At 33.8% G+C, this 144,179-nt stretch overlaps 12 protein-coding genes across 24 annotated transcripts in view; 8 read left to right on the forward strand and 4 right to left on the reverse strand.

Moving 5' to 3' along the window:
- The first annotated feature begins 19,869 nt into the window (after positions 1-19,869).
- HCF101 (ATP binding protein) lies at positions 19,870-30,001 on the forward strand. The gene is made up of 15 exons (XM_011080056.3): positions 19,870-20,052; positions 20,137-20,280; positions 22,349-22,485; positions 22,572-22,622; positions 22,803-22,958; positions 24,071-24,214; positions 24,291-24,433; positions 25,395-25,464; positions 25,593-25,688; positions 25,850-25,939; positions 26,132-26,185; positions 27,564-27,687; positions 27,787-27,911; positions 28,978-29,100; positions 29,662-30,001. Exons 1-15 carry the CDS (start codon positions 19,983-19,985, stop codon positions 29,728-29,730), a joined length of 1,596 nt encoding a protein of 531 aa, XP_011078358.2. The 5' UTR covers positions 19,870-19,982; the 3' UTR covers positions 29,731-30,001.
- A 1,130-nt stretch (positions 30,002-31,131) lies between these two features.
- Positions 31,132-39,813, forward strand: LOC105162109 (azadirone synthase LFS). 9 transcript variants are annotated; one of them, XM_088880599.1, is made up of 13 exons: positions 32,030-32,194; positions 33,261-33,397; positions 33,894-34,059; positions 35,023-35,218; positions 35,333-35,431; positions 36,030-36,081; positions 37,141-37,262; positions 37,339-37,439; positions 37,520-37,578; positions 38,054-38,110; positions 38,714-38,759; positions 39,182-39,261; positions 39,510-39,813. In XM_088880599.1, the coding sequence occupies exons 2-13, from the start codon at positions 33,384-33,386 to the stop codon at positions 39,586-39,588; spliced, it is 1,071 nt and encodes a 356-aa protein (XP_088736725.1). In that variant the 5' UTR covers positions 32,030-32,194; positions 33,261-33,383; the 3' UTR covers positions 39,589-39,813. The 9 variants fall into 9 exon arrangements, with proteins under 9 accessions (XP_088736729.1, XP_088736725.1, XP_088736727.1 ...); XM_088880601.1 differs by having other exon boundaries at positions 33,261-33,373; XM_088880602.1 differs by having other exon boundaries at positions 33,265-33,373.
- A 1,125-nt stretch (positions 39,814-40,938) lies between these two features.
- On the forward strand, positions 40,939-45,720 carry LOC105162108 (Alcohol dehydrogenase transcription factor Myb/SANT-like family protein). Of its 2 annotated transcripts, none has more exons than XM_011080048.3 (2): positions 40,939-42,003; positions 45,081-45,720. In XM_011080048.3, the coding sequence occupies exon 1, from the start codon at positions 41,062-41,064 to the stop codon at positions 41,962-41,964; it is 903 nt and encodes a 300-aa protein (XP_011078350.1). In that variant the 5' UTR covers positions 40,939-41,061; the 3' UTR covers positions 41,965-42,003; positions 45,081-45,720. The 2 variants fall into 2 exon arrangements, with proteins under 2 accessions (XP_011078350.1, XP_011078351.1); XM_011080049.3 differs by having other exon boundaries at positions 40,939-41,995.
- A 134-nt stretch (positions 45,721-45,854) lies between these two features.
- Positions 45,855-62,696, forward strand: MSH7 (MUTS homolog 7). 2 transcript variants are annotated; one of them, XM_020694087.2, is made up of 17 exons: positions 45,855-47,690; positions 48,091-48,643; positions 49,223-49,327; positions 49,460-49,515; positions 51,088-51,154; positions 52,073-52,168; positions 52,348-52,476; positions 52,567-52,600; positions 52,690-52,737; positions 53,241-53,431; positions 53,520-53,646; positions 53,726-54,003; positions 54,863-55,057; positions 56,381-56,776; positions 56,871-56,967; positions 61,115-61,242; positions 62,086-62,696. In XM_020694087.2, the coding sequence occupies exons 1-17, from the start codon at positions 47,470-47,472 to the stop codon at positions 62,560-62,562; spliced, it is 3,198 nt and encodes a 1,065-aa protein (XP_020549746.1). In that variant the 5' UTR covers positions 45,855-47,469; the 3' UTR covers positions 62,563-62,696. The 2 variants fall into 2 exon arrangements, with proteins under 2 accessions (XP_020549746.1, XP_011078349.1); XM_011080047.3 differs by having other exon boundaries at positions 49,232-49,327.
- Positions 62,697-65,975: 3,279 nt separating this feature from the next.
- Positions 65,976-71,895, reverse strand: ALDH2C4 (aldehyde dehydrogenase 2C4). Its single transcript, XM_011080046.3, has 9 exons — positions 71,720-71,895; positions 69,466-69,608; positions 68,995-69,378; positions 68,548-68,637; positions 68,249-68,422; positions 67,807-67,944; positions 66,863-67,000; positions 66,717-66,778; positions 65,976-66,632 (listed from the first exon to the last, which is right to left on the reverse strand). Exons 1-9 carry the CDS (start codon positions 71,820-71,822, stop codon positions 66,359-66,361), a joined length of 1,506 nt encoding a protein of 501 aa, XP_011078348.1. The 5' UTR covers positions 71,823-71,895; the 3' UTR covers positions 65,976-66,358.
- Positions 71,896-102,189: 30,294 nt separating this feature from the next.
- Positions 102,190-104,557, forward strand: LOC105162105 (O-Glycosyl hydrolases family 17 protein). 2 transcript variants are annotated; one of them, XM_088880415.1, is made up of 3 exons: positions 102,661-102,797; positions 102,871-102,976; positions 103,168-104,557. In XM_088880415.1, exons 2-3 carry the CDS (start codon positions 102,882-102,884, stop codon positions 104,291-104,293), a joined length of 1,221 nt encoding a protein of 406 aa, XP_088736541.1. In that variant the 5' UTR covers positions 102,661-102,797; positions 102,871-102,881; the 3' UTR covers positions 104,294-104,557. The 2 variants fall into 2 exon arrangements, with proteins under 2 accessions (XP_011078347.1, XP_088736541.1); XM_011080045.3 differs by having other exon boundaries at positions 102,190-102,976.
- A 1,407-nt stretch (positions 104,558-105,964) lies between these two features.
- LOC105162104 (RNA-binding protein csdA) lies at positions 105,965-107,250 on the forward strand. Its single transcript, XM_011080043.3, has 4 exons — positions 105,965-106,047; positions 106,181-106,513; positions 106,876-106,946; positions 107,047-107,250. The coding sequence occupies exons 2-4, from the start codon at positions 106,188-106,190 to the stop codon at positions 107,058-107,060; spliced, it is 411 nt and encodes a 136-aa protein (XP_011078345.1). The 5' UTR covers positions 105,965-106,047; positions 106,181-106,187; the 3' UTR covers positions 107,061-107,250.
- A 1,812-nt stretch (positions 107,251-109,062) lies between these two features.
- On the reverse strand, positions 109,063-113,788 carry PRMT10 (protein arginine methyltransferase 10). 2 transcript variants are annotated; one of them, XM_011080041.3, is made up of 7 exons: positions 113,538-113,788; positions 112,872-113,064; positions 112,659-112,764; positions 111,015-111,204; positions 109,903-110,088; positions 109,732-109,815; positions 109,063-109,445 (listed from the first exon to the last, which is right to left on the reverse strand). In XM_011080041.3, the coding sequence occupies exons 1-7, from the start codon at positions 113,703-113,705 to the stop codon at positions 109,272-109,274; spliced, it is 1,101 nt and encodes a 366-aa protein (XP_011078343.1). In that variant the 5' UTR covers positions 113,706-113,788; the 3' UTR covers positions 109,063-109,271. The 2 variants fall into 2 exon arrangements, with proteins under 2 accessions (XP_011078343.1, XP_088736330.1); XM_088880204.1 differs by having other exon boundaries at positions 112,872-113,054; positions 113,538-113,678.
- Positions 113,789-115,457: 1,669 nt separating this feature from the next.
- Positions 115,458-121,098, reverse strand: LOC105162102 (nudix hydrolase 20, chloroplastic). The gene is made up of 9 exons (XM_011080040.3): positions 120,731-121,098; positions 120,548-120,612; positions 118,698-118,884; positions 118,446-118,526; positions 117,133-117,258; positions 116,743-116,822; positions 116,507-116,622; positions 116,312-116,432; positions 115,458-115,822 (listed from the first exon to the last, which is right to left on the reverse strand). Exons 1-9 carry the CDS (start codon positions 120,977-120,979, stop codon positions 115,753-115,755), a joined length of 1,095 nt encoding a protein of 364 aa, XP_011078342.1. The 5' UTR covers positions 120,980-121,098; the 3' UTR covers positions 115,458-115,752.
- Positions 121,099-123,397: 2,299 nt separating this feature from the next.
- LOC105162173 (uncharacterized) lies at positions 123,398-127,788 on the reverse strand. The gene is made up of 2 exons (XM_011080141.3): positions 127,328-127,788; positions 123,398-123,862 (listed from the first exon to the last, which is right to left on the reverse strand). Exons 1-2 carry the CDS (start codon positions 127,784-127,786, stop codon positions 123,698-123,700), a joined length of 624 nt encoding a protein of 207 aa, XP_011078443.2. The 5' UTR covers positions 127,787-127,788; the 3' UTR covers positions 123,398-123,697.
- A 7,081-nt stretch (positions 127,789-134,869) lies between these two features.
- Positions 134,870-136,183, forward strand: LOC110012009 (HMG-Y-related protein A-like). Its single transcript, XM_088880250.1, has 2 exons — positions 134,870-135,137; positions 135,422-136,183. Exons 1-2 carry the CDS (start codon positions 135,042-135,044, stop codon positions 135,932-135,934), a joined length of 609 nt encoding a protein of 202 aa, XP_088736376.1. The 5' UTR covers positions 134,870-135,041; the 3' UTR covers positions 135,935-136,183.
- A 5,365-nt stretch (positions 136,184-141,548) lies between these two features.
- Positions 141,549-144,179, forward strand: part of LOC105162100 (cysteine-rich receptor-like protein kinase 43) — a 4,013-nt gene continuing 1,382 nt past the window's right edge. Inside the window, exons 1-4 of the mRNA XM_011080039.3 lie at positions 141,549-141,746; positions 141,870-142,012; positions 142,215-142,425; positions 143,676-143,910. Of these exons, the coding sequence (XP_011078341.1) occupies positions 141,683-141,746; positions 141,870-142,012; positions 142,215-142,425; positions 143,676-143,910 (653 nt within the window). The 5' untranslated portion in view covers positions 141,549-141,682. The remainder of the gene's footprint in view (positions 141,747-141,869; positions 142,013-142,214; positions 142,426-143,675; positions 143,911-144,179) is intronic.

A 144,179-nucleotide genomic window follows, 5' to 3' on the forward strand; every position in this document is an offset into this window, starting at 1 on the left:
GATCCTTATGAACTTTGGAAAGGTCATAAACCTTCTTACAAATGTCTTAAAGTGCCGGGGTGTTTGGCTAAAGTAGAAGTACCGAAACCCAAACAAGTAAAAATAGGGCCAGAGACCACTAATTGCATATTTATTGTATATGCAAATAACAATAGTGTATATCGTTTCTTGGTGCACAAATCAACAATCCTTGATATATATGAAAATATGATCATCGAATCAATGAATGTTGTTTTCTTCAAAAATATCTTTCCTTGCAAGGAAAGAAAAGAAGAAGAAAGTTCTAGAAAAAAAACTCATGAAGTTGCAAATGGTGATCATCAAAAAGATTAAGAACCCAAACGCAACAAAAGGGAAAAAATAGCTAAAACTTTTTGCCCAGATTTTTTAACTTATTTGTTAGAAAATGAACCAAGGACAATCCATGAAGCATTGTCAAGTCCAAAAGCTCCATTTGGGAAAGAGGCTATCAACAGAGAAATTGAACCTATTATGCAAAACCAAACTTGTGAGTTGGTGGATCTCCCTCCTGGTAGCAAATCATTAGGTTGTAAATGGGTTCTGAAAAGAAAGTACAAGGCTGATGATTTATAGATAAATATAAAGCAAGGTTGGCAGCTAAAGGGTTCAAACAAAAAAAAGGCCTTTTACTTCTTTGATACATATTCACCAGTTAATAGAATAACGCAAATTCGAGTCCTTATAGTTATTGTTGCATTATATGATTTGAAAACACACCAAATAGACGTTAAGATTGCATTCTTAAATGGCGAGTTAGATGAAGAGATCTATATGGAACAACCTGAAGGATTTGTCGTTCCTGGCCAAAAAAATAAGGTCTGTAGACTTGTCAAATCTTTGTATGGACTTAAACAAGCTCCTAAACAATGGCATGAAAAGTTTGACTGAATAATATTGTCAAATGGCTTCAAAATCAACAAGTGTGATAAATGTGTATATTTTAAGAGCACCCACAACTCTTTTATCATAGTTTGCCTATATATAGATGACATGTTGATAATGGGAAACAATCGTGATATTATTTTAACTACTAAGAGAATGTTGACAAAATATTTTGATATGAAAGACATGGGTTTAGCTAACGTAATATTAGGGATCAAAATCTCTAAAATGTCTGATTGACTTGTCTTATCACAATCTCATTACGTTGAGACTATACTTAAAAAGTTAATGACTTATGACTGTCACCTGCTAAGACTCCTCTAAATCTAAATCTACATTTAGCAAAGAACAAAGGTGAACTCGAAGGTCAAATTGAATACTCAAGAATAATTGGTAGTTTAATGTATATCATGAATTGCACTCGTCCTGATATTGCATACGTAGTCAACAAACTGAGTAGATTTACAAGTAATCCTAGGAAAGATTTGGAAGGAGTTGACTAGGGTCCTTAGATACCTAAAATACACTTCAATTATCTATATGAGATATCCACCTGTATTAGAAGGATACAGTGATGCCAATTGGACATTAAATCTACAAGTAGAAACGTATTCACTATTGGAGGCGGTGCAATATCGTGGAAGTTCTCAAAACAAACTTATATAGCTCGTTCTATAATGGAATCAGAGTTTATAAATAAAGCTGGAGAAGAAGTTGAATGACTTCGTAATTTCTTGGAGGACATTCCTTGTTGGACAAAACCAGTGTCCGCAATTATGGTACATTGTGATAGTCAGTCGGCTATAGAAAGAGCACAAAGTAGTTTGTATAATGGTAAATCTAGACATATACGTCGAATACATAATACAATAAGACAGTTGATCTCAACTGGAATCATATCCATTGACTATATAAAGTCAAAGGATAATTTAGCTGATCCATTAGCAGAAGGCCTTTCTAGAGACCAAGTATACTGTTTGTCAAGGGGATTGGGAATTAAACTTAATAATTAAATCTTTATAGCGATAACCCACCTTGTTGATTGGAGATCCCAAAATCTTGGTTCAATGGGACAACTAAGTTGTAGAGATTGTGAAAAAGCACTTGGAGTTTTACTCCTTGTTCCTATGACGTTTAGTGTTGTTAACTAAAGGGTAGAAGCGCTATGTGCGTTTAATGATTCCTATACTAAGTCAAGTATAGCATAGGAGATCACCTATATAAGTGTGAAGACGGGCCACTTCAAATGAAAAACACTTATGAATCCAAGATGATGTCCAGGGCCAAAATTGACTCAATCGTGAAAACCAAAGATATTAGAGAAGGTATTTTGGGGGTATTATTGTCTTGGTTTACACCAATGACTGAACAGTTCAAGACATCATGTTCACTTATTAGTCAAGAAATTCGATGGTATTTCTCTAAGGGAGGTTCAAAGCCACAAGCTACATTTCCTGATGCAATGACTTCTCTCTTGAAACTCTCTTAAGTGTCTACATGTTCATATGCATTAATATTCATTTATGTGGGGACTGTTGAAAAATGGTGAATAAAAAATTAAATTATATATTTATTTAATAAATTTATTTTGATCAGATTAAATCGTAACAAATGATTGGTTATGACATGCAATGCATAACAAGCTTATGACACATGGATGATGATTGATAATGCGCAATCATCATCCAGTCGTATTTAATCCAACGGAATAGTTATGTCATTTGGTTGAAATGATGTGTCTATTAGGTGAAACCTTTTGAACGAAACGATGCTTCCATTTGAGTGAAGTGATATATCTTTTGGGTGAAATGATGTGTCTATTCAGACAAAAGGTTATAATCTTTCGAAGGCAACTTTTCTAATCGGACATGTCTATTCAATGATGCCTTTTCAACTTCTATAAATACATCCCCCCATTTCATTTCATTCATTCAAATTCATTCTATAGCATTCTTAAGCAATAAAAATATTTTGCAAGCATAGTTTCAGTAAGAGAATTCCAAAATATTTTTTAATTCGTTGTTCTCAAAGTTTGTAGTGCTACTACTTTGAGATTTTAATTCGTTGTATCTTGGGAGACAAAATACCATTTCCATAAGCACCAGGAGCAATAATTGTCTTAAAAAAAAAGAGTCAAACTCTTACCTCGACTTCATAATACACAAATCCCACATATATCCCTTAATTCTCCTAACATATAATTCTATGTAAATCATGGACCCCAAAATAAATAAATAGTCACAATAAATCCATATATATTTAAAATTTTCATGGTACCCGAGCTATGTCATAAATGAGTTGATTCCAAAACTTGCCTGTAAATAGAGTTGAGCTGAGGTAAGGTCTGGGAACGCGGTATGCAATGAGAAGACAGCTTTCAAGTGATAGAGCGAATCTTGCATGAGCAATTCACGGATTATTAGGAATATAGTGCCACTAGGATCTAGCTGTTGTAAGGTGGTGCTTCAAAATTATGAAATTTTGATTTTAAATCCTAAGATAACCATGTGCTTTGATCTTTTGTTGGAATAACTATAATTTAAATACATATTTGATGGTTTTGCACTGCAACAAAATATAATATTAATGATAAAATATTAAATAATAATTTTAAAATTATCATTAAAGATATATATTAAGTTACAAAAATTCTTATCTTGTCAATATGCAATTATTAGCGATCAGAATTGTGCATAAAGATGTCACCATAGTTAATTAGTGGCATATTTATAATGATAACAGAACATAATGACGAACAAATAAATAGGCAATTATTAGCAATCAGAATTGTGCATAAAGGTGTCACTGTAGTTAATTAGTGGCATATTTATAATGACAAAAATAACGAACAATTATTTATTGTCAATACGTCGTTACTGATTATCTATAGTGTCAGTTTTATTCACAACTTCTGTCACTACTTCTATTAAAAGATAAAATAATAATATTAAAATTGTTACTAAAAATATATATTAAATGATAACAAGAATTATTAATAAAAATGGCACCATAAGTAATGGGTGACATATTTATAATATTAAAAAATATAAAAAAATAATTTACCCATTTACAATATCACATAATTCGTTATCTGAGTTATGAATTCTTGAATCTTAAGCGGCGGGTTGATAGGATCGCATTTTGTGCTTATTTTATATAATATTTTATCCTATTTTGTGACCAAATGCTCCTAATTAAATATTATTTTGTAGCATTAGGACAAAAGGAATGGAAAATGAAGAAAAGCACCAAAATGGAAATTTAAACAAGACTCAAACTCAATTTTTGGCAAGAGTTTGAAACTGCTTGGACTACCTCTGATGAAGGAAGAGTTTAACTAGGATTATAATTTTATCTCTATAAGTCTTTTAGTTCCACTAGGAATCTACTTCTAATCCTAGTAGAACTAGGTATCTAGCTATTATAAATAGGTGATGTAATTCACTTTAAGAGACAACTTTTGAACTCTTTTATTTCTCTACGTTTTTATATTATTTTGTTTTTCATGCGTTCTTCCATGAGCATGTCTAGCTAAACCTCTCATTCCGGTTGAAGACTTGGTGAACGCTTAAATCCAACGGGTTGTGAGATCTAATTTATGCTTTCTACTTTTATTCATATTGGTATTTGTGTTGTTCTCTGTGCTTTTATTACAAATAATCTGATTTATTGTCAAGAATATTTGCCTAGCCAATTGAACTTTCAAATCCGTAATTGTTTGTTTAGTTCGATAACTAGTGGTAACACAACATAATTGATTATGTAGAAGTTTTCGATTATGTTGTGGGGAATGCACAATCTAACTTAAATAAATCCTCGTAGGAATTTATTGGTTAGAATTGGGCCTTTCTAGTTCTTAATGCTGTCGGTAAATTAAATCTTGAGGACGTTCCCAAGGTTGTTTACTGATTAGGGATTTAGTCAACGGACGTTCCTTGACTATCCACAAGGTAAGGAAAGGTGAGGTCGTTAGGTCGTACCAATTGCCATAACCAATTTATCTATCATGAATAATTGTTATCTTTGCATCGATGATCAACCGTGGAATTAAGCGTGATCCTGTCTTTAACTGGAATACTCTCCTCTTATATTTATCTCTTCTAATTTTATTAGCTTTTTAGTTTTATTCTTCTTCACAATCAAAACTCCCCCTAATTATTTTCGTTTTTGAAGGAATTAATTCAAAACCAATCTCTGTGGATTCGACCCTACTCACACATCTACAAAAGTGTTCGTAGGAATTATTTTTGGTGAATTCGACACCCATCAAATTTTGGCGCCGTTGCCGGGGATTGGTGTCTTTAAATTAATTTCTTTTTCTAGTTACTTGGTTTTATGCCACGTTCTTCTCGTACAGGTGAACTTAAATTTGACCCGGAGATCGAGAAAACTACTCGTAGACTCCGAAAAGAAACCAAGCAACACAAGGAAGAGGCTTCTACTTCTTCCAAACCAGCAGCAGACTCTGAGTTAGACGTGTCCACGTCTAACAACTCTAAAGACGAAGTCATGGCCCAAAATCCCGAACGAACGATCAAAGAGATGACTTCGCTTGACTTAAATCAACAACCACTCTGCATTGAATATCCTAATTTAGATGTTGATTTTGAACTTAAATCCGGTCTCATCCACTTACTTCCCATTTTTCGTGGCCTTGCAGGTGAAGACCCACACAAACACCTCAAGGAATTTCATGTGGTGTGTTCCGGCATGAGACCTCAAGGAGTCACCGAAGAACAAGTCAAGCTAAGAGCTTTTCCATTCTCATTGGGCGATAAAGCAAAAGATTGGCTCTACTCCTTACCTTCGGGATTTATTGTTAGTTGGAACGAACTCAAGAAACTATTTCTTGAGAACTACTTCCCCGCTTCAAGGACTACAAACATCCGGAAGGAAATAAGTGGAATACGCCAATTCTCCGGTGAAAGTTTCTATGAGTATTGGGGAAGATTCAAACAATTGGTGGAGAGTTGCCCTCATCACCAAATTCCCGACCATCTTCTAATTCAATATTTTTATGAAGGATTGTCTGAGGCAAATAGAAGCTTGGTGGATGCAGCTAGTGGAGGTGCTTTGTATGACAAAACTCCTACTGAAGCACGCAAACTAATCACAACCATGGCGGCTAATAATCAACAATTCGGTAATAGAAACGACAACCCCCCACAAAGGGTAAACGAGGTAAGTACTTCTCTTGATGAACGTTTGGATAAACTTACTTCTCTTGTTGAAAAATTTATAGGGGGAAGCATTCAACAAGCCAAAACTTGTGGGATATGTACATCTTCGGGACATTACACCGACGCTTGTCCTACACTTCACGAAGAATCAACCGAACATGCTGACGCCGTTGGTAGATTTTCTGGGCAACAACAAAGGAGATATGACCCATTTTCCAATACCTATAACCCCGGATGGAGAGATCACCCAAATTTGAGGTATGGCAATCAACCTCAAAACTTTCAAAGGGTTCCACACCAACAACCACCACCACCACCTCAAGCCAATCCCAATAATAGTATGCCTCTGGAAGATATCGTGAAGACACTCGCCTTGAGCACCCAACAATTCCAACAAGAAACCCGCTCGAGCATACAAAATTTGGAATCCCAAATGAGCCAACTAGCCTCCTCCGTTAGCCGTTTGGAGTCTCAAGGTAAGTTTCCTTCCCAAACTATTATTAATCCTAAGCAAAATGCTAGTGCTATTGTTTTACGCAGTGGAAAAGAGCTACAGTCCGAAATTAGCATTAAGCATGGAGACGCACAACAAGGCACAACAGAGGAAGAGCTTGAAAAATCCAAACAAACCAGCAATGACATTCCTAAGGCATTGGTGACAAAACCACCCTTCCCGGAAAGATTTGCTAAGGGTAAAAAAGAAGGAGAAGAGAGGGAAATCTTCGAAACTTTCCGTAAAGTGGAGGTAAACATTCCATTACTTGACGCAATTAAACAAATACCCCGCTATGCCAAATTTCTCAAAGAACTGTGCACCAACAAAGGAAAGTTGAAAGGCAATGAAAGGGTAAGTATGGGGGAGAATGTGTCTGCAATTCTCCAACAAAAACTACCCCCCAAATGCAAAGACCCTGGTATGTTTTCTATCCCTTGTAAAATTGGTTTAATAGGTATTAAGAGAGCCATGTGTGATTTGGGTGCTTCTATAAATGTCATGCCTCTTACTATCTTTAAATCTTTGAATGTTGGTCCATTAAAAGAAACGGGTGTTGTGATTCAACTTGCTGATCGTTCTATTGTTTATCCTGAAGGAGTCCTTGAAGATGTTTTAGTAGAAGTTAATGAATTGGTTTTTCCTGCTGATTTCTTTGTGATAGATATGAGGGAAGATAACTCCCCCAATTCTACATCTATTTTGTTAGGAAGGCCATTTCTTAAAACCGCTAGAACAAAAATTGATGTCCACAATGGTACTCTCACTATGGAATTTGATGGTGAAATTATAAGATTTAATATATATGAATCCATGCGATATCCTAGTGATGTACCTACTGCTTTCTTTTTGGATGCACTTGACCCTGTTGTGCAGGAATTGACAAATTATGATAATGAAGACCACGCCAAGTTAGTGCTAGAAAGGAGCCTCACACCCACACAAGTGCAACTTTTGGAGGACTTTATAGCACTCGATCCAAACATAGGAGAAAGCGTCTTCGAATTTGAAGCCCTTCCACCTTTACCCTCGAATCTTGCTTTCATTGAATTGCCACAATCTCATACTAAACTTGTCCCTTCTATCTTGCAGGCACCTACTTTGGAGTTGAAGGAATTACCCAAGCATCTAAAGTATGCCTTCTTAGGAGAAAACGACACTCTACCGGTGATCATCTCTAGCAAGCTTTCCTCCTTAGAAGAGGAAAAATTGATCCATGTGCTTCGAGAGTTCCGAGAGGCCATTGGTTGGACCATAGCCGACATCAAGGGGCTAAGCCCTTCTACGTGCATGCATAGGATTCTACTTGAAGAAGGAGCCAAACCATCACGAGAGGCACAACGTCGATTGAACCCGCCTATGATGGAAGTGGTAAAGAAAGAAATTTTAAAACTTCTTGATGCAGGTATAATCTTTCCTATTTCTGACAGTGAATGGATAAGTCCTACTCAAGTTGTGCCTAAGAAAACGGGTATCACTGTGGTTGAAAATTCTTTTGGAAATTTGATACCCACTCGTGTTCAAAATGGTTGGCGTGTATGTATTGATTATAGAAAACTCAATGCATCCACTAGAAAGGATCATTTTCCACTTCCTTTTATTGATCAAATGTTAGAAAGGTTAGCTGGGCGTTCTCATTATTGTTGTCTTGACGGCTACTCAGGTTTTCATCAAATACCCGTGGCACCAGCCGACCAAGACAAAACAACCTTCACGTGCCCCTTCGGCACATTTGCCTATCGACGAATGCCCTTCGGTTTATGCAATGCACCCGCCACATTCCAAAGATGTATGGTAAGCATTTTTTCTGACTATGTGGAACAATTCATAGAGGTATTCATGGATGATTTTACTGTTTATGGAAATTCTTTCAATGATTGTTTGGGAAAATTGGCTAAAGTTCTTGAAAGGTGCATAGAGAAGAACCTTGTGCTTAATTATGAAAAGTGTCATTTTATGGTTGATCAAGGTTTGATTTTGGGGCATATCGTATCTTCTAAAGGAATAGAAGTCGATCCAGCTAAAATTGATGTCATAAAATCCCTACCTTACCCCGCTAGTGTGCGGGAGATTCGCTCTTTTCTTGGTCATGCAGGATTTTATAGACGGTTCATTAAGGATTTCTCCAAGATAACTCAACCCCTGTGCAAGTTGTTGCAAAAGGATGAGACATTCGTGTTTGATGAAGCATGCAAACTGGCATTCGACAAGTTGAAAGATTCTTTGACCTCCGCACCAATAATTCAACCTCCAAATTGGAAACTACCATTTGAGGTCATGTGTGATGCAAGCAACCATGCTATTGGCGCCGTTCTAGGCCAACGAGTTGGAAAGGACCCTCATGTCATCTACTACGCTTCAAGGATGTTAGACAACACTCAAAGCAATTACACCACCACGGAAAAAGAACTATTAGCTGTTGTCTTTGCTTTAGAAAAGTTTCGTTCTTATTTGCTTGGTACTAAAGTGATTGTTTATTCTGATCATGCAGCACTTAGGTACCTCTTGTCAAAAAAAGACGCAAAGCCAAGGCTCATACGGTGGATACTCTTACTACAAGAGTTTGACTTAACCATTAAGGACAAAAAGGGGGCGGAAAATCTCGTTGCCGACCATCTCAGTCGATTAATAATCGACGGACATTCACCCCCTTTAAAAGATGAATTCCCCGATGAACAACTCCTCGCCACACAAGGAATAATCCCATGGTACGCTGATCTAGTAAATTTCCTTGCTACTAATGCTTTGCCTAATGATTTGTCTAGAGCAAAAAGAGAAAAAATTAGAAGTGATGCAAAGTACTATGTGTGGGACGATCCATATTTGTGGAAGTATTGCTCAGATCAAATCATAAGGAGGTGCGTACCCGAATCCGAAGTTACATCTATTCTTGAATTTTGTCACTCTCATGCTTGTGGGGGGCATTTTGGGCCTAAACGAACAGCATTGAAAGTGTTAGAATGTGGTTTATTTTGGCCAAATTTGTTTAAGGATTCCTATCTATTCTGCAAATCTTGTAAGAATTGCCAAATGACGGGAAATCTCGGTCCCCGTGATCAAATGCCCCTAACCTCCATACTTGTGTGTGAAATCTTTGATGTATGGGGAATTGATTTTATGGGACCATTTCCCTCATCCTTTGGTAAATCTTACATCATTCTTGGGGTAGATTATGTATCTAAGTGGATTGAAGCAAAAGCCACACGTACGGATGATGCTAAAACTGTCATAGATTTTGTGAAGACTAACATCTTTTCTCGGTATGGGATGCCTAGAGCCATCATTAGTGATCGAGGGACTCACTTTTGCAATAAGATGGTAAGTGCTTTGTTCAAAAAGTACAATGTAACTCATCGAGTCTCCACTGCCTACCACCCGCAAACAAATGGTCAAGCCGAAGTCTCCAATCGTGAGATCAAGTCCATACTTGAAAAGACGGTCAATCCCAATCGCAAGGATTGGAGCGTTCGCTTGGATGATGCGTTATGGGCTTACCGCACTGCATACAAGACTCCAATAGGTATGTCCCCGTACCGTTTAGTTTTTGGTAAACCTTGTCATCTTCCTGTTGAACTTGAGCATAGGGCTTTTTGGGCAATCAAACAACTCAACATGACGATGGATGAGACGGGGTGTCAAAGAAAACTGCAACTCCAAGAGCTTGAGGAAATTCGAAATGACGCTTACGAAAACTCAAGGATCTATAAAGACAAGACTAAAATTTTCCATGATCAAGCCATCTCAAGAAAAGTCTTTGTTGTTGGGCAAAAAGTGCTGCTTTTTCATTCCAAACTTAAACTTTTTCCGGGTAAGCTGCGTTCTCGTTGGATTGGACCTTTTGTTGTGACTCATATTTTTCCTCATGGTGCAGTTGAAATCAAAAGTCCAACCACTCAAAAAGTGTTCACGGTGAATGGGCATAGGCTTAAACCATTCTACGAAGGTTTCCAATCAACTTTAGTAGACAAAATACAACTCATGGAACCCACCATCACCTAGAAACACCATCCCGTCTAGCCAAAGACGTTAAAGAAAGGCGCTTCTTGGGAGGCAACCCATGTCCTTTTTTCTTTTTCTTAGTTATTTATTTCTCTCTCATCTAACCTCTTGTGAATGTTGTGATACCACTAAAATCGATTTTTGCAGGTCAAAAGGTATGAGCATCCACAAGGGACTCTCCTTCTCATTCAAAGCCTCACAATTCTCGAGCTCCCGCAGTTCCACCACCTACTCCCGAATCACTAAGGGACGCTCTCTTTCTCCCTTTCTCTTATTTTATCGTCCTAGATATGCATGCTTACCACATTGGGGACAATGTGGAATTATGTGGGGGGAAGGTGTTTTGATTGTTTTGATAGAAAATGAGTCTTGGTGGATTAATTATTTTGATTGATGCTTGCTACCCCTTCCATATTTGTTGAAGCAAATATTATTTTATCTTGTTCTCACACTAGCTTTATGATCAAAGACTTAGGTTAATCAAGTAATAATTTGGTAATGTGTGATAAGGATGTGCATCTAATGACTCCTGACAACTTACAGTTAAGAACTTATTTTTGCAAATGGTGATTTAATTTGAAAATTGAATGTGGAAAATTGGTGGACATAACCTACCTAGAGAGGAATTTTTGAGCCTATACACTCATAAAAATCTACAATTTTTCTTTTCTCGAGAGATAATGCTTCATGATTTTGTCTTCCTAGAACTTGCTTTGAACCATATCGAGGCCACATCTTTATGCATACACTTGAAAATGATTAGGCGCTAGGATAAAAACCCCTTTAGCTTAAAAAGACCACCTACATACAAATCCCCTTAGTAAGCCCATTTGAGCCTTATAAGCCTTAATTCCTTGTTATGCAACCCCAAGTATAAACAAACTCTACCGTCTTTTTATTATCCTTGTTTGGCCCTTCCAAGGACTAGTAGAGCGTCAAGGAAACAAAGATGTATTCTAAGTATATGTTTTGACATTAAGTGGGGGGATATCTCAATTATTGTAAAGGACATTTATGAGCTAACATGTCACATGAAAATCTTGTTCTATGCCTTAAATAAAAAAAAAAATGAAAGAGAAAATGCCTTACAAAAAAAAAGAGAAAAAGAAAAAAAAAAGAGAAAAGGAAGGCAAAAAAAAAAAAAGAGAAGAAAAAAATATATTTTCTCTCTTTGAAAGAAAGGCATAGCTCAAGTCGAGGAAAGTGGGACATGAAAGAGTATGAGATAAATTAATTTTGAAAAGCTTGGATTCCTACATCTATTACTTGGTGCTCTAATTTAGTTCCTTGGATTTTCACCTCATTTTTTCTTATTTTTCCTACCCCCAAACCAAAGCCCCATTACAACCAAAATATAAGACCTCTTGATTCAAGTGTGTGCATATTTATAAGTGGTGGAGATTTTGGTGTATAATCAAGCCTATGGTGAAGCATTTTCATAGCAAGCATTTGAGTGAAACACTCAACCAAAAACACTTGAGAGATTGGGAGATGTGAGAGCATAGTCCACTTGTTTTCCATGCTTAGTTTTCATGAAGATCATCTTGTGAAAACTTGTTTGAAACTTATTCAGTTGTCTTTTATCATATGATGTGTCATTCTTTGAACACTCAACTAGATTCTTACTTGTTACTTTCGTCTGCGATCCATAAAGTTTGAACTTGTTCAACTATTTTATCTCTATTTCTTTGCATCGAGGACGAGCAAAGGGTTAAGTGGGGAGATATTTGATAGGATCGCATTTTGTGCTTATTTTATATAATATTTTATCCTATTTTGTGACCAAATGCTCCTAATTAAATATTATTTTGTAGCATTAGGACAAAAGGAATGGAAAATGAAGAAAAGCACCAAAATGGAAATTTAAACAAGACTCAAACTCAATTTTTGGCAAGAGTTTGGAACTGCTTGGACTACCTCTGATGAAGGAAGAGTTTAACTAGGATTATAATTTTATCTCTATAAGTCTTTTAGTTCCACTAGGAATCTACTTCTAATCCTAGTAGAACTAGGTATCTAGCTATTATAAATAGGTGATGTAATTCACTTTAAGAGACAACTTTTGAACTCTTTTATTTCTCTACGTTTTTATATTATTTTGCTTTTCATGCGTTCTTCCATGAGCATGTCTAGCTAAACCTCTCATTCCGGTTGAAGACTTGGTGAACGCTTAAATCCAACGGGTTGTGAGATCTAATTTATGCTTTCTACTTTTATTCATATTGGTATTTGTGTTGTTCTCTGTGCTTTTATTACAAATAATCTGATTTATTGTCAAGAATATTTGCCTAGCCAATTGAACTTTCAAATCCGTAATTGTTTGTTTAGTTCGATAACTAGTGGTAACACAACATAATTGATTATGTAGAAGTTTTCGATTATGTTGTGGGGAATGCACAATCTAACTTAAATAAATCCTCGTAGGAATTTATTGGTTAGAATTGGGCCTTTCTAGTTCTTAATGCTGTCGGTAAATTAAATCTTGAGGACGTTCCCAAGGTTGTTTACTGATTAGGGATTTAGTCAACGGACGTTCCTTGACTATCCACAAGGTAAGGAAAGGTGAGGTCGTTAGGTCGTACCAATTGCCATAACCAATTTATCTATCATGAATAATTGTTATCTTTGCATCGATGATCAACCGTGGAATTAAGCGTGATCCTGTCTTTAACTGGAATACTCTCCTCTTATATTTATCTCTTCTAATTTTATTAGCTTTTTAGTTTTATTCTTCTTCACAATCAAAACTCCCCCTAATTATTTTCGTTTTTGAAGGAATTAATTCAAAACCAATCTCTGTGGATTCGACCCTACTCACACATCTACAAAAGTGTTCGTAGGAATTATTTTTGGTGAATTCGACACCCATCACGGGTGTTGGTGGCCTCGTCAAGTGAGCATAAAGATTTGACTTTAGTGTAATAACTAAGTATGATAGACTTCACCTTTATTATGAAAAAGGGTAATTATGGAATTGGGAGCAGCCGAAATTTGAAATCCAATCCTGGAATGAGGCATTGAATTCCGCCTCAATTGCTGCTATAATCCCTTTTATTAATATTGAATATTGATTGCAGTGAGTGAAGTACAGTATGTATCATTCCTGTGTTTGTGATGGGATTCTCACCATGTGCTGTGCACCCTTTCTTTCCTCTTTTTTTCTAATCACTTTGCCACACAATACTCGAGGGTTAATTATTTAAATATTATTTTAAAAAAAATTATAAATTATATAATAAAAATATATCGAGTCGCGGATCACACTTAAAAAATAATTTTTTAAAAAAAATTACCTTGTCGTGGATCTCAATTGTGGAATGGGTGGATATTTTTTATATTTGCCTTTCTATTGTAATATTTTTTAACAAATTGAAAGTAATTATAATAATACAATTTTAACATTATATTTTTTGGACTTTAATATGTTGTTAAAAATTAATTGTATATAATTAATTTATAAAGAATAAAAAATAAAAAAGCGTGTTGTGGACATCATCCACGACACCAAATTGTGGATGCGATCCACGATAAGGCAATTTTTTTTAAAAAAAAATGATTTTTAAGTCGAGTCGCGGATCACATCCGCAACTCGATATATTTTTGTTATATAATTTATATTTATATAAATTTTTTAAAAATTAATATTTAAATAATTAACCCCAATATTCGAGCATACATAGAAAGTTAAAAAACCAATATATAATTAAAACAGAGCAAGCGATCGATGGGCGTGGATGAAAATGTGGTAAAATATGACAGTATTCTAGCGGTTAAAAAATAAGTAGACTGGCAAAGAATGTCAGCTCAGTGGTGAAGTTGAGATTTCATAATTTTAGATGTCATAGGTTCAGAAACCGCACATATGCATGGGATGTTGTTCTGTCTTTGTTAAATATTGATATTCGACAGTAATAATTACAATCAATTTATTTCAATTAGTATAAAACATTGCTCGTACTTTAAGGAAAAAGAAGATAAGTGGACTATTTGAAATAAATAAATAATTGTATTAGTACCTAACGGCTATAATTGTAGCTTAAAATTCGGTGCACTGGTGTTACACTTACCGATTTTGAGTGAGGACTGATTTTTATATTAGTATTAATTTTACAAATTAGAACTCTTTCCCTTTGGCCCAATAGAGTTCGGTTAATCATAAAAATTGAAGGAAAAAAAAAGAGCATAAATATCAATTTTGCTCCCTCAATAATGTCACTATTTTGAATTTGGTTCCTTACTTTTTTTTTCCGGGAGAATAGCAATTTATCCCCTGTAATATTGAAAATGAGCACATTGCCCTCTTATAAAAAAAAATAGCAATTTACTCCCCTGTACTTTTTAAAATGAAGCAATTTACCTCCTTATACAAGGAGGTAAATTGCTTCATTTTAAAAATCATAGGGGGGTAAATTATTGTATTTTAAAAAATACGGGGATGTAAATTGCTATTTATTTTTTCATAAGGAGTTAATGTGCTCATTTGCAATATTATAAAGGGGTTGTTTGCATTATTTTATATTTGTGTTATTTTAGTTGGTTATATTTTAATTCTTTATTATCAAGATATATAGAGAAACTTGAAATGGTTATTAGTATGATTTTTTTTATTTCACTTTTAGGTTTTAACAATGTTTTATTCCAACAAAAGATCAGAATGTGTTTTGTGAAGTCCTGAGGTTAGCATCTCTCCAATGGAAGAGCCCGGGTTTGAATTCTCCTAAGCCCTTACATGATTTTTTTTTCTTTTTTTTGCAAATTTGGTAGTTTTAACGAAATTTTAATGTCAAGGGCCAAATTTAATAGAATTTTTAAATGTAAGGGACTAAGTCTGATGAGAAAGAAATGTGAGGGATCAAATCCGTATAAATGGCATAATTGAGGAATCAAAAGTGATATTTACTCCAAAAAAATAATAATGTTATCATAAATTGATACGGGAGGGGGAATTTCTTCTTGAGTTAAAATAGTCCAAAATACATTTGAAAGAACACTGATGCATATATTAGTAACATTTATTTATTACAAGAGTGAAAAAGTAATCTTTACATACAAGCCACGTGATAAACACATACACATTACCACATTATAAAACTCGATATCATTATAAATATCCCATATATTATTTTTTTAAACCGACTTTGATATTTACGATTTGACAACTCAATACTTTCTCACTCTAAAAAACTCTCGCTACGGATATTTGACTTAGAGCAGTGTGTGTCGAGGATAACTCTGGTTAAACTACTCATTTAATCCACAACTGCATCATTTTTGCCATCTGTAGAAAATAGTTACCCCAGCATTAAGAGCACAGACCATGTGTCGGGCACGAGATGTTCAGGGGGTGGACAATACTCATGAGGCGCAAGAAAATGGAGTAGGGTAAGCAACACCCCGTGAACAATCACCTTGTGAACCAACGCTACTTAATGGAGAAGTCCCACCACCACGTAGCAAGACCCGTTTTCATGTGCAAGGCCGACCTTCATGAGCAACCCCATTTCTGCTGGTAGAGAATCAGCCCCAGCCCCCCCCCCCCCCCCAACTCCCAGGTGTTCCACCTCAAGAAATGATGACCCAGTTAACAGTAGAAGTTTTATCGGCCCTGATTTGTGATGCGCCCACTAAAGTGACTACACAAGTGACCTCTTAGGTTCACTCTAGTGATAGTAATGGGTTCACAACTATTGTCACTCACCAAATTTAATTAATCATATTAACAACATTATTTTAAAATCAACACCATAATTCAAAATAATAAACTCAATAATCATGGTTGGTGCCTAGCAAAACATCATGAAGACCTATATCTAGATAAAGGTGGTGAACCTTTAGACAACGAGTCTCGTGCAAGTAAAGTCCTTTCATTAATTATCTCCTAATAGAGTTCAAAGCTTTGATAGTGAATCAGAACCCTTGTTGAATCAATAACTATGCATCACTTCCTTCCATTTCTTGCTTAAGACGTTCAGTGGACTTTTCCCTACAAACGCCCTCACACACATATTAGTGTCTCCACACCAGCGTTCATGAAATGAGATGTTCTGTAACGTTCATAGATTCTTGTATATAATTTGGAGATTTATTGATAATTATTAAAAAATTCTATATTTATTAATAAATGAAATTTGAATAGAAAAATTGCATAAAACCCCCCGCGTGTTATCAAAATTCAACTAAAAACTCCCCGTGTTAAAAATATAAGCAAAAAACTCCTTGTATTTTTAAAACTTGCACACGCTCCCCTTACTGTTCGTTTGACTTAACGAGATCAATTTTTTTTCCTATTTTTTCATTATACTCCTATATATTATAAATTATTATTATTATAATAATCTTTGGATTCTCTATAATCGCATTAGAACTTTAAGATCTAATCAATTTTTAATAATCATTGATCTTAAATTGTTAAAAATGAACAGTCTAAATTTCATGTATTTTAAAATATATTTTATTTATATATAAGTGTTTAAATATATCATAAAAATATAATATTGTATAATACATATATTTACTATCTGTATTGTATATATATATATATATCATGTATATATGCTGGTGGAGGGCCATTGCTCCACCTCCACCAGCCATCGTTGTCTGGGTAGCGATATCGTGCCCAGATTTGGGTAGGCGACGATGCTCATCGCTGGCAGAGGTTGTGGTGAGGCGGGGAAGTGACAACAGGCAGAGGCGGTGGTGAGGCGGAGGTCGCGATGTGGAAGCAGAGGCACACCGCCATAGTGGGGCAGGGGGGGCCGCGGCTTGGGGAAGACGATGTTGTACCTTTTTTTTTTTCTCTTTTTAATTTTATAAATTTTAATTTATGAATTATGTTAATTATGTATTTTTATATTTAAATATAATTATATTAAAATATTAAAATTTATTTACTGTAATTTATATAAATAATATAATTTCAAAATATATTCAACACAAAATCAAATAAACTAATCATATTTAGGAAAAAAGGATACTATATTTGGTCCGTTAAGTTTTTATTTAAAATCACTTTAGTCCCATAAGTTCATTTTTTGACTTTAGCATCCCTTAACTTTACTTTTTGTCTCAGTTTGATCTCTTTAACCATTTTTGGCAAAAATTTGGCCGGATTTTGATTTTTTGAAGGATAAAATGGTCAATAAATTTGATTTTATCACTTAAATTTATAAAAAATATCAAATTAATCCTTTCTTACATGAAAAAATAACTTTTTATATTATTTAATGCAGATATATTGTAATTATCTTATGTGAATAATGAAAATTTTGAACTTTTGTAAATATAATAATGATATATTGCAACTTAAAATAAACAGTTTTATTTTAGTAGTTAAAAGAAACCAAAATTATGAATAAGTTTAATAAAACTTATCTAATATGAAAATATAATGCAAAAACCTAAGTCAGTAATTTTTTTATTTCAAGAGTTAAAGATAAGTTTAAAAAAGTTAAACCTTAACAATATTTATTAAATATTTGAGTTTTCGAATAAAAAGTTGGTATAATATGCTTTTTAACTAGATTATTTGGTGGATTTTAAATATATAAAATTTATTTAAGATGTTTTTTAAATATGTAGTCACATTTTTATAGAAAAAGATCTATAAAAACCTGTGAAAAAGAATTTTATATATATTTGAAATCCATCAAATAATCTAATTAAAAGGTACATTCCACCAACTTTTTCTTCAAAATTATAGCTGTTAATATTTAATAACATTGTTAAGATTTAATTTTATTTGACATAGATCGATTAAAAAATCAACTTACATTTTTTTATATTTTTAGATAAGATAAGTTTTATAAAATTTATTTATAATTTTGATTTTTTTGGTCACTTTTGAAAGTGAAAAAAAAAAGAGACTATTTTATTTTGAGTTAACCAATATGTTAATATTATATTCACAAGAGTTCAAAATTTTTATTTTTCATATAAGATAATCACATCATATTCACCATATAAACATATAAAAAATAATAATTTTCTTCCTTAAAAAGGACTAATTTGATAATTTTATAAAGTTAAGGGACTAAAGTGGTAAAATCAAACTTAAATTGACCATTTTACCCTCCAAAAAGTGAAACTCTAGCCACATTTTCATCGAAAAATAATCTGAGCTGCCAAATTGAGATAAAAACTAAAGTTTAGGGGTGCTAAAGTCAAAAAATAAACTTAAGGGACTAAAATGAATTTAAACAAAAACTTAAGAAACCAAATATAACATTTACCCAGAAAAGAATTATTTATTTTGATTGTAAAAACTTATAAATATTAAAACAATCCTACAAAATTTTTCATATGTAAAATATGTATAATATTTAGTTTGATGTAATAATATGTTTTACATATAAATATTTCATGATACTAATTGTTTAGTATTTATAATATTTCTTAGTAAAATATGAAAAATATAAAGAATTAATTAAAAATAAAAAAAGAAAATAATTAAGGATAATTTTGTTCATTCAAAGAAGTCAAAGGCTGAAATTAGGTCAAAATATTATCTCGCTCTCATTTATAGCGCGTGTAGGCCATTCTCTATTTTTTTAACGGAGAGGGTTTGTCTTTTTGCAGGGTTTATAATTATAAAGGCTTTTTTTAGGCTATTTATTGAACACGAATAAGGTTTTAGCAATTTTTGTATAACACCAGGGGTTATTTTGCAATTTTTCCATTTGAATATATTAAAACTTTAAAGGACTAAATAAAAGAAAGTGTATAGGTGGGGAAAATTAAAATAAGCAACGAAAGGTGTAACTTTATTTAATCCAATATTCAAATAAACTAAAACCCAACTCCAATAATTAATTAATTAAATCAAGCACAATATTTATTTAATTTGTAATAAATTAGTAATAAGTCAATCGAATGTAAACATATATTTTTTTTCAATTTTTTTTGTTAATATTAGTGAATTCAGTCAAAATTTAACGGAGTGACTTATTTGTTAGATGAAAGTAAATATCAAGGGTGTTAATTGTAATTTTCTAAATTACGGGAGGTCTACGTATAATTATACCAAATTTTAGGAGAGGAGAGTCTACTTATCTATAAATAAAATAACTCATTATGGAGTGCAATTAGGTTAATTTTGTCTAGAAATATAATGAAAGTCAGTAAATTAGGGTTTTTAGAATGAAAAATTGATGAAGGGATGGTTTTGATTAATTTCAGAATTCGAGAGGCAAATTCACTAATAATGAAACGTTAGGGACAAAAATATATAAATTCTACAAAAAACAAAAGCCAGAGAAAAGAGAGAGTGGAGTTTGCAAATGGAGAGTCTGACAAGAAGATTACATGCCACCCGTACACACAAGAGCGAAAACGTGAGGCCCCAATTCTCTGCTCAAAAAGGCTTGATTTCTCTTCCACAAACACACATACACACGCACAACGGAAGAAAAATGCAGCTTCTTCACGCTCCGTTTTCTTCTACTCGGGCGCTTCACTGCTCCATATCGCAGTCAAAAGAGAGTGAGTTTCTTTATATTCAGTATCTGTATATTGAGAACTCCATTCTCCACTCAGAAGCTAAGATCAGTTCTTGTACTCACGTAGGACCTGTGCATGTCGCTGGTAAATCTCTGCTTGAACCCGTTACTGCTACGTTATTTACATCTAAAAGACATTTGAGGCGAGCATGGTATTCGTATAAGGATTCAGGATGTAGTTCAGTCACACCTAAAGCTGCTCCATCCCAAGGTGAACTTCTTCTCTGATTATTATGACTGCCCTTTTCTGAATTTTATACATTCCCTTTGTCCAAGAGCTATGTTACTTCTTTGTGGTCTAATGAGAGAGGAAATTATTATAAGGACGTGTTCTGGCACTATGGCCACATTCTAATAGTGGCACTTGAAAAATATGAAACCTTGGTTCAATTGCATGAGTGTTTCTTTGTTGATGAATTTTATTGAAGCTGCTGCTTTATGAAATCGTGTTGAGTTGTTAATCTGTTCTGTAAAGTAACAGCTGCTATTGACTATGAGAAGGCCTAGTGAAGTTGGAATTTGCCCATTCCAAATGTTTTTCAATGAGAAGTGCAATACCTGCTGGACAACTTGAGAAGGATTGCTAGTGTGTCCATAGCAAGGGCGGAAACTTGATTAGATCATATGGGTCCTAAACATAAAAAGTCTAGATGTGCTACCTACTTCAAGCTTGAGAAATGCATTCTAGTTTGCTTTTGAATTTTCCAATTGCTTTTGGCCTATTGAGCTGCCGCATGGTTTGTGGACAGTACAGGTGGTCTTTAATAAATTGGACAAGGTTTACAAAAAGGAGATTGAAGGAAAGTTTAGATATGCCCAAGAAGTGGAAAGGACAGGGGAGAAAGAATGAGACTGGAAAATAGATAATCTGGGGAAAGGAAAGGCAGTATGGAAAGTGAGCTGATTATTAATATGGAAATGAAAGATTTTAATAGCTGTTTGAAAGGGTCAGGGTGTATTACGGACTAAACTATCCGAACAAATCAAGGGAGGTTTTTGCTGTTTGTTCATTTGATTTCCTTAGAAATATTTTCCTTCTCCTGCACTTGTATTCAAACAAGGACTTAAAGATTTGAATTGAAGTCTTTCATATGTCCAAAACAACTACTGGTTTACTCTGTTACATGAGTATGTTAGTGTTTGTTTTCGCAATATACCAGCTAGTATTATTCTTTGATATACCTCCTACCCAGTCAATTGCATGGGAAAAAATCGTGCATACTGGAAGAGTCTGCATTACATTTTACCGCTTAGATCTAGCTTCCATTACTCATGATTGAGATGAATGCTAATGTTCATCATCTTCTCATCAGTTGATTGTATATGTTAATAAAACTATTTGTTATTTAACAAGGAAAGTTTAGATATGCCCAAGAAGTGGAAAGGAAAGGGGAGAAAGAATGAGACTGGAAAATAGATAATCCGGGGAAAGGAAAGGCAATATGGAAAGTGAGCTGATTATTAATATGGAAATGAAAGATTTTAATAGCTGTTTGAAAGGGTCAGTGTATTACGGACTAATCTGTCCAAACAAATCAAGGGAGGTTTTTGCTGTTTGTTCATTTGGTTTCCTTAGAAATATTTTCCTTCTCCTGCACTTGTATTCAAACAAAGACTTAAAAATTTGAATTGAAGTCTTTCATATGTCCAAAACAACTACTGGGTTACTCTGATACATGAGCATGTTAGTGTTTGTTTTCGCAATTACCAGTTAGTATTATTCTTTGATATACCTCCTACCTAGTCAATTACATGGGAAAAAATCGTGCATACTGGAAGAGTCTGCATTGCATTTGACCACTTAGATCTAGATTCCATTACTCATCATTGAGATGAATGCTAATGTTCATCATCTTATCATCAGTTGATCATATATGTTAATGAAACTATTTGTTATTTAACACTAACTTGTACAGGTTTACTTGGGAATATAGCTTCTGCTTATTTGCTCCTCGGTAGTTTTAAGTAATACTTTGTCAAAGATTTGTAGGAAAGTTCCTGGACTGCCTTAGCAAGGAAGATGGAAATCTTCTTGCATATCGCATTAGAGTCTTGGACGAGTTACTGATCATGTATATGTAACAATAATTTGCAACCCTTATGAGCATCACTGTTTGGAGATACTTTGTTTAGCAAATCAACTGTTTTTATGTTTGTATATCAGATTACCTGGCTTAAGAAGCACGTCTTGAAGCTGATTGCTTTTACCTCAGAAACCACTGCTTATCTTGATATATTTCTGAAAGTTCATCTAATCAAAATAATAATTGCTGCTGCAGTTTCAGAAGTAGCAAGTGGAACAGCTGAGACTGATGTCCTAAAAGCCTTGTCCCAGATAATTGATCCAGATTTTGGCACTGACATCGTCTCATGTGGGTTTGTGAAGGATCTTAAAGTCAGCGAGGAGTCAGGAGAGGTCTCTCAAGAAATTGGATTTGAATGAGTTCTTCAATTACATATGGAGATAAATGCCTCATCCGTCATTCTCACTTTGAATCTCAGGTTTCATTTCGGTTAGAGCTCACAACACCAGCATGTCCAGTGAAGGATATGGTATATAAAACACAATCACTAGTGACATTCTTTCTTCTCACATTCTCCTTGAGTAGCATCTTCACTCAGCTAGATCTTTCTAATACAAAATGATAGAGGATAAATTTTTTGTCTTCTTGGTGAATACTGTAAATCCTATTTAAGAAATGATCTGCTAAACTCGGATATATAACCTTGCAGTTTGAGAAGAAGGCTCATGAGGTAGTGGCAGCACTTCCCTGGGTCGAAACGGTCAAGGTGACCATGTCTGCGCAACCAGCGAGACCTGTTTTTGCTGGTGAACTCCCAGCAGGTCTACAAACAATATCAAATGTGGTGGCTGTTTCTAGTTGCAAGGTAGCATGTCTCTGTACTTAGTTCCAGTATATGCCTGAAATATGTTATCAGCTTTACTTTTATTTTCTCTTGTTCTTTCCCTTTGGCCTTCTCCTTTTTTCGCTCTATCTTTATCTACAAATAGGTGTGATAATGTTGTGAACATAAAGTTCATGGAGGATGCGGAGTTGTTTGTGATTTGTTTTCCATTGCTCATCAGTCATTTAGTTTATCTAGCAGAAAATGATAAGATGGTGGGCTCGTTCACATAAAACCTATTAGATCTACTCATGATGGATCTTAAATCTGGATAGGATTCAGAATACCAAAATTGCACATAGTAAAGAGTGATAAAGAAAATAGGAAAGACATGATTATTTGGATTTAGTGACTTCTTAAAACTACATGAACCTCACTCTAGGAAACCCTAACATCCCCATAAGAAAATAGAGACTCGATTTATCTCCTTTAGTGTGGGATGAAGATGTAACATAGGCTACATAAGCCTATGGATGCCGTAGAATGCGTCTGGAGAGTGCTCAACGTAAAGGAGGGCATTGACAAAGAACTGCCTTTCAATTACCAATTTTGGATAAATTTATTGGATGGATATTGGGTGATTTGGCTGACAAAGAAGATATTGTCTTGTGATAGATGTAGGGGCAAGATATCTCAAAGAGCCCACAACAACCTTCTGCCAATTGTAAAGGGATCACTTCACTGCATACATTTATTTTATTCAAGATTCTTGGTGGTCATTTAGCCATATTGGGGTAGTCATAAGGATGTTGGATACCAGAGTAACTTGGAAAGAATCACAATGTCTTGATGTTGTCTCTAGCTGAAACTTCCGATGAGACAACTATATGGAGGGGACAGGTCCGAACTTCTGAAAGTGTAGCTTTCATATCACCATGTGTGTTAGCACTTGTATGCCTGTATCTAGTCCTTATCAATACTAGCTCTCTAATAGATCTGGCACTTCTATAAAGACACATGTACAATGTATTTATTATTACCTTGAATGTAAGTGATTCAACCAGCATTCTTATGTTGTTTGACTTCAATGTTCATAATTTCTTGGAGGCTGCCCTACAATTTGCGTTACAAAATGATCACTCCAAAAACTGCAGGGAGGGGTGGGAAAATCAACCGTAGCCGTAAACCTTGCATATACTTTGGCAGGTATGGGTGCAAGAGTTGGTATCTTTGATGCTGATGTATATGGTCCTAGCTTGCCAACAATGGTGTCCCCAGAAAACCGGTTGCTTGAAATGGTAATTCACCAATTCTTGCTATAGATTGCCTGTAGCAGTCTGTGTCACCATATCACAGTTGAATGATATCTTGTAGAATCCGGAGAAGAGAACTATCATCCCAACTGAATACATGGGTGTTAAACTTGTATCTTTTGGATTTGCTGGACAAGGCCGTGCAATAATGCGTGGACCAATGGTTTCAGGGGTCATCAATCAACTACTGACTACTACTGAATGGTATGGTGTGTTTCTTGCTGCATCATTAACTAAGTGTATCTTATAAGCTGCTGAGATGTAGTTGTGTTTCCATTAATTTTTGTTTTCTGATTTATGGAACATACTTTGTATCTTTCATGACCTTTCCCCGCTGCAGCTAGTTGTGCTGCATCCCTCCTGCAAAAGATGTCATGGTGGGCTTTTTGTACCAAAAAATAAGTCAATGTTGTGACTGTTTCTTCCAAAATTACCCCATCATTTACCTAGGAAAAGTTTCAAAAGTATTTACAATATCTCTAGTTCGTTTTTAAGGACTTTCCAACTGAAAACATAAAAAATATATCACCTACATAATAACTCAAAAAGGGAAGGGAATGCCTACGTGATTATGGTTAAACTGGGAAGAGTGAAGAACAAATTGCCTTGCAGAATGCTGGCATGATTTCTGTTAGGTCTCTAGACTCTCTGCTTCTTGTCTCCTGTCCATATGTAAGACCTTCCATATTTAAGAAATTACATTACAGCAAGAAATTATTTAATTTCCGTCTCTTTAAATTAATATCGAGTATTTATGAGACATGCTTTCTATCGGAGTAAAATAATTTGGAACAGACATGCTTTCTTTAGGAGTAAAATAATCTGGATATATTTTTATGAATACATGATAACTTCTCAAGTATTTTCAGGAAGTAGGTGAAGTCCAGAAAATGATGATCCTGTTTAATTGTGTATCAAGGGTTAACTTAATACCGATATTCTCACAGTTAAAATGTTTTTACATTGTGTGGCTACTCTTTCATTTATTGTGTTAAAATATAGTCCAATCCTACTGTATGCATCCTGACCTGGAGAACCTAATTAGTTATCTTCACGTACCTGGAAGAATTCTGTACTTGATTTCAAGTATCACTGTAAATTGTATTTCGTCCATTTGATCATCTATTGCATATTCTGACTCAAGTTGTATGTTCCTATTATATAGGGGTGAACTTGACTACCTCGTCATAGACATGCCCCCTGGAACGGGTGATATTCAACTTACATTGTGCCAGGTGTTCTTTTGACGCATCTCCTAGTTTATGATTAATGAAGTTGATGTGTTTCCTTTCGGTATACTTTATGCAGTTATTACTAGTTCCTAATGACACTCATAATTAACTGAGGTAGATTAAACTTTCAGGTCGTCCCATTAAGTGCGGCTGTTATTGTTACCACACCTCAGAAGCTAGCATTCATAGATGTTGCCAAAGGAGTCCGCATGTTTTCTAAGCTAAAGGCCTGTTTCTTGTATCCTATCACTTCTTTTCCATCCATTTGAACTATAAAATTGACTTTTCTATTGAAATCAATATGGGAGTGACACATAAATTAGATACCATTATACCAAAACTGTTTTAGTCTATCTCGCGCTACATTTGAACTGTATTCTTTGTACAGGTTCCTTGTGTTGCAGTGGTTGAAAACATGTGCCATTTTGATGCTGATGGAAAACGATATTATCCATTTGGCAGAGGTTCAGGTTCTCAGGTTTTTCTAATGCTTCAATATCTTGCACATGTTTAACCTACCTTTTGGTGTACTTAAGAAACTAACATGTCATGAGTAAAACCCTCTCATGAAACATTGAGAATAGTAGTTAAATACATGTAAACAATATGAGAAGTTTCCATACATATCTTTTGCAAATATAGCTTGCTCATTCAAAATACATATCTGCAGGTTGTCCAGGAGTTTGGGATCCCCCATCTATTTGAGCTTCCTATCAGACCAACTGTGAGTTGCTCTCATGATTGTGTAAATAGTGTAGATATACTCAGATAAATTGGATTTCATTTCTTAAAATTAGAGTATGAGTGCATTTCCCTGAAGAAAATTTCTCTACTTTAAGGCTTATTAGCAAGCTGTTCACCATCAGATGTTGTACGTCCTCCTCCATGAACTAGAACTTGTATATGATGACATATAATGCAACTGCCCTGAATGTCAGTATTCTCATAAAGTATTGATGTGCTAAGGGGACAAAAGATTGAGTATTCAATTGTAACTCGTAATTGGAGTTTCTTATAAAAGAAAAAAGATGAGGATTCTTTCAGTTATTCTTTTCTGACTTCTTTCCTTTCTGTTTTTAACTGGAGTATTTCTTCACAATGTAAATAAATCGCTCGTAGAACATAAGCACAATGACAAATGTCCCATTATGATATCTGACTCTGTAACTCTAATAAGGTGTCATAACATGTCTTAAGATTTTACATTCACTCTTGTGTTTGTCTTTGCGTGGTATCATTTTTAGTTGGATTTGAAATCTTTTTAATACAAGTGTTTACTTCACTTGACATGGTCAAAGGAATACTGGAAAGGATGAGTCCATTGTTTTATATCTTCCCTTTCATTTGATGTCAATAGTTTAGACTCCGTAAAGAATGCTGCAAATGATTTCATTTTTGAGATGCCAATTTAGTTGTATACTGTAAAATTTATTAATATTTTAAATATTTTCAAATGCTTATAGTCCCCACGTAGCTTATCTCAGAATCCTTCTCATTTTTGTTTCCATTTTGCTTGATCTCTGCTTGTTTTAGATGAAGATGCTTGAGCTTAATGAAAATCATCCATACTAGCTAAGTAATTGGATATTTTATGTGCTTTATGCGTTAAATTTCACAAAATTAACCTCTAAAACATTGAATTATCACTGTGCTAGGTTCGATGTGCTAATGTCATATTCCATCATCTTGAAATAAACATCAGCATGTTGTGCATTCCTTGTAGTGATAGGCTTGTTACTAGTAATGAGAAACTTTTTGGGATACTTCACAACTTGAAACATTTTAACGAATACAGGAGTTGCTATTAGTTGTTCCATCTGCATGACAATAAAGTCTGTTCTACATCTAGTATCAAGCACATTAACCCATAAATAACCATATTAATAGGTTATGCAACATGATTTGGATCAGAGTGCAGGGTAAACAATATGTTCCTTGTACTATTAGACTAAATCAAGGGACCACAAATAACCATTCTGCTCTATTGATCTTCCAACTTAAAGTGACAATTACCTGTCATTTTCTATTTGAAAATATCAAACATATTGAAATTAATACATCAAAACTATCCGCATTTCTGACATAAGGTGATTGCTTGACAGCTATCAGCTTCTGGAGATAGCGGAGTACCTGAAGTCGTGGCTGATCCTCAAGGTGAAGTTGCGAGAGCATTTCAAGATTTGGGTGTCTGTGTCGTGCAACAGTGTGCCAAAATCCGCCAACAAGGTAGCTTAATATTTTGGTTCATTAGTCAATGAATGATATTCTCTCTATTCATGAGTCCATGGCTACCGATCTAAGGCTTGTTATGCTTGTATGGTGCAGTCTCAACAGCAGTCACTTATGACAAGTCTATGAAGGCAATCAGAGTCAAAGTACCTGAATCAGATGAAGAGTTCTTTTTGCACCCTGCAACTGTGAGGCGAAATGATAGATCAGCTGAAAGTGTGGTATGGCAAAAATCTTGACATTTGAATCTTTGAAGTGATGAATAATGAAACACCTAGTGGCATATCAGCAAATTTGACAACTAAGATTGATTGTTGCGAACATGAATTTTAAGGTACTTGTGTGCATGTTAAGTTAAGAATGGTCACATCTGTCAATTATGCATTTATAGTCCTTGAAACGACAACCGTTACCAGCCAAAAGTTCTGAAAGCCAGTGGATATTACTACTAAAATTACTTCTCAGAAGAAAGCTTTTATGGATACAGCATGCTTTTACAGTATACTCTGGTAATTGACTGATACATCAAGTATATTGTTTTGGTGATTGAAAGGCCAAGTGTGCTTTCCCCAGACACACGAATGTAACTGGAATATGATGTAAACATTAATAATAAAACTGATAAGCTGACTCCCTTAGCAGACTTTAACCATTTTCTTTCCTAAAATAGTCCATTAGTTTTTCCCTAGTGGCTTTTACCCAAAATTGAGCTCCATTCTGGTTTCCGCTTTAATGATGCTTTATAAGAACAATTCTATTGGATCCTTCTGTACCTATATATTTGTTCATCAAGAGTGTACCAGGAGGTGGTGGGGAAGTTGATATTATTTCGTTGCATTAAACAATTTTAGGCTGATATGTGTAATTTTTATGCAGTGTGCACATACCCTATGTCATAATCGTAGTTTGGGTTTACTGAATGAGCATCAACCAATTGGTCAAACTTTGTCCTGAATTGCTGTCGATGTAACCGAACATATATAGCTCTATAAAGATATACTTTCAGTAAGGAATTTTCAGTCTCCTGAGGAAAAAGAAAACCACAAGTTTAATTAAAGAAAAATAATAAAGCCCTTGACAATACCGTCAGATTTAGCTCCAGAAAGGGATCAGATTGAGATGTTGATAGACTGATTTCCTATAATAATAAATAGAGTCAATGATGACTCTGCCGTGGGAAGAGCCGCTTCCTGTAGCCATTGCTGTGGATCCAACTGTCAAAAACTCTGGATCCATCATAGAGCTACCTGTACCTTTCGTTGAAGCTTTTGTTGCTGGTCCAAACAGGATGAATGGACTGGTGAGCAGAAACTACAGTATGCCGACATCCCTGAGGACATTGAACCTGAAGAAATTCGGCCAATGGGGAATTATGCTGTATCAATAACATGGCCAGATGGTTTTAACCAGGTATTTTATTTATCATTCCAGTTGTCACTTACCAACTATCAGCATTTAAAAACTATTTCTGTTAAATGAACATTCATGCTAGAGCTTTCCTAAGTAGGCTGGTTGTGATTTCTTAAAAGATGTATGTATGTAAGGATTAGGGACTTGTTTAGCTGCCAACCTTACCATTAGGTAAAGTAAAACTCTCATTGTTAGCGATCAAACATATTAGCAATATCAATTGTTGTTCAACATTTCAGTGGTGGCGCTAGAGAGTTGGTGAACCATTGCTTAAGATACATGTAACTAGTCACGAGTTTTAGTTATAACCACTGGAAAGCCAGTTAGCTGATAACCTATTGCAAAAGCTTGGGAACCTAAAAATGGGGTAATGAGAGATGCTTGCGACCTTAATTGTCAGCTACAGGGGATTAGGCTAATATCTATTGTTAATTACATGATAAATGGTAGGTTGTAGCCGCTTATCATTGCTTTTGATTGCATCTAATGGTAGTTTGCAGGGCTATATTCATTTTCATGGTAATGCTTCAGGCTCAACACATTTGGTTCTTTCTACTGCAGATCGCTCCTTATGATCAACTGCAAATGATGGAGCGTTTGGTTGATGTTCCTCAGCTTCTGCATCAATAAAACATCTTTGATGACACTCAGAAGTCGCGCTCATTGGTTTTTCTGGAATTTATCTAAAGTTTACGGTTGTGGAGAATCTCTCTGGGTTCCTTTGTTGATTCACTAAATTCTTTTTTACACTTTGAGCGGCATCAATAACTCAAGTATACTGCAGAAGCTCATATTTCATTCCTTCATTCAGGCATAGGCTGAACTTCAAGTTGTATATAGATATAGTTTAAAGATGCTCTTAACAGTGGTTACTGCAATCAAAGAAAATTAATGTTACAAATTTTCATATTCTTTAGGTTGCATTTGGTTTTATTCTTGGGCTCTCCTCAGACAGTACAAGACCTATCCGATGTTTGGAAGAAGTTTTGCTAGGCATGAACACCAGCGAAACATTTTTAAAATCCCAATCTGCAGAAAAAAAATTGTGCTATTTTGCAAAATGGCTAAAATGCATAAACGTTGTCTATGTTTTAAAAAGTCCGTTAAAGATCCTCATGTATTTTAAAAATAGGTGAAAAATCCCTTTCTGTTTTTTTAATGTAGCTCAATTGCTCTTCTCCGTTAAATCGTGTTAAAATTTTCATAAAATAACCGTTATACCCTTACTTAGTATATATTATTTTTTATTTTACTGATCGTTTGCTCTTTTTTGATTAAATAATGATCGTTCGATCTAATCGATTAATTCAACCGTGAGATTTTAAAAATGAAAGGACTGGATTCAACAAATTATCTAACTTATATTATATATAAATAATTTTAAATTATAAAAAAAATATTATTATTATATATTAAAAAAACTATAAAAAAAAAAAAAAAAACCTAACTACCCACCCCCATCCCCAGGCTGCCTACCCCCTCCCTAACAATTTAAAATATATAATTTATTAAGGATAATTTTACATATAATTAAAATAATGGAGGGGAGAAGCATACATTTGACAATTAGCCCAAAACTGAAAAATAACTCTCCGCAGCGCAGGCAAATGCGTCTCCTATCATCTATTGGAGCGCTTCCTGCGGCAACTACACTATTCGAGGTTAGGGTGCTGGAGGTCTGAAGCCATCCTCACTTGGCCCAATTCCTATTATCTCTATCTTGATTCCTGAAGTGGGTCTCTGTTCATATTCTCCGAAGCTTCCCATTATGTTGTCCCTCTACCATAATTTCCTCGTTTGCCCCAGAGTTTCCCACTCGGGATCGCATTTGCATCCTTAGAATTGAGGTTGTAAGTTTTCCACGTACGACGCCAAGTTGATATTGAACAGAAATAAATTTACACAATAATCTAATTAAATAAGATAAAATGATTTATTTAATATACAAGACAATTACAATCACTGAAACATAGCAGACTTCCCTTTACAACTGAAGGACTTTCCAATACACTTAAATAAATGCCCATTGCAGAGGTTCTACTTTCCAATCTTTCATCAACCTATTCCCATCATAGAAAAGAGAGGTGATATTTATACTATCGATCTATAAAAAATACAACGTGATCCATTACAATCCTGCTTTTTCCCTCCAAATTCTGCTAAAAATGAAAAGTTCGTGAGGATTTAAAGGTATAATTTCCCTTGATCCCCTTTAATATCTTTAATCCCAACTATCATGCTTCAATTCTATGACTCTTGCCCAAATACCCCAATTTTAGCATAATTCTCATGATTTTAGCCCTATTCTTGATACTTAATATTCTTGTAGTACATAGAGTTGACTTTGTATTCTTTCAACATGACTTTTTTCTCCATTTTTCAGTAACTTCTTATAATATATTTTTTTTTATTCAATTAAGATAAAATAATGATATTTTTAAACTTTAATCAATTGCGTCACACACATTAATTTATTTTAAAGGAAAATCAAGAAATATGTTGACCATTCGGGCTTTTTAAGTAAGCTGAACAACTCCCGCTAATTCATATAAAAGTTTATTCTTTAAAAAAATTATAAGTTCAGAATTTTTTAAAAATCCTATAATAAATAATTATCAGAGCCCGATCGATATAAGAAAAATTAATTATAATATTTTTAAATTTCTTTCACACGTGTCATTTATTCTAGTAACAAAATAAAAGTACATTATATGATGATTATATGTGTGTTTTATTCATTTGGGATTTATTGGATAACACAAAATCTTGGAAGGGTGCTTGAATTTTGAGAAGAATATATTAAAGTTGAAATTAGAATTGACTAAACTAATTGGGGGGATCAAAATTTTCCCAAAAGAAATATACTTTCCTTCTTGTCCTTTTTTTTCTTTTTTTTTGGAGGAAATATACTTTTAATATTGCCCAAATAGGTATAAGCAGCAAATGAAGGGGAAAAAAAACAAAGAGAGAAAAAAGAAAGAAGGGGAAGAGAAAGGAGACAAGAAAAGTGAAAGAACAAGGGAAATCTTATCCTTTTTCACTAAATTCACTAAGAGATGTGAAATTCATACTTGCCACAGCTGTGATTAGTAAGGTATCTTATTTGTAATTTGTTTGTTAGATTTTTGAGTTTGGGTTTATATAGAATTTGGGGAAAAAGATGGATTAAGTGGACAAGTAGTAGCAGGACATTTTCCTGTATCAGTTAGCTTCTGTATTTTGTGTTATCTTCACTTTCACAACTTTATTTTAATGATTCTTGTGGCGTTGGAAATTTCTGTGTGTCGGCTAAAACTTTGTGCTTTTGGTTACAAGCTAGTTCCTTTGTTCAGATGATCAACTTGAATAAAAGTTTTTGTTGCAGTTCAGACCATGCTGTATTGAAATCTTAGTAACTTACAATCTATAGGTCCAATTTGTGTAATTCTTGTGGGACTTGAAACTAGAGCGATATTAGAGGGTGTGGGTGAAATGGTACTTATATTGGATGTATCAAATTTTGGGGAGAATTGTGAAGTCAGTACATAGATGCTTTCTTGTTATATGAACTTAACAGTGATGTAAGTATTTGAATTTTATTCTTATGAATTGAATAGAATTTCAAAATGAATCAACATTTGAAATATCATTAGGAGCCGGAAGTGTTGGAAAACACACTAGTGACAAGCTAAGACCTCATATTATCTAGGATTTCTATAAGTAAACAATTAGCATTATGTCCTAATTCCCTGTATATGTATTAATTCCTCTGCATTTTACTTTTATATATGAAGCCCAATTTGTGCTAGAAGTAATCTACTGGGACTTGTATAGTTGATTTGGGATTCGATTTGAATGAATATGATGTGAAAGTGGAAGCAAGAGAAGGAAGTGTATAGCTATGTTCATGTTTTGAATAAAAATGTTTCCTCGTGCTTGTAAATGATGTTGTGATGAAGTGGAATTAATTTCTTAAAAGAATGGTGATTAATGAATTGTTAGGATGATGAAAAATGAAAAATGTGCATGAAGACCCCTTTATGTGGCCTCGAATGGTTTTTGTGGATGATAAATGGCCTCTATGACTTTGTGTGGAATATAAATGGCCCAAGAAGGCTCTGCGTGATTATAAATGGTTCTCTCAATGGGTAATAAATGGCATTGCTTTCTGTCGATCATAGCCAGCTCTGGAGGCTTTGTATGGATTATAACTGGCCCGAGAGGCTCCTGTGGAGAATAAATGACCTCAGTGGCTGTGTGTGGATTATAATGGGGTGGTGGTGATGAACTCATGGTAGAATATCATGTCTACTCTCTTGTAAGCAAATCATTAAATGATGATGCATTTGATTGTGTCAGCATGATTATGAAACAACTTATGAATTTGTGTAATTTTGTTGGCATTCGATGGAAAGGAACTAATGAGTAAACCCAACATGTGGTGTTTATAAGTTTTTTTATAAATTGTATTAATGGATTTGTATAGATAATATTGATTATTTGAGGTGCAATTCATTCATTTTCTAATAGTATTAGGTGTAGAATTTGTGGTATCCACACATTTTAGCTTGGTCCAAGGTGGTATTCGAGTCAAGTTTGGCCAGTATGCATTTTACTCCTTGCGTATCATTATGAATAATGCTCATTTACATGAGAAACATTAGTTGTAAAATAAAAGTTATGGTGGTATATAAACTATTAGTAGAATTATACTTTGTTATGTTTGATAAATAGGGCTCATGTGGATGAACTGAGGAGTGAACATTTTGTGGTGATGGTTATATATATACATATTTATATATATTTTAGTGCAGACAGGTTTATACTCACTATAACAAGAATAACACGCAACCAAAGAAGATGGAGAATTCTAGCAACGGAAATGATCAACAGGTTCCAGGAACCACCAATATCTCAGTTCTGAATTGCATTGATCTCTCGAGCCCTGATATTCAGTCCTCTGTTTCCCTCCTTAAACAGGCAACCCACTTCTCCTTCTCTTACTTTTTCCTGCTCGAATTATTGCTATGTAAACATTTTTTATTTGTGTGTATTTGTATTTTGAGTACTGATGGATCAGTTGGATTGTAGGTGTTAGGTCTTGGGTTAAGTTTCTTTATTTGCAGATAAGATTTGCTAGAATTGGTTATTAATGCACTGATTCTTGTGAAGAACATACATTATCTTTCAGTCAACTGCCGCCCCCACGTGTGTTTATGTTGATATGAAAGAATTTTGAGCCTGTGAATAGTTTGAATTAAAAAACAGGAAGGCAGTGGTCAACCTCTGCAAATTAATTATGCATATGTAATTTCCACCAGTTGTTCATCAGTCAACTTAACTTTTTCCTCTCTGAGTGAAGTTTTGCTATCTCAATTTCAGTTTTTCGCGACCTGGGGCTGTAGCATGCTTCAGGGGTTATAATATTAAATAACTTAGTGTTTTTATCTAAAAGATATTTTATGGTAAATACTATGTTTTGAAGTTCTGTTATAATTTAAAATAAATTTATTTCTTTAGTTAAAAGGGAACATTCACTTTTTGCTTTAGCAAATTGGACAATAAGAAGTGAATGAAGATGTATACAACAAGAGAATGTGATACCAAACCACATCAACCTATAGGGTGTATTGAGTATGATATGTGTATTTTGTTAAATGGCAAGAGGCCTTGATTTCATTTAAGATCTTTCTGTCTTATTTTTGGTTTTATGCCTAGGTGGAAGATCTACAAACTGAGAAGACATAAGTTCTGTAGTATTTATCTGTACTAGATTTAACGTTAGATTTGGCCAACTGGTTTTATTATTCTTTTATACTAACTAGTCTCTTAATATGCCTTTCTGGACGTGTTGAATGGCTACTTTACTTTAACCTGCCCCCATTTTCTCATCTTGCAAGTAATGTTTGATTCTAGTTCCTGAACTTGTACCATGAATTTTAGGCTTGCTTGGATTCTGGGTTCTTCTACGTAACGAATCATGGAATTGAAAAGAAATTCATGGATGAGGTTTTCTCCCAAAGCAAAAAATTTTTTAGTCTGCCCATGGAAGAAAAGATGAAGCTTTTAAGGAATGAGAAAAATCGAGGTTATACTCCTGTTTTTGATGAACATTTGGACCCTGTCACTCAGATACATGGTTTGTGCTGTCACTGGTTCATTTTTTTTAATGTTTTTTATCTTATTTACAAAGTGCAGGAAAAGTTCATTTACAATTCATATTTCCTACTGAGATTCTACATTGACATTTCAGGGGACTATAAGGAGGGATATTACATTGGCGTTGAAGTATCTGAAGATGATTCGGATTCACAGAAACCATTCTATGGGCTGAACAAGTGGCCGCGTGCAGGTAGATTTAGAAAGAAAGTGATCTTATGAAGAAAAACTGGTTTGAACCATAGTTGTTACATGCCCAAGGTAAATGAAGGTGCCAATATCTTCAGGCAGTTAAATGCATGCACAAGGAGAGGAGTCAAATGAAGCACAAAAATAATTTTTTTACAACATTTTTTAACAACAAACATTTATTAGCCAATTTAGGACATAAATAAAAAGACTGAGAATGTAGAGAACTTAGTAGAGTGATTCTATCAGCTACACTGCATAATGGAACCAATTTAGTCAGCTAAAATAATATGATTTAGCCAAACCCACCATATGACACATATTCATGCATATAACTTGCAAGCTATTACAAGCAAGCATTCCAGATCCCTACCAAAGTTAGTAATGTGTTCTTTGCACCTTAACGAAACAGCGCAGGGCTTTAAGAAAAGCACAAACCTCAAAGAAAAAGTTGTCCACTAGCATTTCACGCTGCTTCTTGCACCTAGGAATGCACAGCTTCACCTTTGACAACTATGGTTTAAATTGGACTGTTCTAGATTATCCAAGTTGATTATTACAAAAATGTTTCGTACTTATCGAGTTCTTTGGATGGCTAAAAGATATCTTGCCCACATGGAGGGAAACTATGGAGAAATATCATCAGGAGGCACTGTAAGTTTTATATTGCCTATCATTTATGATAGTAGCAGAGACATTTCCATGCAATTTCTCGATGTGAATCCTTCATCAATGCAGCTAATCAAGTTATTTATTTATTTTTCCTTATATCTATAGTGCTTTATTGTCCTTGGACATTTTTGGGATTGCTAAAATTGAAAGTGAGAGAAAATGTTTACTAGTTTATTACAGCTTGCCTGCCACTTTTGGAAATTCAAACACAGATGATGCATATGGTTTTTCATGTTTTATTGTTTTGAAAGGCAGATTGGGATATCGCACTTTGATACTCATTTTGGTTGTCTTCTTTCCCAATCCTATGCTTTTATATTGGCAGGCACCCTAACTGTTCACTTATTCCTTTTGGGAGTTTTTAAGATTTATCCTCTTGTTCTAGCTACAAGGACAAACTAGCTGGCAAAACAGAATGAAGAACTGATATTTTCTTATGAGATATGAATTAGTTGAACTCATCTCAACAAAATCTCATCACCTAAATGCCTTAGCATATGTTTCCATTTCCTTTAGTGCAAGAACCTTTTGTGACAGCCTCATGGTTCATGAAATTTTTGATAGTGAGGCTTTAAGTTAACATTATCCTGTTAGAGTACATAAATGCTTTTAGAGACTGTCCTCACACTGATACTTTCATTATAAGGTGGCCTCATTTGGTTTATAGTAAGTTAGTAGTTAAACAAATTTTGCTTTTTGCACCAGATAATATTGTATATAAAGTCTAATGGATTTGACATATGCAAAAAACCAATATTCTTTCCATTATCACATGGTATAACAATAGCATGATGTCACTAGTATTTCTGAAGAGGTTTTCCAAGATAGAAGGAAGTGATTGATACATATTGTCATTTTCTTAAGAATGAAGATTGGTGATACAGTATTGTTCAAATATTTCTATAATTATCCTACAAAGAGTTTAAAACTTGGTACCTGTTTTCTTTATGATCACCAGCCTCTAGTTTCCTGTAGATGAAATTCAGTGCAATTAATTTTTCGGTTCATGTCATTCGTCCTTCAATTTGTTGATCCCCACAGAGAGGTAGCCAGAAAAGTTTCACGGTTGATAGCCCGTGCACTTGAACTAAATTTTGACTATTTTGATCATCCTGAAATGCTTGGAAAACCTATTGCTACTTTACGGCTGCTACACTATGAAGGTATTGAGATTTAACCAAGACAGATAGCATTTCATAATTGATATGTTCTTGTTTTAAAAGTGCTTAACTACCACAGATCGAGCTTCTGAGCCTGATAAGGGAATATTTGGAGCTGGTGCACATTCTGATTTTGGTTTAATTACCCTTTTGGCAACAGATGATATCGTTGGTCTTCAGGTCTGCACAAGAGAAAATCTTTGATGTGCCTTCTTTCCCATTTTACTCAAGTTACATAAGAAAATTTCCAATATTTGCAGATATGTAAAAACAGAGATGCCAAGCCTCAGGTCTGGGAGTATGTACAACCACTGAAAGGGTGTGGCTTTTGTGATCTGTATATTTTTGACTTCCCGGGCAGAATTTTGTATTAGTTTGAAGGTGTTTCCGACACCAATTATTCATGCATAATATGATTTATTGTTGACTACATTCAATCTTTAGCTTTGCATGAAAATACTCATATAATCATCCAATTACTTGTGCAAAGATGTTTTTCTCTAAATGCGGCAGTCCTTTGTTCTTGACTTAAGGAATCGATTCAAATATAGAAACGGTTGTGTGCCCCAATTGAAACTTGGAAGAAGTAGGTGATCCGATTATGTCTCGGTTTGATCTTCAGGTGTGATTAAGAATGATGCTTGTATAGGTCACCTCTGGCGTCATGTATAGAGGCGTCATGTATAGAATGTGGATATCTGGATTTCAAATGCACCTTCTTATGGTGTCAATTCAGACATTATAAATGCATCAGGCTATGAACTCATTCATTTAATTGTCAATATATTTTTCAGGGCGTTTATAGTTAATCTTGGTGATATGCTGGAGCGATGGAGCAACGGCATTTTCAGGTAGTATACAAGTATATAGAAGTTGATTTGGAGTTTAGTATTACGTACTTGTGCATCACATTAGTCCTATTTCTGTTATATAGAAAGTTGCGTCGTTTGGTTCAGTTGTACTTTTCGTCTTACATTTTCTGGTTTACTAGTTCTTTCCCTCCCTTTTTCAGGTTCCCTAATTTAAAGCTGAAATAATAGCTTGACAGTTGAAACTTTTACCTACTTGGCACCAAAATATTGCAAATATTCTATGATGGTTCCGTGAAAGAATCTTTTAGAAGTAGTGATAGGGGAACATTTGGACTTAGCCCTATTGTCCAGGATAACGATGAATACTCATCTTTCTTATTGCTTGAGCCACTTAATTCTTTTATTTGTTCGCTTACTATACGTATTTTACCAAAAAATATCCAGTCATGGTCTTACTAGCACCTAGGTATAGAACTGCATATTGCTAGTACTTTTTACATACATTGCAAGAAATTCAGTGTTGAATTTCTCTGTAAAAAATCCAGCTATTTCACCTATTTAAGAAAATTACAAATAGTTTACCATCTACTCGTTCAGCTCATACACCGAAGGAATGTGACTTTTTTCTATATCTGAATGCAGGTCTACGTTGCACCGAGTCTTGGGTAACGGCCAAGAAAGATATTCGGTAAGGCTTATAGCTTTTGAAATCTGTTCATGAGACAACTCTTCACGCAAAATCTCTATCTTTAATTTGGGTAATGCTTTCTCTTTTTTTTTTAATTAATCATCAACCATCCATTTAACCAAGCAGATGTAAATGTACAATGATAAAAAATGGGATAATTATATAAACACTGCTTGAGGCCTAGACATGTTACCAATAGAAACCTTCAATTTTGCAAAATTAGACTACATGACTATAGTCATGTTTTATATTACGAATTCCCTGAAAACCAAGGTTGTGGTGAATTCAGTTCCAAGTTTTCATCTAACATTTTCATAGGATGGAAAAGCGGGTAATAGTTATTTCTGACATCCTATGCGCTCTGTATCATCATTAGAAGAGACAGCACGGATGACTCTTGATTTATTTTTCTTCTTGGGCAGATAGCTTACTTTGTTGAGCCTAATCATGATTGCATTGTCGAATGTCTTCCTACATGCCAATCAGAGAAGAATCCTCCAAAGTGAGTACATCAATTATCAACTGCTCTTGTATTCCTTAAACTCCTACCCCTTTTTTCTCACAGCTGATACTGGACCTAAGTTGCAGCTTTTTGCCAAAACATTGTATTTTATGCAAAATGCCGTTGCTATTTCTAATGAAACATTTAGCATGAGACGGATTGTCTGGAAGATATAGCTACTTCAAAAAGCATCTCTTTTGACTCTGTAATTTCAGACTCTTACTGGTGTCAATGTGATGCTTTTCTAGGTTCCCTCCAATCAAATGCCAAGATTACATGCTTCAGAGGTATAAAGATACGCATGCAGATCTGAACTCCTACAAATGATTGAAGTGTAATTCATGAACAGGATGCTCTTCTAACGATGGTGGCGATACCATCTGAAGGAGAAGCGGATGAACACAATGACTTTATCAGAATACACATCACACACCACACTTGTATATAGCAACCAAACCTATGAACTTGTATATTGGATTGACATTCTACTACAGTTTCTGCATCTTGGGAGATTGATGATTGGTAAAAGAGTGCTTGTAGCTTCTGATTCAATGTAGTATTTTCCACTGGTAAATATCTAATAACTAGCAATGGTAGCTTTAAACAAAGGGCATCATGATACTCTCTAGAGGTTTCTTCCTGAATATGCTGCACTGTGAAGTTGGAATATGAAGCTAACATGTTAACATTTAGGCTGACCTTTGGGATCCAACTCTTTTGGTAGTATTTAATTCTCAAAGACAATTTACAGGTGACTTTGTATAATAGCTTATTGGTAATCGTACGTTGTACATGCCTGAAATTGTATCCTAATTGGATTGCTTGAACGGCCTTAGATATAAATTGATATCAACCATTGATCTAAATACGAAAAGATCTTGATCATTGACTTATTTATTAAATTTCAACTGTTGATTTATATATAAAATAAGATCTAAAGGTTCATGTTTAAGGACGTAAAAGTCATTTTGAAGGTAAAATTTAAGCAAAATCGCCCATATGAACACTCCATGGTATAAGGGAATATTTTACTTCTTTTTTAGAAATACAAAGGGATAAATTGAGACTTTTTTTTGTAGGGTTAAATTGCTATATTTGAATAACACAGGGGTGGGATACATTTTGCCCTTTAAAAATAGGCATGCACAACTAAAATAATTTTAAATACAAATTTAAAAACGGCTTATAATTATTAACAGTAGATTTATAATCAGTTGATTTTTATTTTTCTAAATTAATGGGAATTTTATCCATTTGTTTTGAATTTGAAGAATCAGTACTATTAAAAGAAAATTCACACCAACTTTTAAATATTGGAATTTATCCCTTATTTTATTTTTATTCTTTTAAAAAAATTTGATCGGGTTAGTAATTTCAATATTTTATAATTATATTTTTTCTTTTTGTTATTAACTACCCATTGCTTTATATTTCTCTATCATCTTACCACATTTATTATGATTTATAATTATAATTTGTTCTTTTTATAAATTTTTTTATTTTTTTATCATCTCACATTAAAATTTTTTTGATGCGTCTAAGAATTGCGTGAAACGATAACTAGTTATTTAGAGACGGAAGAGTAATTGAAGAATTTTTTTGTACAGAAAAATATTAATGAGAGTAGTATATTTCAAAAGTGTTTGCATTTAGCCCTTAAAATAGCAAAGACCTATACTATCAGCTAATATATTAAACGCGGACGTTTCTGGCAACAAGTTCTCTTCCCCAGGTTCAGTTCTTCAATTTCTTGGATAGAAACAAAACACAGAAGAACTTTTCAAACAAAACCCTACTTCGATGAGAAACCCCAATTCCTACACTTACAGAACCCACAATGGAATCCAATTTGAAGACAGTGATTCTGATGAAAACGAAGAGAAGAACCCAGATCAGAGCTACACCCAAAACGGGAATTTTTACAATTATGAGGATTCCAAGAGGCACCCTAAGAAGAGAAAGCTTGAGTCTTGCGTTTCCAATTATGAATTCGCTCCTCGGAGGGATATTTGGAATGAAGAGGAGAGCTTTGCGCTATTGGAAGCGTGGGGAGAGAGATACATGGAGTTGGGTTGGAGGAGTTTGAGGGCAGAGGACTGGGCTGAAGTGACTGAGAAAGTGTTGGAGATGAGTGGAGTTGAGCGGACGGAGGTTGAGTGCAGAAACCAATTGGACGTGCTGAAGAACAAGTACAAGAAAGAAAGGGCCAAAGTGGAAAGTGGGCATGGGAGCAAGTGGGTGTATTTCAAGAAAATGGATGCCTTGTTGAACACAAGCACAAGAGGCCATTGTGGGTTGGGCTGTGGGGTTGATTCGGGGGAGTATGTGTTTATGAACCCACGAGTGTACTTGGACAAATCTAATGTGTTAGATGAAATGAGGGATAGTCCGGGGCAATCTGATGAGGATAATGAGGATGATCAGGATGAGGATTTGGGAGCCCACAAGGAGGATGATGGGGAGTCTGCTAGATTGTTGGCAGATTCCATTCAGAGGTTTGGAGATATATATGAGAAGATTGAGGAGAGTAAGAGGAAGCAAATGCTGGAGTTGGAGGCAATGAGACAGGATTTTCAGAGAGAGTTGGAGTTGCAGAAGAAGCAGATATTCGAGCGTGCACAGGCTGAGATTGCTAGAATAAGGGAAATGGATGATGAGGAGGATGATAACACTGATACTTCTGTGGAGAATCTTGGAGATTGATGCAAGAATTTGGCTCAATGATTCATATGAGGTATTCTGGTATGAAGGAAAGCTGACTCCCTTATTGAATGGGAATGTAACTAATGCTCTTTTGTTTATTTCTGATGTCCTTTCAGTTTCCTGTTCAGTTGGTTGCTTTCTTGGTTTCGTTTACTTGTATTCTTTATGGTCGGGTTGTCTATCATGCTTAATGAAGTTCATAAATTATGATTATTGACTTTGTTTGACATTTCTAGGCAAAAGGTGTTATAGTAATACAACTCATAATGGTTCTCATCTTGAGGTAGTAGATACATGATGTCAATATTCTTAATACATTTTTTTTCTATATACAGAAGATTGGTGTGTAATTCTTAGCCAACTACAGGTGGATCTCTGACTATTTTGTATAAAAGCATTGGTTGACCACTTGTTGATATCATCAAGACAGTGCTCTTTGACAAGTTGCATAGTTTTTTAAAATTTTGAGTATATTAGATGGTGCTCTCTTTGTTGTCTGCGATATAGAGAAATCTTTAAATTAGTCACTAGGTGAGGATTAATTTAATGAACAGACATTATTTGTCTTGTTCTTACTTTTTCCTTTCATAGAGAACTTTGCAAGTTATAAATATCATCAATCAATTGCCTTAATATATATCTGGTTAAATTACTGAAATAATGTCTATCAGAACCCTTGGCAATAAACATAGTATACCTTGGATATTGAAATTATAGATAAGTTGTCCAGTGACAAGTAATTGTCATCCGTGAAGAAAATTAATACACATCGTATAATTATGATGTAAGTAGTGGAAATACCAACCTCAAGAATCTTTTACATGGCTCGAATTAGAAACAAATTTGACTTGATATACCTCGTCCAGTAAGGATTAATATCTTTCTTCATGTCCTTCAAAAGAAGGCAACCAACCAGTGTCGTCTCTATGTTCCCATATTAAATCCCCATGAGTTCTTTCCTGGTTCCCTCAGGATAGCTTGTTGTCTTTGATATGGTGAAATTTTTCTGTGTTCTGTCTGGACTGAAGGAAAATATCACTAAGGGGAGATATATATATATATATATATATAAATGTATTTATGATGGAATAGCATGAATTTATACGTCATTTCAGATGCTTTTGGCTCTAATTCATTTTTTCAACTAATGAAAAGATGGCAATCTTTGTCTTATATATTAATTTGGATTTTGGATAAATAATTATAATCTATTAACTATTCGTCATGTTTGTGAAAGGAAGGCAACCATTGTCTTCTTCTAGGTCCACAATTTAACGTACAAATGAAAGCATGAGTTCTTTTATTGGTTCTCCTTAAGATTGCTTGCTTAACTTTTTATCGTGAAAGATTCCTCTATATGGAGCACACAGAATTACACCCCACTTCAAACTCTTTTTTGCTCCATCCATCTTATCAATTGATGACAAGATGGACTCAGTCATAGTCTTATTTATAAATGTGATGAATAACTAATTTTTAAACTTATCATGTATGTAATTATCCTGAGTGTTGAAATGACTAGATTGCAACAAGAAAGAACGTCCCGTATATAATCAGGGTAAAGTACGTCCGTACCCCTGAGGTTTGCATAATTACAGAAGTCCCTTCTTAGCTCGAAATCACACTTACATCCCTTGAAGTTTGTAAAGCCTTATAAACAGAAACAGAAAATAACGAAAAGAAAAATGGCCTTCTAGAGCTCCAATGAAAGATAAAAAGTTTTAAATAATATTAAATCCAAATGATAAATACCTTTTGAACCCAAACCTAAGCATAGTTATAGGGTTTTTTGTAAATAATAAAAAGATAATGTCATTTCGTAATATTTTTAACCGTTCACGTCTTGATTACAGAAATCAACTATTTATTTCTTATTTGATTTATAGAATGGTCCAGATTTAAAAAGTAAATATAACAGAATGTATGTAATAGAATTTGCACCATATTTACATCTCTAGGATATAAAATTTATTTCATTGATATTAATATATATAAGTCTTCTATTTTTATTTGTAATAGTAAGGTATGTAATATGTGTAATGATCTATATATATATCCATCCCCCACAATCCACCTATTCCTGACCAAGCTCCTGTTATACTTTGCATATTCTTGTATTATTATAAATTTTTAAAGTTATATATATGAATGAGCATATATTTTATATTACTAATTTTTTTAACTAAGATTTCTTTATGTTTTTATATATAATAAACTTATACTTTGTATTTTTCTATATTGTATTTACTTTTTTTATATATTATTGAACATTCTTATATAATTTATATTCATACATTAAAATATATGCATAAATGTGTACTTGATATTTGATAGTGTGGACATATTTGTATCTATTTGTGTGTATAAATTCTCAGATTTGAGTAAGTGCTGGATTTTCCATCAACCATTAAGCAAGCATGTTTTTAGCTGTAGAGTGTATATTAGGAATTGACACTGTTCTTTTTCCATTCTCCTCTTTTATTGAATCCCTTGGCTCTCGATGTTTGCTGTAACCTCAAATGAATATGTGAGATCATGCCATTTCACAAAATAGCACATGCTTTTGCCGATCTCAAGGGAATATTTGGAACAGAGCCAACCCCAACATCAGGTAGGCAAAGTTGGAAAAAAGCAGAGTACCCAAAATGCTGTTCTTTCTCATAGTTTTGACCGAGTTATTTTCAAATGAATCAGTTAGGTATGGATGTAGATATCGTGTGTGGCTTGCCAGTTATATTTGTTCAGATACACAAAATGTTAAATTGCCCTCTTCTTTAACTTCTATAACTTTGTGACCAATATATGGAATATCTTAGTTGACTCAGTCCATTTGATCTGTGAATTGAATCAGTTGTACCCTCATTCAGTGTGTTGGGTAACTTGGCCATGTATACATTTTATGCATAATTTTTTCTTATGTAACTAAAAATGATTCTGCAGTTCTAGATATGATCAATAATTTTCTACTTTACCCTGTTCATACTAATAGGTTATGATGAAATGGTCTACCTGTTTGACTATATCTTCATATAGTAGCTTGTTAATTTGTGGGCATAATTGGTGGCATAATTCATGTCCTTTCTTCCATGACGTGGCTGATTTTTCCTATTTCACAGTCTACAGAGAACTGTGACTTTTCTCACTTGTTGCTCGAGATTTTGGAGGAGAAGATGACAAGTAAATATTGCTTGCAATTGTATGAAAGTACTTTCCTTGCACTGACCATGATCAGGGCCAGACTCTAATGCAGGCGACATCAATATAAATGGTAGTAGATGGTGGGTGATGTTGGCATTTGCCTGCCAACTTATCAGGTGCATCGTTCCTTTGTGCCAATATGTGCGTTTATGTTTCGTTACTGAAACTTTTTGTTGCCCTTCTGCATAATCCCCTGGCGGACCTTTTTGTTGCAAATTTGTATCAATAATTCCAGGGGTTTTTTACTTTGAATCTAGCAAACCACTGAAAGTGCATGGTCAGAGTTGGAAAAGTGGCACAAACACGTTGGTTTGGTTCTATGCTCTCAGTCTAATTATTTTTTTGACCATAAGCTTTTGTGTGACGTGGAATGTCTGAGAACTGATTCATTGTGCTTCTGCTAGTTAGTAAGTTATGTTCCATACTTGGCTTCCGCACAGGTAATTTACATTATATTTGTAATGTAATTATTTTCAAACCTTCAAACTTTGGAAGATTTGGGAACACTTTGGAGGTGAAACTATGAGGAATGCAACTCTATCTGATTTCATTTCGATCTTTTGTGTGTATTTTGGTTAGTGTTTTTCCCCAACAAAAGAAAATGTGATTACACCAATTACATAGTAATGTTGACTTGTAGTATTAACCTCTTCACTGTGAAGAGGTTAATATAATGTGCTCTTTATGAGTTAAATAATATTGGGTTGAGAAATATTTAATTTATTTGGCTTCCTCCAAAATGGATTGGATTTTTATTGTAAATTATCACACATTGTATGTGTAAAGATTACATTATCTATTCTATTAAGGAAAGATTTGTACACATAAGTGTACATATTGAATGCAGAAGGAGATGTAATACGATTTGAAATAAAAACTTCAATCCAACTTCAAAAAAGGGTGCAGCAAATACATTTTTTGTCCTCGAATATGGTCATTAATGCAATTTTGGTTTTTAAATAATTTAAGATGCAATTTTGGTGTTCAAATTTGAACTTTTTTGGCAATTGGTGTGAAGTAGAGTTGTCTTCTCTTTGTTCTTGAATAATCTAGATTCATGTCATGTGCCAAATATTTCAATGACTTTTGATATGTTGATTTAGAGCCTATAATTTCTTTAGAACGATATGTTTGATAGTTTATATAACACTATGAAGTATTTTATAATTGTTTTCGGAAAAGGTTTTAGAAGATCAAAAAAATAAGATTATAGGAGTTTATAAGCTCCTAAGGAAAAAAAGAAAAGGAGTTTTTTTAAATTATTTTTAAAATCTTGACAAGCTTGTTTACATTAATCACAAAGTTATCATTAATTAATCTTATAATTCTGTCTTTTAAATTTATTAACACTACGGCCATGGTTGGATCGAATAATTTGGATTGGGTGAATAGCAATTTATTCTCATGTGATATTGAAAATGAGCACACTACCTTCTTATGAAAAAATTATAGCAATTTACCCCTTATACTTTTTAAAATGAAGCAACTTACCTCCTTATACATGGAGGTAAATTGCTTCATTTTAAAAATCATAGGGGGGTAAATTATTGTATTTTTAAAAATATAAGGAGGTAAATCACTATTTATTTTTTCATAAGGGGGTAATTTGCTCATTTGCGATATTATAAGGGGGGCTGCTTGCATTTTTCCCTATTTGGATTAGAAATAGATTTAGAGGAAGGATTAAATGAATTCATATTAGATGGATTTTTAAAAAATCCGTCACTATGTTACAAAATATATCCAAAATGGGAATTCAAGAATTTGTAATTCTTTGCAACACTGAATCATCCAAGCAAGTTCAATGGTTGTGCTGTTATGAATTTGAAATTCTTAAGTTCAAATTCATCGATACAACTATAATATCAAAGATTTGTTTTTAAAATAAAATTTGACGTCTTATAATATAACCCTCTCAATCGGATTGGCAATAATTATGGTTCATTAGGCTTCATTCTCCTTATTTTTTTTTATTTTTTTTGAGGACTCTTAAGCCTGAGCTGATGACTCGATGGTAAATGCGGTGGCAGATCACAGTTAGGCCAGAGATTGGGCCCATTGACACCCCCATGACCTATTTTTAAATATGTAATGCCTTTATAACAATTATATGCATAAGATTTAAGCTCTTCATTCTTCGAAAAATCGGAAATATTTTGAAGTTAAAATACAAAATGAATTTTAAAAAAGAATAAAAGTTGAATCACCCCCCACCCCACCCCACCCCTACGCTGCCAAATACTTCCATTTGGCGCCAATTCTCTCCTTCCGCACATCGCCGGCCACTTCCGCCCTACGGCTATCAAAATGCAGCGACAGACATCAATACTTTCCTTCCTCAGGAAACCCGAATCCTCTTCCAGTGGCAAACCCATCGTTCTCGATGCTTCCGATGAAGAAATTAAAGGAACCGACACTCCACCCGAGAAGGAGCCGCGTCGGGTATTCACCGATAGCCGCCCTTCGTTATTCTCCAGCATTAGGCACAAGTTCGAGAAAGTCGACAACAGTAAAAACACGGAGTCTAGGTGCTTCCTCTTTCCAAACATCAGAAGCATGAGCAATGTTCAGGCAGTTTGTGATATTTTAATTTTATTTATTTGTGAAATTTTGATAGAAGATAATAATTCCTTGCACATTCTATAGCACCATCGCTTCGTTCTGTATGCTTCCATTGAGTGCTCTTGCATATCTAATTTCCTACAAAATTCGTATTGTGGATACTGAAAATTCAAGTCTGCAGACGAGGGTTCTATTCCGTGCAAAAAAAAATTGAGTGTACCCGTGGGAAAAACTGTAGTTACGGCGTTGGTAGTCTAAAATTTTAAGATGAAAGTAGTGATTATTTCCCAATTTAATGAAGTAATTTCCAGCATGCACAGGTTCATACTGAAGAAGAATTTGTTCCTCTTTTGGTGTAACATGCAGGTGCAAAGAGGATAATACTTCTACTGTTCGGTCTCTTCTGCTGCAATCTGACGGACCAGAAGATCTGAGCAACCTATATTTAGTGCCCAAGCAACACAACAATCAAAGCCTACTTAATAATAGCAGAACAATGAGTTCTGAAAGGGATAGCCGGAATTCATTTCTAACCACTTCTGAGGATGATGTTCTTGGGCCAGACACACCAGGCACGAGACCTCTTGTACCTAGGTTAAAGAGAGTCCAGGAAGATATTTCTAATTTCGAGGACAAGGCTGATTTTTCTTTACCAGATAACAAGAAGAGAACAAAATTTCTGCAGGGTTCCGATGTTTTAAAGAAAAATGGTGAGAAGGACTCTGAAACAATTAGCAAGTTTGAATGGCTCCATCCGTCTCGAATCAAGGATGCCAATGGAAGAAGGCTAATGGACCCTCTTTATGATAAGAGGACACTTTACATCCCTCCTGATGCTTTGAGAAAAATGTCAGCATCTCAAAGGCAATATTGGAATGTCAAATGCAAGTATATGGATGTGGTCCTGTTCTTTAAAGTGGTCGGTCTTTGTTTTATTGAGTTCTTTTCTCTTCTTTCTGAAACCTTTCCTTACTGACCAATAGTCTAAATCTCTGGTATGGGTCAGTGAATCATTTTACAGTCTCATGCAGATTTATCTTACTTCCGAAATTAACATCATCTAATGATTTTAGATGACTAGAGAGCATAGACTAGTAGAGAGTTGTTTTGCGTGGGAGTATTTGTAAGAATTCATGCCTAACCATGTAAAAATGGATACAAAATACTTATTCTTATAGCATAACATGGTTATATTCCATTGAACTGATAATAATTTATGTGATAGATAAAGGATATTTCATAAGGTGCATGTTCTCGATCTTACAACATGCGTATCAGTCATGAAGTTACAGATGAGGAAATAACTTTACACTGACATGGAGTGTAGTAATGCCATGGGTTTCTTTGTACTACATACATGAAATTTGTTTTCCTTTTTATTCTATGATATTTTCCTTTTCCTGTAATTTAGGACTAGTATGTCAATATACTACTGATTGAAAAGTTATGTTTGATGCTGTTATCTTTGTATTGCTAATATTTACATTAACATTATTAGATAATACAGGGAAAATTCTATGAGCTCTATGAATTAGATGCTGAAATTGGTCACAAGGAACTTGATTGGAAAATAACACTAAGTGGTGTGGGGAAGTGTCGACAGGTGAGCTTGGATTATGTTTTATGCTTATTTATACATGAATATGCATACGTGCACACGTTCGCTTGTGTTCCATATACATTGACCCTTGTCCTTATCGGTGATCCTTTTACAAGTTGTTAATCCTTTCTGTAGGTTGGTGTATCTGAGAGTGGAATTGATGATGCTGTTCAGAAGTTGATAGCACGTGGGTATGAGAACTCTCCTTGCAATTTGATTACTTTAGAGAAACTTCAGCTTAGTTGAAGAGAATCGGAATTTGATATTTACTAGCTATGCTTCAGAACTCGGGTTTTTTTTTTTCCTTCTTTCCTTCATTTTTCTAAAACTAATGAATAATCATATTTTAATTTTTTGGGTAAAACACTATGGGTATGGTGGATGGTTACACTCCTACATGTGTGCTGCTAAATGTAAGACGAAAATTATAATACGTTGCCATTGCGTGCGTTTCATCTCATCTCAATAAACTAATCCCTTTGTTTGGTTTTGTTTTAGGCCAATTTTCACAATGGGCCAAAAATGACTCCGAACATAGTGTATTAGAGGTCTTCAGTGGTTCAAAAGCAACTGAGACTTTCACTATAAAAATTTCAAAATCAACCAAGAACCTATCCCACTCCGCTTCCCATATTATTACATGTAAAATTACGTGACATCCACTGGAGAGGCATGATTTGACTTCTATAGTATTTTTTTCTCCTCAAAAAACAATATCAAGTATATTTTCATCCATTTTAAACACTTTTCAACCACTGTCAAGGTATGATTCATCATTTTCAGTAAATTTTATCCCTTAAAAATAATACAAAAATATCATAATCAATTTTCTACAAATTTTAAACCTCTTTAGAAACAATACCAACCACTCATTACATTCCCCAAAACAAACTACAAGCTTTTCAAACCCAAACTCATTTTCTCAAACCTTTCAAAACTTACTTGAAAACCACTCAAACAAAGTGAATGAGATGAGACGGGTTTAGATGAGATGAAAACAAGTTTTGAATGCATTTGGATGTGAGAGAGAAGTATCATAGTTATAGCTTATTTGATGTGTAAAAGGTGTTAGGTAAAATACCAAGATTTTTTTTTCTTTTACAATAGTGAAATGTATTCCAGATATATTGTAGAAAAAAACAAACATATATTTGGATGAATTTCATGAGATGAGGCGAGATGGGATTTTTCTCAGAAGCAATCAGATCCATAAACTTACAATTTTTGGGAGGTTCACAAGCTTCTCCAAAATTTGAATGCTTAATATGCCATCTCCAATATACTGCTTTTGCTAAATGAGCACAGGCCTAACGAAAGTTCGCAGTGGCATTAGAAACAATAGTTGACAGTCACGTTTTAGAACTTCTGTCTTGCACTTTAAGTACAGCACTTATTGCTTCTTGTAAACCAATATGAAATCATACCTGTAGATGCACTTGCATTTGCGCTCCTCATGTTTGTTGTAGTAGAACACGACTAGCACAACTGTAGCAATAGCTTGCAACTTCCCTGCAATCATTGGAACTGTTCCCCTTTTATTACTGTCTTTGTCAACTGCACTCGATAATGCTTATAGCAGAACATCAATAACTGACATCACAAAACAGCACCATAAGTGGTGCCGCATCACTTTATTGATTTCTTGATGGTCCTTTACTTCTATAAGTTTTCCATAGGTTGTGTGATTTTAACTCAATTCAAGTACTTAGTATGAGTATACTTTTCTGATTTAAATGGTGATAAGCTAAGTACATTTCTGAAAGGTACAAGATTGGTCGGATGGAACAATTGGAGACATCTGAGCAAGCAAAATCTAGGGGCTCTACTTCCGTAAGTTCAGCATGAGTTTCTGACTGTACTTGTTATATCCACCTCTTGGAGATTGGTGATTTTCATTGTTCAATTATTGTGTAATGAGGTGAACATGTTTTAATTTCTACACTGTGTTAGAAAGGAGTGGGGGATAATTTAATGTCTACTTTGTATTGTAGCTTTTGACTCTAAAAGTGTTCGGAATGCAATAACGCCCAAATTTTAATATGAAAATAACACTGTGTTTAATACTTATGATGTCATGGATTCATCCAGGAAGCAGGTGCCTTTTCTTAATTTCAACTTTTCCACAAATAGGGCAGAATTGGGGTATGTTCGGCAGGGCGTGGGCAGCCTGGGGGGTTCGGGGATAGGTTGCTGGGTTCCTACCTATAACGCGATGGAGATGCTTCAAAAAGTTGACACATATCTGACGTGCCACTTGACTTGCTCTCCAGATGTTTTAGATGCAAAGAGTTCTTTTAATTTTTTTTAGGAAGATATGTTATATAGTATCACATAAACTACCAGTAAGATAGTTCTCTGTCATTTAAAGTCTTTCGTTTGTTCGAGAATAGTTTATTAATCATAATTGTAAATTTTCAGCATCATCACCAATATTAACTTTTTTCCTCTGTACTCGCACCGATTTTTCCAGACAAATCTTTTGCCAATTATATATTTGCATGTCTGTATGTACATAATAGCATATTTATATATATGAACAGTGGCGTCAAAGCCAAATTGCGTCCTAAATTTTTTTATAGGTGTTCGTCGTGTCCATGTCTGTAAATCATAGAGTCCTACTTGTCTTATGCTATCTCTATTTGCATATGGTGTGTTTCTCAAAAGGAGCAGATCATTATACCATCCACTATCTATGAAGCACTTTGTAATTACCTGAGGCATACAATGATCAGCAAGATGGTTTTCCAGGTTATTCAGAGAAAGTTGATTCATGTAATTACTCCTGCAACCTCATGTGAGGAAAATATCGGGCCTGATGCTGTCCATCTTCTTGCCATAAAGGAGGTTGATTCAATGTTTTTGCCTTTCTTCTATTTGCTGATACATCATGCATATCTGCCATGAATAACAATGCAAGGTCATGGATATTGAATTTGATATATTGTAAATACATGAAACACCAACCTGAAGATTGGCATAAAATTATGATTAGTGATTCTGTAATGTTGCCTTTTTGCATTTAGGATTCCCTGCTAAAGAATGGATCAATTTCATTTGGGTTTGCATTTGTGGATTGTGCTGCATTAAAATTTTGGATTGGTTCTATCAGTGATGATGCTTCATGTACAGCATTGGGGGCCTTGTTGATGCAAGTATGCTCTTATATCTTTTCTTTTGTTCCAATACCTGTGAATATGTATTTATCATAACATAATGCATATTGCTTTGATCATTATCCTTAGGTGTCACCAAAGGAGATTATTTATGAAAGCCGAGGTAAAACTGTTTTTACAGATTGAACGTTGTGGTTTTCCTTGTAATGTTATGAATGATTCTCATGGCCGCTATCTTGATGTCCATTATAGGGCTGAGTAGAGAAGCTCATAGAGCACTTAAAAAGTACACTTTGACAGGTGAGGGTACTATAAATCCATTTAATTGCACACTTATAATGCATATTTTCTGCTTTAGCTAATTCAGTTTTCCTGCACAAACTTAATCTTTTCCTTTGAGAGGGTTTAATGTGTATATTTGGTTAATATAAAACTATTGATCTCTCTGTCTCTTCTTGTCTTGTGTGGTGCTGAATCTGTATGGTGCCCGTTTTCAGATACTATCTTTTCGTTTGAATTGTCTTGCGTCTTGAGCAGAAAAAGTTTCTCAACCTTCCTCTTAAAGAAAATTGACTATCTATAGTATTTACTCATGTAACTTTCTCTCTCTTGTTGGAACATGGAACTGAATATTATGTGAGTAGAATTTCCAGACATGTTCAGTTCATCTTTTGTGGTCAGTATTGACAATGTTGCATGACAATTTTGGCTTCCTAGTAGAACAGGCCTTCAAACTTCCTGTTGAACAGGAATAGGTATCAGTGCCAGTAGGAATTTTGTATAACCTAATAATATTTTTGTAGGATCAACTCCATCCCAGCTAAATCCATGGGATACTTTTGGTGAAGCCTCGGAAGTTAGAAATATCATTGAGTCCAGTAGATACTTCAATGGGTTTTCTGATTCCTGGCATCACATCTCTGATGGAGCTATGCTTGGTGATCTTGAGTTATGTGCTCTGGGGGGACTTATTAGTCATTTATCGAGATTGATGGTAAATACATGTACTTTGAATTTGAACTGTGTGTTAAAATTGAAAATTTTGGTGGTTTTCCATTGATTAGCAATCTGTATTTGTTCAGTTAAATGATGTGATTCGCAACGGGGATATTTTGTCTTATGAAGTCTATAAAGGTTTTCTCAGAATGGATGGGCAGACGCTGGTAAATTTGGAGATCTTCAGTAATAATGCTGATGGTGGTCCATCAGGCTAGTAACTTCATTTGTTATTATCTCGCTCCCTGCTTTCTCTTTACGCATGTGAAATAATAGTGTAATACTGTTTTAGGCACTCTGTACAAATATCTTAATAATTGCATAACATCATCTGGTAAGCGGCTCTTAAGGAACTGGATATGTCATCCTCTTCAAGATGTTGAGAAAATTAACAACAGGCTTGCTGTGGTTGAGGAGCTGATGGCAAATCCAGAAATCATGCTACTCATTGCCCAATCGCTTCGCAAGCTTCCGGATTTGGAAAGGTTGCTTGGACGCGTGAAGTCTAGCTTTCAGTCCTCTTCTGTGATATTGTTGCCCTTAATTGGCCAAAAAATACTGAAACAGCGAGTAAGATCTTTTTTCTTTAGATTGAAGCTTCTTGGACTGCATCTTTGTGTTCATCGCATAGCTGAATTGGCAAAAAGTGATTTAATTTTGCTTCCTTTATCCAATTCTTCCTGTCAATTTCTCTTTTACATGAAAAGTTGCCATGAGGAAGTTCTTATATGTTTTAACCTTATACTGTCTTTTGATGGGAGTCAACGCTATGCTATCCTGTTCATTTGCCTCTAATCCTGGGTTGACAGCTGCAGGGACTTTTGTTGCAATATAGTTACTTTAATAGCATTTTACCTAAATCCCTCTAACTGTTCAGTAAAATCTTGGAGAGAGAGAGACCTATACCTGTGATTGTTGTTAAGTGTAGTAATGTTATACCATATCCACAATTCAACACATTCAACTTAGTTATCAAGAAGCTGCTTTCCTTATTCATAGAAACAATGCAATTATCTTGAAATTTTGAACATGACTGATGACTGTGCGGAAATGTCAATCTAACTCAGTTTACTCTGTCCATGTATTGTTTGATCATTCTGCAATTTAATTAAAGCTACTAACACTATCTTGCTTATGTATGACACATCATGCCTTGAAATAAAGAAAGGCATATACCTTTTATTGACAGAAAATTACTGTGAGAAACATTCGTCATGCCAGTGAGATGTGTTGTTAGGTGTAGCATATGCACAATTAGTCGCATTTCGACTGTCATCCAAAGCTGCTTTCCGAGATGAATCTAATGCAATCTGTTCTGTCCATCTATTGTATGATGCATGCTGCATTTTAATTAAAGCTATTTTATCTAGCATGCATATGACACATCCTGCCTTGGGATAAAGAGAGGAAAATTGTCTATGATCAACAGGTAAAAGTGTTTGGGTCCCTCGTAAGAGGTCTGCGAATTGGAATAGAAATGTTAATGCTTATGCAAAAGCATGGATTGTTGAGTACTTCGTTATCCAGAGTTGTATCCCTTCCTATGCTAAGTGGCAACGAGGGGCTTGATCAATCTCTTGCTCAATTTGAAGCAGCGATAGATAGTGACTTCTCCAATTACCAGGTGCGATTCTTTTGTTTCTGGACCAAGATGGACATTTGACATTTCTTATTTTGCACACGTGCTTGCATATGTTAATTGGGATCTATCTTTGTATCTTTTGTCTTCAGTGTTATACATAAACTATGTTTCTTACACAAAAGACTAGTTGTGTTTTGTGATACCTATAATCGAACCTTGGTCCATCTTGTAAACCTTCTACTGAAAATTGCTCTAATTTGATTAATAGAATTTGTTGGTTACGTCGCATGACAGAAGAATGAAAGTATTATATGTTCTATCCTCCAGAAATCAATGTAAGCTTGATGCTATATGGTCCTTGGATTTTAAAGGTTGTACTGCAAAATAAAATGCACACACTAATAGCTGGAATTTTATAATATACAAGAGGATGAACTAGAAGATAGGAGAGAAATAACCTTGGTTATTCCCTATGCTAAAGTAAAATGATTGCTTTAAGGCTTTCCAAGAATGTCTCTTGGATGTATATTGTCATGATTGCAATAGTAGAATTGATCACTCAAATATATATAGGGATTATAACTACACTGCGAATAGAGGGATTATAACTACACTAGGAAATGTGAGGAATCCCCATGGGCAAGGATTCCTAAGCTAATGAATTCCCAATCAAATTCCAATGAAAAAGATTTGGAAATATGAAAATAGTCACATGGTGGTAAAATATTGGACGTGATTAGTTTCCTTGGGAACCACCAACTAACCCTAATTGATGAATTAACAACATGCTACTGAAAGAGCTAGCAACAGTGCTCTCTTTAATTAGTGTTTCCAAACTTTTTCTTGTTTTCATCATCTACAATAAACTTTCTGAGGGGGAGTTCCTCAGAACTGATGCTCAGATCTCCTTTATCTTGAAGCACTCCAAGATTCTCCACTCCATCTCTTAAAAAGATCTGACATTTATAGGTTCACTTCTCACACGGAACTATGACCTTTTACATTGTTGCACTGGTATCTTAGGTTTTCACTAGCAATGGTGAATGGTCAATGCCCCTTCTTTCTACTGGCTTTTGTGAACCAATTTTCCCATTAGCCAACATAACTAACTTTGGTCCATGTAGGTTTACATTAGCCATTGAAGCTGTAAACTTTTATGGATTAGTACTGCCTCAAACTGAAGCCTCATAAGTAATGCTTGAGAGTTGCCTAACTGAATCATCTCTCTATCTTTGACGATACTTCTTCATGTAATTGTTTTTGTAAGTGTAATTTGTTATTATCCTTCAGTGACTCTGTGTTTCTTGGGAAAGAAAAAAAAACTCAATTACATATGATTTACATCCTTTTCTTTTGTGGTTACAGGACCATAATGTTACAGACTTGGAGGCTGAAACACTATCTATTCTGATTGAGTTGTTCACTGAGAAGGCGACCCAATGGTCTCAAATGATACATGCCATAAACTGCATCGATGTACTGAGATCTTTTGCTATTTCTGCAGTCTCTTCTTGTGGAGCAATGTGTAGACCTAAATTCACAAATTCTTTTGTGGAGACTATGTCCCCTACACTGCATTTAAAAGGGCTATGGCATCCTTATGCCCTTGGTGAGAATGGGGGGCTGCCTGTTCCAAATGATATCCACCTTGGAGGAGATGGAAGAACTCACAGCCCCTGCTCATTGTTATTGACTGGGCCTAACATGGGTGGGAAGTCAACCCTTTTACGGGCCACTTGTCTGGCTGTGATAATGGCTCAGGTTGGTTTGTTTTTTAAAACTGTTATGTTGTGCTGTTTTACGCTTTCTTGGTTTCTGAATTTTTGTCAGCATAACATCGATTTGTGTACCGCAGCTAGGCTGTTATGTGCCTTGTGAAAGTTGCACTCTATCAGTTGTAGACATCATATTTACTAGGCTTGGCGCAGCTGATCGAATCATGACAGGCGAGAGTAAGTTTTTAAATTAAATTCTATACCTTTTCATTACATCTATAAAATACAGATAGGTATAAATGCCTGAAATGCGTGCTGTGTTTGTTTTCATTGTGAAACTATGTATATGTTTGTTACTTAAATTTAGTTGCATATCTCAATTAAAATTATTATTAAATAACTACACTCAAATACTACAGTTGTTAGGTTTCTATAATAATAATTAATAAATAGCTATGGAACAAAGGATGGAGTCCAGTGTAGATATTCCATATCTATCCTTGAGAATGAGTTCTAGAAAATTTGGAATACCGGCAACAATTTATGGAGGAGTAATAGTTGAAATATAATCATTACAGAAGTAGGTTATTGTAATTTAAGCTTCTAGATTTAGCATTCACCGGCCTTTGATTTTTGATCCGTCGTGCCTTTCCTTTTATTGCTTTTTGTTTATCTAACCTACAAGTAGAAGTTTGTTTTTAGACAAATTCTCAAACATTGTCATTTTTTCTAGAACATTTATATTATTCTTAAACTTGTTTAATATAGTATATTTGAACTGTAAATGTTCAGTCACACATTTGTTGTTGCTTTATAAACCTTTTATGCTATTTTACTTCACCATATTTACCAAATTGCACTAAAAAACTAATGTGGTATTATTAGTATTATTCAAATGACAGATCTGTTGTGTTGGTTGATTTAAAAATTGTAAATGGCCACTTCTGTCCAGTCCACTAGCATGAACGAAATCGATCATTCAACTTTCTTTGGATCGATATCCAATCCATTTTCTGACTTGGCCAATTATTCAACCTCTGAAGAACAAATTAATGGCCTTCTGCAATTCCTTATACGTGAAAATTCTTACTCTTTTAAGAAGTAAGTTAGAATTGGAACAAAAAAATAATAGAAAATGCAATAGTTTTGATAATTTGATACATTTAAGCTTAAGAAAGAAAAACACTAAAGCAGTACATTCAAAATGTGTGCATATTAACTTATTTTCGAAATTAAAGCAGTTGGTATTTAGTATGGTTAATTGAGGTCAAACCGATACAGAACCCAGATGAAAGTAACCTAATAGGGTACAAAAATTATTTTGTATTGATACATATTAAATATTGGTTTATTCAATTAATCTAAAAATTCTATATTACACAAAATATGTGTTAAGTCATTTTTTTAAGCTCGAACTAACATGTACTTTTTAAGTTTATGAATTTTTCCATAAAAATTGTATCAAACACATTGTATATGTGATGCTTAAAATATTAAGTTGTGTATAATTTGCACTTCTCTTCCTATTTAATGTTGCTTTGGAGCTATTTTCCGTTTTAAATTTTAAGTTCAATTAGAAAAAATCACTCCAAAAAGATAATACAACAACGACGTAAGATAGTATTTATTTGTTCTTAACTTGCTCCAGTCCAAATTATAAGAAATGCAAGGGTGGGTTTATCCTTATATTATGATACGAACTTTCTTCGTCCAAATTGAATGAGACCTTTAAGTTTATATATTGTGCATTTAGATGAATATGTTATAACAACTAAAACCTATTAAATAATACTAGAAATTATAGATAATCTTTATTGTTATTTCCAAAAAAATAGCCAATTTATTATTTTTATTATCAAGATATGCTAATAAACAGGACCAAATTTCAAAATAGACCTACTTAAGCTATTTTCAAGTTTGCAAGGTGTGAATCAATTACATTCTGAGTTAATTTATATTTCGGTGTCAAGCATATTTTTCCACATAATTCATCATCCGGTGAAGAGCATGTGCCATAATCAAATGAAAGGAGAATAGTGCTGAGATTAGGTAAAACAACTGCTATGATTACAAGAAGTGATGTAATATAGCTGCTCTCTTTTCTCTATTGTATTTATAATTAACTATATATTTTGTAATATTTGTAAAAGTATTTGTTACTTTATTTTTGATTTGTTATTCATTTACATCTTATAACATGATTAAAGGTGATCTATATCATTTGTAAATATACAGTTAATTGATGTCCACCTGTATATTCTATGAGATTAAGTAACTATTATTCATAAATTCTTTGCCAGTTAAGTGCACTTACACTGAAAGAATATCTGATCCTTTTTCTTACATCGAACATAAGTATTTTAAATTGGTCAAGAAGAATCGATTTTACATGAACGTCTCAACAACCATATAATGATTGTTTCAGTATTCAACTTGGCAAATCGAAAACAATGATGGGGACCAAGAAAAAAAACCCAGTTATTTCTAAACAATACACTCAATGACTATGTTTCTGTGCTATAGTATACTATTTACTTTTTCATTTGTAAATTCGAGAGCATGAACAGTTAAATGTGGTGTTCGTTTGTCAGATTAACATCTCATAAAACAAGCTATGTGAGTCTAAATATAATATTTTGATAAATTATGAAATCATGTTATGGGTGCTTTGCTTTGATTAAGGTGATTGTGCCATGTTATATAGTCTATTCATCAATAATTTTAGATGATTTCTTAACAAAAAAATTCTATACCAATAATATCAACTAAGATTTTGCACCACGTAATCCTTTGGACCTTGACATTTATTTCAACCACGTATGTTATTGATACGTGATGTAATTTTTTTGTTTGGTACAAAAAGGAAATATATGATATATGTTGTGTGGTGTATGGGAGGAAATTAAGGAAAACCGATGGAGGATTTGAGTGATATGGGATGGACGCGGTGGCCTTAAGAAAAATTATGTCACAAAAAGTCAAATATAGGATATTCATTTTATAGTTCTATGTTGAATTTTTAAATACTTCCTTTCAGACTTGGTGATCCTTAAAATTTTAATTATAACTACTAGTTTTACCATGTGAAGTCTTGAAGTTTTCTAGTAAACATAAAAGCCAAAACTTTTCAATAAAGAGCAAACATAAACATCATATACTTGCAGAACTCACAGAAAAGGTAAATGGTATCTGAGTTATGTTATACAGTGATTGTGACAACTTGGGTCTGAATAATATAACATCATCCTGAAGCAATTAGCATTGCGGGCATTATTAAAGTAATAATGTCAGGCATGTGTATGCATGCCAAAATACTCAATCAACCTTTGGCACCTGAATACAAACACTGCAGCAGTCAAGGTGCAAGCAGTTGAAGATTTATTTACTGTTGTTTCCCTTAAATTGGTGGAGTAAATTGGATTTGTGGTGCTGTTTCTTCTGCTTTTCTACCTATTCTGCTGTACTAGCTATTCTCTCTCCTTCCTCTCTACCTTTCTTCTTTCCTTTAGTTTTAGATACTTTCCACTTGCCAATATCTTACACAAACCATTAACTAGGGTGAGAATGTAAAGATGTATTATGTAAAGCTAAACAAATTTTGCAGAGAATTAAATTTGTCGTTTAGTAATGGTACTGCAACAAAAAGAAACTTGAAGAATATATTATTGAAGCACCCATTCTCAAATATATGGTGAGGGTATTAAGAACCGTATAGAAATCAGTAAAAATGTACCGGTCTACCCACCAAATATAACTATTCAAAAATAGGAAGATATGTATACCCTAGCAATCTCCTAATAATCTTCTAATAGGTACCATGAGGTAATTATGTTTTAGCATGTGATCAATTCTGAAGTTTAAGATTCCTATGCTTAAAAAAAAATTGAAATATTAGTATTAGCATGCCCGAGTAACAAAGACTCTAGACCTTATGGGGTTCAACCCGTTATTATCTCGCTCCATTCATCAGTCATCAATATCTTCCTCGCAGCAATCAACTTTACTAATTCTCTTTTCATACTCCCGACTCAACTCTACGAACAATTTCCCCATCAATGTTTTTTATGTATTGGGGCTGAATGTTGCTTCTCTGTTCTTTCTTTAATAAAAATATTGACATACATTGGTCTCAAGGAGTATGCCTGCTCCTCTTTACTGGAGATTAGGTGTTATTAGTCATGTCAAAAGTCAGACTGGATGGTTATGTCAGGCAAGGACTTTCAACGCCTATTTCTCTAACTTCTAATTCTGCATTTATCAGGGTTAATGTTCTTCTATGGTCAGTTGCATTCAAGAACTCCATGACATCTAAAATCCAGAACAGACATTATGAACAATGAAGTTTTCTTCTCATTTTTGGGATATGCATGCCTTCTTGTTGTAGGTACCTTTCTTATCGAGTGCATGGAGACAGCATCAGTTTTACGAAATGCTACACAGAAGTCACTTGTTCTTCTTGATGAACTGGGCCGAGGGACAAGCACTTTTGATGGATATGCTATAGCATATGCTGTGAGATGCCTTCTTCCCAATGTTTTAAGTTAACATATCTGCTAAGATATGTGCTTTAGGAATTGCTTTTCCATTCCTAAAATAGAGAGAAAAAAAATGGAGTTCCTGATATTTATTGCAATTTACTTCTTGTGGTACATATTGAATTGCTTCAGTCTAATATTTAATTTTTTTTTGCTTCATATGCTAATCATGATAATGCTTATGTGTGCATTATGTCTATCTATGTGTACTTATAGGTGTTCTGGTTGTATATGTATAGAGTAATCAGGATAATAAGGAAGTAATTATTCTTTTAAATTTAAAACTGTTTTGCTAAATGTTAGCTGCATGAATTTCCATTGCATGCAAAATTATAAGAAAACTTCCAATTTTGCTCCCTTATATTTTGCTAATCATAGTACCTTGGTAAGATTTTGGTGGGGGGTGGGGGATAGAGAGACGTAACTTGAATCCTATCTTTATGGGTGAGACATATTGGTTGCTGGTACTACACACAGAAAATCAAAATTAGTTAGAAGTTAAAAAGCTCATAAAGTTGTAAGTTTGCATTCAATTTTCTTTTACAAGGGCAAGAAATGTACTTTAATGTTTCAGCTTCTTGTTTCCACAGGGTAGGGCTTTGAGCAGCTTTGAATTAGGTCACAAAATATAACACATACATATATTCATTTAGTTATGTGGACCTAAACTTGTTGTCTTGAAATGTTTTAGTATTTTTGAACCATTATAAAAAATGATTTTCAGCTTAAGGAAGTCTATGGGCTTCTAAACAAATGTTGGTACTAACAAATTAAAATGAATGCATTATAATATAACTCAATGTTTGATTATTGTGTTTAGGTATTTCGTCATCTTGTTGAGTCAGTCAACTGCCGTTTGTTGTTTGCTACACATTATCATCCTCTCACAAAGGAGTTCGCTGCCCATCCTCTTGTACTACTGCAGCACATGGCCTGCTCTTTTGATTCTGCATCTAAATTGTCATCTCAAGTCGATCAGAAGCTAGTTTTTCTCTACCGACTCGCATCTGGAGCATGCCCAGAGAGCTACGGGATGAAAATAGCACTTATGGCTGGTATCCCAAGCTCAGTGGTTGAAGCAGCCTCAAAAGCTGGACAAGTTATGAAGGAAATGGTTGGAGAAAGTTTCAAGTCAAGCGAGCAAAGGGAGAACTTCTCCACGTTGCATGAAGAGTGGTTGAAATCTGTTCTATCTCTTTCAGAGACAGCGGAGGTTGACTTCGACAATGATGATGCATTTGATTCCTTAATTTGCCTGTGGCATGAGCTGAAAAGATCATGCAAAGAGATCACCTAAGGAAAAGGAAACATGCTCGTCGCGTTCTTATTTACTTTATTTTTCTGTGTTCTGCACTCTTATAGCTTGCTCTGCCAATCCAACTGTAAACATATTTTGGAATTCTAAATGTAAAGGGCATTTTGTTGTTCGAACTGGGTGAACATGTTTTCTCTGCTACACATAAAAGTAGTTGTAAGCGATCATGTGTATACATATACATGCGCTGGTGCACAAGAGCGCATACTTGTGTGAGACTGCGTGCTGAATCTTCATAAACAGGTAGCTTAGGATCATTCTGTATTATGCGTGGTTCTCTATCTGAGTGGTAACGAGCATGCAAGAAACTGAAAACCAAGTTAACAGAGTTGCAAGAAACTTGCTTTGGAATGACTATATCAGATTTACATGAAATTGTCCGGTTCATAAGGGCTTAGTATACGGTGCAACAACTTCTAAAATTTGCAAACTCATCAAATATGATAGTAATTTATCACTAAATTAAGACATGATAACAGACATAACGCGAATTCCCGTCCTGGTGCAACTTAATATCATGTAGTGTTTAGTACTTAGAGTGCGTTTACTTCAAGTTATTGGGCCACATGTCTAGGGGTGTCTGGCCTAATCACTTGTTACTTGTGAAAGTTAGTGGATTGGCTTGAAAATATAGCGGAAGCAAAAAATGCGAGAATTAAATGACAATTAAAATTAGAGCCTAATGATTCGATATGAATTGCAAATCGTTTGAGACTTCATGTAACTGAAATATTGATTTGTCAAGATCATATCGAGTATGACTCGATAAGATGAGCTCAGAGGTTAGTGGGAGTTGGTTGTGTTCCAAGGTGTTCAGTGTATAATGTCTTACTAATTTAGAATGAGATGAAGATGTTAAGAAATACTAAGACACAGACATAGTTGTCAGAAAAGTTACCCATAATTAGGAATTAGATTCCCAAGTAAAAAAGGATAAGCTGTTCAAGAGTTAATCACTTTGGACTAATGAGAAAGTTTAAGATGTTCAAAGCTCAATCACGTCCAGTTGATGAGAATGCTTAGATGTCTCTTACATCCCCTACGTAATTGCCTTAGGCAACATGAAAATGTTGTTGGGTGCGTAGATGTGTGCTTTAGGCATGACACAACGGATATCGGGAATATACCAATGAGGCAGTAGATAGTTGTCGAGAGCAGTTTTTAATACCTAAATAAGGATTAAGAAGTGGTTTTGACGCACACGATTTGCGGAGAGTTTATTCTGGAAGGCTAAACAATAGCTTTCAGATTCATGTGAATAATGAATAAGTCCTCAAAGTATAGGTATCTTTGGACTTGATGGTATGCGAGGTCGCTTCAAAGAATTTAAGCAGAAGTCCCATCTTAAAGTCGAATGTATGACGACTTTTGTAAGTCGGTCTCGAGAAGTGGTTTGGATTGAAAAACTGCATCCACTATATAGATATGGTGCCTAGCATGACTGAGCTGGTTGTAGCCTTGGAGGCAAACGACAAGGCTAGGACAAAAGCTTTTGGGACCGGATCTTTTCATAAGATCCACAGATAATTATTAGATAACCACCATCTGCAGGTAGCCATGGTGAAGGAGGCGGGTAAGTTTCTATTCTGGGCCACTATCTCCTCTCGCCTTTTCAGTTCATATATTTGTAACACCAATCGTTCTATCTTTCTCTTACATCCTCTACCTCAGCCTTCAAAATGGTTCTCGCCTTCCTCCTTTTCCCTGGACCCTGCGCTGATAACTCTATCTCCTAGCCTTTCTCAGGCCCACCTTTACTTGTCACCTCTCTTGGCTCTTCTTCAACTTCTCTTCCTTTAAATAATTGCCTCTTCACACTGTCACGTGCTACTGACATGACAGTTCTTCTTTCATATTCGATACCGGCCTTTCTACTAGCTTCATCTATCATACATCCTAATCACTTCATGATAATTGTAGTATTTGGTCATCCTGTCTTAGAGGGGTCTCTTCCACCTCTAGATGAGTTTCCTTTTTTGGAGTTTCTTCCATCTTGAAACATGAGTCCTTTTCTTAGGATTCCCACAGATGGCGTCAAATGATCCAGGTCTAACTTAGAATCTCTTTGAAGCCATGATTCTCGATATCCTTGTCCTTACCTAAATTGAAGTATGGTTCTTGAGAAAAGAGAAACACATTAGGTTGGTGGGGATGTCCCCAATTAAAACCCTCTGATACTTAAGTCAGCTCAAAATCGAGATGATATTATTTAAATTTAGACAACAAATGGGTAGAAAGTAATAAATGTATCCCACCATAAATATAGTAGAATGAGGGTATTTATTGGGTCAAATTTACTCACTTGTTTGGTCCACGTAGCGTCATCTCAAATCATTGAACTGTCAGAAGATTGTAGTTCGGGTCTTGGGTCCTAGCGCGGGTTGCTGGCTCGACCTGACCTGAAATAAAAGACACGGATCCTAGTACTCTATTGATATTTTGGTATTATAGGAGAGTCATTTATATCTTTTCCCAAATAGGCATGAAAAGTCCTTATCATTACGTAATTGCTCACCTCCCTCTATCCCCGCTTTCTCGATTTTTATTATGATATTTTCTCTCTTATTCCACATCATTATCCTCTTCAATAGATCTAATACTCCTCAAGCTAGTGGCATTTCAGTGTTCCCTAGGATTCATCGCAAGTTGGCCAAATAGCTTACCAAGTTTCAAATTGAGACTACTAGCATTTTGGGCTATTTGTGTTTTAGCATCTTATTGTTACTATGAATCTATATTTTATGGCCTAATACATAGCTTCATATATAGATGGCCTTTCTTGTATAAATTCATCATTTTGTTTCTTCTGAGCAACTCAACTTGTTGGCTACATACATTCCAGAGGAGGTGTGGATGTGGAGGAAAGTTTTCTTGGGGGGGTTGAGTGTTATTGTAGAAGTTGGGATGGTTCCTCTAATCAGGCTATAAGTGTCTAAGAAAGGATCATTTACCCCTTTCCAGAACTACTAGTGATATAATTCAGTAGCTTCATGCGTCGGTAAATTGTAGTCTACCTATCTGTCATATGAAAAATACACATATAATCTTTTTATGAAATACAAAACTAACAATTTATCCTACTCAATGTTTAAAAAAGGTGCAAAATAGTTCAACGCGAGTGGTGTTGTGCAAGCGTGATTTGTCTTCTTTTTTCTTTATTCACAGTTGTTGAATTTTATGTAATATAAATCAATGGTTCATATTTTATGTTTACCAATCTACTGCCCAGATCTATTTTACTTAATCTATATGTGTATATGTATACTTTACATTTTATTTATTGTACAAATTTATTTTTGTAATTTAAATAAATTTGATTCATTGATCTAATTCACATGGACGTGAGCCATTACTTTGTATATCAAATACAGAACGTTTTGATTTAAATCAGAAAAGATATAAATTATTGATTTGTTTACAAAATCTGAACCATATATATATATAACAAGATCTAATAGTTTACAACTAAGAGTATAACAGTCTTTTTATAGCTAAAAATAAAGCAAAATCACATCCAAGGCGCGTGATCCATACCACCCGCTTGAAATGAGCGCTTCGAGGGAGGTAAGTTGGTGTTTCTTTTTCCACCGGAGAATTGGTTACCTAATTTCTATACGACAGGTAGATAAATTGCAATTTACCCTCAAACATGCAACAGTAGTATAAGACTGAACGGCATGCAAATTCAGATTGGTTCTCATATTCTATGCCTTTAATTTTGTTCTACTACACTCCATATTTTATTTTTATAATTACCAAGTAATTAAATCAAAAGATTCTAGAGCCAAGGGGAGTCATATATTGGCATAGCCACAGACTTAACTTGGAGGTACTTATCAAGAGATTCCATCCCCATATCCCTTCCGAAACCACTCATTTTATAACCTCCATACGGAAGGTCTCTGTCGAAAGCAAAATAACAGTTGATCCAAATCACGCCTGCTCGGATCGATCTTGAGACTGTGTTGGCGATGTTCAAGTCGTTCGTCATAATGCCGGCTGCTAGTCCGTACTTGGTCCCATTGGCTCTCTTTATCACTTCCTCAACCGTCCTGCCAAATGAAATCACAAGTGGGAAGGTCCTAAATAAACGCTGTTTTTCAGTACTCGTAAATTTTAAAATCTGAAGTACTCACTTGAATTTCATGACCGACATTACCGGCCCGAATATTTCTTCCTTTGCAATCGTCATGTCGTCCTGTAAGAACAGATTTGTTCATGTTATAACAAGATTGTAATGAGGTCAAAATTCTTGGAACAAAGTCGAGTTTCAAATGCTTACTGCAACATCGATGAAAATTGTGGGCTCAATGTAATACCCCTTCCTGTCGGAAGGCTTACCACCAGTTAACAAAGTGGCACCTTCCCTCTTTCCATGTTCTATGAATGAAAGTATCCTTTCATATTGATTCTTGTCCACCTGTTCAAAACTGTTGTGGTCACACGAGCTTACAACTCATATATCACTGCACAACAATAGCTTACTTCCTATCATAAATGGTCATATGTTAAAAAGATAATGATAAATGAATATTTTTTATTACGACAAAATACGATTAAGAAAAAACTTTATTTGATCATGATTAACCAATATTTATTCTGATTTTTAGCTTATATACGACAGATATTTTTGCTTCACATGCAAAAATAATAGTCGTTGCATAGTCGTAGTTAATTAATATTCATTACGATTTTTTACATTTACCCATATAGTAATTAACCATATACGAACGGTCATATTTCTTCTAGTGTGTATATATACTTATAGTTAATTTGTACATTTAAAGATGAAGTAATATTTTTCAACTATACTGATCAATTAATAAGTTTAGAATTCTAGTATTAAATTTAGTTCAAGTAATATTAACCTCGCCCCATTTATAGGAAGTGACAAATTAATATCAAACACTTACTTTCTGTCCAATACCTATAAATCAGAAACAATATTTTATTACAATTACATCATTTTTACCTTATATATTTACATTTACCCCTAACTAACAAGTATAAAAGTATTATTAAGAGAATGTTGAATGAGAACTAAAATTGAAAATTTCTATAATTTTTTGCTGACGTCATTGTTTTCGTCCAAATCCTATAAAGAGTGAACTTTTGGAAATGTAAATATAATTTTAAAAATTATTTGAGAAAAAGTATAATTTCACATCGTTCGAAGAGGGTATCATTATGCAAAAAATTAGAAGGTTGAGTGGGCGAGAGTTGTACTTGGGGTCCTTGATGAACATTTGGATCAAAAGGGTCGCCCACCACCCACGTTTTCACCTTCTCAACCAACTTAACAAGAAACTTATCATATATCCCTTCTTGAACAAAGACCCGAGAACCAGCAACGCACACTTCCCCCTGCAAAGATGGTGAGAGGGAGACAAAAAGCACCAAATGTTAACGGCTGAAGTTGTAAGAGAGTACTACTCTTTATTACAGATTTAAAGCTACATATTCCTTATAAGAAAAGTAAGTACTCTCAATGACTGAATTGATCGTTTTCTATCGAACATCAATTACTAATATCGGGTAATAGGCCCGTGCCAAAAACTCGGCCTAGACACAAGCGACTTTAACCAAAAAAGAGAAAACGTTACGGCCTTTGGTGGGTGAGAAGTGAATTGATGATCTTCAAGAAGGGTGCAAGAATGTGTGGACTTGCCTTGTTATATAGAGTTCCCAGGAGCGCAAGATCTGTGACTTTATCAACATCCACATCGTCAAAAATAATGAAGGGGGATTTGCCTCCAAGTTCTAAGGAAACAGGTTTTAAGTTGCTGGCTGCTGCTGCCTGCATAACTAGACGGCCTACTTCTGTCGACCCTGTAAAGCAGACCTGGTAAACCAACAAAAGGGCCAGTCGGAGATCAGAAAGAAGAGAGACGGTATGAAGATACGGAAGCAATGTTTTGTTCTTTCTTCATCCGATTGTGGTGAATAGAAATCTTAGTCATGCATCACCTTGTCAATGTCCATGTGTGAGCTAATAGCAGCACCAGCAGTATGTCCATATCCTGTTACGACGTTAAGCACTCCGTCTGGGATCCCCGCCTGCAGTTTTACGAGACAAGTGTGAAGTTGAACAAATACGATAGAAGAGCTGTTATATCATATTTAGCTAGCTCGAATCCCGTCGATCTATGTGCTCGTAGGTGCAACATTAACGTATGCAGAAACGAAAAATTTGAAGTTATTAGCCACGGTTAATCAACGTTTGCATGGTTGTAGCTATGCCCAACGCATTTACCAAGATTCTCCGGTAAAACGTATTCGAGTTTTTATCAATAATTAATATCTTGGCCCCACAGGCATGCTGACATAACGGCCGTGGTCAATTAATATCCAACATGTGATCCTGTGCAACAAGTTTGTGACAAAGACAGGCAAGTTGCAAAGAATCATGCTTACCAACTTGGACAAATGGGCATAGTAAAGAGCAGAAAGAGGTGTCTGCTCAGCAGGCTTGACAACCATGGTACAACCAGCAGCCAAGGCCGGGCCAACTTTCATGGTAAACATTAGAGAGGGGAAGTTCCAAGGGATGATATGCCCCACAACCCCTATTGGCTCACGCAGTGTGTAGCCATGCAGCTCCCTCGACATCTTCAGCGTCGACCCGTGAATTTTATCGGCAGCGCCAGCGAAGTAGCGTATGCTTTCAGCTGCAGAAGGAATCTCCATTGTCTTCCCAATCTTGTACAGTTTTCCACCATCAATTGCGTCCAATGCTGCTAATTCCTCTACGTTTTCATCAATCAAGTCTGCGAATTTTAGCATTATCCGTCTTCTTTCCTGGTGTGATAACAGACAGGTTGTTGGAAAGAGATATTGTGAGCATTGAAGTGGGGAATGGGAGAGATGGAAGATTGATGAACTTACACATCCAGTCAAACGAGGCCATGGCCCATTATCGAAAGCTTCACGGGCTGCCTTCACTGCCAAATCAACATCTTCCTTCTCCCCTTCTGCTATATCTGCTATCACTTCTCCTGATCTCGGATCTACACTCTCAAACCTCTTCCCTGTGTTTTTACATTTTTACCCCAACGTTTAACATATAGATATATACACACACTTATATATAAAAATATAATATAAAAGAGATATAATTTGAAAATAAACAGTGATTTTTGTCTCTTAAATTTCAATATCAAACCTATATCACTTATTTTAAAATATTTTGAATTATCTTTAAAAATAAATTCAGACATTCACAACCTATTTCTAACACACAGTTCTTTATCTCTATTTTTCTATCTGTATCTCCAAAACACAAAATAAAACATTCAAAAAAAAATAAAAAATCAAACATAATATTGAAGCTTCTTGGATAGGAATTATTTTGAAATGGCAAAGTATTCAAACACGAGAGTGTTGGAAAATAAAAAGATTTGGCGTTATTTTGATAGCGACTTTATTTTCGTCTTCTTTTTGGAATATAATAAATAAATGGGCCTAACTGTAACCAAAGACTTCGACAGAAAAATAAAATAAATAAAAATCTCCAGCTACTGATTCTGAACAATCGCTCTAAAAAATGACTTATAGCTATTGAAAAGAAAAATTAAAAAATTAAGTTAATTAGCAAACAAAATTTTCATTATTAATTTATATTATTTTAATATAAGAAATTTATTTATCAATGAGTTTAGCAGTCAAAATTTACTTCCTAACGAATTTAGCAATGAATGTTTGAAATATAGGAAAAAATACAAATAATTTCTTGTGATACCCTCTATGAAAAAAAAAGTTAACAATTTATCCACTTTGTATTTTTTAAAATGCAGCAATTTGTCTCCTGTATTTTATAAAATAAAGCAATTTACCTCCCTAAATAAAAAAATAAAATGCATCATTTTAGAAATCACATGGGGTGAATTGCCATTTTTTTTTATAGAAAGTTAATTTGCTCATTTACAATATCATAAGGGGATAAATTGCATTGAACACTTGAAATATATATTAAATAATATAAATTAACAATAAAAATTTTACTTACTAATTTGCTCTACACTTATTTTAACACTAACCATTTTCATAATTATTTTCTTATAGTAAATGATTCTGAAATATTGTCGTGATAATTACCGCTTAAGACAAACCAAAACAGTTCCTTGTCAAATGGTTTTCCCATCTCGTTTTATCCGACTCTGTCAAAGATGCGTTCGGTTGGTGTTGGCACCAAAAAAATACGGGTAAAATGTAATTTACCCTCATGATATTAAAAAAAAAAAAAAACAACTTTCTGAAAAATAATAAAAAAATTATAGTAAAATATTCTCGTATTTTAAAAAATAAAAAAATAAAAAACTCTCTGTCTAAATCACTTTGAGGGATAATTTATTTTATTTCTCAATGCACGAGGATAATTTGGTAAAAAAGTATAAAATATTTATTTGCTCAATTACTATATTGCAGGAAAATAAATGGTGTATAATTCAAAAAAATATATTTTCAAAAATATTTAGTTATTGTCGAGAAAATCACACTACGTTTATGTTAATTATTACATTATCTGATTTTTTTTACCCATCATCTCAGCTATCATCGGATGTCTTTATCTCAAGTACAAACATTAAAAATATATATATATTTCAACAATAAACATTTGATATCTTTTTTGTTTTTTTTTTTTTTCAAATGAGATGAAATTACAAGCAGTCGACCTACACGAATCTTCTTCAGTTCTTGGTTAATAAGCTAAGGAGCCATTAGAAAAAAAAATCAATTAAATTAAGTAGAACAAATTAATTCTCTCGAAAAATTCCCTTAAAAGAAAAATAAAACCAAATCGACCCGAAATCAATGGGTGTGAGCGTTGAACAGAGGTCACATTTCTTGTTTTTTGGGCTTAATGCATAGAGATTTGGTGCAGTTTTAAAAAAGGTAAAAATGCAAATAACCCCTTAGATTTGTAAATAATCACATCCGCACACCTTTCAACAGAATCGAAATAGTGGGCGTAAGGCGTAATGTAAACAAGTGGAACAAAAAGTGGACAAGAATATCAGTAGATTCATCCAATCAGGACTTCAGACAGTCAAGAAACAGTGTAAGAAAAGAGACACAGAGAGAGAGAGAGAGAGAGAGACTATATATATATATATACATATACATATATGAATATATGAACCTGATATGGAGTCAACGAAGTGTCCATTGATGAAGAGCTTTGTAAACTTGATTTTTGGTATGTTGATGTGAGAGTACTCCGCACTTCCATTTTGCACTGTCATCTTCTCTAATTAAGATGTGCCTGTGCTCTGTCTTTCTGTGTGTGTGTGTGTGTGTCTATGCCAAAGGTAGGCAGACTCCATGAGTCTTAAATAAAAGAGGGAGAGTTGGGTGGTGGGGGTGGGGGTGGGGGGGGGGGGGGGAGGGGAGATGTCATAATTATGCTATTATTTGGGGGAAATTTTGTTTTGAGCATTTTAACATAAGATTCTCTTATTTTTTACACCGGCCACTGTGTTTTGGTTTTATATATTACACCAAACACATGCATTCACATATATATTTAATGGGATTTGACTTCCGACGGTACATTAGGTATTAAATAGTTGAAGCTCTGAGTTTCTTTTTATTTTATTTTATTTTTTTGACATCCTCTGGATCCGGAGGCAATTACAATGCAACTCCTCGTGCGTGTGGGTTAAGGTTTCTATAGATGATTTACAACTACAAAGATTCAAAGTTTAACTGTATTAGAAGAAATATGACTTTTTATTATAATTACTTATTATGATTGAACGTAAATGTAATGGCGAATACTGATTTAATATGATTACAATGGTTATTAGTCGTTGTTTTTGTGAGCGATATAGCTAAAAAATTGTGGGAAATGTTTTGGGCATAGGTAAAACTATAGTGATTTAATTAATAGGGATCGAAATTTAAATTTTCCACATTGATTTTTTTACCATGGTAGATAGTATTGATTAGCCATAATTTTTAAGTTGTGGTGATTTATAATATAGGAAATAACCGATTCTTTTTCTAGTGGGCCACGTGAAATTCAACATGTAGGTCAAGACGTACATTTAATCAGACCAAATATCTTGGCAAGGTATACGAACCCATGCTTTAATATGTCAACTTTTGACCTTAACTACTGAACTACAACAACTTATGGGAAGCTCGAATCATTTGGATGTTTTCTAAACGGATTCGTATTAGAAAATTATAATATTTTCTTTCAGTATTGTAATTTTGTATTTGACGAGGGTTTTAACTTTAACTAAAGAAGAAATTAAGTGTAATTTCTTTTTTGAACAAAATTTCACAAAGAGTAATTGAATATGTAGTGAGTACCACCATATTAATTGAAATGTACAATTAGTCTTGTCTTGAGAAAATTAGTCAAAACTATGTTATATATTTCAATTATCAATATAAAAATCAAAGCAACTAATAAAACTATTAATTAATTACAACAAACCAACAAATTAAAATTTTAAAATTTTTAATAAATTAATACTTACTCATTGATAGAATATTAATCCATGACCTTTTCGTCAACGTAGCTGGGTCTCGTCGCGGGACAAATGTAAAATTAATTTGAATTTTTTAACAAGATTGTAAAAAGAGCCTCCCCATAATTAAAAAAAAATATATTATTTTGATCCATGATAAAATAACTAACATACCGTCACTAAAGAATAATAATAATATATAATAATAATATATAATAATAACATACAATCACTGTCTTTGCGTGATCATGCACAGTCTCATTTCTTTAATTTATTATTATTATTATTATTTATTTCATTATTTTCTTGCTTCATCTTACTTTCTTCCACGCTTCCCACTGTTTGTCCATAAATATTAATAATTTGTGGTACGTTCAATATATATACATAAGTAATCATTTAAAATAAAAATATTTATGTAAGTTTTATTATTTATTAACATACACATATTAGATTTAATAAAAAAAATTGAATAGAAGAAGATATGAATATAATATTAGAGGGAGTAAAAGTGCATGAAAAAATTTAAAAGAAAGAATAAAAAACTACAAAAAAATAAATTATTTTCTATATTATAAATGACTACGTTTGAAAAATCACAATAAATCAATATTATTACTCACAGTGAAATAAAATTAATACAAAAAATTAATTGAACCCAAAACTACGCCATTTGAATCAAATGCGTAATGTTTTTCTAATATAGAAAGACTCGAGAGCTGTTTGTTTTGTTTTCATTTTCAATTTTCAGCTTTTGAAAAAGTAATTAACATGAAAATATGTTTATTTATATGTATTCTTGTTAGAACATATTGATCTGATAACACTGTCCGATACAAAATATAATCTCGTTAATTAACTAATCCAAACACATTCTCATTTTACACAATAACCTAAACAAAAATTGAAAACACAAACAGATTATAATTAACCTAACCAAACAACATGTAATTTAAATCATCAAAATGTTAAATCTGATTAGAAAGATAATATATATATTTTTTTCTTGGAAAAAAATACATTTATTTACTTTTTTCTAATCCAACATAAAGAAATGAAGAATTACATCTTTTGGCACCTTGGAGGATTTTTTTTTTAAACAGTAATTAGATAATTACATTAATATATTAATAGATCGAACAATCCATAGATTTAATTTATACACCGTCAATAATTTAGAACAATACATCAATTATAATGAAATTCACATAAAATTAAGAATTATTAGCCGTAACAAAAAATCATTAATCACGGCTACGTAATAATCGTCGGTCATAATTTTTACGAATGTGACTAATATATTTATAATAATTAAAAATAATTTTTATAGCGTGTAACTTTTCGTGTTTGTTTTAAGTGTAATTAATAACAGTTGGACCTTTTTTTCTTACAGAGAAAGCGTTTTCTATTCTGACTTTTAGAGGAGATCTATGATTAAGATTGATGTATATATATATATCCATTTATTTGCACATAGCATTTGCTTTCTGAATCTCACAGCCTAAATCTATTTCTCCCTTTTGAGTGCGCCTATGACCTTGATCGAAGCAAGCAAGATCTCGTGTGTACTATATTTTAGGGGTAAATTGCAATCTACCCCCTACGTTATAGAAAAATGGCAAAACATCTTCATTTGTATTTTTTTTAGTAATTTATTCTCTCTATTTCTAAAGAAGTAAAATACCCCCTTACGCGAGTGATGTAATACAAGTGTTATTTTTTTTTTTTTTCGCAATTTTTTTATTTATATTTTTATTATTACTGTTGAATCTTATCTTTACAGGTAAATAGTCCAAATTTAATTATACATATATAATTATATACAAAAAGTATATAATTTTTTACGGGTGAAATATAATTTATCCCTTATATTAATGAAAAAGTATAAAAAAATTCTGATAAAAAAACGATGTGTAATTTACACCATTATGTTTTAAAAAATAATGCAATTTATCTCTCTCCTAAGGACGGTAAATTGTATTATTTTTTCAGTGTCACAAGGAAGTAAATTGCACTTTATTTTTTCACATGGATTTTTTTACACTTTTTCATTAATATAGGGGGTAAATCTTTAACCCATTTTTTTCCTAATTTTATATGCATGTATTGTATGCATATGTATGTGTATATATATTTTATAATTTATTCATTATAAAATGTTATTTTTATAGTCTATAGATTTTATTTTATTTTTTTTGGATAAGAGCGATGAATTTTGATTACAAGTATAATTATTTCTGTCGACATCAATATCTAACAAAAACTATTACAATAACACTGCTTTGATTGCATAATGCATAATATGTATCTTGATATAAATATAAAATCAGAAATAGAAAAAATATCATAAGTGAATTACTTGTCAATTTAAAAAAATATAACAAAATATAAATATATATTAAAATATAACATAAAGTTTCTATGTGTCATATTAAATAATAATTTTTATTATAAAAAATATTATAATTTACTGAGTTGTTGAATTAAATTTATTTTTGTATAAAGATTAAATGTATAAATAAAAGTACCACAATTTATTATTATCCAAAATAAAATATATGATATTGATTAATAATTATAATATATGATCAATTTTGAGTATAAAATTAATAAAGTATTGAATATGAAATTAAATATATAAAAATTATATAAATAAAAATATATATAAAAAATAAAAAAAATAGAAAACGCTCGCGAGCCAGAGATCAAGCTTGAATTGTTCGAGCTCAAGTCGAGCTGAAAATCAAGCCAACTCGCTAGTCAACTCGAGTCGTCTAGCACCCCCAGTCACAAACTCGTTGTAATATATATTTTTTTTTACAAAATAATAGTAATAATTAAAATCATGAAATAATTATTATGACAAAGTAAATATTTTAATTACTCTCTATATATAATTATTGACGATAATATTAAAATTGTTACTGTATTTTTTTTATCACTAATTTTTATCTTTTTGTAGGGTTCATGTGTAGCATGTACTTTACTTGAAAATTTGGATGCTTATTTCGAGCTCAGTCACTTGACAAATTTGGTTCCCTACAGAAATCTGTGTGTTAATTACTTTACAGAAATGATGTTTCCTATGGGGTTCTCCAACTTCTTGTTTATATTTATAATTTCGTTGGATTCCTATGTAAAAAATTAAATGTGAGATCTGGATGTAGAAATTCAAAGTAATTGAAAAAAAATTATTATTGCACTAGAGACGGATTCATTGACAAAAGCATTCGTAAATACAGACGGGATTGGGATGGTAATATTCTGAAGTATTTCACACGGATATAAAGATAGAAAATAGCACACCTTAGCGACGGTTCTAGAAACAACAAGTCGACGAAAATCAAAGATGAATTATTTTAAAAGGGTAAATTATATTGACACCCCCTAAGGATAGATTAAAATACAAAACACTCCATATTTTTTGTAAAATTACTGCTACACTTCCTGTAGTTATAGTTGTAATTACAACAACAATATTCAAATTTTGAACTTACACAAACACCTCCCGAAAAACATTACACTAACACCCTCAGGAGGTATAGTTAGAATTTTGTAAAATACAAAGGGTATTTGTGCAATTTAACCCGACCTCAGAGAGTGTCAATATAATCTACCATTTTTTAAATTATTTTACTACTCGCGTAAGTATTATTTCCATGGCAAAATTAGGACGGATTGTTTCCTACGCTATCAGCAATACGACCTTTAGGTACAACTACGATCGACAGTCTTCTGTCTATATTTATATTAATGAGAAAGTAAGAGGAACCTAACTACACAATGTCAAAATAGATTTGCAAGATTTCTTTATGTTTTTTTGGGAATGAATTGGAGATTATCTTCCTAGCTAGAGTTGCATACCAAATTATTGGGTAGGCGATGGCTTCAAGCCAGAAAGCGACACACAACTAACAATAAGAGGGTTTCTTCCCTTACGGAAAAAACAATAAATGTCGAGATCGGCCAAAATAATGTAAATGTTTGGCTTTGTATTTTGATATTTTTGATGGGATGTACAAACACAATACTGTGTTTTTAACCTATTTTTCTTTTTATTTGTTATAGGGTCATAGCTCGTCGTTAGTCTTATTCCCTAATTTCACTTTGCCGTATCTCTTCTCCTCTCAATCATGTAATTATTTATTAAATTTATAATTATTATTTAAAATATCAAAAAAAATCCTCAAGAAAGAAATTACTTAACATAAATATATATACTATATTTTTACTAACAAACAAAATACTATATCTACACACTTATATTAATAAATATATATAAGAAAAGACATAATTTGATAATCAACAGTAACTTTTGTCTCCCATATCCCAACATCAAACATACATCACTTATTTTAAACTATTTTATATTATATTAAAACACAAATCCAAACATATCATCTATCTCAAACACATACTTATTTATCTTTGTCTTTCTCCAAAACACCAAAATAAAACACTCAAAAACAAATCCGAAAGTATTTGAATTTATTTTTTGAGTGTTTTGTTTTGTTTTGTGGAGATAGAGAGAGAAAAATAAAAATAAATAAGTATAAGTTGGAGATAGTGTGTATGTTTTGAATTTGATTTTAGAGATGATTTAAAACATTTTAAAATAAGTGGTGTATATTTAATATTGTTTTTGGGAGATAAAAGTTACTGTTCATTGTCAAATCATATCTCTTTTATGTATTTTTTATATATATGTATGTATATATATAGATATTGTGTGTTTAATGTTGGGGTAAATTGCATAACACCCCCTTGTGTTCTAGGAAAATAGTGCGAAAACCCATCACTATGTTGGTGTCATTTTTAACTTATTTTGATGTGTTTTATGAAGATAGAGAGAGAAAAATAAAGATAAATAAGTATGTGTTAGAAATAGTGTAAAATCTACTCTAACACTATCTCTAACACAGAAGCAGCCAGATGTTGACATGTGGATGCGTCTCCAGTCTGATCAAACGGTCACGACCGCTTTACTTCTTCATAGAGCAATGACTTGCACTTTGAATAAGTAAGGGAGTAATGATAGGTATGTACTAAAAATACCTAAAATACCCTTAATGAGGGGCATTTTAGTTCTTTTTGTTCAGGATCTGCGTTTTTCCATAGACAGGGTCGGGTTCGACCTGACCCGGATCCGGTTAACCCATTTGAAGACCCAGGCAACGCCAGCCGTCAGATCGCAGACATGAGCTAGCCGGATGAAGCCACGTGGCATATTCTACAGTATCCGGCTAAACCCTATAAATACCCCGAGAAGCCAAATTATGAGGTAATTAATGCTAATTCAATTCGATCCACGCCTTTAATCGCACACATTTGCCTCGATCAACCTAACTTGAGCGTCGGAGGATCGTTGTCGGGGACGTACTCGACGAGCTCACCTTGCTTGTCTTATTCTCAGGGACCCAACACTTGATCTTGGAGGAGTTGGCCAACTGTCGTGAGGTCGCTCACTCAGATCGCCGATTTCGAGTAGGATCAGTTGGCGCCGTCTGTGGGAACGCCTGAGAATCGCCAGTGACATGGAAGGTTCTTCGAGGAGGAATGCCGAAGAGGAGGAAACACTATGGAAGGGAGGAGGATCCATGGTACATTTGACCAAGGATGAATTGCAGCGAATGATCGAAGAAGCAAGCAGGAATACCATAGTGGAGTATGAGAGGAGGACTGCAACCCCAGTGGAAAAGGAGATGGTGAGGATGCAGCTGTTTGAGAACAAGGAGCACCAGAGAGAGTCCAGGGAACCGAGCGAACAAGAGAATAGAGACAAAAAATTATCAAAACTGGGCTCTAAACGCAAAAATTTCATTATTATTATGAAAAGAATGATATGGCTTATTGAATTAGGAGATAGCTGCATAGGCAAAAGCCCAAGCTTATGGAAAATAGCGGCTAAAGAAGAAGAAAAGGGGAACCTCAGACCGGCATCAAAATGCTTGATAGAAAATGCACAAAAGCCTAATGGAGCACGATGCATGCGATCAAAAGATTTGGGAATCAGGATTTCATAGTTATGGGGAATATTCTACAGTATCCGGCTAAACCCTATAAATACCCCGAGAAGCCAAATTATGAGGTAATTAATGCTAATTCAATTCGATCCACGCCTTTAATCGCACACATTTGCCTCGATCAACCTAACTTGAGCGTCGGAGGATCGTTGTCGGGGACGTACTCGACGAGCTCACCTTGCTTGTCTTATTCTCAGGGACCCAACACTTGATCTTGGAGGAGTTGGCCAACTGTCGTGAGGTCGCTCACTCAGATCGCCGATTTCGAGTAGGATCAGTTGGCGCCGTCTGTGGGAACGCCTGAGAATCGCCAGTGACATGGAAGGTTCTTCGAGGAGGAATGCCGAAGAGGAGGAAACACTATGGAAGGGAGGAGGATCCATGGTACATTTGACCAAGGATGAATTGCAGCGAATGATCGAAGAAGCAAGCAGGAATACCATAGTGGAGTATGAGAGGAGGACTGCGACCCCAGTGGAAAAGGAGATGGTGAGGATGCAGCTGTTTGAGAACAAGGAGCACCAGAGAGAGTCCAGGGAACCGAGCGAACAAGAGAATAGAGACAAAAAATTATCAAAACTGGGCTCTAAACGCAAAAATTTCATTATTATTATGAAAAGAATGATATGGCTTATTGAATTAGGAGATAGCTGCATAGGCAAAAGCCCAAGCTTATGGAAAATAGCGGCTAAAGAAGAAGAAAAGGGGAACCTCAGACCGGCATCAAAATGCTTGATAGAAAATGCACAAAAGCCTAATGGAGCACGATGCATGCGATCAAAAGATTTGGGAATCAGGATTTCATAGTTATGGGGAATGAAGTAACGATCCCTAATCTTATGAATGGGAGTCTTGACTACACTAACAACAGCTTTTCGAGGGTTTCTAATCATCCTATCTTAGAACTTCTCTACAGTGGAAGGGCCAGCCTGCTCGTCTAGGGTTTTTGTGGTTTTTTGGGATTTCTGGGGGATTACAAACTTTTTATTCCTCTTAGGACAGGCAACAAAAGAAGGTACAGGGGCCTCAGCCGAGTTCGGCGAGGTCGTAGACGACCTCGAACCAGACCCGGAGTCTGAGTTAGAATTAGAACTAAAGTTCGAAGACATCGTACCTTAAAGCAGGATGGCGCGAGAAGCTGCAGGACGAAAGCGAAATCGTATTCCGGGTATTGGTTGCTGAAGCTTGAGAGTGGGGTAAGTCAAGTTGTTTGAATGAAGGCCTATTTATAGGTGAGGGGCTCAGGGAACGCGCCTCAAATAGAAGCAGCCAGATGTTGACACGTGGATGCGTCTCCAGTCTGATCAAACGGTCACGACCGTTTTACTTCTTTATAGAGCAATGACTTGCACTTTGAATAAGTAAGGGAGTAATGATAGGGATGTACTAAAAATACCTAAAATACCCATAATGAGGGGCATTTTAGTTCTTTTTGTTCAGGATCCGCGTCTTTCCATCGATATGGTCGGGTTTAACCTGACTCGAACCCGGTTAACCCGTTTGAAGACCCAGGCAACGCCAGCCGTCCGATTGCGGATATGAGCTAGTCGGATGAAGCCACGTGGCATATTCTATAGTATCCGGTTAAACCCTATAAATACCCTAAGAAGCCAAATTACGAGGTAATTAATGCTAATTCAATTCGATCCACGCCTTTAATCGCACACATTTGCCTCGATCAACCTAACTTGAGCTTCGGAGGGTCGTTGTCGGGGACGTACCCGACAAGCTCACCTTGCTTGTCTTATTCTCAGGGACCCAACACTTGATCTTAGAGGAGTTGGTCGACTGTCGTGAGGTCGCTCACTCAGATCGTCGATTTCGAGCAGGATCAAGTTTATATAATTGAAATTAGGCTAACTATGTGCTGCTTCCATGAAGATTAATATAATTACACGTTGATCAACTGTAATTTGAGAAATTATATATAGTATCTCCTAACATTTAGGTTTGTCCAACAAATAGATTCATCTGTTAGTAAGATTGACGGAATTTGCTAACATTAGTAAAAAAATTGAATGAAAATCCAGGTTAAAGTACAAACAACCTCATGTGAAATTGCAAATGAGTAAATTACACCCTTTTATAGAAAAATAGCAATTTACTCCTTGTGTTTTTTTAAAATGCAGCAATTTACCCCCCAAAAAGTAAATTGCTTTATTTTAGAGAATACATAGGGGTAAATTGCTATTTTTTTTCCATAGGGAGGTAATTTGCACATTTGCAACATTACAAAGGGGTAAAATGCATTAAACCCTGAAAATCCATATCTACTTTCGATTAATTTACAGATTTATTATATATCAAATAATTTTTTTTTCTGACCAAAGTGAAGATGTACCTCCTCGAATGGATTACCGTGCATGTGAAGATGCATAAGGGTAGTTTGGTGAGAAAGATTTGTTCGATCTGAATAAGTCAATTATAATAGTCAATCGGGGACAAAAATAGATTTTCATTCAAACGTTTTAATAGTTTCCTCAAATTTTATGAATTCTAACTAATAGAAGAATTTATGTGTTTGACGAAAATAAAAATTAATAATATTAGATATAATTTCTTAAATTATAAAATTTATATATAATTACACGAAAGTACGGATAATTGTGACTTAAAAATTAATAACAACAGCCGACGTAACTCCAAATATGAAAGTTGACATTACTCCAAGCTTGACTTTCCTTTGACATGTACTGTACTACTCAACGTAGACATGGGCGAAGCCCTACACCTTCAATTCTTAAATTACATTAGTGACATCAACAGTCCTTTCTTTCATAACATTTTACCTTAGCAATTTAGGTGGGTCCATCTGTACTCTATAGATATAGACTATTTTTCATAAAATTAATTTGGGTAAAATACACTTTGCTCCCTTAATTATACATTATATAACAATTACCCTCGTAAACTAATAAATGTAACACTTACTCCTATTATTAAAATTTTAGACAATATTGCCCTTATATATATATTTAGTTGTTGCCTATATTATATTTATTGTGTAATCACTATATATATATTAATTTATACTCCACTTTTAATATAAATTCTTCACTTATTAAAAAAATTAATTAAAAAATAATTGAAATATTTTAAAATAGAATATTAATAGGAAAAACATATTTATATAATTGAAATATTTAAAATTCTAGCTAAATATATTTTTTAAAATTTCGACGGTTACATGATAAATTCTGGAGAAAATCTCCGGCATATTGTCTAAAAATCTTAAATAAGATCATACTTACATATTTTTTAAAATTAATAGTAAAAATGTGATAATGATAATATTTAGAAGACCAAAATGAATAGAAGACAAAATTTAAAAACTAATTTATATATTTTTAATAATTGATTTAATTATTTAATTTTTATTAACTTCCCACCCTCCCACACTTCTTCGCTACAACCCCTTTCCTAAACCCCCAAAATTTCGAACTCTTCTCAACTTTCACTAGCTTTAATTTTTTATAATTCTTTTATTATTTTAATATATGTTTTTTATTTCTTCTATTAAAATATATCTTTAAAAATATAAATCATTTTTATAATTTTATTTAACTATGCTCAATTATCTGAGTGCGCCACACACACTGGTACATTAAACATATCCATTTTTTTTTAGAAAAAAATTGTCCATTTTGCACCCTATATTGAAAAACCACCCATAAAATATAAAGTAGGTGGATTACTAAGGCATAGTCGATTGTTTGAGGTGTTTTGCACTTTGTCCTCTAACCGTCTTTTTTTTACACTCGAGCGTCCAATATTTGATTTTTGTAATACTTTATTTTTTCTTTTTGTCACTTTTTGAGGAATCAAATGGGAATATTCCCACTGTGTGTATGCACGCGCCCAAAGCTGATTTAGTGTTGGGTAAAATTGAAAGCTTGAGATCGAATAGCAAGAAAGTGAAGATAAAAACCCTTTTACCGCAATCATCTTCTTCAAACACTTCCATTGATTACATTTTCTCCAAAAATCTCAAAGCATTTCACGACCCCAATGTGAGATTTATGTTTCCTTTCGATTTCTTGAATTCTTTGTGTTTTCAGTTGTGAATTTTAAACAAAAATCACATTTTTTTTCATTGGGTTTCTTGTATTTAATCGGATGTTAGAATTTATTGTTCGGACTTGTTGGAAGATTAGAGTCAAAAGATTGTATTAAACAAATGCAACCCACTGCACTATATAACTTTCAACACTATTATAAATACCAAAAATATTGATTTTTTAAGGCAAGTACTATTCGTTGATAGTGACTATTTTTCTTGAAAAAAGACCTTTCCTCAAAAATCATGTTTCACCTGATGTATAATTGTGCCGTAGGTAAAATTTTTAATTTTATCCCTGTGTAAAAACTTCGACCACATCATTTTTGGGGTAAGATGGAGATGGTTAATAGAGGTGGTGGGCGGCAATGGCAAGGAAGAAGTTGGGCTTCTTTTTAATTTTTTGTTTTATTTTATTTTTGTTTTCGAAATTGTGGTGTGAAATTATAATTTTGCCCAATAGTAAATTGGTTCTGGGCGTGTGCGTACACACAGTCCGACTATTTTTGTTTTATTCTCCGAAAAGTGTAAAAAAAGAATAAAGTGCTACAAAAATCAAAGGTTGAATGGTCGAATGTAAAAAAAAAAATAGTTGGGGGACAAAGTACAAAACACCTCAAATATGGGGGGTATATGCTATTAACCCAATATTTTATTACCTCCATAAAGTACGTATATTACAAAATTTCCCAATGAACTTTTTCTAGTGATTTTGAGCTTCCATTAAAACTTTTATTTCAAAATTAATATTTAAAATATATTATTTTAAATTATATAACGTAAAAATATTTAGAAGCTCAATATTTGCAATTGTGTTTTATAGTGAAAATTATTTATTCAAAACACACACGAATATTGTGAATCATGATGTGACCATATATATATATATATATATGTATCAACATATAATCGGAAAAAAAATAAAATTTTATGTTATTTAAATTTGTATATTTTAAATTATATGAAGAAATATTTAAATTACCATACAAAATTATTGAATATTAATATAAATTAATTACATACAGAATTTTGTATATTTTACAATACATATATAAGCTCAATCTAATTTTTAAAATAATATTTACAATATTTTACAAAAAAGTTAACACATATAAGTATTTAGATATAAAACTACATAGAATATAAAATATGCAATAAACATATAACAAGGGGCTGAATGAAACGACGTCAAATCCGACGCTTAGGATCAAATAACGGTCCACGACGTCGCCTATATCTGTCGGGATCGTGGATGGGAGCGGGTGTTCCACCACCCCTTTTTTATGCTTTGTGAGCTTCGCAAGCATCATATTCATGCCCCTTTCCACCACTTCCCCTGAAAATACGATAGGGTCATCTATTCAAAGAAAAAGAATACTGTCATTAACCATGGTTAAACAGAATTTGTGTAAAAATCTTACTTTATCAATCATGATAAAAATATTTATCGTGGATCTTAGTCAAGAAAATGCTTTAGCTACATTTGCAGAAATCACGGCCAACAAACGTTGTTTAATTATACTCAATGATAATTTATTCGTTATTTATTTTGCAGTAACAATTAGTTATAATTAAATATTATGTTTCTTGCAGTAACCCCTTGTCGTCATCATCGGTAGGGCCCATCCACTGCGGTCCATCGAAAGCTTTTTCAACTTATACATCAAATTACGTTTAATTACCAACTATCCTTCGTATCTCCTTCGATTCGGATTACGCTTAATTACCTATGCAATGGGTATCTATCTGGGAATTTGGATGCTTATTCAAGCCCACAAAATTACTTGATATGGCTATTTGTTTAGGTAGAGAAATTTGTGACAATTCATTAACTTATAGAAAATGATGTTTCCACTGGGGTTCTCTACCTTCTTCTATGTATTTATCGTTTGGGATTCTAGTTTGGAAAGTGAGATGTGGATGCACAAATTCAAAATTGATTTTTTGTTTTAAACTTCAAAACAGTCGACAAAGTTAATGAATTTATCGAAGACGAAATTTGTGTTAGATACAGACGGACTTAAAGATGAAAGTATTGTGAGGTAGAAAGACGGAAATGATTATCATGCAAACTATGATATTTGAGATTGATTTAAAGACGAAAATACTTGCACATTAGCGATGGTACCAAAGACAGAGGGATGACGAATTCAGAGACGGACTGTTGTTTGAATTGATTTGTTATTTGTGGTAGAATTGGGGTGGACTATTTCCATTACAAAATTTGAGACAGAATATTGCCGTTATCAGTTATATAACCTTTAGCTACAACTGTGGCGACGAATTTACCTTCCCTATTTATTCTTAGATTTGGGAGTTTTGCTTTCAGAGACGGAATATCCGTCTCTGAAACCTATTTTCTTGCCGTGAATTTTGAAACGCTTATATATTCATTCAAACACTCTCAACCTCATAACTAAAGTTCACTCGAATGTACTTGCAGTAGGTATTATATTTATGAACTATGAAGAGAGGAAAAATTGCACTTTTCTTCCTATGTTTTAGAGTCAATATATTTTTTATTTTATTAATCATGTAACCAATTGGATAAAAAGTATATTGACCCAAAAATATTAAACAAAAAATGTTATTTCCCTGGAAGAAAAGCTAATTGGAACATAAAATTGCACCATTTTTTTAAGCGTAAATTACAACGACCTCCTCTGAGATTTGACATAATTATCAATACTTCCTTGTTGTTTGAAAAATTATCAATACTCCCTGATTTTAACGGTCGTTTAACAATTAGTACAATCTGTTAGGCTTTCACCTATTTTTTGTATTGAATCGATCAAAATGCCTTTGTGGATTAAAAATTATATTTTATATATTTTTTAAAATCTTTTGATTCTTTTATGGACTAAGTGAATAATTTTTTTATAATTTTTAAAAAATTTTCATCCACCCCATTTTTTTTTTCTTTAAGTGTTAATTTTTTTTTAAAAAAAAATTCTATAAGGGCAAAGTCGATAATTTTTCATACCTCTATCCAATAGTTACATAATTATATCAAATATCAAGAGAGTATATTTATAATTTTCAAATAATAAAAATTTTTCGTAATTATACCAAAATTTTGAGGTGTTCATTGTAATTTACGTCTTTTTGTTCTTTGTTTTTTCATATCAATTTGACATTGTGTTTCCTAGTCTATGCTTTAGATGCTATTACTTGTCGTGTTACCAAATGAGTTATCACATAAATTCATTGTCTAGGCGATAGGTTCAAGCAAGAAAGCTAGAGACCTCCCACCTACCAAAAATTGATAAGATGATGATCGCGTTGGACTAATTTTATTTGAAACATCTTATAAGTGATTATATTTATAAGATGTTTTAAAAGATTAATAATGTTGAATTTTATTAATAAATAAAAATTTGAAAGTGTTTAAATAAATAAGATGCTAAAATGTTTGGTATAATAAGCTCCTCGTACTGCCATAGTGATTGAAAAATCCATCAAACTAATAGAATTTTTGAATTGTATAAATAGGTAATTTTGCTTCGAGGTGACATCGCGAATTATATAACGGGTAAAAGTATAAAAAATGGGTTAAATTTATTTTGAAACCCTGTGATATGTAAAATATCAAAAAATCCCTATGAAATTTTTAATATAAAAAATTGCTACTATATTATGAATAAATAATCATACTACCTCTGGTCAACTTGAGCCTATTTTTTTAGAAACAATAATTAAAATGCCCCTCCTAATCAATCGATCAAACTAAGCCTATTAATATATAATTATTTTGATTTATAATATATATATAATTATAAATATTTTATTTAATTATATTTTATAAAAAATATTTACTTTAAAATAATAATCATAACCCATACCCACCCCCCACCCCCTATTGGCCCTCTGCTTCACCTCCTCCCCCCTCCCCTTCCAGCCCCCACCTGCCCACTTTAGGTCTGGACAACGTGGTCGAGCTCGCTCCCCTCAATGGATGGACGACAGCGAGTGCCCTTCCTGCGTCGAGCAACGGCAGGGGTCAGGAGGGTGTGGTCGCGCCCTCCTCTATATTATTATAGTATTCTTATATTATTTATATTATTAACGAGCTTATAAGATGTTTTAGAAAAAACGTGAAGTAAAGTTAATTTTTCTTTAGAGAACTTATAAGATTGAAAGTATTTTAATTTGAGATCTTATAAGCTTTTTTTAAAAAAAAAAATTGCTAAACAAGTTTCAAGAATTTATAAATTCTCAAACATCTTATAAGATATTTTTAGAAGCTTATAATCTCAACCAAATACGTTCCAAGTCCCAAAATTAAAAGAGTATCTTATATGTTTATTAATTTATTGTTGAAATTAGTAAAAAAGAATAGTTTTTATTTGTGTAAGGGTAAACTGTATAACACCCTATGTCTTTTGATGAAATAGTGCGAAACCTCTTCGTATTAATATATAAGTAAAAATCCCCTATATTATTTAAAATACAACAAAAAAGTCCGTCTTCGTCCTAAACTACTGGAGAATGTGTGACTATGCGACTATCTTGAGAATGGACATCATTTTTTACTTTTTCTGGAGTTACTCTAAACGTGCAGATGTCAATTTGGCCCCCTTTGTTTGGCGTTTAAGTATATCTATAAATCATATATTATTGATTAATTTAAATTAGTATTTAATTTATATATATATATATTAATGAAATATATATTTGATCAGGTTAGAATGTTTACTAAATTATATTTATTTATGAAATACAAATCTAATATTAATATATATAAAATTTTAAAAGTTAAAATTTTAAATTGAAATCACATAAATATATTACAATCATAAGATTTACCTTTCAAATTTAAATATTTATAAAATAAAAATAGAAATAAATTATAGAAATTACATACTATTAACTAAATCAATTTTTTATTTAATTTAAGTATGTTTCAATAAATTCATAATAAAAAAATACCAAAAAAGTATATGATCAAGTACTTAATAAGTTTTTATATTTTTTTAATTTTTTGAAAAAAGATTTATTTTACTTAATTTTTTAAAAAATTCAATTATTTTTTTTTCTTTACCAAATTTTTTCGGCCGCCTCACCTCCCTTCGCCTACCACCACCGATGCCCATAACCGCCCGTTGCCCAGATCCAGGGTGAAGTGACGCGAAGCCATCAACATGAGTGGGTGTCAAACCCATCTGGGCGAGCAATATCTAGCCCTTTTATAGGAGTAATAGCGTAATTAAAAAGCGATGTAGCATTGCCCCCTTTTGTGGGGGACACATTGCATCGCCCCTTCGTCCCTTTTATGCTTTGTTGTCGGTGCCCATAGAGACCGGGATCGTCTTGTTTCTATTTATAATATATATAATTGTATATATATTTACATAATACACATCTACAAATTTGAATTAAATAAAATTTGGACTTTTTATTTTGTAATTCATGAAGATCATTAACTAATATAACAAGAATATAACAGATAATTCAGTAAAAAAGTATCATCATTAATGATATTCAACGGAAGATAAGAGTGTGCATTATTTTAAAAAAATAGAAGTTTTCTTGCCTACTTTTTTAATATAGAGAAACTTTTAGTTAAAATTTTGAAACACATGGAATTTTATACAATTTATTACATATAAAATTATATGTTTGAACTAGTTAAATTAACTCTTATGTCCTTACAATTTATTTGGAAAGATTTACTCAAATACAGAACTAATACATGTCAAAATCCACTGAATTCGCCAATGTTAACCAAAAAATTAAATAAAAATTAATATTTACCCAAGATTGACTTATTAATGACTTATGACAGATTAAATAATTTTTTTCCAAACTAAATTACCCTTATTGAAGATATACCTCCTCACATGCATTAATGCGTGAAAACGTATACAGGTAATTTGGTCATAAAAAAAAACTTATTTGACCTGCAATAAATCAGTAATAATTCAATTGAGGTAAATATAGATGATTTTCAATTCTTTAGTTAATATAAGTAAATTCGATGGATTTTGACTAATAGAGGGACTTATTTGTTAGACAGAAACCAATAACAGAGGTGCTAGATATAATTTCTTTAAATCATAAAACAATCAATGTATAATTGCATTAAATATCAGAGAATGAAAGTGTAATTGTCCCTATAAGTTAACATTACTGCAAGCATGCTTTTACTAATTCAATTATAGCATTTATTAAATTTTCCTACTACACGTATGAAAAAATAAATAGCGATTTACATCCCTATATTTTTAAATACAACAATTCCCCCCTATGATTTTTAAAATGAAGCAATTTACCTCCCTGTATAGGAAGGTAAATCGCTTCATTTTAAAAAGTATAGGAGGGTAAATTGTTATATTTTTTTCATAGGGGGTAATGTGCTCATTTTTAATATCACAGAGGAGTAAATTGCTATTCATCCTATTGTAAAATGCAAATTTCGTAAAGTTGAGATGGCAAGTTGACACAAAAAAATTTAAATATCAAAGTGTAAAAACCGACATAAGTCGACTGTCAATGTAATTTACTCTTTATTATTATCCTCTCTTACCACTCAATATATCCATTTCGGTTCCTAATATACTTAGTGTTCATTGCACGCAATCTTGTCGAGTATATTAAAAAAGAATCGTGATGTGAAATGAACGAGAAAAGGAAATTTGTGAAAAAAACCAAATGATGTGAGGGAGAGCAAACAAACATGACGAGAAAAAAGTCTATGAAAACAAAAACGTGGAGTGAGACGAGAGGAGAAAAAAGTTATAAATGTGAATTTATTTAAAAATATGAAAATTACTTTACTCATAAAATGAGATTAAAGAATAAATCTAAATATTCTAAAATTGACATAACGATAAATTCTCTTTTTGTATAGATATTATGAATTTAGCTTAAATATATTTTTGGTTCCCTAATTTAGGTTATTTACGTTTTCATCCTTTTAACTTTCTAAAATAGTATTTTAATCTTGCATTTTTTTTACTTTTTGTGATTTTAGTCATCTTTTCGCTGAAGTTTACCCTTCCCACAATAAAAATACATGTGCTTCTCACGTGATATTTGAAAATCAGGATTTTTGATCCTATTTATCCATTTATGCCGGTATTTTCGTTCTTTAACTTTTTAGTTAGTATTTTGGTCATACATCTTTTTAATTTTTTTCCGTCGGAGTTCACTGTTCTCGCTGATCGAAATCGACTCTGACTTATAAAAAGACTAAAATCAAAAAAATATAAGAGTAAAAATAGTATCATAGAATGTTAAAAGAATGAAAATACCACGTAATTTAAATGCGAAATTAAAAATACATTTAATCATAAGAATTTTGAGCTGAGGGACCCCTAATGGCAGTGTATTTGAAAGGCTGGTATTGATCCACGCAACGGCCATGATATCCGGAGACGAGGAGCTCTGAGACCGTCATGAAAAGCCTTCACAAACCAAGTCAAGATCTTTGCAATTGACGTCACTGCCAACTTGTAAGAATAGCCATAATTTTTCAAAGTCAGAACCCTTGACGCATTCAATTAAACGTAGGCATTGTCTATCAATCTATAGGCCACCGACTTCGACTCTCCTAAATAAATATGGATATATAATTTAATTTTTATAATAGTATTTTATTTTATTTTTTAAATATATTTTTTGATTTAGAAATATCGGTATATTAAATTAGTATTTGAATTTTAATATAATTAATGATTATATTAATTAACCGAACCATCTATATTCTGTACACTATTATAAACGAAAATATTTTATCGTACCAATTTTTGAATACCCAAATTTACCCTTAAATTCACTTCTTCCTTTCGAAACAAATTTGGTCAAAACAGTAATCTTAAAATTTTTAATAATTTCATAGTTTTATATTTGTTTTCTCTCACCACTACTCCATATTTCTCTCAATCAGCTCGAGAATCTTTGAGTTTCTTACTTGCTACTAGATAGAACTGATTCCGTGGATATAGGAGGAGTTAGCTGGAGATTTCTAATAAACGTAGGCTGAAATGTGGGGAGTTTGTCGGATACAGCCTCCCTACTATCTGCTGAGTCATCTTGGAGAATCAGACTTATTTTTTAATCTTACCATATTAATTTGAAAATATAGAAGCATGTGATTGATATAATTTTTTATGGGTGAACCGGGTTGTGCTTGCTAGCCTAACCGATGTGGGTCCAATCCTTTGTTCTTCGGCTTCAGAAGGAATAATTGAGGGAGGTATCAAACATATAAAATTAAATACTTATTTTATTTGGCCATGAAAATACCTTAAATGAGTTGTCAAACACTTTACAAATTGGAATATTCTTTTATATTAAAGCCTGAGATGGCATATCAAATTTTCCAGATAAAAATTCGTATCATTACATTAAAATACTGATTAATTATAGCATATGATAATCAATAGGAGATAACAATTCTCATGTCACATTGTAAAAGAATAAATTATTCTCTATTAAAAAAATAATACTAATTTACCTCTTTTTATTTTTTAAAATGCAGCAATTTATTCCCTTATCAAATGAAGCAATTTACTTCCCTATGTTTCATTATTTGAAAAACACAGGGGAAGTAAATTGTTGCATTTCAAAAATATAGGAGAATAAATTGTTATTTTTTTTTATCATAGAAGATAATTTGCTATTTTATAATATCACAGGGGATAAATTACATTATTTTATATATGTGTGTATAAATACATATATGAACATTACAAATTTAAAAAATGAATATAAAATGATTGAGATTTAATTAATTGTATGTGAATTATGATTTTGAGTTATGATCCTCAACTTGCTAGACAATGGACCAATTTTGATTTGTCTCGTCAAATGGCTGAGCTGACAGCACATTTTTCTATTTCGATCAATTATTTAAATATGTAAGTAGTCTATGGAACTATATAGCCCCTACTAACTTCCAAATTGCAGGGGAGAAGAAGGTCAAATTAAGTAGGGATAGTTACACTTTTATGATATTTGGTGTAATTATATGTACGTCTTTTATAGTTTAAGAAATTCCATATATTATTTTTGTAGTTTGATTTCATTTAATAAATAAGTTCATCCGTTTAAAATTCACTGAATTTACTGATGTTAACAAGAAATTAAAAAAAATCTATATTTATAACCGATTAACTTATTACTGACTTATTACAGGTCGAATACATCTTCTTATGACCAAATTACCTTCATACGTCTTTAAGCATTAATATATGTGAGGATGTATATTTCATCGTTATAAGGGTAGTTTAGTCCAAAAAAAATTATTTGATCTACAATAAATTAGTAATAACCCAATCAGAGTAAATATTGATTTTTGTTTATTTTTTTTAAGTTAATATCAGTAAATTTGATAAATTTTGACTAATGGATGGACTTATTTATTTCATGAAAATAAATTTTAAAAATATTAGATGTAATATCTCAAATCATATTAGGTCTATATATAATTATATCAAATTTTACGAAAAAAAGTGTAATTACCTCAATTAAGTATGTCATGATCATAAGCCAGAAAGGACATACCATTGCTGGCTGCTGTCGGATTGTTTGAGGAATGGGTCCAAATGTAGAAGATGACGCAGACTTGGTTCTTTCTAGATGACAAGTACGTAAATGATATCTATAATAAGAAGAAATTAGTTGTAAAAATATTCTTTTATTCATGTTTTAATTTAATATCATATATATACTATAATTTTCTTATTTCAAATATTTATTTTGAATTTTATTGTTAGTCATTTTAAATGTATGTGGTTAATTAATCATAGGATCTCACTAGCTAAAGTTATTGTATTTGTTACCATTTGGATATGACAAGTATTTAAAAAAAAAAAAACTCTAAATTTATTAAACAATTCGATTAATGCAAATACAATTTACCTCCTGTGATATGTGAAATGAACAAAATTATTCCATGTACTTCAAAAAATAAAGTAAATTATCCCCTTATCAATAGTTTAGATAGAGAAATAATTTGCTTTATTTCTTGAAATACAGGAGATAATTTGCTATTTTATTTTTGCAGGATTCTTTTTAGTGACATAATGATATGGTTGGGCCTCAGCTCATGACTTGAACAAAAGTATTTATTAGAGAAGATGGGCCTAATCTAATGTATTAAGCCCACTATTTCTAGGAGACAATAATCCCCACCCCTCATGCATCCCTTCCTATATAAACACACATATGTATCATCTTATTTTTATTATTGTTTAGTAGTTTATATATATATAGGTATGTATGTATATATATGAATGTATTATACTTATTTTTATTGTTATATAAATATGAAAATATAAATTTAAACACGCAAATTAAATATGGGCCTTGATTAGAAATTGTTTTATCCAATATTGGTTGTTATAATGTTCATCATTTATCTATTCTATTTTATTTTATATATAATGTAAATAGCATAGTTGGTCCCTGAAGATTTTATTTAAAATCACTTTAGCCTATTGAATTGTTTTTTGGACTTTAGAGTTTTTAAATTTTAATTTTTGTTTTAATTTGGTCAGCAGCAAAATATAGCCGGATTTTTACTTTCTAGAAGATAAAGTTGTCAATTTAAGTTTGATTTTCTCACTTTGATTCCTTAAATTTGTAAAATTGAAAAATTAGTTATTTTTTTAAAAGTCCTTTCTATATTATTTAAATATGTTGGGTATGATCTCATTATCTTATGTAAATAACGAAGAAAGTGGATTTGCCCAAGAAGCGCAGCGGATCGTGGAAAATCGAACATGATACTGAATAAAGCATTAAACAACTCAATCAAAGGGTACACTCTTGATCTATCTTGGATGTCCGGTGTATAACAATAAAACATAGGTCTAGATTAATAAGAAATAATCTAGGGTCCATGAAATTAAGTCGAATCTTATGCTCGTAGTTTTCTTTGATCGGCTTCTAGAGTTGTTCCAATTCTTCAATTTGTTTACGGTTAGATCTCAACAGAGAGATCCACTAAACCGTCCACACCATCATTGAAAATTGTCTCCTCCTCATACTAGTAAGAAAAGAGACGAGAAGAAAGAAGATCAATACCATGCTAGTATATTAAAAAATAGAAAAGAAACGCTAGAAAATGGGTAGATTCAGTTTATTTATACTGTCATCGTCTTCTTCCTTGTGAATTGTACCCAGAAAAGAAGAAAGCTCCAGATTTTCTTATGGATTCTTTGTGCTCTTCGCCCAAACCTTTAATTCCTTCATTTCAGTTTTCCTTCATGGTATCAGAGCCTTCGTATTGAAGGTCTCTAGATACTTGAGAATTCAATTTCGAGCACACTAGTTGCTGTGTGAAAAAAACAATCATGATGGATTCACCAACGGTTGGAACAGAACAATATGAGAAGGAAGTCTTGTACCTTCACCCATCCAACAATTCCAATTTTACACTGACTTCTTCACCATTAAATGGATCGAATTTTTTAACATGGCGTAGAGCAGTATACGTTGCTCTTGGATGCAAGATGAAGCTTGCATTCATTGATGGAACCTTACCACGACCACCAGCAAATTTTGCCACTTATGAGCAGTGGAGGAGACGGACCTAATGGTCACATCTTGCACTTGGAATTCAATCTCAAAAGATATTGTAGAAGCCTTTTTGTACGTGAGTTCATCGCATGAGCTGTAGCTGGAAATTCAAGCCAAATATGGGCGCAATAGTGGACCAATGGTATATCAAATACAACGTGAAATTGCTTCGGTTACACAGGGAGATATGACATTGACAGGTTACCTAACAAAAATGAAGAAATTGTGGCACGAATTATTCTGCCTAGCACCTGCACCAAAGTGTACGTGTGGAGGTTGCACAATGTGGAGTTAATAAGGAATTTGGAGAGGTAAATACATCAACCCAACTGATGCAATGTCTCATGGGACCTCATGAGAGTTTTGATAAGGAGAAAAACCTGGTGTTGATGATGGATCCGCTACCTGACTTGGAGAAGACTTTTTCGATGATCTTTTCTATAGAACAACAGAGGAATGTGGAAGTTAACCTTGCAGATACCTCTAACAACACTGCATATCAGATCTCTTTGTAGGATAATAGGAAAGAAGAGGCTAGGAGGCATGTACACAAACGAAGGCCTTATGCAAACAAAAGATCCATGGTTTGTACGCATTACCACAGAATAGGGCACTTGAAGGATACATGTTTCCAACTGCATGGAATGCCAGATTGGTACAAAAATTTGAGTGACAAAAGAAAGTAGGTTGCAGGGAGTCAGAGCTTTGCAAGAGCTATAGAGAACAAAGCTCTGGGATCTATGGAAAGCTCAGGAATTATTGCTGGAAACAAGATTGAAGTAACAAACTTAGTGGCAGAATTGTTGAAGGTAGTTAAGAATAGAACTACACCTTTAGATCCCATCTCGAATTCTGCAAACTATGTGCATTATAAAGATGAGTTTGCAGGTAACACATCTAACTCCTCTACATTGGATTTTGATGACTGGATTATTGACGTTGGAGCCACAAATCATGTATGTGCACATTTATCATTGTTTGATTCATACTCGACACCCTCATACACTGATTTCATTCATTTACCTGATGGATCAAAGAAGGTTTTCACTTATGTTGGATTTGTGAATTTGTTCAATAGGCGCACACTGAACTCAGTTCTCTATATTCCTGAGTTCTCTGTTAATCTCCTCTCTGTCAGCCAGTTATGCAATAGCACTTTCTACGTCTTTTCCTTCACTCAATCCAGCTGCATTTTGTAGGACCAGGTTACTAAGGAAGTAATGGCAAAAGGATCATTGCTCAGAAAAATTTACATTGTCAAACCTTCTTCTCTAGACATCCTATTGCTCCTGTTGTATCTTTACCTCTCAGTTTCTTGCTCTAGTATTGTTCAATGTAATGATTTACTTTGACATAAAGGCTAGGGCATACCTCTATGAGTGCCTTAAAGCATGTTTCCAAATGTAAAATCTCTGTTGATCTATTAGACATGAAATGTGACATTTGTCCAAAAGCCAAACAATCTAGAATACCTTTTAATTCCAGTAACTCACACTCTATAGCACCCTTTGATCTGATTCATTTGGATATTTGGGGGCCATATAAAACCCCAAGTACTTCAGGCTGCAACTACATCTTGACAATTCTATATGACCATTGTAGATCTTTGTGGACCTATCTCATCAAACACAAAGATCAAGTCACTTCTACTCTCATTACATTTCATAATATGGTTGAAACACAATTTGGCACCAAAATAAAAACACTAAAATCTGATAATGGTACTGAATTCATCAACAAGGATTACCAAGCATTCTGTCATAAACTAGGTATCATACACCAAACCTCTTGTATCTACACTCCCGAACAAAATGGGAGGGTTGAAAGAGCATAGACATCTTCTCAATGTTGCTAGAGCACTTTTATTTCGAGCACCCTTGCCCATCAAATTTTAGGGAGATGTTATACTTACAGCTACCTTCATTATTAACAGAACTGCCTCACAAACTCTGAATTGGAAGACCCCTTATCAAGCTTTGTTTGGTCACCTTCCTTCCTATGTCCATCTTCGAACATTTGGTTGCCTTTGTTTTGCCACTAACCTTGATCCTCACAAATCTAAATTTCACAAGAGAGCTCATTAATGCATTCTTATTGGCTACTCCTTGACACAAAAGCCTATAGACTTTATGACGTAAATGATCACACTATGTTTACTTCGAGGGATGTGATCTTCCATGAAACCATGTTTCTTTTTGCTCAAAATCCTTCTACTAATCCTCTTTGTTGTCCTTTGCTTGTTGCAGTTGTCATTGATAACAACACTCTTAATAGCTCTATTCAATCCTCTGCATCAACTTCCTTTTCTCCTACAGACCTTTCCATTACTGCAGCATCTAAATCCCCTTCATCTCCTCTTGCTTTTACTGGATCTTCTCAACCAGTCATCTGTGTTCCTCGAAGATCCAGTAGACGAACCGAGAAACCCCTTTGGCTAAATGATTTTGTTAAGTCACCACCATAATTCTTCCCTTTTGCATTCTACTTGTGGTACAAACTCTTCCTTTGTGGCTTCTCTGTCAATATTGCAGGAACCTCAATCCTTTGCAGAGGCTGTTCAGCACCCAAAATTGAGAGCTCCATGGGCGTTGAAATTTAGGCCTTCGAGAGGAACCAAACTTGGTGATTGACCCCTCTTCCAACTGGGAAACGTACTATAGGGTGCAAGTGGGTGTTCAAAATCAAGCTGCAAGCTGGTGGCAGTGTGGAGAGATACAAGGCACGTTTGGTTGCAGACGACTACAACCAGGTTGAAGGGATTGACTACACTGACAGCTTCTCCCCAGTTGCAAAGGCTGTAACTGTGAGATTGTTCTTAACTCTTGCTACAATACATGGATGGGTACTGCAACAGCTTGGCGTGAACAATGCATTCCTCCATGGCCATTTGGGGGAAAAACATCTACATGACACCTCCAACTGGGTACAAGGTTGCTTCAGGCTTGGTTTGCAAATTAGAACGGTCCATTTATGGATTAAAGCAGCTTCTCGCCAGTAAAATGTGGAGCTCACTTTTCAAGATTTTGGGTTCATTTAGTCAGTGCATGATCATTGTCTTTTCCTGCTATAGACTGCTCATGGTTTGTCAGCTCTCTTGATTTGTGTAAACGATATTCTTATCACTAGTCCTTTTGTTGCAGATCTTCAGCGAGTTAAGGATTATCTTCATGACATCTTCACCATCAAGGACATTGGTGATGCCAGATACTTCTTGGGCTTAGAAATTGCCTGCAATTCTGATGGGATTTACCTCGCTCAAACCAAGTATGTTCTGGGCATCATCACATACGCTAGGTTGCAACATGTTAATCTGTCTCCACGCCTTCTCCCCGAGGCCTCAAGCTATGTTCTGATTCTAGCGCTTTGCTTTAGGCCCATGATTCTTACAGACGTTTGGTAGGTCCGCTACTGTATCTGGGGTTCACTAGGCCTGATATCTCACATTGTGTTCAACAATTGAGCCAATTTTTTAATCGCCCCTACGAGGCTCACTGGCATGTTGCCCTTCATGTGGTGCGTTACCTCAAGGATTGTCCCTCGCTAGGGCTCTTCCTGCCTGCTGCTAACTCCTTGGTTCTTTAAAGCTACTTGATGCAGATTGGGCTTCCTGCTCAGATTCTAGGCTTTCTTTGATTGGTGCTCTTCTTTTTTGGAAAACCAGAATGCAATCCACTGTGTCTCTTTCTACTGCGGAGCCTAAATATCGTAGCTTAGTTGCTTCTGTTTGTGAGCTACATTGGCTTTCTTACTTGTTATCTGACTTTGGTGTTTCTCTCGCTTTGCCTAACAATCTATTTTGTGACAACAAGGCTGCTCTCCACATCCTTGCCAACCATGTTTTTCATGAATGCACCAAACATATTGAGAGTGATTGCCACCTAGTCCGTGATGCCTATAAGGATGGCTTCATTACCCCTGTTCTGGTTAGAAGTTCTGCTCAGTACGCTGACTTGTTCACCAAAGTCCTTCCTTTGAAATTGTTTAGCTTCTTCCTTTCCATGTTGGGCCTCTGTCGTTCGCCCCTAGTCCCACTTGTGGGGGGGCTGTTGGAATATCTTCTACTGCTGCTGCCTCTGTTGCTGCCATGATCACTGAAGAAGAGGCTGGAGCTAGAGACGAAGATGATCTCATGGACCAAGGATAGACGATGAAGAAAGCATGTTTTTCCTCTTTTACATTTTCTTTGTAGTTGCATTTTATCTAGTCAGTTGATGTACAGTCATTTATTTTGTTTTTGATTGGGCTACATCAATTGACCAGGCGGTTATGGATTAGTTAGAAGCTAGACAGATTCAATTTATTTAAACTGTCATCGTTTTCTTCCTTGTGACTTGTACTGTTTTTACCAGAAAAGGAAGAAAGCTCCAAATTTTCTTATGGATACTTTGGGTTCTTCGCCCACACCTTTAATCCTTCATTTCAGTTTTTCTTCATTCTCACATTGCTCCCAGGTACTCAAAGGGGGACGGACTTTGCTAATTGGAAGGTGCCAACAGGTGAGTTCTCCATTAGTGCAACAATGAAATTGTTTCAAGAGAAGACAACCAAAGTCACATGGTGTAACCTTCTCATGGGACTGTTTAAAATAGTCAGAAATCGTTCATGCTTTGACTTGCTATTTTGGAGAGACTAACCACATTAAACAAACCATGGTTACAACATCCAATCGCCCATGTATATTATGTGATAATCAGAATATGAAATCTCACTCAAACTCATTCTTTTAGTATACGTTCTCAAAGGCGCACTTGCACATTCTGCAATGAGAAATTAAAATTATTTGGCCTTATCGGCACTGGCAAGGAGTGACGTAGGCAACGAAAAACGATGGAGGAGTAAGCATCTAATAAACGCATCATATAGAGCGGTATCAGCCTCAATAATATATTATATCTGGCAAGAAAGTAATCAAAGAAGGTTTCAAGAAACTTATAGAGACGCGGAGTTAATGGCTAGAATTATTTCGGAGCAAGTGAGAAATAGAATCCTTAGTAAAGAATTACATCAAACATTAGAATTGTTGATAGCTATGTAGGTCGTATTTTTGTAGAATAATGAGCATACGTGTGATAAGGTTTGCATTAAATCCCAGGGGGTCAACATGCTTTCTGGCAAAAGTTTGAGCACAGAAGAAAGATATCTTAACTGGAATTGCACATAGCTTTTCATGACAAATAGAAAAAAAGTGGGGAAAAGCTGAAACATCGATTTGAAAAGCAAAATTAAAGAAACAAAGGGAAATCAGCACACGTAGATTTGGGCTGGAAAGTAGGAATTCTTGAATGCTTGTCTTCACTTATTAATGCTTCCAACTCTGTTTTGGAGTTACCATATCTCAAATCATGAATCACACCCTCATCACTATTTCATTCGATATTTGAATAATTAACCTATTCCTCCTCCATCATCCTTTCTACAAAGTCACTTCTTTTCAGCTGCAACTAAGTAACCAAAAGCTCTTTTCAACTGTTTTTTGGCTTATTAATTAATTGTTGAGTTTTTGTCGCAACCAATTATTACTAATTTATTGCGGATTGGTAGTTGGAATAGGTTTGCAGACGCCACAACAATATATAATATTGAAATATTATTCAGTGTGATTTTAAAGTTGTCACTTATTATGTATTTTAGGGATAGTTATACTTCCCTCCTTCGAGTTTTAGTGTAATTACGCGTTAAATTTTCTGTGGGTTTCAAAAATTATATATAGTACTTCTGAGGTTTGCTTCTCTCTAACAAATATGTCCCTTCGTCTGTCGAAATTCACTGAATTTGTTGATATTAACAAAAAAACTAAATGAAAATTGATATTTACCATCGATGGACTTATTACTGACTTATTGCATGTAAAAGAAAAATTTTAACTAAACTACCCCTATAACGGTGAAAATATATCTCCTCACATGCATTAACATGTGAAGATGTATAAGAGTAATTTGATCATAAAAAAAAATTACTTGACTTGCAATAATGAGTAATAAGTCAATCGAGGGTGAATATGAATTTTTATTCCATTTTTTTGTTATTATCAGCAAATTCAATGAATTTTGGATAATTAAAATACTTGTTTGTTAGACGAAAGCAAACCTTTGAGGTAATACAGATACAACTTTCCAAACCACAAGAAGGTTTATGTGTAATTATACCAAATCTCAGAAAAAGTGAGTGTAATTATATATCCCTATATATTAAGTGACAATATCAAAATTCTTGTTCACTATATTAATTACTAGTCACAAAATTTGTGGACAAAGTTGTCATTATAAATAGTGGAATATTTATATGGACAGCTTAGACACAACACAATGTAGTGACAATAATAATTTGTTGTCCATAGATCGTCACTTTATGTATTACTATTTATCTTTAGTGACAACATTACATGCAACTTTTTGTTATCAATTCTTATAAATTACATATATGTATACATATCAAGGACATTTTATTATAAATATTATTTAAATATGATTCATACTCCTTTTTAGTAGTATATAGGACAAAGAATATTTATAAGAATTTTGATTTATTTTGCTCTGTAAATGCGTATGCCATGCATGCACACACTTGAAATCAAATAAAATGTGTAATAACCAGACAGGCTCCAATAGTTGTTCGATCACCAGACAGGCTCCAATAGTTTTAATTAGTGGAATTTTAATTAAATGTGATCGTTTGGACTTAAAAAAACAAAAAAGGAAAATATGGTTTCTTTTTATTTGGGAGAGGGTAATTTTTCTTTTTTAAAAAAAAAATAGGGGTCTTGAGGAAAATTTGCACTTCTATATATTAATGTTTTCGGGCTTAATGCAATTGAGTCTTTATGATATTGAAAATGAGCAAATTACTCCCTTATAAAAAAACGAACATAACAATTCACCCTCCTGTTTTTTAAAATGAAGCAATTTACCTCCCTATTTAGGAATGTAAATTGCTTCATTTTATGAAACACAAAGAGATAAATTGTTGTATTTTAAAAAACAGAATGAGGTAAATTATTTTACTTTTTTGTTTTTAGGAAGATAATTTGCTCTTTTACAATATCACATGAGAGTAAATTACATTAAATTGATTTTTGTATTTCAAAATTAATTGCATTTTGTATGTTAATTATTTAACATATATATAGATATCACGTACATCTTTGAAAAAAAAAAAAAAAATCAACTCCCCTATAATATAGTAAATAAGCAAAATTTATATTTGAAGGTAAATTGCTTCATTTTAAAAAAACACAAAGGTATAAATTGTTATTTTTCTGTTATACGGATAATTTGCTCATTTACATATCAGAAGAAAAAAAAATATTATTTTTATTATTATAGGAGTAATTTGCTTATTTACGTACTGCGGTAAATTGCCTTAAGCCCATCTAAACTGACCAACAAAGTCAGCATAGAAAAGCCAATCCCAGCACTGAAGATAACCTACAAATTGAAAATTGAGAAAAAAGGAAAAGAAACTTTAATAATGAATATATATATATGTGTGTGTGTGTGTAGGTGAAGTCTGCATTAATCCCTGTTGCTGGTAGAATCCTATTTGGTTGAATTTCCGCGCATGGCAATGGCATTGGCATTGGCATGTTCATCTTTATTATATATATTACTATAATTCAAAGTCCGGACATTAACACTTTTTGAGTGGGTCTATTTGCATGCATAACCGAATAACAGAATTAAGAAAGGAATCTGTTATTCAAATCTTCTGCCCCAACTTTTGTTCATCTTTATCTTCTACTTGCTCATTTTCTTGGGGCGATCGATGCAATCACCCGGAAGTTTCACGTTTGTGAGCATAAGAAGAAAGAAGGGAAGTCTCTGTCTCTTCCTCTGATTCAGTACCCCACTCAAGAATTTGAGACTAGCCACAGAAGTATAGGTCTTCTCTCTGTTCTTGCTGGATCCCAACACATCAAGAATTCAAGTGTCTACAAGCTAGACAAGGGTGGTGAGGATGGATGAAATGCAGTCACAGTTATGTCATTACAATGTAGTGTTATTGTTGTTTGTTGTGATGATGAGCATGGTGATAATGGCCACTAGTAGTGTGGGAGTGAACTGGGGGACGATGGCGTCGCACCAGTTGCCTGCTCGGAATGTGGTTGATATGCTGAAAGACAACGGTTTCGATAAGGTGAAGCTGTTCGAAGCTGATGAGGGTATATTGGAAGCATTATGTGGGACTGATATTGAAGTCATGCTTGCAGTGCCTAATTACATGCTGGAGGAGATGAGCCTCGACCCGGGTGCCGCTGCGTCTTGGGTGGAAGCCAACCTCACTGCCTACGCTTACCCTGGAGGAGTCAATATCAGGTTCAGTTATAGCAATTAATTCTTTCTCATGACATGTTTTGGGTTGTTTATCTAGAATAAGGAGATGGGGTGGAGGTGGCTTTCATGACTGCTACAAATATAGAAGAATACCCCCTTTTTCGTCTAGTTTCGGTTTGTATTGTTTCGACATATTTGTCTGTTTAGTTAGCTTCATGAGTGTAAATTTTCAGGTATGTTGCTGTTGGGAATGAACCATTTCTGAAAACCTATAATGGCACCTACCTACAACACACACTGCCAGCACTGAGAAACATCCAGGAAGCAATTAACCGCGCTGGGCTGGGGTCTGAAATCAAAGCAATCGTACCTTTCAATGCTGACATTTACTATTCCCCGGAATCAAATCAAGTTCCTTCGGCTGGTGACTTCAGGCCGGAAATACGTGACCTCACAGTTCAAATCGTCCAATACTTGTATTCAAATGCAGCGCCGTTTGTGGTTAACATCTATCCCTTCTTATCTCTCTATCAGAACACGTATTTCCCTCTAGATTTTGCCTTTTTTGATGGATCAAATAGGCCGTTCAGGGATGGCAACTATGTTTACACTAATGTGTTTGACGCGAATTTCGACACTTTGGTTTGGGCTCTGACCAAAGCAGGGTACCCTGATATAAAGATCATAGTTGGAGAAGTGGGTTGGCCAACTGACGGTGACAAGCATGCCAACATCGAAAATGCAAAGAGGTTCAACCAAGGGCTGGTTCGGCATGCTTTGAGTGGAGAAGGAACACCTGCTAGGAAAGGAGAAATAGATGTTTACCTGTTTAGCCTTGTTGATGAGAATGCCAAAAGCATTGATCCGGGTAGCTTTGAGAGACACTGGGGAATTTTCGAGTTTGATGGGAAGCCAAAGTATGAGTTGGATTTGTCAGGTGTGCAGGCAAACAAAGGTTTAGTGGCTGTACAAGGTGTGAGATATATGGTCAGAAGGTGGTGCATTTTGAACCCGCATGTGAAGGATACGGATCAAGAGTTGCGTGGAAACATAGATTACGCTTGTAGTCTATCTGATTGCACGTCTTTAGGATACGGTTCTTCCTGTAATCATCTCAGTGTGCGAGGGAATGCTTCCTATGCTTTCAACATGTATTATCAATTCAGGAACCAAAACGAATGGGATTGTGATTTCTCAGGTTTGGCTATGATCACAGAGAAGGATCCTTCTGACGATAGGTGCCATTTTCCTGTTATGATTGCTTATGGCAATTCACTGTTGCTGCTGCATAAGAAACTACTGGATATTTTGCTTGCCATTCTTGAGGGATGTATAGTATTTCTGCTTCTAGTCTCTTAGTTAACCAGCTAAAATTCAAAAAAAAAAAACAGAAAGAAAGAAAAAAGCTGTTAGCTTTAGGGCAGAAACAAATTTTCATAATGGTTTATCTAAAGGCTATCAGATTTATTTTTCTGTTCTATGCAGAAACAGGGGATATGTTTGAAAATATTCTCTGGTTCAGCAGTTCAGCATATTTTTCTTGTAATATAGGACCTTAAATATCTGTATCTAAGGTAAATCAAGCGCTGCTTGTGTTTGGAAAATTACCAAAACCTCTCATGACATTCAGCTCCGGACGTATACTTGAGGTTCTGCTTTATTTAATTAGCTGATCAACAGAAACCAACAGAAACGCATAGTTTACGCATAGCTCATCACAGTATTTGACTAATACATTCATTTCGATCTATTTCTTTCACTATATTAATACTAACAATCGCGAAAACAATCAGGAATCTTTCGAGAGAACTACTGGTCTTTCCATATTGGATGCGGATGCTCATCTACTTTAAAAGCCGCCTAACAATTTCTTCAGTCAATTATTGCAGACAGGAAAAGTTGTTCAGAATATACCCCGTCTTACTCTGAAGCAAAAGTAGAACTTTTCTCCCAAGTACGTAGGTGTTGCAGAAAATTGCGTTATTTGGCGGTTGGCATCCTAAACTACAGTAAGCGGGAGGGGACCTGTTACATTACCGTGTGCCTTTTTGAGCTCCAAGGCATGAAATGCATGCTACTGGCTGCTCCAAGGAATCGTATACATGCATTATTGCTGCTGATTCATGTAAAAGATGCTGATAAATAGGCATCAAGAAGGTTCTGTTTCAGAAGACACAGCGCCCGCAGACATGGTTACAAGTGATCCATTGGAGACGCGACAATGCAGTGGACATCCATCTTCCGATGGTGTTGAATTATTGCATTCTGATAAAAGGAGGAATCATACGATGCTAGGAAAAATGGTATTTGCCAATGGATGTGCATTACGAGGAACTGATTCCCATTGCACAAGATTTTATCTGTTTTTTCTCCTTTTGTCCATTAACCTGAACCATGTTAACCGGAACCATATAAAACCTATTCATCATCTACAAAGGGATCGATGCAGCTTACTCAGAATCCTCGTAACGAATATTGGCACTTGGCAGCACACGTATGCACCCATGTGAGCGCTGGCCGCCTCATTTGATCTTCGAGCGAGAGAATACAAAGACGAAATATCCAGCCACCTCACATATAACATCTTCCCCTCATAATGCCTAACCAGATATGGGTACAGAATACAGAATAATGTTTCAAACTCTTTTCAATAATAATGCAAAGGGAATCATGGAAAAAGTAGCATTATTGACCTGTTTTTTTTTCCAAACAGGTTCTTGTATGCATGCACTTACTGAGTTAACAACTTTAACCCTCCCTCACTACCCACCATGTTTTCTCATGCAAACAAACCAAGTAGAGAAAATTCTTGCCCGAATCGAGTTTGACCGAATCAACCAATCACATAGCAAATATTCTAAACTATCCACCGATCACACAACATTCAGGTTTGATCGAGTCGGGTCTGGACTAGAATTCCCAAGAAGTAGAAGGCAATGTTTTACTTTTGGAATCCAATCTTACTAGGGTCCCACAGAAAATGTCTTAGTAGTATATAAAGCCATATCATCCATTCTCCAATTCGCCAACTCTGAACAATATTACAACATCTCATCTGCAGTTTCCTGCAAATACTGCAATTGTTTCTTCTACTGCTTCATATTCAGTCTGAGGTGAGGCAACCTTTCTTCTCTCGTCCTCGTCTATGTATTGCGTCATAGTCGTACTTTTTTCCATGTTATACGAACCGGCCTGTTAACTCGTCATCGTTACTTCTTATTAATCTTGTTCTTGCATGTTTTTTAGACACAAGATGAGCAGAGAAGGAGACTGGATGTGTCCTGCATGTCAGCACCTCAACTTTAGAAAACGCGACTCGTGCCAACGGTGCAGCTGCCCGAAATACGCCACCGGGGCTGAGGTCTCCTCATATGCAATACAAAAAACGGAAGTTTTGGCAGGAGACTGGTACTGTGGCGCTATGAATTGCGGTGTGCATAACTATGCAAGCAGACCAACCTGCTTCAGATGTGGTGCATCAAAGGATTATTGTGGGTACGGCGCTGGAATGATGGCCTCTGCCGGTTATGCGTACCATGCAATTCCTGGCTGGAAAACTGGTGACTGGATTTGCACCAGGTTTGTTCAATCTCAAACATTAAATGGTGAAAAGAATCCGGGATTTAATTCTTATGACATGATATCTAAACTTGGTCTATTTTGTATTAGGACTATCTTCTTAATAAACTACCGTTACCTCCATGCAGATTTTCATGAGTCAAGCATACAATAGGGAAAATTATATTCTTAGTTCTTAACGGGCGAAATCTTTAAAATTACAGAACAAAATTGTCGAAATGGATTCGTACAGGACTAAGGTTGCCACCTATCCATACTTACGGGACTTAAATTACAATTTTACTCCTATAATATTGTTATTATGGACATGATGGATTGCTTCTTGATCTCTAGTATCGACTCCTTTTCTATATATTGGGCAGGGTAGGATGTGGCATGCACAATTATGCTAGCAGAACGGAATGTTACAAATGCAAGACACCAAGAGATTGTGGTAAGCTAAGCCCTCCAATATATAGATGTGAGTTGGATATGTATGTATATATATATAGATGGATAGCCATTATTGATGAGTCGGTTTAACTTGCGTTCAGGAGGAGCAATGTAAGCAAATATGGAAGGGAAGCTGCTCTTCTCAAGCTTTTGCTTTTTGCTTTTCAGTATTTTGTTTGCTAATCTTTTTTCTTGGGAAAAATAAGGAAGTTGTAACACTTTGATGACTGAGTTTAATTGGCATTCTCCACTTAGTTTACCCGCCCACGATTTCTCTCTCACTTCATTCTCTGCTGCCCACCACTCCAATAGTGGCCACATTTCACATTGCACATTACATATATATGGGGATAATTTGCTTTATTTTTTTAAATATAAATAATTTATTAATTTTTTTTACGTGAACATTTTGCTTATTTTATGTATTATAGAGGTAAATTGTATTTATCTCGATATTAATATGTATACAATAAAAGATATGTTCTTTTACGCAAATAAAATTATGAAAATCTCAACATTTTTTCAATTAAGTAGGGTTAAATATATAAAGTCCTTGCCAAAACACCAATAGCAAAACATACCCCAGAAGGAAAAAAAATAAAAAATGAAGTCCCCCTGAACATTTGAAAATGAGACATGCATGCATGGCTTGTGTACTAAATCATGCATGGCTCACATTTTGCATTTGTTTCTTGGCATTTCTTTGTCAATTATAAATGTTTTTCTTGCATATTGCAATATCTTGTCTTCATCGTTCAATGGAGGAGGAGGTAATAGCAACGTTTCCGAGAAGAAGCCTTCAGATGAAAATTATACTACTCCTGCCTCATAAGAGAGTGGCATTTTTATTTTTTATTTTTTTTATGTTGTAAGCTCGAACGGCAACTCGGCAATATGTTATAATTATTCAAGTGGATTAAATGCAATTTATCTACCGTGAAACGTATGGGGAATGTTTTAAAAAATCTACTAGTGGAAAAAAATAGTAATTTTTTTATTTTTATTTTTAAAAAGGAAGTGAAAATAGCCTTATGCTATTTCGTATATTTTACGTGTGCTATTTTATTTTTTTAATTTTTAATTATAAAATTATGTTTACACTCTTATTTAAATTTATTGATCTTAATTTCAACCTAAATGTTCAAATTTGCTATCAGTTAATAAATAGAACCACTAGTTAGTGATAGTGATAGTGATAGAACTTGGTGACGCCGGCATGAAAGATAAATACAAATTCAATTTTAATCTTTAGTAATGCAATTATTAATAATCACATAAATCCTCTTAAAGTTTGGACTAATTTCAATTACATCCTGTAAGTTTTTACAATTACATATATGGTTACTACTATTTATTATCATCCTACAAATAAGATCATAGTCTTAACTTTTTGCAATACTATCAGCATCAATATTTTAGTAAAAAGATAAATTTGAAATTAATTGTTAGTCTAAATTCATAAAAATTTCTCTAAAAGTTTGACAATGGTTAAACTCTTTTGAAATATTTTGATTTATACAATCTTAAAAATTTAATATTTCTAACTTAAGATAAAACTTTTAGAATCATATCACATAAAATTAATAGACATACACTAAATTACTCCAATCAAAATTATTTTGAATTTGAAAATCCAGTTGTATAAATCATTTATATTTTAATTTGATATTCTTTTATCTTGTTTTTTAAGAATTAAATTAAGGAGTTAGTCTATGTCATTAAACTAATCATATAAAACAATTAGTTTAGTTTTGTATCGATTCAACTTTTAGAATTTAACTTGAATTTTCTTACATTCGACCATAAAAACATAACATAGGCGAGTCGAAATTAGAAAGAGAAGATAATGATCCAAATAAGGCGAGTAAAATTTTGAAAGAGAAAAGGTAATGACCCAAAATTGCTATTTAAATCTAAGTATAATATTATGGACCTAAATTTGAATTGAAAAATTTAACACAATCTGTGGTTAAAAAATCCTATAAGTACTTCATAAATTTTACTATTTTTTTAGGTAAAGATAATTTTTTCAGCTACTTTTTTTACTGATGAGGAATGTGAGTGTAAACTATGAAAGATGACGGGGTGGTTTACATATTTCACTATACTCCAGGGTGTCAGTGTAATTACCCCAAAATTAAATCCAGCATCTCATTAGGAAGGTCTCCATTAGTGAGGTTTACAGACAAAATAGCCACACATTGCCAGGCTGAAAAATGGTAAACAAGGACCTTGCAAAACTTGGAAGTCATGAGCAGCTGATCTGAACTAATAGCATTCCAGCGCAGATCATTTTGCATAAGCAAGAGTTTAGTAGAACCCAGGCTCACTCTATGAAGAACTTCTTTTGAAATGCGGGGAGCGACTTTCCTGACTGTCTCATCTCACAGCTAAGGTCTACTTCCATCAGCCGATGATTATCCTTGGAGCGACTCATTGAAAATTGAAGTATCAAATCATCACCGCGTTGAACGCGTAAAGGCGGATGTAGGAGGAACACCTGCAGTATGCGAAGAGATATATGAGGATTCGAAAGGAAATCACATTCAGTTGAACTATACATGCGACACAACTCATGCCGCCCCTCTGCCTAAAGGACAAAACAAAGCACACACACACACACACAAGGAATATTATGGCAACCCAAACTCCATCTTCAGGAGTACCAATAATCGCACAATCGCCTTTGCCAAACCTAAAACCTTAATTATCTAGCTAATCCATGGTTCTTTATTTGACGCCAAAATCAATGTCAAGATAAAGCATCGAATATAAAAACTACCAACCTGCTGGCCCCAATGTGTACCATAATCTTCACTGGGGGCAGTTGTCAACTCAATTTCATGTTGAGCTGGATTCTTATTGCTACCCTAGGAGATCAAATTAACCAAGTCAATTAAGCAAAAACATGCAAGATCTCACACAAATGCTTGATATCAGTAATGCAAAAAACTCACTCGAAAATGGACATCAAACCATCCACCAAACCCGCAGAATCTCATGTTTTCTTCTGTAATGGATGACGAGATGCTTGCATGAACATTACGTATATCATTTACAGTAGTCGTCAAGCAGTCTATCTCCTTAACCACCATACACGTGCCAATAACCTGATCTGGATGAAGGTTGTTCCAGAGCGATGTCTACAAAGTACAAATAGCAGAGCTTGTTAGGGAGATTTTGAAAGAAAGCAATCACCAACAATTAACTCAACTAAAACTAAAAGAATGATTATCCATATCACATAAATGCAAATTCAAAACCACGAAATGAAGGCATGCCACCGAGATGACATTGTAAGAAACTCAACAAATTAAGTTTCTCAGTTGTTCTAGATGCAAGCCAGGAGAAATATGTAAGAACAGTCAAACAGGACAAGGGGAAGAAATAACTACATTACAAGAAACCAAATGACTAAATATAGACGACTAGTGTCCAATCTAAGATGATCGGGAAAATCCAAATGAATAAAACCTTACCATGGCAACAATGTGCCCACTAACAAGTAAGATATTTATCAAAAGAAAGTGGGAAATAAATGTAAAAACCGCATTCTACAAAACCAAAGCAACCCAAGATCCAGCCTTTATACAATTATAACCCCAAGCTGGATATAGACAGGTGAGTCAAGGCTGCAAAATTGAAAATATATTCGAAAAGAGTTCACTTAGCTAATTAATTAACATTTCATTTTATTCTTTTGACAAGACAGAGAAAAGAGCCATAAAAGAAATAAGGAAGATACAGCCAGAACAATATAACACCCGAAGGAACTTCCCATCTTCAACTTCAGTCACCAGAACAGTCTTATCAAATGTTATCTTTTCAATCTTTTCACATTTTAAGTGTATATATATACATATATATATTGTCTGTTCTTTTCTTTTCGTGTTCTTCCTTTGCTCCACCACTCACCATCCATCTTCGCCACCTTCAGAAAGCCAGAGTTCCACAGTAGATCAAGGCAATCAAAGAAACAAGTAATCACATGCTAATGAAATGGTACAAAAATTTTGTTGTCAATTCTTCACACACATGAACATATAATTAAATAACTTATGACACCAACCTGCAAATAGTATTTTTTTTGTTCTTCAGTAAATGGATTTGTCAGAACACTCATGTCGACACCGTAAAAAGTTTTGGTCTCATCAACAAAACTACGCCAGTCCTCCATGGCTCCTTCATAATCACTCATTTTCTGATCCACCAAACCAGACCTGATAGGTGCCATCCACATTCGAGCATGACTTGGATACCTACAAGAGTTAAGCTTTATTAATTGTGCGATAGCAGATCAAATCAAACATGGCCACCAAATTGTGAAACTAAAAGCAACATGACATGAGTCTATTGAAATTGCTCAATCAGCAAGCCTCTTTTGTTTTTATCTTTATTTATGACATTTGATGTATTATTTGTTAACTTATTCAAATAATTATTAAATTTATAGCCTTGTGACACCATTCTAATCTTAATAGCAACCTTAACATCATAAGTATTAAGTAATTGTTTAAAAGGTCCTCAAATATTCCAAACTTGTAGGAAGTAGTGCAATAAGTTTCCACCAAAATTCAAGATCCATTATACTTTTTTCTTTGCAATAGCAGGTGATAGCCTATTGGTGACTTACCAAATATGACAACTCTACTGCGTGACAAACAAGAGAAAATCGAGACTTGCAAAAAAGACCAGAAGCTAGTATAACAACGAGAGCCTTTATCCTGTTGAAGGACATGCCGAACTGCATAACAGCGCTATATATTACTTGAACTATACCAACTTCTGAATTATGTTTTCGGTAGTTGTGTGGTCTACCCTTATACTTCAAAGGCCTCCTGAGCTCCATCATGATCCAATATCATTCATGCCTTAATAAATTGCCCTTAATGTCGTAATGGTGGGCGCAGATGATGAATACTATATGTTCAACATTATAAAGCGTCCTGCTCTCAAATTTTATGTTGATAGGGTATATATGTTCACCTGAGTTTTAATGTGGTAACTCAAAGATGAATTTTGTTGATATGCTGAGAAGCGCCAATGGTGGAGTCTGTGGAGACTCCTCCAACCTTCAGTGGCTAACCAAATAATTTAGAGTAATCAATTGAAGGTAACCCAAGGAAGTATTTTCAGAGTATGAAGTAAAACTTCTTGATATTAAGATGGTGGTCTAACTATTAACAGTGTTAGATTGGAGCCTTCAAGCACCACCTTCCTCTTGGAGAATTGTGTGATTTAGAATGTTCTAAGAAGTGAAAGGCATCAAAGTAACACATGTAAATTTCTGAGGTCCAACATCATTCCCCTTAAAACCCAAGAGAATACATTCACCGAGTTAAAATCCAAAATTCGTGTTGTGCTCCCATTTCCCATGTGATGCAACATAATTCGGCCAAAATATCCATTACAACAAGTGGACATGTCTTTGAATTGAAGTGAAGGAAAGCCAGGAATTTGGTATGGGAAATGGAAGAATACAGCCATATGCTGCATCTTCAAGACCAGATATAGGAAATGATTGCATATTCATGGAAGAATGGATCTATTAAGATTTCATGTTTGGGGGGAGCACATTTGTACCACACCAACACGAAGTAGGCCATTGTGAAATATGCACAATTTGAAACAACTATCTGCATGAAAAACTGGAAAGGCAGGAAGTACAATATAAAGCTGAAACTTATAGCGTATCTATAGAAAAGGAACTAACATGACTCCATTTGGTTTCAGCCAGCGGTCCCGGGCACAGATTACAGAGTCCAACATTGATTCGCGCAGAAGGAAGTATCCCATCCATTCTGAAATAATTACATCAACTGCCCAGGAAAAAAGGTTTCAGTTTACTTGTCAGAGAACTGCAATCATTTACAAAAAAATAAAACAATGAAGTACATCATCATGGTGAGATGACATAAAACTTAACCTTTTTCTGGCAGGGTAACATCTTCCATTGATCCCTCTATCACTTCAACTACATTCTGAAGCTTGTTCGCTTTAACAAGTTCCAATGCATGTTCCGCCATCTTTGTGGCTTCGACCGCATACACTTTCCTCGCACCTGCCTGTGCAGACCATATAGCTAGAATTCCGCTCCCCGTTCCTACATCTAGAACAGTCTACTCCATGGATAAATCAACTCAGTCCAAATATTTCCATCAAAATCACCAAAAGACAGAGAACTTTCAACAGGTATATTTCCAGTTTAAGTGTTAATGCAGCTATTTGAGTTCATACTTCAATGCAAGCAAGGATAAGCATTTCTCTTAAAACATTTCTAAGAAATTAAATTTTCTCCCTAACATATAACAATATCGTGGAACTATGGACAAAGGGACATACAATACACTCAAGTGTAAAAAAAGATGAAGTATCAAACTCACTCAGCAACACATATATCAACTCACAGTGGCTGAGAACTCTTTATATAGCTCATTTCCATGTCAAAATAAGTTGAGTAGCAAAGAGAAGGAAAACCTTCAAACACCCCCTCCAACGCGTCGAAACAGATTATCCAAGCGTTAACATAGATATGTTTACCATACAACATCATTCAGCAAAGAGACTAGTACATTATCCAATGAATCTGTACCTTTCCTTGGAAGTGGTGTTTATTCTCAAAAATGGCATTGAAGTAAGCGTCCATCCGAACGCGGTCGGACAGCATCTCCTTTTGGTGGTAGAGGAAACCGTATGTACAGAAATAGTTGGCGAAATCAACCCCCTTGTCAACAACGCCGCTTGCGGCGGTGCTACCCATTGTTCTCACCTGTCAACCTCCGAAACCGTAGCTGTTTTTCAAGTTAAGAATTCAGTGAGAACAAAATATAGAGACTTTGGGTTTTAGGGCACATGGGAAAACAATATTTATAGCTGCGTAGATTGGACCGTTATTTCATCAAACCGGTAGGTTTGCAGCCCGGTTCGATAGCATTTTCTATTTTTTCTTTTTTTTTTTTGTTTTTTTTGTGGGGGGGGGGGGGGGGGGTTCAGTAGCACTTGAAATCGTGAAAGCAGCAGCAATAATTAAAATTAAGAAAGAAAAAAATCGATTAAGACAAAACCTGGTCGATAGGGGCTTGCAATTTTTAGTTGAATTATTCGAATTGAAAATACAGTTTGCTTTTTGAAAAAAAAAAACAAATTTCAAATTTTAATTATTTAGTTCGATTTTAATTTTTTATGGCAATTAATCGAATCGAACATAATACTGAATTTTTTAAAATATATATATAAAAATATATTACATTATGAATATATATAAATATTAAATATCGTAATATATGTATTTATAACAAAAAAATAATAATTTTATAATTAATACATACTTATTTATTATAATTATTAACAATTTATAACAAATAAATTACCATTACCTTTTTCTTTTATAATTTTTTATTAATTCGATGTAAAAATCAAACTGAATCAAAATAAGTTCGATTTTTACCAAACCAAATTGAACATTTCGGTTTAGTGAATAGCGTCCCGAAATTTCAATTAATCGAACTTTCTCTTTGATCTGATTCTGATTAGTGAAATTATATGCTACATTTTGTTGTTGATATCTCTATATTCTTGTAATAATGTTTGTTCTTAAATTTATTTGTGATATTTTGGTGTTTTCATGAAAGAAAGAGCAAGTTGCAAGAAAACATCTCAAGTGTAAGAAAAATTCAAATATGCAGCAAAAAACATATCAAGGATAATTCATAACCTACGGATTATCAGAAATCCAGAGAACAGAAATTCAAATTTAGTTTAACCCATAACCCACAGGTTATCAGGAGTCCGTTTAACAAAAAATTGAATCCAATTTTACTAGTAACAATGAAATATCGTACATCGATAGTGGGCAATTGAAAAGCCCCAACATAATTCTTGAGTCAAAATATTATGTGCAGTCTCTTGTATCTATTGAAAAGAAATATGGTAGAAGGAGATAGGAAAAGAAAGAAAGAGAATTAGACTAACTAAAGGTTGTCTTCCTTATCATATCTAGGGAACTAATATAAATAGCAGATAGGAAGAAGGCTATTGTCATTCTTTTTGCTGGAGAAAAAGGGAAAAGATTGCTGAACACGAAGAAGAAAAAGACAACTAAAATATAGAGAAGTTAATCAGATGTCGGAGTGACAAACCGTTCACGCCCGACTTTCAACTCCTTGAATTTTTTTATGTAATTTTCTTTAATGTTTTATCTAGTTAACGAACTAATTTTCGTTTTGCTAGGGCTTCTGCAAAATCTAATGGAGACTTTGGTTAATGTTAGATGATTGATCTTTTTACCATAAGAGGAGAGAAATTAGTAATTAAACTATTTTAGATAGGAGATTATTCTTACTCTTCTTGATAAGCTACAGGAAATCATTAAAAGATAATAATAACCAGAAGATTTATTTCATGATGTATTTGTTTAACTAATCCTGCAATAATCAATCATATCTGTTATTAATTTATTTAATCAAACTCCCAAAAATAAATCACCTCTTAAGGTTCAAGCAATTTCGAGTCATGCGTGCCAAATGCAGAAGGGATTCATTATCACAACTTCAGTAAAAGTTGGTTTATAGTTTATTTTCATTTTGAACATAATTTCTATACACAAAGAACTTTTACTTCCCAATCACTTGCCACTTCTTCTGAGAATTAGTACCTGAAGTGTTTTGCAAGCACTGACTAACCATGTGGAAACATGAACATGCGCAGAAGGAAAAAGGGTAACGAAAGAGTAGCGCAAACAAATTCCCGCGTAATGTATCTATTCTGGCCGAGTAATAGAGTATGCTCTGTTCTGAACTGAACAACATTTAGGTGCAATCTCCACTTCTCAGACTCTGCAGTAGCTTCAGATATCCTAACTCCTCAGGCTTAATATACCTGCACATATTTGAAAACAAGGCAATACTAACACGCAGGAAAGTAAAACAGACTTTCACTTCAGAAAAGTAGCAAGGCGGGTATTTCATCTTTGGAATGTGCATGTTTCAGATTGTTAAGCACAGTATTGGCAAATGCCATTGGACCAAGAAGGAAGAAACAGAAAGGAGCAAGAGAGGTATATGATTCCATTTTGTTAGCATTCAATTGGTTGAAGGTTATGAATTAAAAAACAACGCCTTAGCTCCATAGAGTCGATCTTAACTATCAAAATATTGATGGATTTAATATTACAACTACAAAAAGAATGATGACTCATTGATTCCAACTTCAGTCACTAAAGTAATTCTTTTTCTTATACACAGTAGAAACTTTTGAAGACACCATACTTGATCGATTATGTTGTATAGTTCACATCACTAGAAGGGTTATATCAGTAAGGCATCAGGCACAGTTCAGAACATGTTAGACAATGGAAAGATAACATACCCATGGCGGAAGAGGAAATCGATAATGACAAGATTGCAATTTTCCTTGAAAAATTGGGTACTGCTTATGATATTTGCAACATGTGTGACGGGGACTAGTTTAAAGCTTTCCACCTCTCCATCTGCCATGACCAAAAAATATGTCTTCACACAAGCTTTCATTTATTTTTTGTAGTAGAAAGTTTGACAAACTCACCCTCATTCTCAGGAACAAAGTCCTCAGGAAGCTCTAGATCATAACAGAAAAGAACATCTCTCTTGAATCTATATCCATCAATGTCCAAGTAAGATACAGCCCCAACAGCTTTGGCTCTGAGTAAACAAAAGCATCTAATCATTTATTGATTCATCAAAGAAGGATGTCATCTAGGAGGAAAATTTGACATTTTTCTTAAAAGTTGGATGGCCCAGGTATTGAATTGAAAAACTTACTGGCTGGCAATAGATCTTGGTATGCCAGCTTCTTCTTCACATTCCTTTACAAGATTCTCCCCACAGGGTATCCCATGCGGCTATACTCGTGTACATAAAAATCTTTTTCAAAAACAGAAAAGCTATAATACTACCAGCAGAATGACGTTTCGGAAATAGTGATTTAGTGTGTTATGAGCAAAGCTAGTCTAGATTCCTCACACATCAAAAATAAAAAAATAAAAAACATAAAAGCAAAATAAAACAAGCAAACAAACAAGTGAGTCTGAATGTTGAACCAGAAGATGGACAGATTTTAAGAAATAGTAGAACTGTAGAAATGCTTGCAACCATATGTTAATGAGCACAAACAACAATACAACAAACACGACATAGAAGATCAAGCCATACCAGGCCTCCAGCAACAAGATGGTCAAGCTTTCCAGGATATGTAGGTTTTACTTTACTTCTCTTTCCTATCCACAGATACTTCTGGTTGCCTCTTTGCACATAGCCATTCATATGAACCCCATAGGCCTAGCATGATAATAGCTCAAAATTAATAGATATCTTCATTAACTCTTTACAACCATCAAGAGATGAGATCTGCTTAAGCACAGTCAAAATGACCAAAATGTGAATGTTACCTCTGCATTGTTTGCAAATCCGGCTTATCAGTCCATATCAATTACACCCCTGAGTTTGTTGTAATTATAAAGATCTCTTCTTTAGCTTAAAAGTAATATTAACACCCCTCGAGATTTGCCCCGTTTCACATTGTCCCCTTCTGTTAGGGTTCCTACAGTAGGCTTATGTGAACTTTCGAATTTGCCCAACAGTTGGCGGGGAAAATTTTGTTTACCTGTATTTACCAATTTCTATGAACAAAAACACCTTTTTGGCTTGAGTGTAAGTTTCTTTTACATGCACATGCAGGTATTCGTAATTAATGAGTAATACAACAGGTGTTTTTGTAATATTCTTTTCTTGATATAAATCAATAGTTCTTATCTCAATAATATCTCAATCGATTTAAACTGAATGATTATGATTTGACATTCTACAAATACAAACTTACGGTTACGCATAAAATGTATAATATATAAGAATACATAAAATATATATCCGGATATCTAAGAAATATAAAAGATCTTCTTCTTTATATTTAAAAACTATATATAAAATTTAAAATATATATAGTATATGACTATTATCTACAAAACTATAGGCTATTCTAGTTAAAAGTCAAATGTGGACTGTGATTTAAATGAAATAAGAATTGGACAATTGATCTTTATTAATCAATTTATGACTGTTCAAAATATTACAAAAACACCCTTATAAAATAGGCTTATATTTTGGTCCAAAAATAATTTTGATCATTCAAATACAAGATGATCTTATTTTGACTTTGGTTGGAATGCTGTGAGGCCATTTATGTCTTTCCACAATTTTCCAGTTGTGTGTGTATGGTTTTACAAACCTTAGCAGGTTAAACATAAATTTTTATTCAACAAAAGGCTTTAAGTTTTCAGGAATCTTAAATCCTCTGTACTATAGAGTTACCAGAACAAATTCGAGGGGGATTTGTCATTGTGGATCTAAAATCACCAACTCCAAGTTTGTCAATCCAATTGCAATGTTAAAGTCCTTATTTCACAAAGTAGTGATCAGATTAAAATATAGATGGAAACAAGTAAAAACTATATGACAAACTTTGTTACCTTTATTCCAAAGTATGGTGCTGCTGCGCGTTCCAGTGAGAAAAATGATGGGGCCCCAAAAGAAGATGTGACAGGATAGAGCTGTAAATAGAAAAATAACAGCAAGTCATAGAAAGAAAAATATACTGATATGTTTTGCAATTTTCTAACAGCAAGTCATTGAAAGAAAAAATATACCGATATGTTTTGCGATTTCTTAAGGTAGTTGAGAGTGTATCATGAGAAAATCAAAAAGTTTGTAATCACAACTACCTCATTTCGTATTCCTGGAATAAGTTCTTCACCCAAGCACGCGACTACATCTCCAACAGCTTTTGTCCTGTCCTCTGATGTAGTCAGCTTCGGATGTAATTCTATGTGGCATCCTAAGTGGCTGCCACACGAGGTGTTCCTTGGGAAAGTGAATACATCTTGATATTCCCTCAGGTGGTTAGCAAATCTGCTTAGGGCATGAAGAAGTCACCATATGAATAGAAGATATAATTGATTCCATAGGGTGTCGAAGTAAGATAGCCTTTCTGAGTTCCTTTAAGTAGGTTTACAGATCAGATAGATAAATCTAAGAAACAATAGGACTTATTTGAGGTTAATGTTAGCTAATTGAAAGAGTTAATTGTCTACTTTGCAATAATGCAAAATGTGCCTCATGACTTAATTTTGGATCACAAGGCACGAAATAGATCATATACTAGCAGCATCAAATCCTGTAAAAGTAAATGTCCAGGCTGATCCCACATAACCTACATGCTTCCTTTCAATCAAGTACTTGATAAAGGAAATTAAGGATAAAAATATCTAAGTTTTTTTTATGAACTTTAAAATAATAGAAAAGAGATGAATAAATATACATATATCAGCAAATGTCCAGCATAATATGAATTGGAAGGCTTTTATGCAGTGTTTCTTTACATGGAAATATTAAGAAACAAAACCTAAAACTCATAACAAATTTTGGGTTTTAAACCACTGAAAGGCTGGCAGAGTGCAGAATTTAGGTTAATAAGTACCCAGTTTTCTGCATTATGGGCATTTAATAGCTACAATTATCTTCTGACAATTTTACTTGCAGAATCCACAAATGGTAGTTTGCAGGTCTGGTTCTCCGATGATTAGTAACAGCTGATGAACACTGCATTGAACTGCCACTAAAGGGAAATCTAGAATTGAACACTGTTGCAGTGAAGGACACTGGTACATGGATTTCTCAACAAAATAATTTTTTTCAGCCAATCGGAAAACATGGAGACACAGCAAACTGCGAAGCCATGGGAGTCGGATTGCTGGAATGGAATGGAATAGACATGTTTTCTTCGTCAAATTGTCCTATCAGTTGTATACAAGTGTGCATCATTCGAGGAGGCATGTCAGGACAAAAAGGTACAGAAGTAGCATTGAAGCATCTGTTTGATACTGTTAGAGATTTATGAACGGCAGTCTCCCTCACCAAGCGTTTTAAGAAAGCAGCTCTAACCACTATTATAATCAGTTCATCAAGTTCCCTCCTTTATCATCTATAATCAATCAGTGTATGTGTCTTTATACTCATAATCTTGTTTCTTTCTGATGACCTAAGTTGCAGGATGACTGCTGGGTTGGCTTGGCCTCCAAATCGCATTTCACTTTCTGCCTTATGGAACTGGAGGGAAGACTAGGGGAATTCAGGGGATATGGGAAGGCTAGTAACACCCATAAGGCACCGATAGCTTGCTCCTTCACAAGCTTATCCCACACAAAAAACCAAAGCTGTAGCATTAGTATTTTTCCTACTTTCTTCTGCATATCATTCAATTCTAGTGTAGGCCAAATATGGTAACCTAAAGAGCATCATCATTCGACCAATTAGCTCATACTGGAGCAATTGTGAGGAATCTACTTTGCCAAATAATTTTTGGTTCATTCATGACTGCTACATTCTCTTCTTTCTCTTTAGGCATGAGCAACCCATTGTATGGGACAACAAACATGTGTTCTTCTCTTGGAAATCTTGAAGGCATGAAACTGAAGACTCTAACCATATAGGAAAGAATTTGATGGTACAGACAACGAAATAGCCTAAATTAACAAGTCAAAATTGAAAATTGTGGTCAAATGGCATGATTTACCCGTGGTGAACATAGCCAACGACGTGCCCTTCAATTACAAAAGGGTGAAATTCACATTGCTTCTCCTGAAAATGCATCCCACGATTAGCATAAACTACTATCAAGCGAGCACGAACTATCGTGCGTGCGTGTGCGAAACAAAGCAGGCGTAGGGGGTTGGGGAAATTAAGTGAAAGGGATTACACAATTGCGATTGCAGAGTTTCACTTTCTCAACGAAGCCGCTGAGGTCAGACCTGACAGGTTGGTGCGTTTGGAAGTTGAAGACGTCGTCCCAAGTGAATTCACTGCTGACAATGTGATGGGAAGCTGATAGAACAGAACGAGGAGGAGGGCAAACTGAGAATATTACTCTCCTCGGAATTGAAGAAGAAGAAAAGGAAGAAGGGAATAGTGGAGAAGAGCAGAGTTTATAACACCAGTTACTGCCCATGCTCAAACTTCCCACGAAATTCCCCTACACCAATTCACCACCTGCTTTCTTCGCGGTTCCACTTCAGAATTTGTGCAATGTGCTCTCTTTTGGCTTTTGTCTGTGTTTCTTTTCTTCCGAGAGGGTTCAGTTAACGGTGGTCAGCTTTTAGTCAAAAATATTTTTATATTGTATTTGCATTTGGGGACCTAATATGTGGAGTAAAATTTATTTTGTTACCCATATTTTATTATTAATATTATTTTGATATTTAATTAATTAGTATTCGAATTTTGCAATTAATATCACATAGATATATGAGTAATTATAGATGATTTACTTAGTATCAAAGTTTTACTATTAATATTACTTTGGTATTGAATTTGTATTTTTTATTTATTTCTTATATAATGGTCACTTTACCATTAAATATTAAATAAAAAAAACAATAAATATCATTAAGAAAAGTATGCATAAATTTCTACTGATATATTTTTTTTTTATTTGAACAAGTTGGCTTTTATTTTATATTTGGTTATCAAAATTAATAAATTTTTATTTTGATACTTTTTAGTATCTATCTCTCAATATATATTTAGCAAAATTCATTATTGCGTTTGTCGACTCTAAGTCCAATGAAAAATGATTTTTTAAAAAGCCAATTTGAGTGGGAACTTTTTAAAGAAATAGAGGGAGGGGTAAATGATTGAAAACCCTTGACTTTTTTAATATTAAGATAATCTGGTAAATTTTTGCTTCACGTTAGATGTAGATGTATGAGAATCCACTCACTGCAATGATTTGAGACTAATAAATCTAACGGAACAAACGACAATGACTAGCTATAAAATCTTATAACTGTCCTAAATTTCGAGAATCAAACCTATGTTTTAGATAGATCTCTTCCTTGGGCCTTGTCGAAAAGGTCCATACCTGAAAAATGTTTGACGTTTGAAAAGTGGTACGAGGACAAGCGAAAGGTCCGTAGTATCATACTGGCTTCAATGACCAATGACATCCAGAAATAGTACATAGGCACGATGATGTCAAGTCGATGGTGCTTCATATAAGCAAAGTTTATGCGGTTCCAGACCCGTATATTAGATGTGTTGCGTCAAAAGTAGTTTTTTGGTACCAAGATGATTGAAATATTTTTTGTACAAAAAGTATGGGGTTAAGATGCCATCCTTGTGGAGAAGCTCAAGAACCTCAATCCAAATCTTAAAAAAGTGATGTGATCCTTCAGTCTCTTCTTCATTCATTTGATTTGTTTATCGTGAATTATCACATGAATGGACTTGACAAAAACTTTCATGAGTTGGTAAATATATTGGTCCATTACGAGGCAACGATTGAAAAGTCTGTATCGTTGGTATTAGTTGGGGAGGTTTCCACCTAAAAAAATTTGGCAAAGGGGCCAAACGCTAGAGAAGAAAGAAGGGTAAGACAGCATTTGTTGCTGCAATCCCTCAAATGGTTCCTATTGCCCCATTGGGCATGGGCAAACGGAAGAAGAAAGCAGTTCAGCAATCAAAAATTGCAAAAGACGTCTGCATCAATTGTTGTAAAAGGGGCATTGGAAAATAGAGTGTCCTAACTCCTCTCTACATATGTTATTAAGCTATAACATGATTACTATTTTACTTCTTGGGTATTGGATATCCGTAGAGCTCAAATCTGTAAATGGTTTACAGGTGGTAAAAAAGAGTAGAAGACTAAGACGGATGGTCCTAAAACTTGGCAATGACAGGGCTATTGCTATAGTGGTTATAGAATTAGGTATGCTTAGCTATTTGTGATCATGTTAAGATACAGTTGATAGGATAACGTTGTCTAACCTAGCATTATCAAATTATATTTTTCTGTTGTTGAACAATTTGGATAACATACTTTTGGAAAGTTCAAAAATTTTAGGTTTCAAACAGAGAACAAAACTGATATCAAAATTAAAGTCATTGGATTAGATTGAGGTAGTGAGTATTTGAGTGGTGAATTCTTGGACTATCTAAAAAAAATAAAATTTCTTTCAGTGGACCCTTCCTAATGTGCAAGAGCTGAATGACATCTCTGAAATGAGGATTTGAACCATCTTGAGCATAGATTGATTGATGATGAGTTCCACTGAACTACCTTAGTCCTTCTGGGGCTATGGCCTTGATACGACAGCTAGATTGCTAAACATAGCGAGTCTAAGACCGTGGCCCAAACTCCATATGGGATATGACATGGCAAGCCTGCTTCCTATAAAAACCTTAATGTATGCGGAAGTCCCACGTACATCAGGAGACTAATGGGAGACAAGTTAGACTTGAGGTCCAATTTGTATAGGTTTGTTGGATATCCTAAAAAGACTGTGGGATTTTATTTCTATGATCCCTCATAATAAAAGGTGTTTGTTTTAAAAAACGTAGTGTTCCTAGAAAGAAGTTCTCCATCAAATACCCAACATGAGAAATTGCTATTTAAAATCTTGAAGAGTCAAGTGAAATAATACATCATACAGTAATGACATCATCATCTGCACATGAGGGTTCCCACCAGCGAGTAAATGCACTTTCTCACTTATCCACCTCGTCCTTGATTTGCTCTTTTCGTTAATACTAATATGATGAATCAAGCCCTATTATTAGTGCTACCAACATAAATAACGTTTTTGATTTATCTATATAAAATACAATGCAATCTACAGTGTAGGAAACCACACAAATTTTAACCATTGGAGACATGTGTGGCTGGATGCTAGGTTTGATGAAGGAGCGCCCTTTGAACTCTGGTCTTGAACACCAAAACGTACAGCTTTTCCATCGAGAAATAGAGGAAGCAGCCGGTGGAATGGGTTACGAATGATCCAAAGCTTGAACCCACAATGCAATGCCACGCCGGTCCATACACCTTATCAAATTCCTGTCAATTCATGGATACACATTTGCATACATGATCATTACATGATTTGACTTCAAATATTCTGCAATATTTTATAATATATGCTCATACTTCAGTCCCACTCCAACACACACACATACATATATATATATATATATAATTAGGAAAGAGGCGTAAAAATTACAATTTACGTTCCACAATTGATTTTTCTTTTATTTTATTATATTATCTTAGTACTCACTAGATTTAATCCCATAAATTATAAAAACTTGTAATTTTTATTTCAATTTTTTTTAAATATTTAACGTACCACGTGGAAATCACGTGCTCTCTCCGTTAAATCAATGGCCAATTATTTAATGGACCATTAAATATTTAACGGAGTGCATACAAATTACTGCTCCTTTCGTTAAATCAATAATCCGTTACTTAATGGAGCACACGAAAATTTATGGTTGGGATTAAAATTGCAAATTTTTATAGCTTATGAGACAAAATCTGATGAATTTTAAAACAAATGGAAGTAAAATCACAAAAAAAGATAAATTGTACGTAGGACATAAAATTACAACTTTTCCAAAAAAAAAAAAAGGGGGTATTTTCTTTGTCGCTCACTTATTTTATTGTGGTCGCATTGTAAATATTTCACAGGTTTTCGACAGCTTAACTCACCACTACAACAAAATATAATAATAATAAATGATAAAATAATCAAGTGGTAATATTAAATTCACAAAATAATTACCGGTGATAATATTGTATATTTTATTATTGTTACAAAATAATAAATATTATTATTCTATTAAATTATCATTATCTGTCTTTCGGATCAATCTTTTGTTTTATAGACTTTAGGTGCAATACATGTCTTATTCATTGCATGTCTTGTTTGTACAATTATTTGATTACCACAACACTAAGAGGAAATAAGATTAATGGTAGAGCATCTGATAGTCTTAAAAGTACATAATAATATGAATCAACGTAATTTTGTTCCTGTTGTAGTAATAATTCATTTTTTCAAATTTTAATAACAAAAAGAATTATCCTTAAAATATTATTCGTGATGATTATGTATATAGCTAGTCACCAAAAGAAATATAGTTTTTTATTATGATTTATTATCATGCTTAAAAATAAAAAATTACCCGCAACGACTATTAGCCGAATGTTCTTCAAACGAGGCTAAAATATTCGCTACAACTTATATCTCTGGCAATATTTTAACCATAAGTAAAATCACAGCTAATGTTGATTAACAGTGATCAAAACTTAAGTTTTAAAATTGATTTTATTTATCAATGGTAAATAATATTAATTTATATTATATAATGTAGAGAATAATTATTTTTTTTTTGGTAAGGAAATACATCCATTGATATATAAGAGTATAATCAGCAAATATCTGTGAAAATTTGTTTTCATTAAATTGTACCTCAGATACATAATTATTTATCAATAGTGATAATTAATAAATAATTGAATAAATTATATCGATATTTCATAAAATTAAGTCTAATTTCAATACTTTCTATTCTTCGCAAAAGAGAGTTCTCATGTGTCTAGTATGTGTCTTTTTCCGAACAAATTGTCATTTTTGACGGAAGTTGGACCAAATGTGCTAATTATGTTAAAGGGTTAATTTTTAGACCCTTTACTGAATTATACTTTCCCCCAGAAAAATTTAAAATTATAATTACACCTCCAAAAATTCTCGATTTATACCTTACCCTTCCGTTAGGGTTGAAAATAAAAATGTTGATATAAGCAAAAAAAAATTACGTATATTTTTAATTTTCCCTTCATTTACATTCCCATGGATATTTTTATACTTGTAAAGAAATAAATGTAATATATATATATATATATATATATGGAGTGAGGTTAAATTCATTATATTTTTTCCTTCATAAGTATAAATTTGTGACATGAAAATATCAATTGAAAATTTATGCAATTTTTATTGTTAAGGTCAGTATTTTCATCCAAAAGGTGTTCAGATGTGAACAATAAGTTTTCAAAAAGGGTGTAAGTACCTTCAAAAAGGGTGTAAGTGTTTAAAATTATAATTACACCTCCAAAAAATTTTCGATTTATACCTTACCCTTCCGTTAGGGTTTAAAATGAAAATGATAATACAACAAAATAAATTACGTAAATTTTTAACTTTTTCCTTCATTTTATATTCCCATGGATATTTTTGTACTTATAAAGAAATAAATGTATTATATATATATGTGTGGAGTGAGGTTAAAATCATTATAATATTTCCTTCATAAGTACAAATTTGTTACATAAAAATATCAATTGAAAATTTATGCAATTTTTTTTTTTTTTGTTAAAATCAGTATTTTTTATTCAAAAGGTCTTCAGATGTGAACAATAAATTTTCAGAAGGGGTGTAAATATAATTTTAAAATTTCTAATATAATTTTACTTTTTGAGAGAGTATCTAAGTATAATTAATTTTATATTAAATTATTATCCTCACTTATAAAATTCAAATAGAAGTTAACCAAAAATTCCATCCCACGACATATACAAGATGAAAAATGCATTTTACCCTCTACTCTGACGAGGAAGAAACAATGTCTCGTAAAGACCATATTAATTAATTAATTTGCGTAATTTAATCTTAAAATTTTAGCATTTTTCATCATTTTCCACCCAATTTGGCTGAAAAAGTGCACGTGATTTGCACATAACCTGATTAAATTGAATTTTTTTACTATAACTTAGGGAGTTGTAACTTATGAGTTGATATTTTTGGTCCTGTAAGAATTGATTTACAGGACTAAAATTATAATTAGTACTTTTAATTTGCTAGGGGATTGTGCCGAGTCATATTTCGAGCTTTTAGATTCTTTTTTGTCATCGATGTTGACCCGGAGTCACTATAAAAATAAAACAATTCATTTTATTTGCGCTTATTTATTTTTCACAATACCTTAAAAATAAGATTTCATTTTTTCAAAGGGTAAATTACAATAAACTCCCCTAACATTTATTATAATTACAAATACCTTTTCTATTATTTAAAAAATTATAAATACCCCCTAAAATTACAAATAGTTCTTGTGACAACTCATTATATAGGGTATTTGTTAGAGTATTTATAATTTTAATAAAGTACATATTTATGATTTTTTAAACAACGATAGAGTATTTATAATTAAGACAAATTTCAAGAAAGCCCCTTATAGTTTAATTACCCTTTTTAATATGAAATAATTTTTTTTTTTTCAAAATATCTATATGATTTGAAGGTAAATGATTTGTGATCTAACAATCTTGAAAATTAAATACCAAAAAGAAAGTATTTCGATCTAATACTTTTCACCTACTATCAAGTGATCAAACTCAGTTTTGGGACGGAATTAAGAAGCAAAAAGCAATCAAATAACAATAAACAAAACAAATGGATCAGAAAATAAACAACAAAGATTAAACAAAAAAGAACTAAGAGTACGGTTATGAGCGGCTTACCGTCTTGATATTATAGGCCATTTGCTTGGAGCTAAAGTTTCGTAAGCTTTCGAAACTAGTTCTAGCACAGCGGAAGGCGTGCACCTGCATGAGCGCCGGCATGTCGCTCGCTAACACCCTCACTTGAAGTAATTCGGCTGCCGATCCCGTCGCATTGGCTTCCATCTCTGACGAAACCGATCTCCTCTCCTGCACAATCGACACCGATTTTCTCGATTCCGTAGCTGCTTCCTCTCTCCTCTTCTCTCCATCATCACTACTCTCACGGTAAGTTTTCGATCGTACGAGCGACCCCCACCCCTTGGAGATCGCATTTTTCAGAGACGCCGGTGGGACGATACTGTACACGTATGTGCCTTCTCTCTTTACCGGCTTGTTTCCTCTGTCACTTGCCATTCCTGCGCTCTGCACTTTTGGTTTTGTAGCTTGATAGGTTGGTGTAGTTAAAAGCATGTACATATATACAAGGATAATATATAGGCAAGTAAAATTATATTTTTGATCTTGCAACTTTAGGTTATTTGTATTTTTTGATACTGTAATTTACTTTATTTATACATTTAGTCCTTTGTTTGACTAGTTTAGTTCTGAACATCTCATATATGGTCTTTTTCATGTACTGACAATTTTGGTCGTAATGATTCATAGTTACAAAACCAAAAATAAGATCTATTACAGTGTGAAGAGGACCAAAATTATCAACATAGAACTAAATTTGTCAAAAAAATGACCAAACATAAGATGTTCAAACTAAATTCGTCAATAAAATGAGTGAATATGTAAACGGAGTACGTTACAATGCCAAAAGTGCTAACAACCTATAATTATAAAACCAAAAATGTAATTTTGCCTATAGGTAAAATCCTTGACCACACTCAATGTGCTTCATAGGCAGGATTATGTAGGTTTCATGCAGGATCGAAGTACGTAATTCTCAGCTATTATTTTTATTAAATGATCACCTCGTCTAAAACTTATATAATTGAAAAATACAATCATTTAATATTAATATCTTACATCAATCACGTGCAAACCCTGTACGTAAAATCTAATTTCTTTTTATAAATGAGCGATAATAAGATTTAAATACAAAGACAACCACCCAATTTAACAGTTTAAATTTTTAAATGAGATAATCGTCTAACAACTTATATAAACAAAATAATGCATGAACCCAAGCTCTAGCTAGAACTTATCATGTGAACAAAAATAATGTTGATTTGAGGGGGAGTAAAGGAGATGAGAAGAGGCAAACCATGTGGGGATTACCTGTAAACACGAATTATAAAATGAATGCATAGGCAAAGATTTGATGTATTTTGTTCCTTCTACCAAGTTACCAACCATATTGCTAATCGCTGCATAATAATTATTATTGTAATTAGTCTTAAGGCATGTTTGTCTGTAATGGGTTTGTTCCAAGATACCCAGTAGATGGAACCCACTTCCCTGCCTTGTCGGCTTAATGATTTTAATGTTGTACAAAGAATATCGTTGCTTAATATTGTATCGTGCATGCAATTAATATAAGTGGTTATCTTGTGTAAACTTTAATTGTTTTTAAAGGAAAAATATAATTTTGATTCAGTTTTTTAGGGGTGGTGACACTTTTGTTTCAAAAACATTCTAAAATAGAGACTAAGGACAGTAATTTTTAAAAACAGTCAATTTTAATTTAATTTATCCTAATTTGGCTAGAATTCATCACATGTGTTGTGCATTATCTATTTATATTGAGGGTTTTTAACTATTTCGGTAAGTAATTTTGCCTACATTAATTAAAATAATATGATTCATTTTACGTGACAGTCGTGACATGATAAAAGAAAACATATCGTCATTGCCACCTCAGCATGCCTGTAAAATCACCCATTTTGTTTTAATTTTATTTTATTCCTATCACCACCCACCACCACTTCATTGAGTGCAGCTTCCACAATCTTCGCCATCGGCCGGTGCCTGAGAATATTTTTGGCGACTTTCTGGCCATGCGCACCACCCTCTGCCTCACTATCTGCAGGCGCTAGACCACATGTGTCCTCATCGGATAACAAGTTTCAACCTCTAACCCTAGATACCCTTTCTTCTCGTTGTCAATTTGTCACTGTCTAAACACCATTTTCTGTCACAGTACCACCAAATACTCCTCAGCTCACAGCAACTATTTTGAGCCTACACCCTTCCATTTTGGTTACCAAATTGCCATTTTCCAATTCATCTCCTTATTCGTGACTTTGTGTAATTATCTCGCCTCTCTTAGCCAATCACCATCGTCAGCTCTACCACTTCGGAGGACGACCAACACCACTTCATCTCCTTGCAGCAAGCATTTCCCCACGGTTCTGTCTCCAACCACTCCTCTCCCGTAACCAATGCCTTTCTCTTCAACCTTTAGCTTCCCCCATTTTACAGGCTGTCCTCCTCTGTTCCTGCTGGCAAGGTGAGTTGGCAGGGATGACGTGGTTTTCTTAAACACGTCAACCTTGTCATGCAAGCACAAGCTAAAAAAGTTTATCTGCGTATGCGAAGTGGTCGGAATTTAGAGAAATCAGCAAAATTAGGGGATCACATGCGTGTCATGTGCGTGATTCAAGCTAAATTAAGATTTTTTGTTCTTAAATTGTTATTTATTGTCTTAATTCGCTATTTTGAATTAAATCTAAACCAAAATTATCACTGCCCCTAAAAAATTGAATCGAAACTATGTAAAATATCACATATGATATATATACACATGGAAAATATGTATTTGAAGGGAAATACATTATTACTTATTAAAACTATTATGTTTGTAATTAGTCAAAGTCCCTTATTTTAAAATATTATATGCAAGTTTATACTAATAATAATGGTAATTTTTAATTGGCATATTTTTTTACGTCTATTTCCTATTTTTAAATTTTATTTATTTTTATATAACATTACTTTACTCTATAAAAAAATAATCAATTTACTGTGACGATATAATTTCGTCCAATTAGTGACACTTTTTGAGACGTTTCTGTGATGGTGACACCATGTTCGTCTATGCCATCTGGAAAGCCGTCGGAAACAAAAGAACCGAAATTTGCGACGGAGTTTGCGTCGCTAATATCATCGTCAATACTTATTCATCGCTGACAGTCGGAGATAACGTCACAAATAATTTATTGTCCATTTATTTCGGAAGTGTTTTGAGATAAATTGTGTTTGTCGGAATTTCAGGATCGTGTTTGCGATGGAGCTAACACTATTTCGAGGAACCTTTGAAACTTTCCTTGGGTCATCTAAAATCCGTCGTTACTCCATTGCCAAAGATGATTGTCAATTTTGCGACTTCTTTTGTTTTTTGTCCCAAAAATAAGAAATTGCATCTAAGTGTATTGCTATCGTAAATACCCGTCACAACAATAATGCCTATTTCCCGAAGGCCATATATATTATACCATCGAAAATTAATTGCAAAGTTGATCGCAATTTTGCTTTATTGACTATTTTTCAATGACTATATTTTGTTGTGGGTAGAGAGGCGCAACATAAATTTAAAATTTTAATTCATAAATAAAATATGCATCACCACTTACAAAAAATCTCTCCCCAATCGTTTAATGGAATCATGCGCAAAACACAAAATAAGATGCGAAAGGATTTGTAGTGCAAATTTCATATTTTTGAATTTATTGAAATAAGAAAATTATTACAAATGATACTTGGATTTAATTGAGCATCTTGTCGGTACAAAGTCTCTACATGAAACTTTTGATTCTTCGTTTCAAGAATGTGTTTTTCAATTAGGCAACCTCAAATGTTAACTCGACATTTTAATCTCTTTTGATGTTGATTTGGATCTTCAATAACATTAATTTGAGGGTCTTTTGACATATTCTGAAATTAAACGCTATAAACTTGAAATATTTGACTTAAACTTTGGGTACTTTTTGGTGGAATTGAAGCTTTGATGTGCCGCTAAGGTAGATTTGTGCCTTGATAAAGTTAATTCATGGGTATTTCAACTTATTCTTGAATCAAATATTGGCATTCCTTCATCTCTACAATGAACACCTATGGGCCATTCTTGATTTGTTATAGAGGATTTTAGGATTTCTTCAACTCTATTTTACTTGTGTTTTCACTTGTATCATCAATTGTGTGTCTTTAAAATGTTGTAAGAACACCCCTACTATTTATAGTTGCAGGATAGAAAACTTTTTCATATTTACTCAATGAGGTAAAACGATTTGGTTGGCCATTCATAATTTGTTAGATTTCATTTACAAGATACGGTTTCATTTCCAAATTGATCTGCACCTGCTGAATTTGGAAGATATGATCTCGCTTACCAAGAATATGAAATTTGACACTTGGCGTCATTTGATAGGCTGAAAAATAAATATTACTACTAATTAATTAACTATTTACTTTAAGAATTAACTTCTCATAATATAAATAGAAATTCATTTTTAATGTATTATTTTCCACATGTCACAATTTTATGGGGCATGAATTTAATATTCTACAAACTTGCATCTTTTGCAGACTAAAACTTGAAATTTTCTTGAGAGGGCTAAGTTTTTCACAACCCAAAGTTTTAGTTCTTCTTTCTTTCATTTTTGCAGGTTAACTTCACATTTAAGGAGAGCCCAAGAGAACATGATTGAGTTGGTGTTGGGCCATTTATGTTTTGACTTTTACACAACCAGCACCCCGATTCCTTTTATTTATTAATTAGGTCCATGGTGCATTGGACCAAAAGCATGTGACTGTGGCACCATCTTAATAGGGTCTGCAAGAACCCATTTATCTCTCTTTTCTCTTTCTTTTCTTCCTTGTTCTCGTCTCTTCTTGGCTTCCTTTCCTTTTTTTTTTTTTTTTCTTTTTTGGTTTCCTTCAGAAAGTGGGAAATCCAGAACTTGAATAATTTCATGTTATTTTTTTGAGTTAATGCTCTATCAGGAAATCCACCACTTCCGATTGCAATTTTCCCATATGTTATGCTGTTGGATACGGGCTCAGTGCTGCCAGGAGGTAGGAAGATGTAAACCCTAGCACTGGAACCAGGATTTTGTATACAAAGCCATGCATGCAAACTAACGGGCTCTTCTTCCCATGTGTTTATTAATGGAGATGAGCAGCATGGGAGGAGATCATGGCCACCGTTCTAAAGAGTGATAGAATAGGTGACCGTAAAGTTAATTAAATTGATATTTTTGCAATACTTTTTAGCAATTTTTTATAATCTAATGTTGAATGTACAAATAAAGTAAGTATTCGTTTTAGTAATATGTGTGTTGTGCTTATTATTTTTGTTAGCTTTAACCTCACAACAAAGTCCACAAACCAATCGAATAGTCCATGTATGTAGTTAGGCTGACCATTGGATTATAACAATGAAAATATTTGTTGAGGACCTTGAGACAAGGCATGCATCGAAATGTTGGAATGGGTAACCAAAAGCCAATTGAATTGGTTATTTGTCGTTCGCCAATTTTTATCAAATAATAGTGAATTGATGAATACGGTAATAATTCATCAAATTGACAGTGTGCTTCGTTGTGCTTACCACTAATATTGAATGGGGTTTGAATGGTACAACGAAATGCCCACAGTTCGAAAAGTTTAACCCGCGGAGTGGGGTAGTGCATGGGTTTGGCAGTTATAAAACTAACTCATAAGGGTCGATTTTAAACGTTTCAAATCGAGGACCTCGAGATCGGACATCGGGGGTCCTAAAAAGACTTGCACTAAGTACTGTGCCGTGTTTCATCAACAGGAAACGTAAGTCGTCTGTGCAATTTTAGTGGGTTAGTTGGCAAAGTAATCAACTAACTGAACTGACTCGAGAGAATCGTCATATGGAAGCCTCCTTAAGGCTTGGTTGGTATGACTGCGATTTTCGATTTCGATAGTATTAGTTTAGTTTTCGAATTTGAGAAATCATGGCAGTCACGTGCTTACGAAAAATGTGTCTTTGATATAGCGAGCGGTGACTATATCGTGAGGCATGATCATCATAAACTTTATTTTGTGCAGTTGGAGTATGTGGCGAATACGATGGATTTCAAAAGAGGATATATCCCCTATCAGTATGTAACAGTGAGTTTTCCAATGTACTCTAAAATCGTAGGACTTAATCTGGGATCATATCCACGGGTGTGGTGTGGACTAATTTTAGAGAAATTTTACGTTGAATCCTCAATTGGACAAATCCGATGGAGATCGGAGTTATGGCATGTAAACGAATAGAAATCATATCGGAATGTAAATCATTGCTTATATTTTTGTTCCTTTTATTTAATTCCTTAGCCATGTGAATGCTTGTTATTTATTTGTTAATTTATGCATTTAAAAGGCCAAAGGCCGGAGAATTATCAAAAGGAACTCCCATTTGATTCGGTTTAATTATCGCTTTGAATTGTTATTTCTGTTGTTTCATGCTTATGCCATGTTTTTCGGACTGATCCACATTCTTTCACCCTAGTGCTCACGATTCTTGAGGGACGGTTGGAGTCTGCAGTGGATGAAGGTATCTTTTAGGGATAAAGATGCCATTTCAGATTTTTGGTGAGGTGGTTGAAGAAACTCCTTCTCCCAGACGAGTCTAAACTTTTAGGGTTTATAGGCTACTTCTAGCTAAAGGCACTATGTGTCCCTGAAAGGCGAGTAATCCTTATCTGATTTTGTGAGGTGTGCCTCTAGAAATTCTATGTGGTTGCCATCTAAGTCACCCGTGGACATTATATGATATGAATTTTGACTTTGACAGGAGGATTTTAAATCCCTAAACTTCCTATTGGATTTATGAGGTCTTTTTAGATTAAGGCTTTCTTATTTTTGGGTCGATTGGACTTTTTTGGTCAATTTATTTCCTTAGGGGGACTTAATAGGATGCTACTCGGACTCGGCTTTTTAGGGCACCCTGGATCCTTACTTGAGTTGGGCCTCTCAGGGTACACGTTGGACTTCGAGGATATGCAATCTCTTTCTTTTCTTTTGAGGCAGTTTTGATTTGTTTGAATTAGTCCATTTTTAGTATCACTTTTATAACTTTTTAAAAAGAATTGGACATTCTCACTCGAATCAAACCACGGCATATATTACAAATAGATATAAAATCTAAATGAATGCAAATTTATTTATACAATCCAGCCACATAAACATAAATGAAATAAGACGCTTCTCATATTACGAGCTCGTTTTTATCTTTCTCACAGTGGAACCCACTTCCCTCACTCGCATGACAGAGCATTTGTTTCCATGTTCTCGACTCCACCTACACCCACGCACATTAGCCCACATAGAATTCTTGAATTTTATCACCATCCAATAAGCTTGCGACACGCACATGAAACAGTTGAAGTGCTTGAACAGGTTATAAAACCCAGCACAAATATATATTTTCAAATTGGAGCCCCATTTTGAAATAAGATAAAGGAATAGCACAGCCACGTCATCGATCCATGTGAAACATCGTCGGGGCATGATCCACCGTTGGATCAGAACGAAAAGAAGAACCCCCAGCCGCAGATGCAGTCCCATCAACACTCAATACCTCTCTTGTTTTTTCGCTTTGTTTATTTAATTTTTTCCATTTCTTCTACCAGCTCCGATCTGTTGAACCCTTTTATATCCCTTCCCCTCTCCCAATTTTGTCCATCCAAAATCTTCTCTGCTCCTACTGTAGCTCCACTGCTTTTAATTCCCATCTTTCTTGCCCAAGATTTACTTTGTTCGTGGCATGGCGAGTGAAGAAGTGCAAGCTAATCATTTTCAACCTCCGGCGCCGGCGCCGGCTCCGCCTGTGCCTCCCGGCACTTTGCCTCAGTATCCAGAGGTAAACAGAATTGTTCTCTCTCTTTTTGTTTTTTTGAGTAACCTATCTTTTCTGTTACTTTTGTGGGCTCAAGTTTTTATGACAATAACCTGCATCTTCTTGGAAATTAAGTTGAAAATTCTGTGCAAATCGCGTGAGATTTGTAATTCCATGCTTCCCTGTTTCGGGTTTGCTTTGTTTTTGAGGTTTCTAGCAGCCCAAGTGGCGTTTTGTCTGAAGAATTTTCTCCCTTTCAGAAATTTGCCAAAAACTGACATTCAGTTCAAAATTGTGATATTGTACAGATGATTTTAGCAGCAATTGAAGCATTAAACGAGGAGAACGGCTCGAATAAATCTTCAATCTCAAAGCACATCGAAGCCACCTACGGAAATCTCCCGCCCGCTCACTCCACACTCCTTACTCACCACCTCAACAAAATGAAATCTGCAGGCCAGCTCCTTTTCATCAAGAACAACTACCTCAAACCCGACCCAAATGCCCCGCCACGCCGCGGACGCGGACGCCCCCCCAAGCCCAAATCCCCACTTCCGCCTGGCACCGTTTCGCCGCCCCCCCGTCCCCGCGGCCGGCCTCCGAAATCCCGCGATCCAACGGCTCCCCCGCCGCCGCCTAAACCCAAGGCCACAAGTACAACTGGCAATGTTTCTGGGAAAAAACGTGGGCGGCCGCCGAAGGGTGCCGCAGAAGGTGCGGGTGCGGCTCCACCTCCTGCTACCGCCACCGGAGGTGCGCCTCGCGGGCGTGGCAGGCCTCCTAAAGTGAAGCCTGCTGTAGCTGCGCCTGTAGGAGCTTGATTGGAAGAAGAGGGAGAGACAGAAATAGCTTAGGGAGTGTAGTGGTAATTAGTGGGGTTGATGGTCACTTTGTTTTGGTTGTTATTTATGGATGTTTGTAGTTCGAGTTAATCTTGATTTAGGATGGTGAAGTGAGGGGGCAGCCTGTTGATGATGATGGTGTTGTAACATTAGTGTAAATTTTAATGGTGAGGTTTGAAATGGCATGGGATTCTCCCGTTTTAGTGAAAAATGAAAAATTCTTTGCAATGCAATGTTCATTAGATTTTTGTGCTTTCTACCTTTAGAGTGATGGATTTATATTTAAAGTAAGAATTTTAAATTACGAAATGTTTTGTTTGGATTAGGTTTGGTTGAATTAAATTAATCACAGAGTAAATGTATTATATTTATTATATAGTTAATTTTTTTTTAAAATTATATTTAATCATAATATTATATGATTAGTTTAAATTTATTAATATTTAATAGAATATAATACAAAATTAAAAGCAAAGAATATAAAATTAGAATTATACAAAGGATTTGATGGGTAGAAAGTAGGAAGAGGGTATTTTAATGTTGACATGGTTGGATTGTATTGTTTTCATATTTATGTACTTTTGTGCTTTTTGCTTTATCACTTTGGTTGGTTTATTATATCTCATTAAAGGAAAGTGCATTGGGAGATGGGCTATTTCTGTTTCTTTCTTTCATCGCGCGCATGCTATTGTTTTGAGAGAGTTCATTTGCATTTTTGCCCATCTCATATTCTGAAAATGCTCTATATCTCTTGTATTAAGAAAATATGCAATTCCTTCACGTGTATTGATTGTGAATTAGTGTTTTTTTAGGCTTGTTTTCACAATTTTTTGGGTTGAATTTGATTAAAATATTCTTATATACTATACAAAAGGACCTATTTTTTTATTTTATTTATGGGGTAATTATATCTTTTTTTTTAATATTTTGTGTAATTTGATATGTAGATCTTGTGGTTTGAAAAATTGCATCTAATATTTGAGTTAAATGCAATTTACCATCCTATTATGGGAATTGAGCAATTTATCCCCTTGTGAAAAAAATAGTAATATAACCCTCTGTGTTATTAGAGATAAAGCAAAATACCCACCTGGCGCGTTTCGTGTATTCCTATTTTTTTTTATTTTCTTAATTTAAATTCTAAAATAATGTTTATGTTCTTATGTAATAACCTTTGGATTTTGATCAATCTAAGGTCCAAACTTAACTAATAAATCAACATTGTAGATTTTATCTATTTTAAATCAATAGTTTAAATTTAAATAAATAAAATTAAAAATAACATATTATGTGTAATTAAATTTGAATATATATATATATATTTATACTTTTGTAATAAACCTATTTATATTCACTTATTTAACCGGTTGCAACTTTTGTAAATATATATTAATTAAAATTCTTTGATTAAGTTAATTAATCAATTCTTAATTAAAGCTATTTTTTTTATAGAGTGCATCAGTTTTCTAACTTTATATGGTCTCAGATTTAAAAATTATGCAAATATCTCAATTAATTTTCTCCAATTTATGACTCACCTATTAATTTAACAACTAATCACGCTTGATATTTGCTTTTTAATCGATAATTTTTCCTTAACTTAAGCTAATTCAATTAATTCTCTTCCTCAATTTTTTTTTTTGGGTAAATGTAAGTTTCATTAAAAAAAAGAGGTAAAATACAACAATCAAATGGTGACTCCCCCAACAAACCAAGGGATACGCCAAAGTCTATAAAGTGCACATGTACTAATAGAACTGAAAAGATTAATACTAATTATCCTCTGTCTAACGTCTTCTATGATGCAAGTAGCTAATACACTTTCCGGCCGATGGGTGTGCTCAAATCGTCTCAAGTTCCTCTCTCGCCATATATGGTATATGCATGCACCAAGTAATGTTCGATAAGCAACATTAACAATATGTTTCCCCCTCCACTTCCTCGATGCCCATTCCACGTCTCTTGTCCACTCACGATTGGTTCTCTGCTAAATCGACATCCTCTTCCTCAAATTTTTACATATATTAAGTATACAGTATTTTTCTTCATTTACGTCACTTCTCTTCTCCAATTTTTTAGAATTTTATCAACTTCAATTTCAAGTAAAATTTACAATTTATTCTCTTTTTATTTTGCTTTTGTAAATCAAATATTTCTTCCTGATCTCGCTCGAAATATGCGACCTCGATTGGTTATCTCGATCACGGATACGTACTCTCACAAGATCTAGTGATTGGATTATGAGGATAAAACACAAACGTGAGGCTCGTCAGGTTCGTCCCCGACAACGACCCTCTGACGCTCAAGTTAGAGTTGTTCGAAGTAAAAATATGTGAACTGGAGAATGTAGGTTGAAAATAGTAAATGTCAATTACCTCAAAAAGTAATGCGTCTAGGTACTTATAGGCCTATGTGGATATTGTTGTTTGGGCCACGCATCACCATCAGGGTGATAGGCATTTGCGGTCGGACGGCCCTCCCTGAATCGGGTCTTCAGCCACAAAACGGGTCTATCTGACCCGTCTTCATTAATGCGCGGATCCTAGGCTCTTAAATGACGAAAATACCCTTCATTAAAGGTATTTTCAGTATTTTGTTTGAAAGTAAGGGGTCTCCCCATCACTTGCATATCTAAAAGTATATTTTTATTGTTATATTGATGTTTACTTTGCATTCTAAATTTTATGCTCTACTTTTATAATTACGAACAACAATAAGTAATTAAAGAAAACGATATTTTATTTTTGTTTTTATTATGTTCTGTATTATTATAGATTATATCTATTTTCGGGAACAAATGTAAAAATCAATGATGCAAGCAAATATTCAAACTTTGGTATTTCAAGACGTGGGAGTTTTTCAAACATTGAGTTATTATCACACAGTAGTCAAAATATTGAGAATTATAGTTCAATTATTGTCTTCTTCAGGTGAACTGTTAGATTCAGACTCTCCAACGTGTCGGGATTTGAGCTATAAAGTTTTGGTTACGAGTTTCTAAGTGTTTGATTGAGGTGTTTTTCAGTATAGTGATAAAATTGAAAAAACTGCAACCGTCTAATCTTGAGAGAAATTACGTTGTACCCGGTGCACTATTGACACGGGACGTATATTTTCTTCAAGGCAAGCAGTAATTCTGCGATTCGGTTAAATTAACAATTACTATTGGATTGAGAATTGTTGCGATACAATTTCTCGTTGTAAGTTTTCGATTTAAATTTCTTGTCATTAATATCATTTCTAATTGTTTTGTGTTATTTGTTCCAACGTGGTTTTAATTCCTTTTGATTTCTAAATCCGATTGTTATATTTCAAAACGTTGTTTCACTTACTCGAAACTGAAAACTTTCCAACACAATATATGTTTACTAGTATCTTTATATGCTCGTAATAAAAAGATGGTAAAGATTGGATCCACAATAAATATATAATTTTATTTTTTAAAAAAAATTTAGTACATGTTTCAAGTATATATTGACTTTATTATACATTTTTCAATATTTATGAGTTATTAAAATTTAAAGGGTGCTATTTTGGACCATTTGGCACATATTTAGCCAAGATTTTAAACTTTTACTTTTATTTGTTTATTTTATAGATTTGTTATTACTTAACTATTGTATTTAACATCAATGGATTTTTTAATTGATTATCAGTTCTATTTTATTTTATTTATATCATTATTTAGAAAATATTCATGTACACACAAATGTTACAAAAATTAAGGCATATTTTTAATTAGAAAAAAAAATACAATTTACCCCCTGTGATATGAGAAATGAGCAAAGAATTTTATGTAAAAAATAAAATAGCGAATTGTCTCATATGTTTTTCAAAATGAAGCAAATTACCCCATCTCTAAACCGTTGATAAGGGGGTAATTTACTTTATTTTTTTGAAATACAGGGAATAATTTGTTTTTTTTTTCCCCATAGGGATTATCTGATTATTTTACATATCACAGGGGTAAATTATTGCGTTTAACCTTTTTAAATATGCAATTCATATGTAATAGCTAACAACAAAAAAATAATTTGAGTAATAACTTCAGTTGCAAAAAAGTCAATACATGTAATATTTTATTATTAAAAAAGTTAATTCATTTAAATAAAATTAAATTATCAATATTAAATATTAAATGAATAAATTAATTAAAATATAATAGAGATAATTCATGTACACTCTTTTACTTATTGGTGTTTTACACAAACCACCCCTGTCTTTTTAAAAATTACAGAAACCAACCTTAGCAGTCTTAAAAATCCCAAAATGCATCTGTTGACGTAGTCAAACTTTAATTTCATTTTTCATGATAGAAATACCCTCGGGGGTATTTTGTAATTACCAAAAGATAGAGGACGTGTTAAAATAATATTTATGGGGATGAATACGATGACCCCATATATTTTTATATAATTATATATATTAATTGTTAATTTTAATTTAAATTAATTTATTAATTTTTTTATTGAATTCGTATATAAATTTGCACCACTTAATAATTGAAATATTAAATTATTTAATTAATATATTAATAAAAATTAGTTACTAGCTTATAAATTTAGATTAAAAATTATCACACTTATATAAATTATTTTAAATTCTTAAAATTAAAAAATTTATTTTTTTATTTTTGTTTATAACTAAATTTTATCAACATTAATGAATTATGCATACATGTATATATGTTTATAATATAAATATATAAAGATGTAATATAATTGAATATATTTATATGTATATATTTTATATATATATATATATATATTTGATGGCTAACAATGGCGAAGGAGGATGAAAGATTGGGTGCAAGTGGGGCACGGCCGTAGGCCTCAATGGGGCTGTGGGAATGAAGGCACAGACAGAAGTTGAGGGTAGACATTGTGATAGGAATGGGAAGAACGAATATTTTTTTTTTAAAAATTATTTAATAATTTAAAATATTTTTTATAATATTATATATTTTACTTATTCTAATATAAATTATATAAACTACATAATTTATTTTGAATTATACCTTATTAATTTTAATAAAATTTAATTATAAATAAAAATAGAGTATAAATAATTTTTTAATCTTAAAAATTTAAAATAATTTATACAAGTGTAATAATTTTTTAATTTGAATTTATAAGCTAATAACTAATTTCTATTAATATATCAATTAAATAATTTAATATATTAATTATTAATAGATGTAAATTTATATACAAATTCAATAAAAAAATTAATAAAATAATTTAAATTAAAAATTAGTATAAATAATAAAAAAATATATGAGATTATATTACTTATCTCATAAATATTATTTTGACATTTTTCTTTATCTTTTGGTAATTACAGAATACTCATGAGGGTATTTTTATTATTGAAAAATTAAATTGAAGTTTGTCCAAATCAACAGAGGCATTTTGAGATTTTAAAGAATGTCAAGGATAATTTTTGTAATTTTTAAAAAGACAGGAATAATTTATATAAGAATGGTAATGGCGAGAGGGTGTAAAATGTAATTATCCCAATATAATATGTTAGCGCAGCCGGCGGGTTTTGATAACGAGTTCCTACCACCCCGTCAATCTCAAGTCAACACGCTTGTTTCATTGGAAGCACCTGGAGTATTAGGTGGCCCAGAGATGAGTATATCTACTTCGATACGCGTTCGTGAATTCATAATGTCAAAACTTCAAGCCCCCAGTACCCTACTCATTCATGGAATGGTAGGATGAAATGACTAAACACAGAAGCTTCCTCCAGAATCTGATCAAGCCATTCACATTTAACTCAAGCAAAGGTGACTTTTTTCGAGTTGTAATTATTTGATTCTTGTCTTGTTTTTCTGGTTTTCATCATCGGACTGATGTCTTGGGGCGTTTATGGGATGTGTGTTTCCTCAACATCAACTGTTTGATTAAAGACCGAAACGAGGTGGACTTGGAGAAAATTGCAGCACAAGCACAAGGACAAAGGGAGTTTTCCTTTGACACCCTTGTTGCAGCTACAAAAAATTTTCATCACACTCTAAAGCTCGGTGAAGGGGGATTCGGCCCAGTTTACAAGGTAAATGTATCATCAAGATTGAGTCTCAAGACTTGTATATTATCTTGTGGGATTTGAATTTCTCTTGAGAAAAGAAACATATAGAGTTGGGATTGGGTAGGGGTGTGAGTCTGGGTGGCTGAAAAAACTGTAAACTAATGAAATTCAATCAAGTTGTTGGACAAAGATTCAATTTTGGCTGGTTTGCATGTGGAATTTACAGGGAAAGTTGGATGATGGAAGAGAAATAGCTGTGAAGAAACTTTCGCAGGGCTCAGCGCAGGGGACGAAAGAGTTCCAGAGTGAGTCAAAGCTTTTGGCACGTGTACAGCATAGAAATGTGGTGAAATTGTTGGGTTACTGTGTACATGGCGCAGAAAAGCTGCTTGTCTATCAATATGTGGCTAATGAGAGCCTTGACAAGTTGCTATTCAGTAAGTTCTCTTGTTTATTTCGTCCTTCTGCCTTTTGATTATCATTCGGTTTCTCTATCATCATCTATACACTAAAAAGGTTTGATATCATTCGGTTTCTCTATGATCAGTAAAAACACAATTATTTAAGTCTTGTTATCATCTTGTTTGATATCCTCTGACAAGAAATCAATCCAAATATTAATCTCTAAAGCCTAGGATCTAATTTTGGTTGCAAGTTGTTTGTATTACCTCATTTTGCATGTTTGGTGTCAACTGCAATGCGAGTCGGGTAAATAAAATTTATCTTTTATTATTTGTGCAGAACACTTTCAATTTAGCATTGTGAAGCTTGAATTGCAAATCATATCTGTGTTGGTTCTTTGATGTAATCCCACAAAGTTGGCCGGCCATGAGTAGTCCTGATAACCAAATAAAGCACTTTGCCATTTAATCATGTCAAACATTGAGAGACAAAATGCACGTTACATGAAATATGTAATCTTCCAGTCAAATTGTTTCTGAATACTTTTCAATTCAAAGAAACTTTTGGAAACAACTGCAAAGTGTACAGAATAAGGTTGTTAGCTATTCTTTTTTAGAGATAATCAGTTGGCCTTGGCATTCAATAGATTGCTTCGTATGACTGGCATTAAGTTGGAACTATGCTTAAGCATGTACAATTGCGATATATTATGGAAACCCATGAGAATGTAAATCTTGTTTTCTAGAAATCCAGTGGAAATGTAAACTCATTATAGTTTCTACTGCAAATTGTTGCCTACAATTTGAATAAATAGTGATACTACTTGATTGGATCAGCAACTTTGGGGTGTGCTTAAAAGTCCTATGATTATATGGATTCGTGCTTGATGGAACACAAGTTTTGACATTGTAATTCCACATTTTTAGTAAATGTAATCATAATTTTAAGCCCCAGTCATACAATTCCCATGCAGTAACGGAACACCCTGAAAGTTTTTGAATCATAAATTCTCAGAAAGCAAGTGGAAGTAATTTCCATTCATCTCTGTTATCTAATGCAATTGTTGACAAGTTTCCCATAGTGCTTGGCCATCCTCTGCAGGTTCTTATTACAACATAATATGATGGAATGCTAAAAGGAACACATTTGGGCCTGTTCAATGTCTAAGCATTAAAACATTTTCATAGGATGAACCTAATTGAAACCTATTTTCAACTGGTAATCTTCACTAGATTTATGTGCCATCAAAATAAGGTATTGACACTGTTTCATGGCATTGATGTAGAGTCTGATAAACGGGAATTTCTTGATTGGAAACGAAGGTATGACGTGATAACAGGCATGGCGAAGGGCTTGCTTTATCTTCATGAAGAGGCTCCTTGTCGCATCATACATCGGGACATCAAAGCTAGCAATATCCTACTTGATGAAAAATGGGTTCCCAAGATCTCTGACTTTGGCATGGCACGACTCTATCCTGAAGATGAAACTCATGTCAACACTCGTGTAGCTGGTACCAAGTATGTTTTCATTCCCTGGAAAATTTTGAAGTTCAGCTCTTTGTTTTAGGGTTAATTACACTTAGACCCCCTATAAAAATGTGAAATTACACTTTCCCCAAAGAAGTTTTGAAAGTACACTTACACCATCCCCCTCTAGAAACTTCTTCGTTTACAGTTGACTCGCTCTTGTTAGAATTTGGACGAGAAATACTGATGCTAACAAAAAAAATTATATATATTTTTAATTCTGGCTGTCATTTAACATTCCTTAGCATATTTTTATACTT

This window comes from Sesamum indicum, linkage group LG5 (assembly GCF_026168435.1).
Source record: "Sesamum indicum cultivar Baizhima isolate 11 linkage group LG5, ASM2616843v1, whole genome shotgun sequence".
In the NCBI taxonomy this organism is placed as follows: Eukaryota; Viridiplantae; Streptophyta; class Magnoliopsida; order Lamiales; family Pedaliaceae; genus Sesamum; species Sesamum indicum.

Bases quoted from the DNA above. Each gene is read 5' to 3' on its own strand.
- HCF101 (XM_011080056.3), top strand. From the start codon at position 19,983: ATGCAGCTTCTTCACGCTCCGTTTTCTTCTACTCGGGCGCTTCACTGC. The intron at 20,281-22,348 runs GTGAACTTCTTC...TTGCTGCTGCAG, and splicing joins TAAAGCTGCTCCATCCCAAG to TTTCAGAAGTAGCAAGTGGA. The intron at 22,959-24,070 runs GTAGCATGTCTC...CAAAAACTGCAG, and splicing joins TGGCTGTTTCTAGTTGCAAG to GGAGGGGTGGGAAAATCAAC.
- LOC105162109 (XM_088880599.1), top strand. The intron at 37,440-37,519 runs GTCTGCACAAGA...CAATATTTGCAG, and splicing joins ATGATATCGTTGGTCTTCAG to ATATGTAAAAACAGAGATGC. The intron at 39,262-39,509 runs GTGAGTACATCA...ATGCTTTTCTAG, and splicing joins TCAGAGAAGAATCCTCCAAA to GTTCCCTCCAATCAAATGCC.
- LOC105162108 (XM_011080048.3), top strand. From the start codon at position 41,062: ATGAGAAACCCCAATTCCTACACTTACAGAACCCACAATGGAATCCAA.
- MSH7 (XM_020694087.2), top strand. From the start codon at position 47,470: ATGCAGCGACAGACATCAATACTTTCCTTCCTCAGGAAACCCGAATCC. The intron at 48,644-49,222 runs GTCGGTCTTTGT...TAACATTATTAG, and splicing joins TGGTCCTGTTCTTTAAAGTG to ATAATACAGGGAAAATTCTA. The intron at 54,004-54,862 runs GTAAGATCTTTT...TATGATCAACAG, and splicing joins AAAAAATACTGAAACAGCGA to GTAAAAGTGTTTGGGTCCCT.
- ALDH2C4 (XM_011080046.3), bottom strand. From the start codon at position 71,822: ATGACAGTGCAAAATGGAAGTGCGGAGTACTCTCACATCAACATACCA. The intron at 69,379-69,465 runs GTAAGTTCATCA...TTATCACACCAG, and splicing joins GGCCTCGTTTGACTGGATGT to GAAAGAAGACGGATAATGCT. The intron at 66,633-66,716 runs GTGAGTACTTCA...TTCATTTGGCAG, and splicing joins ATGTCGGTCATGAAATTCAA to GACGGTTGAGGAAGTGATAA.
- LOC105162105 (XM_011080045.3), top strand. From the start codon at position 102,618: ATGGATGAAATGCAGTCACAGTTATGTCATTACAATGTAGTGTTATTG. The intron at 102,977-103,167 runs GTTCAGTTATAG...GTAAATTTTCAG, and splicing joins CCTGGAGGAGTCAATATCAG to GTATGTTGCTGTTGGGAATG.
- LOC105162104 (XM_011080043.3), top strand. From the start codon at position 106,188: ATGAGCAGAGAAGGAGACTGGATGTGTCCTGCATGTCAGCACCTCAAC. The intron at 106,514-106,875 runs GTTTGTTCAATC...TATATTGGGCAG, and splicing joins GGTGACTGGATTTGCACCAG to GGTAGGATGTGGCATGCACA.
- PRMT10 (XM_011080041.3), bottom strand. From the start codon at position 113,705: ATGGGTAGCACCGCCGCAAGCGGCGTTGTTGACAAGGGGGTTGATTTC. The intron at 111,205-112,658 runs GTTAGTTCCTTT...TAACTCTTGTAG, and splicing joins CTGAAACCAAATGGAGTCAT to GTATCCAAGTCATGCTCGAA. The intron at 109,446-109,731 runs GTTGGTAGTTTT...CGCATACTGCAG, and splicing joins GTACACATTGGGGCCAGCAG to GTGTTCCTCCTACATCCGCC.
- LOC105162102 (XM_011080040.3), bottom strand. From the start codon at position 120,979: ATGGGCAGTAACTGGTGTTATAAACTCTGCTCTTCTCCACTATTCCCT. The intron at 116,823-117,132 runs GTATGGCTTGAT...ACACGAGTATAG, and splicing joins ATCTTGTTGCTGGAGGCCTG to CCGCATGGGATACCCTGTGG. The intron at 115,823-116,311 runs GTATGTTATCTT...AAATATGTGCAG, and splicing joins GATTTCCTCTTCCGCCATGG to GTATATTAAGCCTGAGGAGT.
- LOC105162173 (XM_011080141.3), bottom strand. From the start codon at position 127,786: ATGTACATGCTTTTAACTACACCAACCTATCAAGCTACAAAACCAAAA. The intron at 123,863-127,327 runs GTAAGCCGCTCA...ATGAATTGACAG, and splicing joins TGGCCTATAATATCAAGACG to GAATTTGATAAGGTGTATGG.
- LOC110012009 (XM_088880250.1), top strand. From the start codon at position 135,042: ATGGCGAGTGAAGAAGTGCAAGCTAATCATTTTCAACCTCCGGCGCCG. The intron at 135,138-135,421 runs GTAAACAGAATT...GATATTGTACAG, and splicing joins CTTTGCCTCAGTATCCAGAG to ATGATTTTAGCAGCAATTGA.